The 144,179-nt window shown below is 30.9% G+C and overlaps 11 protein-coding genes and 1 non-coding gene across 17 annotated transcripts in view; 4 read left to right on the forward strand and 8 right to left on the reverse strand.

The window, feature by feature from the left end:
- Nucleotides 1–857: 857 nt before the first annotated feature.
- On the reverse strand, nucleotides 858–944 carry TRNAY-GUA (transfer RNA tyrosine (anticodon GUA)). Its single transcript is given in 2 exon segments — nucleotides 858–893; nucleotides 908–944. It is a non-coding gene; the product is annotated as a tRNA-Tyr (tRNA).
- Nucleotides 945–10,947: 10,003 nt separating this feature from the next.
- On the reverse strand, nucleotides 10,948–12,443 carry LOC146529930 (uncharacterized). Its single transcript, XM_085200671.1, has one exon. The coding sequence runs from the start codon at nucleotides 12,275–12,277 to the stop codon at nucleotides 11,081–11,083; it is 1,197 nt and encodes a 398-aa protein (XP_085056797.1). The 5' UTR covers nucleotides 12,278–12,443; the 3' UTR covers nucleotides 10,948–11,080.
- A 281-nt stretch (nucleotides 12,444–12,724) lies between these two features.
- On the reverse strand, nucleotides 12,725–19,361 carry HisRS (histidine--tRNA ligase). 3 transcript variants are annotated; one of them, XM_085201211.1, is made up of 9 exons: nucleotides 19,076–19,334; nucleotides 18,327–18,491; nucleotides 17,999–18,211; nucleotides 17,673–17,894; nucleotides 16,687–16,893; nucleotides 15,494–15,788; nucleotides 14,987–15,087; nucleotides 14,701–14,883; nucleotides 12,725–14,341 (listed from the first exon to the last, which is right to left on the reverse strand). In XM_085201211.1, the coding sequence occupies exons 2-9, from the start codon at nucleotides 18,429–18,431 to the stop codon at nucleotides 14,102–14,104; spliced, it is 1,566 nt and encodes a 521-aa protein (XP_085057337.1). In that variant the 5' UTR covers nucleotides 18,432–18,491; nucleotides 19,076–19,334; the 3' UTR covers nucleotides 12,725–14,101. The 3 variants fall into 3 exon arrangements, with proteins under 3 accessions (XP_085057337.1, XP_085057336.1, XP_085057338.1); XM_085201210.1 differs by lacking the exon at nucleotides 18,327–18,491 and adding an exon at nucleotides 18,686–18,964 and having other exon boundaries at nucleotides 19,076–19,317; XM_085201212.1 differs by lacking the exon at nucleotides 18,327–18,491 and having other exon boundaries at nucleotides 19,076–19,361.
- Nucleotides 19,362–20,354: 993 nt separating this feature from the next.
- Vps36 (vacuolar protein sorting 36) lies at nucleotides 20,355–23,404 on the forward strand. Of its 3 annotated transcripts, none has more exons than XM_085201194.1 (8): nucleotides 20,355–20,487; nucleotides 20,658–20,764; nucleotides 20,837–21,032; nucleotides 21,117–21,475; nucleotides 21,617–21,781; nucleotides 22,230–22,330; nucleotides 22,637–22,751; nucleotides 23,209–23,404. In XM_085201194.1, exons 2-8 carry the CDS (start codon nucleotides 20,669–20,671, stop codon nucleotides 23,377–23,379), a joined length of 1,203 nt encoding a protein of 400 aa, XP_085057320.1. In that variant the 5' UTR covers nucleotides 20,355–20,487; nucleotides 20,658–20,668; the 3' UTR covers nucleotides 23,380–23,404. The 3 variants fall into 3 exon arrangements, with proteins under 3 accessions (XP_085057320.1, XP_085057318.1, XP_085057317.1); XM_085201192.1 differs by having other exon boundaries at nucleotides 20,428–20,577; nucleotides 20,633–20,764; XM_085201191.1 differs by having other exon boundaries at nucleotides 20,428–20,577.
- A 26-nt stretch (nucleotides 23,405–23,430) lies between these two features.
- On the reverse strand, nucleotides 23,431–25,764 carry LOC146529933 (piRNA biogenesis protein EXD1). The gene is made up of 3 exons (XM_085201195.1): nucleotides 25,177–25,764; nucleotides 24,814–24,930; nucleotides 23,431–24,410 (listed from the first exon to the last, which is right to left on the reverse strand). The coding sequence occupies exons 1-3, from the start codon at nucleotides 25,762–25,764 to the stop codon at nucleotides 24,168–24,170; spliced, it is 948 nt and encodes a 315-aa protein (XP_085057321.1). The 3' UTR covers nucleotides 23,431–24,167.
- A 39-nt stretch (nucleotides 25,765–25,803) lies between these two features.
- LOC146529934 (vacuolar ATPase assembly integral membrane protein VMA21 homolog) lies at nucleotides 25,804–26,293 on the reverse strand. The gene is made up of 2 exons (XM_085201196.1): nucleotides 26,142–26,293; nucleotides 25,804–26,055 (listed from the first exon to the last, which is right to left on the reverse strand). The coding sequence occupies exons 1-2, from the start codon at nucleotides 26,160–26,162 to the stop codon at nucleotides 25,804–25,806; spliced, it is 273 nt and encodes a 90-aa protein (XP_085057322.1). The 5' UTR covers nucleotides 26,163–26,293.
- Nucleotides 26,294–27,877: 1,584 nt separating this feature from the next.
- Nucleotides 27,878–29,776, forward strand: LOC146529935 (uncharacterized). The gene is made up of 6 exons (XM_085200975.1): nucleotides 27,878–28,045; nucleotides 28,312–28,412; nucleotides 28,488–28,599; nucleotides 29,105–29,191; nucleotides 29,284–29,382; nucleotides 29,464–29,776. The coding sequence occupies exons 1-6, from the start codon at nucleotides 27,998–28,000 to the stop codon at nucleotides 29,773–29,775; spliced, it is 759 nt and encodes a 252-aa protein (XP_085057101.1). The 5' UTR covers nucleotides 27,878–27,997; the 3' UTR covers nucleotide 29,776.
- A 669-nt stretch (nucleotides 29,777–30,445) lies between these two features.
- On the forward strand, nucleotides 30,446–46,455 carry Nadsyn (NAD synthetase). Its single transcript, XM_085201198.1, has 13 exons — nucleotides 30,446–30,589; nucleotides 39,883–40,066; nucleotides 40,327–40,582; nucleotides 40,689–40,834; nucleotides 41,127–41,376; nucleotides 41,819–42,023; nucleotides 42,302–42,448; nucleotides 42,796–42,944; nucleotides 43,116–43,271; nucleotides 43,697–43,911; nucleotides 44,165–44,387; nucleotides 44,930–45,106; nucleotides 45,524–46,455. The coding sequence occupies exons 2-13, from the start codon at nucleotides 39,921–39,923 to the stop codon at nucleotides 45,650–45,652; spliced, it is 2,199 nt and encodes a 732-aa protein (XP_085057324.1). The 5' UTR covers nucleotides 30,446–30,589; nucleotides 39,883–39,920; the 3' UTR covers nucleotides 45,653–46,455.
- Nucleotides 31,176–37,634, reverse strand: LOC146529937 (cytosolic carboxypeptidase 2-like). Its single transcript, XM_085201197.1, has 17 exons — nucleotides 37,231–37,634; nucleotides 36,932–37,107; nucleotides 36,415–36,567; nucleotides 35,572–35,804; nucleotides 35,136–35,282; nucleotides 34,566–34,824; nucleotides 34,105–34,269; nucleotides 33,908–34,023; nucleotides 33,676–33,835; nucleotides 33,271–33,590; nucleotides 33,037–33,160; nucleotides 32,878–32,955; nucleotides 32,622–32,804; nucleotides 32,384–32,535; nucleotides 32,108–32,284; nucleotides 31,854–32,021; nucleotides 31,176–31,583 (listed from the first exon to the last, which is right to left on the reverse strand). The coding sequence occupies exons 1-17, from the start codon at nucleotides 37,433–37,435 to the stop codon at nucleotides 31,292–31,294; spliced, it is 3,108 nt and encodes a 1,035-aa protein (XP_085057323.1). The 5' UTR covers nucleotides 37,436–37,634; the 3' UTR covers nucleotides 31,176–31,291.
- A 397-nt stretch (nucleotides 46,456–46,852) lies between the features above and the next one.
- LOC146529938 (uncharacterized) lies at nucleotides 46,853–57,514 on the reverse strand. The gene is made up of 14 exons (XM_085201199.1): nucleotides 56,455–57,514; nucleotides 56,192–56,216; nucleotides 55,595–55,696; nucleotides 54,988–55,035; nucleotides 54,717–54,815; nucleotides 54,061–54,120; nucleotides 53,274–53,327; nucleotides 49,870–49,971; nucleotides 49,322–49,369; nucleotides 49,047–49,145; nucleotides 48,034–48,072; nucleotides 47,691–47,744; nucleotides 47,144–47,197; nucleotides 46,853–47,061 (listed from the first exon to the last, which is right to left on the reverse strand). The coding sequence occupies exons 1-14, from the start codon at nucleotides 56,503–56,505 to the stop codon at nucleotides 46,958–46,960; spliced, it is 939 nt and encodes a 312-aa protein (XP_085057325.1). The 5' UTR covers nucleotides 56,506–57,514; the 3' UTR covers nucleotides 46,853–46,957.
- Nucleotides 57,515–59,773: 2,259 nt separating this feature from the next.
- On the reverse strand, nucleotides 59,774–72,323 carry ovo (transcriptional regulator ovo). 2 transcript variants are annotated; one of them, XM_085200668.1, is made up of 4 exons: nucleotides 71,966–72,323; nucleotides 62,619–64,264; nucleotides 61,849–62,274; nucleotides 59,774–61,379 (listed from the first exon to the last, which is right to left on the reverse strand). In XM_085200668.1, the coding sequence occupies exons 1-4, from the start codon at nucleotides 72,123–72,125 to the stop codon at nucleotides 61,194–61,196; spliced, it is 2,418 nt and encodes an 805-aa protein (XP_085056794.1). In that variant the 5' UTR covers nucleotides 72,126–72,323; the 3' UTR covers nucleotides 59,774–61,193. The 2 variants fall into 2 exon arrangements, with proteins under 2 accessions (XP_085056794.1, XP_085056793.1); XM_085200667.1 differs by having other exon boundaries at nucleotides 62,562–64,264.
- A 70,522-nt stretch (nucleotides 72,324–142,845) lies between these two features.
- Nucleotides 142,846–144,179, forward strand: part of Cyp4g15 (Cytochrome P450 4g15) — a 10,434-nt gene continuing 9,100 nt past the window's right edge. Inside the window, exon 1 of the mRNA XM_085200246.1 lies at nucleotides 142,846–142,959. The gene's annotated coding sequence lies outside the window, so the exon portion shown is untranslated. The remainder of the gene's footprint in view (nucleotides 142,960–144,179) is intronic.

Below are 144,179 nucleotides of genomic sequence, written 5' to 3' on the forward strand. Positions count from 1 at the left end.
TAGCACTAGATTTCCCTCTAAATATCCTGCTAGGCGGGATTTAGCGTGAATCTGAAAAAAAAGACAATTTACAATCTAATGAGTTTTAACAGAAGGTTTATTGTCTTTAATTTATGAGTTGTAGTACGCCACAGACTTTGATCGTCGGTGCCTTTTTTGTTCCTGTGTTTTTCAACATCCTTATGTTATACCTGTTCCCCCCATAAATAAAATAAGATGTGGAAAAATAAATAAAACAGTCGAAACTCTTTACCGACAATTATTTTACAAACGATAGCAATTCATTTAAGTACACAATCAAAACAGAAAATCTGTGTCCAGCCAACGTTTGATAAAATTTTATTATACGCACAATGCCCACCGAAATTAACGTTATTAGCGTCCATAATAATGCAGCAGTCTCTATGGGACTTATTGGAGGTAATTGATTTAATGCATCTCTTTGTTCCTAGTTACAATCACTTAGGGAGCAAAAATTTAAATTGAATTTTAAGCGCAGAGTTTCGCTCATAAAATATTGAATATTTGACCAGGTCAAGTTTTTAAGCACTAGCTAATGTATTATATATAGTCACGTAAACTGTCATTATTGTCAATGTTTCATAAGTTTTGTAAAAAAGTTTATTTTTATATTTGTGTACAATTTACTTATTTCATCAGGCTTTAATAGTAGCCTATTGTAAGTAAATTGTATAAAAATATAAAGATGAACTCCAAAAAATATAAAAAACTAATAAAACCAAAAAAAATGAGAAACAAAGAATCTCCCTGTAAATTGGAGAAATAGAAGTTTGACACTCAAAGGGTATTGGTATTTATTATTAGTAAAGTATTAAATTAGTTAAATTACAAAAATCTCCTTCGAGCCGGATTTGAACCAGCGACCTATGGATGACAATCACACCGGCTACAGTCCACCGCTCTACCAACTGAGCTATCGAAGGCATGTTATGCAAACTACTTTTACTTATATACTTATACGAAATTTTAAATTTACTACTACGAAAATGTTAAAATGCATTTCTTATCACTGTTGATTTAAACATTCATGTTTCTAATTATTGCAACAGAATTTAATTGATGAAATTAAATAATAATTAACTGATATGATTAATTAGTGTAAATTGTAATTATGTTAATTAATTTTAATTTTTTTTAATAATTTATAGTTTTTACATACAGTATAACCGGTTGTAGGTTCGATGCTCATGTCTCCAGTATTCGACGAAAAGTGGGGAACGCAGTGTCATAACACTACTTTCCCTCTACTAACCCTGTTCTATCTATATACAGCGTGAAATTTAAAAAAAACCTTTAATAGATAGCTACATTTAAGCTTGTTTTCAAAACCACGAATTACATAGGTGACAAGGATCGCGCCTCAGAACGGCTGTAACATTTTATAACCGCAATCAGCGGAGTAAGCCGTAGATAGTCTCCCGACAACAATTAAACGACGCTGATAGCGACACCAGTTCCACTCCTTTTGTTTTAAGATTAGACAAAGCATTCTTGTTGGAATAGCGAAAATTTTGAAAGGGTTAATATTTCTTAATATTATTTTTATTTTATATGCTGCGAATATAATTTTATAAAGGTTATTTTTAAAATGGTGATATGTTCTAAATTATGTTAACGTCAGGATTTAGTAATTAAATAAAGACTTAGTTAACGAACGAAATATTATAATTCAATAATTAAAAGAAGCCAAGAGTGCAACTGTAAGCGCTAAGGAAGTGGATTCGACTGCCAATTGGGGGAAAAAATATTGAATATTTTCATTTTCTCGCTCGCTTTCCACTCAACAGACAAAGCCTCAACAATACGGCAGAAAGTGTAGAATGGAATTACTTATCACTAGATTCCCAGGTTCCCTTTGCCTACGAGATATAGTGTGAAACTGAATTAAAAAAGAAAAAAAAATCAGTTCCTATTAAAAAAAAGCAGAACATATCGCTTTAATAATAAAATTAAATACATTATTGAAAACCTGGCACATGGAACAAGTCTGAAAGTCTGTGCAAAGCAATTACTGCGGCCATATGATTATAGCCTATACTCAGTAACGTGGTTATTTCTAGTGACCGGAAATTATAGTTTTTATGATCGCCACTAATTATTTCAGCGTGTCGTAAACTGTTTGCCTGTAATATTTACTTTGCTACCTAACCTTGCAATCGAAATATGTTAAATTTATAGGGTTTTACAAGAACTTACTATGTCAATTTATTTGTTTTTTTTTCTTATAAATTTTACAGATATTTATACAAAGGTACAAAATATCATGTTAGTGTCAAACTACTACTAAAATTATATTTAATTGTGTAATATATATTTTTAATTGTTATGAATCATTAAATTGAAAATCATTTTTTTTCATAAATAAAATACGTGATATCTCGAAACTATTAATTATATTAATTACCTTTTATGTAGGTATATATCTGTAACTGATTATATATCTGTAATTGAAATTATTAATATTTTTTATCCTATATTATTATATTGATATTCCTTCGAGTTTGATATAATTTATACCAAAGCCCAAAAGTATCTAGTGAGGAAAAGCCTTTACGTTGTTGTCGAGTATCATAAACACGTACGATCTGCTTTGAATAATTTAGTCGGCAGGAAAATTTCACGCACTTCCTCTTGTCGGTAACCACGAATACAAAATAAAATTTCTATTTATGTGTATAGAACTTAATAAATATATTCAAATGTTAAAAAAAATTCATAGGCGTATTATAGTACGAAAGCCTACTTACTCTTAAGTACTGTGTCGATATAGTTAACACAACATGGTCTTAACAAAAAATTACATTATTATAATCATAGAGACTAGAGACTAGTCGTCGTACAGGCATAAGCGTGTGACTGTAAAAGCGACAGGTTGAGAGTTCGATTTCTACTTGAGGAATTGAAATACTTAATATTTTCATATTTTTTTATTCTGTTTTAGAATCAAAGCGCGCCGTTAAGTTCCGCCACTCAACACCCAATGCTTCAAGAATTGGGCGGAAAAGGGAGAGCGGAGTCCTCCCTGCGGGACCCTGCGGACCCTGCACATTGTTATATCAGATTCAATATAAATCATGTTATAGTAGATACCATAGAAATTACAAATGTACACATTGTAAATATTTCATATAAATGTGGAATACAAAGTTTTGTCAAAAAGATTCACGTTCTATGCACGCAACGCACCATGATCGGTGAAAACGCGTGACTCGGTGAGTGTACTCCTATAGAGATTGATAACACACAATATCGATATTTTTAAAAAAATTTTTTAATACATATTCTAATTCAAACAATAATTAATAGCCATATTGTAATATTGTGTAACGGTAAATTTATATTATAGTTTTTAATTTTTTTAATATGAATTATTATCTACAACGTAATTAATATACGCCAATATTTTATTTTAGTAGAGTTTGCTTACTGTGGTTGTGATTTCTTCTTTATGTGAATGTTTTTGATATGTGAACGGAAAACAATAAATAAGTACATGTACTATGTATCTAACTACCATGTCATATTTATTGCTAAATACGTTGCTTTTTTTTTTAATTTAAAAGCGAGTATTATTTTTATCGATACCAACATTTGGAGCATTTCTACATAAATGTAAGCGAATTGGATTTGTCAATAGTTGGGATCGGTATTTGCGTACGGTCGCTTCTGCCTCACAGGCGTAGCCGCAATGCTCTAGTATTATTCGCTCGTGACACGCTATTCTCTATTTAAATTTTATATATTCGCACATAGATAAAAAATATTTCAATGTATAATATTAGCGGTTATTTTTGTTCGTAGAAATCTTGTTATAGATTAAAAAATCATTTATAGTCTGCATGATTATATTATTTTTAAAATATATTTATACTTTTTGTTATTAAAAAAAATATTTCGCTTATTATCAGCTTTTATAAAATAAATGAATATATATGTGTGGTGTATGCAAATACTAATACAGATATTTTGTAAGATTCCATTATATCATGCTTTTTATTTTTTCAATAATTAATATAATATTGAAAGAAAAGTAAACAGAAGCTCATATTTCCGTCCCTCTCCATAAATTATGACATGTTTAACCAGAGGTGGTGTTCCTCACGGGTAATTACATAGCGCATTAGTCTCGCCCTACAAAAATACACTCGAATTCAACAAAAACAAACGTGAGGATTGCCTCTCAGTGGTGGTAATTTGTCAGGTGTTCTTTGGGCAAAGAATATTTTAACAAAAGTAAGCTTTTAAGTTTTTGTAAGTGTCTATTAGGTGTGTAGTTTTAAGCTTTTAACTAAAACTTTAGAGAATAACTTGTTTTCATATTTTATCTTTTATTTTCATATAAATATGTAGTAGCTGCTCGGTCTTTAAGTAAAAATGTTACTATACGTATAATTTTATCAATCACGTAGGTTCCAGTGTAATTATGATTCTTGAAAATTTCGTTGTATAGTAGGTGCATATTGAATTTTATTCAGAAAAATATTCCCTCCCTGAGACAAACATAAAAATTTTCTTAAGAAATAAAAGTTTTTCTTTGACAAAATCCGTGGGAACAATCCGCATCGGTGCCGTGCCGTTGCCCCGCTAACGTCTTCTTCAAGGGGAATGAAATATCTAAACGCGAGTCTCTTAATGGTTCTCATTTATTTCTCCCGAATCTCGCACTGAGCGCTCGTAATTATTGCGTCTCCAGTAGGGTTATTAAGTTTTGCTTCGGTTAAAATGAGAAATAGCCACATTTATTCAGCTCTCAACTTGATATCTTCGCGCGCCAAAGGGTTCAAATTTAATTTTAGATCATGATATCACGATAATTAATATAATTGCGGCGGTGGTTTTACATACCTTCGTGAATCATTTAATTTTATATAATGTAAAGTCCTTACTGAAACAGGAGAAGAGGGGCCTTACATAAATTCTAGGCTTAACTGATTAATTGTTCTCCGCTTTACAGAAATTAGCTGAAAATCAATTGTGCTAATCTTTAATAAAATATGAGGCCAGTCGTGGCGCGGGTTTAAATTTTAACTGTAAACATGACTGATTGTGGGTTCGATCCCCACTCGAGAAAATGAAATATTTATTTAAATTTATTCGCTTCGCTCTTTTATTTAGGCAAAACGTGGCATTGAGGTCCACTCAACACCCCTTAAAATTCGCTGGAAAATGAGAAACGGAGAATTTAACACTAGGTTCCCTCCGCTTACCCTGCTATGTGCGGGATACAGCATGAAGCTGATTTTTTTAAATAAAATATTTGTAATAAAATAAAAGTGGACCGAATGGAATTTATGGAGTGCAATAATATTATTATTCGCTTAACATTTTTTTGATTGGTGAGTATAGAACTTTTTATAAACATTATTGATTGCCCGATCTCATTTAGCGTAATGCAAAGGCTTCAATGATTTCTCCCTTTCTAAAATGAAAAAAAAGTGATATTTCTCAATTTTTTTTCTACATTTGTAAAATATAAAAAAAAATACATATAAACATTATTAATTGCTTGTATTAGACATTAAATGCTTGAAGTGGTAGCTTGGGAAAACGCGATACAAAATGTATCCACATAATAGAGGCACGCCATAGCTGCCGGCGTTAACAAATTCTTAACTCCGTAAAGATAGCAGGCGCGGCTTAGACCGGCTTTAACTTAACCAAATCCTGCATAATATCTTATGTACAAGTTTGATACGAAGTTCGTCCTAAGTATAATTATGACTTTAAATACTTTGATCTTCATTTAAACGTATAATGCGGAATGTAAAACGAAACATTTTTCAAATGTTTCGTTTTACATTCCCGAGTGGGAATCGAACCCACAACCAGCCGCGTTTAGAAACGTTTGTGCCCTTGCACCACGCCTGGTCTCAAATGTCAATATATAACATATGAATTTATTTATATTAAGATTGCGAAATATGTTGGAAAATCAAAGGATTAAATTGTCTACAATTCTGACACACACATTCTCAGTCATCCGAAACAGCCAGGCGATTTGAAGCTCGACGTAACTATGCGCCTTACGTGCTAAAGGAAACGTGCAATATACACGGCTGACTGTCTGCTCTATTTGAAAATATTAACTTTTTAATTTTAATTAATTTTAATTTATTAATAAATTATTTACTTTTGTAAGTAAATAATTTATTATTAATTTAAAAAATATTGTGTTGTTTCATGTTAAACCTAACAAAAAGAACCATATTAACTTCTAGTTTGTTTTCCTCGTTCCTGCTCCAGTTGAAATATTGTTTATTGTTCATATCAAATTATTGAAAACTCTTAAAAACAAAATATTTCCACCTAATATCAATAAACAAGGCAGCAAACATATAGTTCATAGTAGAGCAGAGCATACGTCAGTCATGCAGCAAGTATCCTCAACTCTAAATACTCTGAAAGCGCCTCGAGGCACGAATGCCAGCCAAGACCAAAATCTTATCAAGCGTCGGCCATGTTGGTCTCGTTAATAAGCAAAACTGCACACAAGGGCCGCCATAACTTACCTGAAGGCTGTTTGTGGAACATTGGGCCGCCGCACCATACGCAAACACCACCAATAACTTGTACGGACCCAACGCTTATTGCTTTATATCTAGTGATTTAATTAAATCTCTATAGAATAGTTTTAATTATATAATAAATGTATCATAGATTTTTATACAATCAATCCATCAATCTATGTAGTAGATATTGACAAACCAGAGTAGATACAAAAAATTAGTAACAACATACAAACATGTTATTTAAGTAAGTAGTTACAGTTTGTTAAACGATAGTAGACAAGTTTGGTTAATAGAGTCCTTAGTTCTTCTTCTTCTTTCTACTTTCTCTATCTAAGATCTTTTAGGAACAAATATGATAACATTTTATTCATAGGTATATAAATATGATAAACGTTCACATCATCAAAACCGATGACCGATTATCATGGAACTTTAGACAAATATTCTTGAGGTATTACCTATAGATTTTTTAACAAATATATTATCCCTTGGCTATAAAATAAAAACAAATTTAAGCCAGTGAAGACGTGTTTCAGTCCCTAGTATTTTTTATAAAAACAAAACAAAATTCTTCGTGGAAGAAATTGAAAAATTGCGTACAATAAGAAACCTTATTTCACTAGGAAACCATTAAAATTACCGCGTACTTTTTCAACGTAAAACTCCTTTCAGTTTAAAGCTGTTAACAAAAAAAATCAATTCGATTGAACTCTTTGGTGGTGAAATTTCTTTTATATAAAATTAAAAAAACCTAATAAAAAATTGTAACTTTTCATAGATTTTTTTATTAGAATTTTCTTTTAAGTTTAGTAATTATATTCTAAAATAATGACAGTTTCAGATTTTCATATGGTTGAAAGCAATTATTTTTATTATGTCGATTTTATCTAATCTGTCGTTGTAGTGCAACGACCCGTTAGCACTGTTGGACGAATAAACATGTTGGACAGATGAACTTCTAGGCATTTTTATTAATTGATGGCATAATATTTTGAATATCTAAAACAGGCTGAAATTCAAAAATTTCATCTTCTCTATGTTCTTCCCACCAAATGAGAATGAAAATTTTATTGTAATAAAAAATATATAATTTTTACAATGTCGACAAAATCAGTTGTAGCTACTCGTGTTAGACAATTTTGAGTTAAATAAAATAAGGCGATGGGTCCCGCGGGAGCAGTTCATTTCATAGCAATTAGTTAGCTACAGGCAGCGGATTCGTCACGAATGAACGGGTACCCCTTCTGAAACGACTTATAGAACGAGATTTGTCAACGGCGGCGGTGGTACAATTCTCTTTAAATACAAGATAAAGTTAAATTCTACTGGAACCTATAATTTTCTTGATTTACATTGTTTTTATACTACTTAGAGCAACAAACTGAAGTCGTAGCAGTGAAAATATTTTTGGTGTCTATATTTTACATATTCCGTAATCGGTTACGTAAAGTTTTTATTGTTATACTTATAATATTTTTTAATTCATAATAACACATTATTTTTATTGAAATAAGTGAGTTTCATAATATACGGTTGTGAGCAAATGAAAGACGTTTTAATGAATAATAAAAATAATGATACAGATATTACTTGCTTATTTGCCCATAAATAATCAATAGATTAATTCATTTTAAAGTATATAATAATCCAAAAATAAAGATTTCTATTTTCATTAAAATATCGCACAGTACAATCGTAAGATGTAAACGACACCACGAAATAAGGAGCAAGTTGCTAATCTAAAGCGAGTTGCCGGGAAATCTGTAACGAAACGGCCATCGAGACAACTCCAGACAATAAACAAAGTAGAGATAAGCGAGTTGAGACTTCATTGTTCTGTCGGGATGCGGACGCGGAGACAGGGAGGTTACTTAAGTAACTTGTCAGTGATATGATTTTGTGTAACCCATTTTCTTTTTTTTTTGTCGATATATTAATATAAATGTTGTATTTTATAATATTTACTTAATTAATTAAAACATATTTTAGATACAGTTAGTGTGTTGGACTAATAAGAATAAAACATTACTTTAATATATTCGTCTAGATAAACCTTATTAATAATAGCATTATTTACTAACTTAAAATTTAAAAAAATATATGTATTGAAAGAAAATATAGTGTTTCAAAATAATTTATTGATAAATGTAAGTAAATGGTAAATAAACATATAACTAAGGAAATATACAATTCAAAGTAGCTTTCAAAGTGTAATTTTGTCCTTATCCTAATTTCGATTAGTCGACAACCCTGTTCGACATGGCCCATCGAAAGTTCGTTTAAGTAATGTCACTTTATCGCCCTCCCCTTCAGAGAGAGTGGAGATGAAACTACACATGCCTTCACGAGAGAGAGAGACAGAGAGTCCTCGCCATAATATCCTATAATCACAGTTTTGTTTTCCAATCGCTGCTAACGATTATTGGCATGTTATTCGGATGTCGTTTTGAAATTGCTTTAGTGCTCTGAGATAAGTCGTTAGCAACTCCAATAAAAAGAGAGACTCTCGATCACGGTACTGTAATTTTACGTTACTATTTATTCGAAACGAATCTAGTAATTCAGCTAATACCCACACAAACGAAAGCAGACATAATAAAAACAGATAGAAGTAGAAGATAGTATAAAAGAATAATATAGCAAGTAACAGTGTATTGTCGCTTAATTTTTTTTACATAAATTAAAATTCTGCCTTTGATTTACAAAATTGGTAGGCGAATTTAAAAGTAAATCTTTCATGATAGGAGCTACTACTCATTCAGACAAAGTAACGTAAGAGGTTGAATATTTGAAATTGCAGATTGGCTGGCAATATGCATGTCCTTCACTAACAGTTACCGAATTTGCTGCTGAATTATTAATTTACTCAGTTTTTCTTTTGTTAATAAAGTATTTTTATTAATTTATTGTTATTTCATAGTTAATTAAAGTTATTATAAAAAAAACTTATTAAAATAAGCTTATGCTTAGCGCAATTAGGTCGTTGTAGTTCATTTAGATACTTTTTTCACGGTTGAAAATGTTTAATGAATCTATTATAATAGTAAACTATGCTTAAATATTTTTAAAAAATCATTTTAAAAATTTTACACTCATATCCTATTTTAAAATGTCATCATACCATACATAATACAAAAGGACTTTGCGAAAGCTTAACGTTTAAATTAGTTTAGTCCCCTACAGAACCGCAACGAAGGGTTGCAAAATTTAAATTACAAATAAAAGTACTGAAAAATATCTACGAGTGGGTAGTGCCTCAATAACGACTTCCCTTAATTAAAGCGGAAGGGGTAATAAAGCGAAATAATCCGGGAACTTGACTCAAATCATTGACAAAGACATTGTAGATTTTGTACTGGTTTACACTTCAATAAATAATGTTGAATTCAAATAATTAATACTATTAGTATATATATACATATAGGTCGATATGTGATTGATCATTGACTCTTTGGTACAGCAGTAGTTTTTAGGTAAAAAAGGTTACATTATATCCCATTTTCGGCGCAAAGTGGTAAACGAAGTGCCTTAATGAGAGCGGAGTGTCCTAACACTATGTTCCCAGGATTTCTCTGCCTACTCTGTTATGTGCGAGATACAGATAGAACCTAACAAAGAAATTACTTCGAACTTTGAATTTAAGAATCAATTGGCGATTGACATTTTTATGTAGGTACCTATAAATGGTTACGAATTTACAATCACAGTATTGTTCACATCAGACACTTATGAGGAAAATAGAATAGTTTTATGTACTTACACATATCCTATAAAAAAATCTTTGATATCCAAATTAATAACAATTGAAAGTAGATATGTATTTTTACTTTTATGTTTTAAGCGTCACGCTTTTTTTTAAATAGGAAATTTAAAAATAAGGCCTTACAATTACATTGAGAAATGTTAACCCTATTATATTATGTGAACAGCAAAATTATAAAAATAAAAGAATTAATACAATTTATCTATTTCAGTTTAAGAGTTAGGCACGCTACAGCAATCCTTGCCCCACCGACCCCGATTTTGCACATTCGTCACGGTCCAGAGGTCGACTCGCTCGACTGTAGCAGATGTACCATATTGAAATATGCCACCCGAATGACCGTCTGTCCGTCACGTCGCCCCGAGGAATATTCTCTTCAAAGTACCTGTATTTGAACTACACGCCTGGTTGAGTTTCAGCAAATATGTGACAGGAATTTCTGTTATATTATAACATATCTGCGAAATATTAGATAATAGATAGTATTGCTGTTTGAAAGATATTTGTTTATTCTTGTTCTTACCGTGTTGGTACCTTAGAAAGAATATTAGAAAATACTATTAAAATTAGAGAAGAGTGAAAAAATGAAACCATATCTAGTAGGTAACTGTAAGAATATATCTATATTTTTTACTATTTTTTATTACTTTCATCACTACATATTATAAAACAACGTCCTCAGACGCATCTGTCTCTCTAATTAAGTTTTATTAAAAACTAATTTACTTCAGGTTACGCTTCAAAAGTACTGCACTTATTTTCATGCCGTTTTCGCCAATAGAGTATGCTACTGTTGTCTATAATTATACACTAATTTATTTATTTTACTACTCTCGGCAGTTCTGTCGCCCGAGGGTACACTGTAATATGTATCGTCATAGCTTGCATATCGGCGAGAGCTCGGTTGAAAATCAAGTTCTACGTAATCTCCATGTTCCCGTCTCACTTTGCCTTTTTCTGAACTTGAATATCTAGGATCTTCATATATAGTAATAGTTTGCTTGCGTTGAGCAACTACAGGTGCGTGGGCGGGTATGTTAGCTACAGGCTCAGGCCGAGACTCTTCGTAAGGATAGCCATAGCCATGGTAGGGATCAAAATCGTATCTTTCCTCGTGGCGTATTCCGTGATCGTCGTAATAACCTGGAACGCCATAGTCTTTTTCCCATCCTCGGTTTCTATCCCAACCAGGTTGATCCCAATCCCGTCGGTTATTCCAATCTTGCAAATTCCACGCTGGGTCCGGATGCACTGGAGGAGCTTCGTAATGATGCCGATCATGAACTTTTCCCCGATCATGCGAACCATGACCGTTACGATATTTGTTATAGTTTTCAGAGTTGTCTAAATAATATTTTTTGCCGTAATCTTGATGGTTGGAATGTTTATTTCCAATGTCACCATATTTGTTAGAACCACCTCCTTGATAGTTATTACGTGAATACTCTTTTCCATTATTATGTGAACCTTCATAACTCCTTCCGTCGTTATTGTCATACTTATTTAATTTACTGTTATAACCAGTTTGATCTCCTTCATCGTTCAAATCGTCAAAATAAGTGCTCTTATTTGATGATTCGTCTTTATGATAAGAATTTTGAAAACCTTGTTTATGATGTCCTTTCTTGTGTCCTCTTTTGAATCCATCACTGTGACTGTCTTCTGTTTTATCTTGCTTTGTGTTGTATCCACCATATGCATCTTTTTCTGAGGCTACTTTTGTTTCTTGATCTTTCTTATCATATTTTGTATCATCATTAGCTTTCGAGTAATGATTTGAGTGAGTATCTTTCACAAGGCTGTCTGTATGGTGGTCCTTTTCTCCTTTTTCTTTATCCAATTTAATAGATTCGGACTCCTCATTATGTGCTACGTCTTTGAGATGCTCTTCCAAAGCTTCCTTGAGACCTGATGCACTGATATCTGACGTTAACAACAAAATCCACAACGTTATCACTGAATAGTATTTTATTTGGGAATACATTTCACCACACTTATCCAGACACTGTTAACACTATGGGGCACAGACTGCTAATAAGAAAGGACCAAATCTGACAATATTATATAGAATGTAAGTAGATGTTGAATTTTGCGGTGAATTAGGGCACAATGCCAGGAAATAGAAAGAAACAATAGGCGAACACGGCTAGCTTGTCCGTGACACAGTGGTTTTAAACCGTGAGTACAAATAGCTTCATTCAATCGAGGTACTCGTATATAAATCGGAAGTAGAAAAAAAATATGGCTTTTCGTGTACAATTAATAAGTTGAAATGCATAGGCACAACTTTTTAAGTATAACAACAATATTTTATGAATTATCTATAAAAAATAGAAAGAAGCCACCAATTATGATAAGCTTCTTACAAATTATTTCATTTTCATGGATAAACAATATTAATATTTCATTGACAAAATAAAACTAATAGAAATACATATCAATCACTTTATTTTTATATAAAACAAATTTCACATAAACCATCAAGTTTCTTTAAGTATGGAGCAAAACAATGAAGGAAAGAAAAAATACTAATGAATAAAAATAAAATATTCTTCTAGAATAAATAGTAAAAAACTACTAAAGTTAATTATGATGTTGTATTAGGTAAATAAGATAAACATAAGAACAAGACAAAATTGGATCATAGGAACACGGAACCAATGGTTTTCTTGTAAAGATTGCCTATTATTTATATTGCACTGTTTGGTATGTGCTAGCCGTTATTAAAAATATTAAAACCGTAAGAAAAGTCGTAAATCCTCTGCATTTGCAACAGGATAGGCAGAGGGAACCTATAGTTCATTCTGTTCCCAACGCACCACCTAATTTATGAGACATTGTGTGTTGAATGGCGTAACTCTACACCTCGCTTAGTCTTGTTAGCAGAGCGGAGAAAGGAAAATATTAAATATCTCTTTCTCAAACGTGGGAGTTGATCCCACAACCGTTGCGTCTATAATGACACGATAGTGCTACTGCGCCACGAAGGTCTCTAAATAAATGAATTAATTTAATACCTAATAGTATGCAATAGCTCACTTTTTTACTTGAAATTCTATTCTATAATAAGAAAATATCACTGTTGCAATTAACATTATTGTATTAGTATTTAAATAATGTGAGAAACTTAAAATTATTTAACTGAAACTAAAGCTCTTGAGATTAAGACCGGGAAAAGTATTTAAATATATTTCTCAACTATACAAAAAAAACATGAAATATTTCGGCCCTATTGGCGAAATTTTATAAATAAAATAAGATAAATATATAACAATGGCAGATCTCAAATATAAATGCTATCACATTAAACTTTTAAAAATGCTTTGTTACATTGAGTTTGTAAGTGTATAAATGCTGAGATTTATTAAGCATAATGTAAGGAATGGGCAAGTTTAGAATTTTTGATATTTTCTTTAAAATTGAAAATCAATCTAATTCAATAAAAGATATATTTTATGCTCAATGAAAAAAAATGATGCAGCCAAGTTGTTATAGACTAATTTACTATGATAAGCAAAATCCTCATAATGATGTAAATCTTTAATCTATATGTATATAAACTAAAATAAAAATTAATAATAGGTAAAATCTATCAAATTAATTATTAAGGAACTTCCTTGAAAGGTTGCAAAACAAGTTATATATAATATAAAACCAGAGACATTTTTATATTATATCACTCTTATTTTTCTCAACAGCTTTAGCTTAAAGTAAAAAATTATTATATTAACCAAAAATACAAAAAGGGTTAGTTTACATAATTTATTACTCCAAAAAATTTATACAAACAAAATATCAAATACTGAATTTACTTAGGCATTGGTCCGTTCATTTCCTTAATATCTAAAAGCTGAATCCTTGATTTTAGTTCCTCCACTAGCTTTTCCCTTGGAATTTCTTCTTCAGCCCTAGTCGTAATATTTCTTATTTTCACCAAGCCGCGTTTCAACTCTGACTCCCCGAGTATAACGGCTAAGGGAATGCCATTTTCTTCACAGTGTTGCAATTGGTTTAGCATTTTGGGATTCTTTTTGTAGGATTGTTCCGTCTGTTAACAATAAAATATTGTAATTTTCATTTAATACATATATATTTTAATTTGTCATATAAATATTTCAATAAAATGAAATTGAAGTTAGCCTACTATTTTTTACAATTGTGTGATAAATATTAAAAAAAGGACTTGAATTATTAACGCAAACAAAATGTCAACTAGGTGTCTTAATTATTTATTACAAGAAAATATAATAAACAATAGCAGAATATAAAATAACAACCCAGTGTAAAATAGCAGATATATGTATAATAGCGGAATATAAAATAACAATCGAGTGGTAATCGAATCCACAACCTTCACGTTTACAAATGACACACTTAATTAATATCTATTATTATAATTCGACTCACCTTAATACCGGCATTCCACAATTCAGCACAAATCTTCATACGTTCGTTAAGGAAGTTCTTCTGTGCGGACGCTACATATACGTCGACGTCGCTCGTACGAACACTTATATCGCCCGCTGCCAGTTTAGCTTCTAACACTGAGAATATCCTTTCTACACCCACGCTTATACCTACGCAGGGTACCTGAACAAATAAACAATAATAAAATAATAATCTATATGAGAAATTGAATTCCATACACATTTTTCTACAAATGCTCTTATTGTTATTTTAAAACATTTTGTACCTGTTTGTTTTTGGAGTCAAACATGCCAACGAGGTTATCGTATCTGCCGCCGCCCGCGATTGAACCAACTGTTTGATCTTCATTGCCGATTTTTATTGGCTCTGAAAAAAATATTACCAATTAAGTATTATTTCAAAATTTATATTATGTGAAATTTTAAATATTCTTATTTCGATTACTTGAATAATGTTTTAAGACATCTGTTTCAGTTATAAAAAAATGTAACAGTGAAAAGTTCAAATTAAACAAACTTATTAAGTACATTTACAAAATGTATATTTATATTTGAGGCAGTAGCCGCGACAATTGTGAATTCGACTGCCACTTGCAGGAATGTATTAATTACAGTTCCTCGCCCTCAGTCTAATAACAAGACAAAGCGCGGCGTTGAGTGCCGCCACTCTACACGCATAGATTATATTTATTTTTCAAAAATAGAGTGGAAATAGAGAAAATTGTCTTAATATTAGATTCTCAAAAAATATATTATTATTTTATGTAACTCACGTGTAAGAACAGCTTCATAAATAACACCAGTATAATAATCCAAGCCTCTCGCTAGGCTAAGATCAAACAGAATCTTATCCTTTATACCTAAGAGTTCACAATAATCTAGTAACAGTTTAATTCCTTCCAATCCTTCCACTGCTCCTTTGGACTTGCATAGTTTTTCATCTTTAAGTAGTTTATCAGCTAATTCTATACTGCCATTGAGTCTAACGTATTCTCCTATACGGTCAGCAGCATCTGGTGAAACACCCTTCTCATTTATCATTTCAGTACGAACTTCTTCCCATGGCGACTGTAAATATATGAATTAATAGATATAAATGAAAAAATGACTTATTATTCTATTATAATGACATTTTAAATTAGTAGTCATTTGTCAATCGTTGAATTGAGATTAGTCCTGTTATAAGACATGTTCAAGATTGGCTATTTTTTTAAACATTTAGCGGCGAGCCCAGCACCAAATTATTTCAACATTATTTATCATCAAATACATTCAAAATATGATTATGTCAATGTATCAATTATATCAACAATGAGATTAAACAAAAACTGGAAATCTAAGTACCAAAACCATAGAAGTACACAGAAAGTAATTTGCGCAGCCTCATCTGCACAACAAGAACGTAAAAAACGTAAGAAAGACAAAGTGAAAGCAGTATATTTTAGTTACATTTAGTTTTCAGGCAATCAAAAAGAACGAAAAATAAAATCCTGAGTGGGAATTGAACCCATAACCATCGCTTTTACAGTGACACGATTGTGCCATTGCCCCATGACGGCCTCAATATAAATATACTATAATTAAATATTCACGCAGCAATATCAAGGTTACATTTTTTTTTGACCCAGGTGTCACAAAATGTATACATTACATAAGAAAATATACGCCGCGTGGATTTTAATTAGTGAATTGCATGACCTTCGTTTGCAATGTCTCTAGTAAAACTAGGGCAATGGTCAATGAGAATTATAAAAACTAATACATATAATGTATTAAGTTGACCTAAAGTTGAAGTATTTTATCTGTGGCATGACTTTAATTGAATATTATTAAAATTATAAGATAATATTGATGAACTTTATAATGCCCCAATAAGACATATTTATATTAAAAGCAAAGTTACTCTTCATTATAATTTACCTCGAAATTGTAGCTAAAATAAAAAAGAAAGAACACATAAAATTACCTTATCCAGTTTATCCACAGTGGAACAAGTTGAGCGGAACTTGTCTGCAGGAACACCGCAAGCTTCAAATATTCCATCAAGTAGCCTCCTATGATTCACCTTTAGTACATATTTGCCTATGTCTAAGGCATCCAATATTTCAGTTACAACTTTAAGGCATTCCGCATCAGGCACCATAAGGTCATATTGGCCGGCAATATCAAAATCCTAAAAAATAGATATAAACCTAAGATATATCAAAATATTTTTTAAAAATTGTAACTATTTTCACATTTTATGCTAATGACTTATTATGCCAAATAATAAATAAAATATATCATTTTTAGTTTTGTATTAAAAGATAATTCATTTTGTAATAATATTGAGAATGTACAGTTACAGTCACATCCTGTTCTAATAACTCAATTTATAAGTTGCAAGATTGAATAAAGAAATATAATAGTAACTGTTGACCTTGACCATGTTTTATACAGATCATAGAAACTGTATTTATATAATCACAAAGTCTAGTTTTAAGTAACATCTAAACCATTAGTTGAATGAGGCCAGTAGTGGCGCATGGGCACAAATGTGCAACTGTAAATGTGACAGGTTGTGAGTTCAATTCTCACTAGAGCAAATCAAATATTTAATTTATTTTTCTGATAACAAAACAGTGCATAGAATTCTGCCACTCAATACACCATGCGTTCAGAACTTGGCAGAAAGTGAAGAATGGATGTGTCTTAATGCTATATTCCTAAGTCCCCTTTACCTACCGTTTTATGTACAGGATACAGAAATAATAATAAAAAATAAGATATTACAATTAAAAATTAATCATAAAATGACTTGTGGGCTCAATTCACACTCAGGGGAATTAGTTATTTAAAATTTTCTTTCTCGACTTTAGTTTCATCTTTTAGCGTTTAGGTTCATCACTCGAAATGAAATGTTTCAGGGGGAAATGGGCACTACTACTAGTTACTAGTTAAAAAAATACTTACACATTGGTAAAACTCTCTGTATCTTCCTCTTGTCATGGCCGGGTTGTCTCTTCTGTATACTTTAGCTATATGATATCTTTTCAAATTGTTTATTTTATACATCGCCAAATATCTAGCTAGAGGGACGGTTAAATCATATCGTAAGGAAAGAATTTCCCCACCTTGATCTTTTAAGTCATAAATAAGCTTAGAATCTTCACCATATTTTCCTGTCAAGACATCCTGAAATATTTAATGTTTCATAAATAAACAAATTTAATATTTATGCAATGCATTGAAAGTATATAGTTTACTTATCTATTTTAAAAAATCTATTTTAGAATTACCTTCAATTCAAATACAGGAGTATCAATACATTCAGCTCCATGTCTTTTAAATACTGCAACAATTTTTTGCAATACATTGTTTCTTATAGTCATCTGCTGTGGATTGTAGTCCCTAGTCCCTTTTGGAGTCTTAAGAGTAAACTTCTGGGGAGCTGCCTCTTCAGTATTCAGTTGAGCCTTCAATGCCAATAACTTTGATACTTCTTCTTGAATCTATGAAATTATTTATATTTAGTAAAAAAATATAACAAAAAAAGAGGTAACATCTATCAACTATTGTTATAAAACAACAAAGATAACTTTCTACTTTTAAAGCAATTGCCAATACCTTGCAGCAAGATGATGTTGAAATACTTTTTGTGCTTCTAGCTAAATTGTGTAACCAGAATTTAGTTGCAGGGTTTTCTATAAATCTCAATACTCTGTACATCATAGTTCATAAATTTAAACTTTTATGCCCAAATTTTCACATAATAAGATTCCCCCGTCACCACTATTTTGTTATATTTTGATACCGGAAATAAAAGAGATTTTTTATCACTAAAACAAATTTAAATCAATTTGTGGTAACGAAGTATCCATATGTGGAGATTCATAGCACTCAAATTTATAAAAGAATAATAAGTGTTTGAAATTGTACATAAATAAGCAAAGTGCCATCTATTAATTACATTGTATATCACAAACCTGCTCATCAGCAGTTTTCTCATTATCTTTAAGCATGTTAATAATTAAAGCTGATGGAGGAATTACAGGAAATAGATTTATCTCAGAGTCACTGAAACTCCGCATATGGTACCACCATCTTTGTACATATGGATATTTTTCCAAATCTGATTTTGAGTCAATACTTCTAAATAATTCTATATCAAAAGCACTGGGTACATAACCACACATATAACTGTAATAACAGAGATGGTCATTTATCCCTTCAAGACTTCGACATGATTTTTTTCTTGTGTTAACCTAGAAAGTTACCTACGTTGAATGATTTATGATGACGCAATGTAAATCTAATATAAATAGACCTATAGAATTATAATTAAATAGTTAAAAAAATAATTTATAAGCACAAACCTTTGCATTGGGTTCCTTAGCAGCTTTTAACTTTCTCACAAGATCTCCTTGTTCCTTAATTTTTTGCAATAAAGACTCCTGATTTTCAGCCATAATAGCAGATTGATGACAGAGAAACAATAGGACGTTTTATCTAATATACGACCACACCGCACTCAAGGTTGAGTCACGTAAAAGTAAGCGTTATACTTAGAATTCTAGCTGCAAAATAATTGCAGGTTAGCCTTTCGTATCAATCCTTTCATTTCTATCGCGAATGACTTAAGTCAGCGCAGCAGTCAATGCAGTCATCACATTATCTGTCAGCAGTCATTGTCATTCGTCAATTTATTTTTTTCTTTCCATATTTAACATAGCTATAAGCTATAAGCTAATAAGCCTGAGATGACTATAAGTAAAAATTATAAAATATAATAACAAAAAACACTCCTTTTTTAACCATCTTCTGTAAGAAAAGGAGGTTATCAATTCAACTGTATTTTTTTTTTTATTTTTTTTTTATTATTGAGATCTTTAAAATATAGTAACTTGTTGTATGAAATATGGTAGGTACCGTAGCTATTATATAAGCGCTGGCTAATAATCATATTTCAATTTTATTTGATACAAGCTGTGAAAATTTGTTCTCCGCAAAAATGCTATATTCTTTTTTATATAAATAAATATACAAACTTTACTTTTTACTTAATTGCCAATGTGCAATATCCGCCGCATAAACAAGAATAATCCAAGGGAATATTATGGAGCGCTAGAGTTTGATTGGTTGAACGCGATAATCTACGTAGGTAATCATTTTGCGCTGTCCATTTGTCGAGGAAGGCTGTAGATTTTATTCCAACACATTAAGATCAATAGGAGGGGAGTAACGATAAAAATGGAAGAGCTTGAGCTTTTATTTAAAGTTGGAAACATTATAATAATGTAACTTAAAATCTAAAAATATTTCTATTAACCCTAATATACTGTATAGTATATTAGGGTTAATAGAAATTTACGGAGGTGGTGGAGGCGAACCTAAAAGGGGCAATGTCACAAAGAGACGATAGGGTGATAGAGGCACTGATCCAAAAACTTAAGGAAGGCGTTCTGCATAAGCCAGGCCAAATCTAAAATTCCACACCTATATACATAATAATTATACAAAAGACTATAATAATTATACAAAATACTATAATAATATATGTAAAAATAATAATAATAATAATAATAATAATTAAAAAAAAAAAAAAAAAAAAAAAAAAAAAAAAAAAAAAAAAAAAATATACTGTATAGTACCGCTAGCAATTTTAATATTTATTTCTTTTCTTCTCTGTGATTTTCCTTCAATCATCTGTAATTTGACATATAATGTTATGAGAAATGGGAGTTTTTCGTAAACCAATGTTTACAATCTTCGTTATATAAATTAGTAGGTAATGTAAATAATAAAACGATGAAAACGAAATCTTCTTGATTCGTCATAGAAAATTATTAACTCTTATAATGAACAAAGCAATTTAGAAGTATGTTTTTTACCTTCAACATTTTAAAAATATTGGTTATTAATTATATTATCAGTTTTCCTCATCTTCACTGTTTTCAGAGAAAGTAAATATGGATAGGTTTGAATACATTGAAGCTCGATTATTTGAAGGTGAAAATTATCTTAAGCGTGATAAAAATGTTAAAATTTATGATGGTGATGACAAGGTGAGTGAAATTTAATCTCTTTTTTTATAAAAAGAGTTTGCTTTCTGACTAAAAGTAATTCACTCATTTCAGACTCAATTTGTAGACGGGGAAGTGGTCTTAACAACACATAGAATTCTTTGGGGCAAACCTGGTGATATCCCGAAAGGACTGGTGTGTTTGTCACTGCATTTATATTATGTTTTTTGTATAGAAGAAGAAAGTGGTGGTGTTTTTGGATTAGGTGGTCCAAAAAGAATTATTTTGCACTTAGGACCCTCCCTGCCAGGTAATGAAATTTTGATTGTTTATTAAATATTGTAAAGTATTGATGAAATATTTTAGTACATACTTTAGTATATTTTCTTCATAGGTAGAAGACCTGGACCTGCAGTAATCAGTCAATATCATTTTATCAAATTCTCATTCAAAGATGGGATAGATTCTGTCTTTTATAAAACTTTAAATGAAGCAGTAACTGCCAAAGCCTGGGAGAAACAGCAACAACCAACAACCACAAATGTATTGTCATCACCTACTCCTGCATTGAAGCCTTCTCTACCAACAAATTCTAAAATGCGCTTGGGAATTGTTGGCATTGAAAGGAGTATTGAAGAGCAACACAGAGCAACTGATGAAAGCATTAGTGTTGCGTTTCAAGATTTAAAAAAATTAATGGAAAAAGCTAAAGAAATGGTCTCTATATCTAAAACAATTTCATCAAAAATAAGAGTAAGTGTTATTATAAAACAAGTTTTTCTTTTTTTTAATATATATAAAATAAAATGCCTTAATCAATATACAAAATTCATTTTTTTATTTGATTGATAAGTTTATTTGATTGATAAGTTTATTTCTTTGTATATTTTTTAGGAGAAACAGGGTGATATTTCAGAAGATGATACTGTAAGGTTCAAATCTTACCTAATGAGCTTGGGTATAGATGATCCAGTCACAAGAGATACATTCAGGTCAGACTCTGAGTATTATATGGGTCTTGCACAGCAAATCTCTGATATGATGGTGGCAGTTTTAATTGTAAGCTATAGTCATTATTAAGTAATAAATTAATATTAAATGTATATTTAATATTTATTATTTGATAGTTTTTAAATATTATTGATCCATACGAGTATTCATATGGATCAATAATATTTAAAAACTTTAAAAGTGAGATAGTGTCTGACTATACACACAATGGTTGTTTCATTTCCCCAAGATAAAAGTGCAGTATTTTTAGTTTTGGCACTCAAAACATAATATGTTGTATTTGGGTGCAAAGAACAAAGTATTTTCCTTACTATATGGTTTCCTTCCTTACTATTTCATACAGCAACAAAGTTTAAATTTTCAGGCACATGGGTACCCCATGTGCCAGAAAATTTAAACTTTGTTTTAAAACACAAAAAGTGTAAATCATTTCCAAATAATAATTGAAATTATTATTTAGAAATTATTTTCTTAAGTATTATAAAAAATATTTTAGGACTGTGGTGGAATAATGTCTTTAGCTGATGTTTGGTGCAGAGTAAACAGAGCAAGAGGTCTGGAGCTGGTATCACCAGAAGATTTGTTAAATGCTTGCAAGTGAGAAGTTTAAATAAATTAAATTCCTTGAAAAAAAAAGATGATGAGACCAGCTGTGGCGCAGGAGCACAAAAGTGTGACTGTAAATATTTATTTAAAATTTATATTTCCATTTCTTCACTGTGGTGTTGAGGCAAAGGGTGGCGTTGAGTTCTGCCGCTTAACATGCAATGAATTCTGTGAAAAGTGGTGAATGGAGTGTTTTAACACCTGGTATCTGGACCTTATTAAATTTGTGATTTAAAAAAAGATGTTAAAATTACTTAGATTGTTACTATACAAAACTATAAAAAAATTTTTTTTTAGATTATTGCAAACTATTGATGCGCCTATGTCATTGCGTAAATTCCCTAGTGGTGCTTGTGTATTGCAATTGAATAGCCATAGAGATGAAGAAGTTGCAAGAAATACTATTCAACTGGTAATAACAATTTTTTTCATATATATTATTAAATTAACAATATTTACATTTACATTAGTAAATAATTGTATACGTGATTTTAATCTTACTGTACCACTATCTCTACTATAGTAGAAACCTGATTGACCTATAACCAGTCTGGTTGCAGGGGCACAAATGTGTGACTTTAAACACAACAGGTTGTACTCATATAATCCACCACTCATATGCGATGCCTCCAGAATTCAGCGGAAAATTAAGTGTCTAATCAGTAGGGTCTAAATATATAGTGTAGTAGTAGTATTGTTAGTATAATATATATATATTCAGTAATATTAATAGCATTCTTTACTTTTTTAAAATGTCATGTGTGCCTGGAATACTAGGAGCAACATTGAATTAAATTCTGAACCTTATAAAAATAGTCAATTAGCAAAGTCTAAAGTCGTAAATAAACACTTTAAATTTCTTATTACAGATTGAAGATAATGGCTCATTAACTCCTGTGAAGCTGTCTCAGATTGCAAATGTTTCCGTCCTGCTCGCACGCGAGCGCCTTTTCACTACTGAACGCCTCGGCTTAGCTTGTAGAGACGAGTCCATTGAGGGCTTGGCATTTTATCCTAATATGTTTCTTACTAAAGTTTAATTTATTATAAAATATATTTTTAAAATGGTTTTTTTATTAACATCACACTGGTTCCAAGCGTAAATATATTTATTAAAATAATTGCATATTACACACAAACCCTTATGTTATGCAAGCAATTTTTTTGAAAGCCCTTATCTAGCCATATCTTATCATTGACTACACAAGACTGTAAACCATCTCACAAAATATCTCGTTCTTAATATTTCTATACATAGATATGAGCAATTTTACTTTAATATACTTATTTTACAGTAGGTGCTTACAATTTGTTATAATATGTATAAAAAAGATTTGAAACCATTACAATAATCACAGACGGCAAAAATTAGGAGTATAAATACACTACTAATTTATCTGGAAAAATTATTGATTATTTAAGTCTCAATATCCCTATTGCTGTATATTGCAAAAGTTGATTTTTCATGCAATTACATAGAATTATTACAGTAAAATAATCCATAAATGATTGAAATCAAAAATATTTTTTTGTAGTTTGCTGCCTTAACTTAGTGGACTTAAATTTTGTTATTTATGAGCTCAACATTTATAGCTAAAATTGTATATTTAGATTTAATTATAACAATTTAAGCATGAGTGATTAAGGGTGATATGTGAAAGCATAGTAAAAATGTGTTATAATTACTACTACAAAATACTTTATTATATTCAACACTTCAAACAAAAAATGTTGACAAATTGTTCCATTTTTTTGAGGTTTTTTAATGTAAGCAAAAAGGAGGCAAAATAAAAATAAGCCTAATTCTAAAATTTATTTTTGTGGAATGTTAATACTCGATAGCACTTCTAAATTCCTTTGGTAGTTGATATTGCTTGCCGCATAATTCCCAGGCTTTAAAATCATCACAGGAGCGCACATTTTCTATGAAACACTCAACACCCCTTACAAATGGTAACATCATTTGATCATTAATCACTTCAGAGAGACAATGTAAGTATGATATATTCTTTGCAAGTGTATCTTTTATGCAAGTAGATAGTGGACGCTCTGTACATTTCATGATGTCCAACTGAAAATATGAAGGTATTATAGATTATCACAAATTTATACATAATTATAGGTTTTTTACCTTCATGCCATATCCCACACATTCCCTAAGCTTCTGCCCATATTTTGAGATATTGTGTTTGAGTGGTAGAACTCTTACTCTAACTCTACTCTCATGCTTTGTATTTTTATGGAATGAAGGAATTGAGAATAATTCATTTCCCCAAGGGAGGATCAAACCAACAACCATCACAGAAATAAAAAAACTTTAGTCCACAACAATTGCATTTACAGTTGCAATTGTTGCTGTCAGATACTGTCTCACTGAAACTGCAATGTTATGTTTATTTTGAAGTTTATATAATATATGTTTAAGATATTCTTGTGTTAGATATGTTTAATATATTCTTATATCATAGACTCACTTTTTCTTGAATGGTGTTAGGCTTAAGACCAAGATAGTTATTGAGACATTCGGCCAAAGTTTTTACTTTACTTGGGAGGCTCCCTGTTTTATTTCTTGATATGATAAGATCACCAACCTGTAAGTATTCATTCTTTTCAGTTCTAGTATTAAAAATATGTATTATTTAGGAGTGAAATAATAATTGTCACTTATTCAGAATTCACTCTGGGTATTTTATTATCTTTATTTATTCACCACTCAATCTTGAAAAATTAATAGAAAATAAGGAATGGAGTGTTTTAACACTAGGTTCTGTCTGTTTATGCTGATATAGAGGATACATTGTAACACTAAAAAATCTTAAATAGAAAAAAAAAAATACCTGAGTATCAAAAACTGATTTTAGTTTGACATTGTGCTTGTGATATAGACAGTCTGAAAGTTTTCTACAATCATGAACGATTTTTTTTGGGGACTCATTTTCGAGCACTTTCTTTAATCCAGCATCAAATCCGTGATATTGTAACACTTGTATGTCAAAAATATAAATCTGTTGAGGTGTTGAAATAACTAGAAAAGGCATCTTGCATTTTCGTCCCATATTAGCCCCATCAGTACTCACACCAATGTAAGTATATGAACTTAAATCATCTATAGCCTCATGAAATGTATGATCAACTTGGTTAATGTAAATGTACCTTTTTGATATTTTTATTATATTTTCACATTCTTTTTCTGATATTTTTAAATAATTTTGTTTGTTTTCATCTTTGATTTTAATAATATTTCTTACTTCAGATTCATAAAAATGACAAACACCTTCATTTAGTTGGGTCTGAGGTAATTCTTTGACTTCATAAAGGGATATCTTTGATTTATCTTTAGTCATATTATAAAATCTGCCTTCAACAATATCATTATTTTTAATATGCACTTGCAACAATTCACCTTTCATATAAATATTATCCATTATTAAGCCTATAATTATAACTTAGAATAAATTATCAATTTAATCTTTTTTAACAGGCTTAGCTGGTGGTTTATCAACTTCACTGTAAGCCTTGTATATATATAGGCCAAGAGTTATGTGCAATACAACGACGGCTACTACAGCAGAATAAACGCTGCTAGTAACAGCTTCAAGTTTTAATATGCTATCAAATAACAAAATCTTCACTACGAAGAAAGAGAATACTGGTACAATTATGATAAATAAACAGTATTTTATCACTGTTCGAAATACTTGGAAGTCGGGAAGTTCCTAAAATAAAAATAGGTTAAATATTAATGAAAGTAAGTGAAACTAATGCAATAGAATTGGATATAACGTTATTGAATATGACTTACATTTGCTTTGCCTTCAATCATTATAAGAATAGAAATAAAAATAAAAATAAAATTAGACTGAAAAATTCTGAAACCTCACTTCCATCAATAATCCAAAGACTAAAAATTTGTGTTTTGTCATTTGTCTCTCGTTTCCGTTTGAGCCCATAGTGTTAAGAATAGACTATAGAGTTAAAATTAAAATGCATGATTTAACTATGCCGTGATAAATGATTTTACTATGTTCTCTGATAAAAATAAAATTAAATGATTTTAAGCAAAGACGTAATATACTGAAATATTAAACAAATGTATAATATTAATTACAAAATAATATATGTTTTAGAGAATTATTAATATATTTAAAAGAAGTGTTCTCTGGTGTAGGAGTTAGTTTTCAGAGTGGATCTCAAGTGGTAAAAAGTTTCCAACCATCTTCTCTATTGAAAGAAGGATATTTCTGTATTTTAATAACCTCGGGGTTCCTATTCTTAGAATATATCTGATATAGATTTCGATTATGCTGTCAATTTCATATAAAATGCACCAAAAATTATGAACTTATATTCATGTCTACGATTTTTTGGAGCACACAAAAAATCTAACTTCTGAAATCTAAGTGAACGCTTGTCAACGGAAAAGATACAATAATTTATGTATCGTTTTTGCTGTAATTTTTTTTTAATTTACCGTGTTTCCAATAGAGTACCTACTTTCCATCAATATATAGTAATGAAATTGGCCAAGGAGTGAGAATTTATAATGTAAAGAAAGAAAAATCCATAAAATATAGAGGTTATTCGTGGCGCAGAGGCACAAGCGTGTGATTGTAAGTGCGACAGGTGGTGGGTTTGATATTTTCGTTTCTTCGAGGCAAAGTGCGGCGTTAATTTCCGCCACTCAACACACAATGCCTCCAGAATTCGGCGGAAAGTAGAGTGCGGAAGTAGCGGGGAGGGTCTTATCACTAGGCTCCCTCTGCTATATGCAAGATACAGCATGAAGATAAAAAAAAAATTAATACATTTTATGGTTTGGGATTGTGTTATATACGTATCGCATTATTGTAGAAGAGGTTGGACGTTGATTAACCAAGATCACAGAGTGGAGAAAATTTAGAGAATATTTGACAAGCAGATGGACTCGAGGAAGGCTGTTACAAATACGTAGATTAGGCCAAACTGCTATGATACAGTTGCACTGCGTTGGCGGGGCTGAGATAACTCTAAAATGTGTCTTATTGTTATAATAGTTAATAAATAATATATCTTGCCTAAACAGACGTACATTATGTACATATTTATACGTAAATTTGACACCAATATTCGTAAAATTTTCGCCTTTGTTGTTGTGACTCTCTCTTTACGGCGATATGAACACGTACAATGTGATAATCGTTTTCTATTTATTATTATAATAATATTGTAAATTTAGGATTGCTTAGATTTAGTTTTTTTATAAAAGGAACTGGAATTTTAGGAACTAACATATTATAATTCCATTATTTTTATAAAAAATAAAATACATATTAAAAACATTACCCATTTAAGTACTCACGGAAGTGATTAAGCTGAAATTAAATTTTTTGTCCCGGTTTTGTTAAGAAGAAATTATATAATTTTCTTGGGAAATTATTTGTCACGACGATATGTTTGGAAGGTTGAAAATATTTTAATTGTAGAATTGAGATATTGTATATGAAGAACTACAAAAACTATATTTTAGTTACGTTATAATAGATACAGAACCAATTTATATAAAAATTTGAAACACCGATGTATGACGCGGACTTTTCATTGTATCATGAACTACATATGTATATTTTATTCTATTGACATTTGAAATTGGAGAGCATTATAATCTACCCAGCTTTAAATATGACAAAAAAAATCTACTTTGGCTCTACAATACTGCTCACAATTCTTGTAAGTATTTTTTTTGTTTCCGATAATGTGAATTATTGAATTTATAAGAATATATAATATTATATTCTTCCTATTTTATTGTGTCCAACAGATTCGAATATATGGCACATTTTTAGATATAAACGAATTACAAAAAAATATTTTACAATGGAAAAGTCAGAACTTTCTAAATATTAGTGAGGTCAGAAGCTTTATTATATTAAATATATTAACTCTAACATAAATGCAACTAAAATTATATAAGGAAACATCCCATAATTTTACAGATAAGTGCAGCATCTAATGGAATTTTCGACTTAAGTGATGTGAAAAATAAAATTCTTCAATGGAAAACTCAGAAAATATCAGCCTTATGTCCATCCAATGGGTAAGTTATAAAAAAATTAAGATAATAAATGTCACAAGCCTATAAGAAATTACTACAGTAGAGTTTATTTTTCAGATCGAAACTACAGAATCTACTTAATCTTGCATGCAGTACTGCGCAACCCACAAATGTCACATTAAGAGATGCTTGTATTGCATGTTTCTCACGAGTTACGGCTATGCCAGAGGTGAAATTTTTTTTCTTTAGAAAAATTTCTACACACTGTATATTCTATTCTATCTTTGCATAAAGCTATTATATTCATTTTGATGTAGAGAGTTTTTTTATATAGAGGCCAGTCTTGGCGCAGTGGGACATAGTGTGTTGCAAAATCGACGGGATCTGGGTTTGATCCCCATTCGAAGAAATGAAATACCTATTTATTTAAATTTATATTTTCATTTCATCGCTCTGGTGTCGAGGCAAAGCTCGGCGTTGAGTTACTCAACACGCAATGCCTCCAGAATTCGGCGGAAAGTGGAGAACGGAGTATCTTAACTCGAGGTTCCTTCTGCCTACCCTGCTGTATGCGGGATATAACGTGAGTTTAGAATGCAAAATTAGAGAGTTCACAGATTTTTTGTTGAAAAAAATCGTGATGATGTTTGATAAAGTTTTTTTTAAAAAAGTGATGTTCTTTTAAATTTTATGCAGATAACTTTATTATTATATATTCCTCTGCTTAATTTAAGGGCCCTCAAGAACTTAATGCATTAAGTGTGTGTGCTGTACAATATTTTACGAATACCTCTTATGCAACGTGTGCAACAAATCTAATGGTAATTAGTCGTTTTTATTAAAAAAATAATAATGGTAAATTATCATAATTTTGTTTGATATTAATCTTGAGATGTAAAATGTTTACTTGTAGGCTTTATCTACGTCTGCTTTAAATGTTCAACCTTCTGGCTGTTATATGGGATACTGTGATTTTGTAAGATGTCTGAGGCGGACCAATTCTATGAATTTGGTTAGTATCTTACTAGTATCGTACTTTTTTTATCTGAGTAAGTAACTTAGTAGGTGTATCTTCTACCTGCATTTTTTGCAGATAACTCAGTGTACGAGAGAAGCGAGAACCGGAGTAAACATCACATTGGATGCTGATAATGTACGATTTTATACAAATGTAACTTCTTGTATTCTGGCAAAAACAAGATGTGGTACTTTTAATCCTATAACGGGAGATCCCCAAACTCCAGGATACACATCTTCTGGTCTCAGAGTTAGTAATGCACTTCAATTTTCAAATACTGGAGAGCTTCGTATTTTGGCATTTTCCGCAAGTACACCAGTTTCTTCGTCATTCTGTACAGCATCTACTAATTTGACCCAATCAAATTGGTTGACTAATGTATGTTAATTTAATGTATAATATACTTAATGGAATAATATTCTTATAAAAAAAATATAATCTTTTATTTTATAATTTTTTAAGGTATTTTAACAACGTATTAGGTACCTATATCCTAATTCCTATCAAATTTCTGAGTTCATCACATATGAAAATAGCAGCTGTCAATAAGTAACGTCTAATGAGCGGCAACTTACGCCTGCTGTTCAAACATTTGAACAGCATTCTGACATTCACCATATTGGAAAAAATATTGATCATTCATTATATTGGAATAAATATTATTCGACTGATCACTAATAAGATTGCGACGAAGTAGCAAAATTATTAAACTACTTAAATGTAGTTTAATAATTTTGCTAGTTCTTATTGGTTGTGATTTAAAAAAACTTGGAAAGTTGAAGCACCAAAAATATTTGGTTTAAGCAGCTTAATTATTAATACTTATAGTCCATTGTGATATTCTGTTTATAATTATTTCTTTACTATTAATTTATATTTTTAATTATTGTTAAATTTCTTATATAATGTATATAAGAAATTTAACAATAATATAATATAATATTTACACAATGATGGCGAAATTATCTCAAATGGTTTTTACGGTTACATATTTCTTTGTCTAGGTGTCTAAAGCGTTAAAAAAATATTTAATAGCTGTGATTGTTAAATTGCCAATGTCAAAGTCAAAATCAGTAAGTCAAACTAACCATAAAACTTTTAAAATGTTTTGGTGATTTTTTAAATAATTGGTTGTTAATATTTTTATGTATTTAAAAAAATCTATAAGTACGGTTTTATATAATTGTGTTTTTAATTTAATGTAAGTCCATTATATTTATTATTAAATATTCTTAAGAAAATAGTTCAATATTATTAAAAGTACTATGCTAATTGAACTTTATTTATAAATATTATGTAACTTTAGACACACTTAAAATTTCCAACTTATTAAAATTGAATTAAATCCTTCACTTTAAAAAAAAATCATAATATTACGATTACATTTATGCTGAAAACAAGACCACAAAGTGCCAATTTTTAAGTTTTATGTTACTTTTGTCTTTCATTAAAAAACACACACAAAACCACAATTTTGCACTTTATTATTATATTTTATTCTCACTAACTATTTCTTGAATATACAAATGTTTATATTAGGTAAACAAGTTTTTTTTATAAAATTTTGCTTTATTACATTTGTTTTACAATATTTTACATCTTTAAATTATATAATTTATTTTTCTATTTTATGCTTTAATATTAATTATCAAAAAGGTTTTTAATAAAATTTTAAAATATATTGAGGCTTGTGTGGCACAGAACTACAATATCAGATTGCAAACAACAGTTTTAGATGTTATTTCCACTCAGCACAAAATGAAATATTTTCATTTTCTTTTGGTAACTGGTAACAACACAAACACAAGTTCCTCCACTCAACACTGAACAATATCCTAACACTAGGTTCCACCTGCCTACTTTACTATAGGGATATAGTGAATGTAACAAGTATCTCTCACTCTTAATTTTTGACTTTGGTATCAGCAGTAGCAGCTTTTTGCAATTTATGCTTCCCAATTTTCGATTTTTTTTTTATCTTTTTCACTATTTGTATTGATTCTTCAGAATCAGAATTGTCAGAGATAATATTTGAATTTAATTTTCGATTTGATTTCTTAGTCTGAATGGCTGTTGCAACAAATGCACTTTTTCTGAAGGCTGATTTTGCTTGTCTATTTGATGATTGAGTGTTTCTAGGTATATCAGTAAAACTTGTGTTATTCATTAAACATTCTGATTTTGCATGTTTTAATCTGCAAAAGAAGACAACAAAAATTAAATGACTTAAGAATATCACTAAATGGATAAACAACATCTATTATTTTAGGGTCACCTAACAGAAATGTCAAGATATAATAACAATATTTCATAATGTGCCAATAAAACTACTAGAATATGTAAATGTTGTTTTATTAACTTAAGTATACTTTATACTTTAGATTAAAAATATTTTATGGATGATAAGTCCACAATTTTTCATAAATTTGTTTTAAACGGCAAAAAAGAATAAAAAAGATACTAACTTTCCTTTCTTTTTACTAATTTTAGGAATCCTGGTAATTGGCTCTAATATATCTTCTGTTGGTATTTTAACAGAAACTTTATTTTTATTTTTTATTTTTTTCTTCTTTTTTTCATCTTTTAATTTTTGTTTATCATTATCCAGTTCTTCTAATTTTTTTGAACAAGATCTGTAAATAAATATTACAAAAAAGCAATTTTAAGTTTAAATCAATTTAGTATGGCAATTTATTTTTATAGGAAAATAAACATATACCTGAGTAAAGCCTCACTATCAGTGAAATAAGAGTTCATGGCAAAACTAGATATACCCCACGATAATGGGCCTTTATCTTCATCTTGAACACCAGTCCATATATTTTTCTTTAAAGAGTTTAACTTTACTTGCAACTCAGAAGGTTGCATGTTCCGTCCTTTTATTTCAGACAGGCACCTGATTAGAATTAATTATATTGTATACACATATTTTTGTATAACTAAAATTTTTGTAATTATGAATATTTATTATATCAAAAATAGTTTTTGTACTTACTTAGGTGGTGGTAATTTTTGAAACTGGTGCCATGAAGCTGGCTTTAACTTTGATTTACTTTGTGTTAGATGATCATTAATCATTGAAACACTTCTTGGTCTAAATTTATTAGTCTTCTTTTCTCTATCTGAATTGAATGGTGAGTCACTGGTCTGAAAAATAAACATATTTTATATTCATATATGTATACATACCTGTTTTTTGAAAATAAGCATTTTAGAAAACCAAATAGATTTACAGGGACTGGTAGGATTTTTAATTCAGGTGGCATTTTCTTTTTTCTTCTTGGTTTTAACTTGCCCGACGTTTGCAGCAACTTGCGTACCCTTCGTACAGGACTTAGGTTTTCTTCAAACGAATCACAATCTGAAGATGCATCGGTCATGGCGTCAGATGTTATGTCAATTGTCGCCCTCGACACCTGCAATATTAATTTAGTGTTCTATAAATTTTAGTTCTAAAGTTGGAAATTAAACTTGCGTTTACGTACATACGTGCAAAGTTTCGCGTTTGGTCTTTCTTTTTTCAATTCGATTTATTTTTTCCAATATTAAGCGGTGCTTTTGTGGTTTCTGTTGAAAAACATATCATCATCATCATTTAGGTTGTTTTAAAAAAATATTTGAACCATATATTATTATTTTACGTATTACTTCAGATAAATTCCTGCTTATATCTGGAAGGATAGGAGACGGCGGTGGTGCTAGTTGAGTAATACCAGATGACATTTTTAGAGCTCCAGCTTCTGAACTGCTACTCGATGTATCACCTTCATCACTGTAATTGATTAATAGTTACGATAATTACAAATTAACACATTTTGTACACAGCTGTATTGAGTTTGTTTTGATACCTTCTAAAAGTTCCTATTAATTATGATATATTACCTAGAATAATCGGAAAGATCGATATTAGTTGGTTCATCAGCATTAGAACCTTCTTTTAATAAACGTGTAACAATTTTGGTTCTCAATCTTTCTTTACTTGGATCTTCATCGTAGAAATCTAAAAGAGTTTCGCAAAATGTGCGACCAAGGCTTTCATAGTCTTGCGCTGTGAAGTGCGTCGACATTCTACTGCCCAATTCTGATCCGCCAAATGATGCTTCCATTGTATAGCTATTTGCTACTCCCAACATCCAAATAACCACTCTTGCTGTACCTTCTTTGCTACGTTGAATTCTAAATTTACAATTTTCAAATGAAAACTGAAATTACGTAATGCCAAATATAATGATAATGTACAAGTACGTTTTAGCCAATTGACTTTCATAAAAATACTAAATATATAACCTTATCTGCAGCGTTTTTATGAAGCATTAGAGGAAAAACTTGTTCTTGTAAACGTTTATCAGTGTTTTTTCGACTTTCGCATCCATAAATAAAGATATTATGCTTTCTAGAGTGAGCGTGTAAATCAACATACATTGCTACGCCGCATTCCTCCTGCAACCTATACTAATTAGTTAAAAAATAATATTATAAGAATATTATAGTAATTTAAGTATTATATTTCGGCATTCACCTGCGTATCATAACTTTAGTATGCCATACAGGAGGATAGGTTTCTCTAATAACTGTACGATATTGTCTATTTAGATCTTTTCCGGTTAATGAACATCGATTATTACCTACAATAACCTGAAATAACAAAATATAACTAACTTTCTTTATTCTATATAATTATGATGAATATTGCTATGAAAAGACACTTATACTTACTCCATCTGGATTTAACATAGGAACTAGTTTGAAAATAAATTTTTCCCTTAATTCTCGAGCCTGATTGGTATCCCCTGTGAGAAAGTCCATGAAACCTTTCATCATCCACGACGATGGTGTCTCTCCTGGGTGTACTCGAGCCGTAATAATGACAGCTTTCTTTTTCTGTGTTACATCATAAATAAATCATTAATGTAGTAATCAGTAATGTCTTATTACTTACATTATTTATTGCACGATTATGAAGACATGATACTATGAAAATTCTTAATATGTGTTTGGATTTGATCACATTTCTATTCAAAATAATAAATTTAAATAAAAACAATTGTTGAGTATATGGTATCACACCAAAATGAAGTATAAACGTAATGCTTATTGACCCGAGCATTATAAGTCCCCTTACAACTTTATTTTCTTATAAAAAATTTAAATCTCGATTATTTTGAATCTAAAAATACCTTTTGGTCCATTTCGTTAGGATTCTGCGGTGCGGTTATCGTCAAATAGTACACGTTGTTACCAGCTAGGGTTCTACAAAGAAGTCTTAACTTAGAATATGTAGATTTGACGGGGTGAGCTTGTAGCCTCGATAAATACTCTTGCAGATCAGAGTAACTGTATGGATAACAATGTGCTATGTATACTGCATCGTCCGTATGAGGAAATTCTAAATTGAATGTTAGTGTATAACTTGGGTATTGTTCTTCTTCTTCACATCTAGAAAAAAATGAATAGGATAATTTTGCCGCGTTTTTCCGATTAAATAAAAAGATTTTTTTTCCAACTTCACGCTGTATCCTGCACAACAGGGTAGGTTGAGGGAACCTATTAAACAACACACTTTCCATTTTCCGCCGAATTCTGGAGACATTGCAGTTTTGAGAGAAATGAAAATAAATAAATGTTATTTCCTCGCGTGGGGATCGAACCTACAACGGTGGTGTTTATAGTCTCACGACTGGCCTCTAATCTGATCTGGCCTTAAATAAAAAAAATGAATATAAACATTAAGCTATAAATAGACTAACGTTGAATCATTTTTGTAATACGCGATGTTGTCGCCGCACCGTCTCCAACCGATCGAATGCAGTTGAGCGTCCTTCGTCGAGTAAAGCAAAGGTCGCATACCCTCATTATAGAGGCTTTCAGGCTTTGACAAATTAACTATTGAAAACCTAAAAAATATTTTAATTAAATAAAAGATATTAATAAGTAGTAGTAATATCTTAAAAGATATTAAATAAAAGTACAATTGTCAAAATTAAATTAGTTAATTGATTACGACCAACCTAGTTTTTTTTTTAGTTTAACACAGTATTTCGCGTATAGAAAGGCATAGGGAGAAACGTTATGTTAAGTCACTCCGTTCGCCACTTTCCGCCCTATTTTCGTGGTATTGAACGTTGAGTAGTGGAACTCAACGCCGCCTTTAGTTTCTAAAATTAAATAGTTTTATTGTTTTACCTATACATCATTTGTTTTCTTGTGTTCGAAACTCTAAAATAAAACCATTGCATATGTCTATTAGTGTAGAGGTCCGTACGAAGATGTAATTCATAATAGGCGGAGGTAATTTTGATTGCTTTGGCTAAATTTCCGCTTTCGAAACGTGATTCAAATTTTAATTCATCGTCTCCACCCGAAGTAGTACATGCTGATAGAAATAGTCGAGAACCCCCGACCGATGATCGACTAAACTGTGAATATTAATCAACATCATTATAAAGTTATAATTAAACTGTATAAATTTTTATGATGATATTGAGGCCAGTCGTGACGAAGGGGCACACGCGTATAACTGTACAATGCAAAAGGTAGTGGGTTCAATTTCCACTCGGGGAAATAAAATGTGTTCATTTATTCGTTCTAGTGTCTGTTCTCCAGAAATTCGAAAAGTGAGGAGCGGAGTATCTTAAGTGTGTTAAGACAGAAGACATTCCGCTCCCCATTTTTGTAGTATGTAGTAGGGGGTACATGCGGGATACACTGGAAAAATATATATAAAGTTTTGAGACCACCACAATGCAATCTTATATTGTCTAACTGCGATAGAGAATGATTATATTCAAAGTAAGTCTCTCTCTGGTCTGTTCTCAGATTCAAACAAAAAAGTGGATAACGAAGTGTTTTGACACTACTTTCATTTTTTGTTTTATTTTTATACAACTGTGAACTTTAATTTGCCCCTGCCACTTTGTGCCCCTGCGCCACAACTGGCCTCTGGTTACGATTTAAAGTTAATATTATGAATTATAGTTTTATTTTGATAAACAAAACCTATAATTGCCTAATAATATAATTACTTACATAATTTACGGCACTCATTGGATAATATTGGAAAATTACAGTTCCAGCTTCTTCTCCTACTGGCTGTGGCTTGAGTTCTTTTCCAGATGATACGTAATACGGTTCCGGGGAAGCAGGGCTCCACATTATATGTTGTATTCTTTCTTCTACAACCTATATCGAAAAATATCTAGTCCTAATTAAAGACGAGGGCACAAGTGTGTGACGCTAAACGCGACTGGTAATGGGTTTGATCCCCACTCGAGAAACTGATATATTTATTTAAATTTATATTTTCATTTTTTCGCTCTGGTGTCGAGGCAAAGGGCGACGTCGAGTTGTTCCGCCACGCAACACACGAAACTTACCGAATTTTGCAGAAAGTGGGCAACGGAGTGTTTTAACACTAGGTTCCATCTGCCTACCCTGCTGTGTGGAGGATACAGTGTGAAGCTGATTTATTTTTTTATTTGATTTATACAAATTAAACAAACATTCTAATTAATAGTTACATTACGTTGTTAAATATTATTTTTACTTGACATTCCGACGGCCACCTTGGTGCCTGCTGTGGACAATCTAGTTCCTTAGGTAAAGCAAATAGATCACGCGGTTCTCTTAGTTTGGCTGTAGTTTTAAAAGTTTTGATATCAGTGTTTATTTCTAGTTGATTCGTTTTAATATTGTTTTGTAGAAAGTTTGATATAAAGGTGCCTAAAAATAAAATTCACTATAAAATATCTAATTATAGTTATTTTATAAATGCGTGGATCACGCTTTGAATAAATTAATAGACTAGATAACCACAAAATTGACGATGTACTTTACTTAATTTACCTTTGTTGCATATAGGAAAAAGAGAAGCTTGCAATGTTTTTACTTGCTCTATATTAGCTATCAGTAAATTATCTTGTAAAACTGGATCTCTAGTGGGAAGTGTCAACGTGACTGTCGTGTTATCAATGTAGTCTCTCCTCTGTTCTTCCCGTTCTATCATCATAACGTTGTTTTGGACACACTCCAGTTGTTTCCACCATAACATTTTAAACAATTTAAATATATTTGATTATAAATTTTGAATTTAACTTAGTTTTTAGCTGTTATCGTTTTCGTAAAAAAAACATTTAAATACCCTGTCACCATGGCTGCGGTTTAGAGTTACGACAAAGGGTAGACTGGCAGGTGAAACGACGGGCGGTAGCAAACTGAAGCTTTCGTGTGGGACCAAAAGGTACCGTGATTGGGAGACGAAAACCCTAACTGATGTCATGCTTCGATCGCTTAGCGCGTTTTATCAAGTGATTGGTGACGTCAGGTGGTATCAGTAAACTTCAACAATTTTCCTACAACCGTAAACTATCGACTAACTTTGATTAAACCATCAATTACTGCTCTTTTAACAAACGTTTACTTTCATAAATACAGTGTAGGTGCTGCGTGATATTTAGATATTCCTTAGCGTATTCTTTTGTAGATAGGTTTTTGTACGTGTGTATAATGAGACTTACCATTAGAATTAATCTTCATTATTTCTTTTTCTTTCTTATTAACATCAGTGTCCTTTATGTCCATTTTGTCGTAAAATAACGCATGCTAAAATTGGCAATATTTTTTAAAATAGCTTATTTCCTCCTTCGCTTATCTCCTCCTTTCTCCGCTATTTTGTAGTTGCATTAATTTGCAAGTCTTGTGTGTTCATTTTAAATAGGCCATAATTAAATTAACATAATAAAAAAATCTAGAATAGCGTTTAGATTTTATTAACAAGTATATATATTTTAGAACTCTACGGCACATAGATTTGCTTAATGTAGTTTGTAACGCTTCGCCGGGAGTTCCAAAGGTGACTGCACTTCCTCGTAATATGTAAACTTGTGTAAGCGTCGGGCGTGAAAACTTCGGAGCTATGAGCTTTTTTATATTAAAATTACATAATATACAAAATAATGATATAAAATATTACTAAATATAATAATTGCTTCTCAAATGGTCTTATAATTTATATTTTTCGATCTTTCATTCGTGATCGAATTTCCGCTGTATTCTCTAAGCATTGCGTGGTCCTAGGCATAAGGTGGAGTTGAGTAGTGGATCTTATTCCGTCACTCAACTTCTACTGAAGCCTAGTTTGGTATACATTAAAATCCTTGAACGTAAGTAGCATATAAGGCATGATTAATATTTAATAGTTGTTGTTATGGCAACGCTATAAGTAGATCGATACTGAATTTGAAGAAAAGAAAAACACAGGTGAGATACATTTTGCTTACGATCTTTATTCATTGACACAGAAAATTTGTATTGTATTTATTTATAAGTCTTTAGTCTCTTATTGCACTGTCTGTTTAGTCTTATTTGTTCTTTATTAAGAACCTTTAAAGAACCCACAGTTTAAAGAGACCATTGATGGATTTACTAAATATTATGATATGAGTAAATGACTGGTTAAAATTATTTCTATTTTTTATATAAAAGCTTTGTAATAGATTTTGTGAGGTTACGTAATTTACTCTGCCTGTCTATATGTATAAATATATCACCCATATGGCAGTATACTAAATGTAAATTGAGTATTTGGTATGTCCATATAAAATTCCCTATTACGTCAGTTATTTTCAAAAGTAAATATAATTTATTATACTTGTACTTGCTTGAGAATAAAATATGTTTAGAATTGTTATAAAACTTAATTCATGTTTAACTGCAAATATTTCAGTAAAATAGCTACTTTTCGTTCTTTCTTTTTCAAGTGCTCAAAGATGCTTGGCCTGATTTTTTTTTATTAATGTAAGATTTCTTTGTATTTTAAAAGCTTTTTTAGATTATCTGTTAGTTATTCCCAATATTTAAAGTTTTAGGAGATTCAAATTACGCCGTTGTTTTAATGGTGCGTAGTCCTTATATAGGGTCACAGGGCTTAGGGCGAGGTGGTTGACCGATGTTTGGTACGAGCTGGTACCGATCGATTTCACCGTCGTGTGTCGCCTATCAATGAGATTTACTGATTTTATTATGTCATCATATTCCATAAAAACGCCTATTGTTTAGAATTGTAACATTATTTGGATATGAATAGTTATTTTATTTGTTATTTTTGGTATCTTTTTTACAGCGTTGAATAATTATAGTAATCTTTTTAATTACTTTCATCTTAGACATTTTTTTCATTTATTTTGCAATAATAATATTTATATTTTCTTCTCTCACATGCAACATACAGCGGAGTAGTTCGGAAGAACTTAAGTGCTAAAATACTTAACCTCCTTAACTTAACAGCCCAACCGCGATTAAAGCGGAATTCATCAACGCGTTTTATTTTATAAGACGAGGAAGTATATATAAATTAAATGCAAAGACCTCAGAATCGAACTCAGAACCATCGGGTGTATAGTCGTACACTGTGACAATTGTAATTTAAATAAATCTTTTAAGATATGATTTTAAAACATTTTCTTTTTAAATTACTAATTTCAACAAATTTTATTTTAGTAAATCTAGTATAAAAACACATAACCTACTTCTTCAAAATGGGCCGTAAAGTAGTAGTTGCAGTATGCACTTTAAATCAATGGGCATTAGATTTTGATGGAAACTTAAATAGAATTTTACAATCTATCCAAGAAGCTAAAGAAATGGGTGCACTTTACAGAACAGGACCAGAGTTGGAAATATGGTATGCTAGAATTTATGTTATAGACTTACTTCGGTTATTACATAATTACTGCTTTCTATATAAATGTGTCTGTATGGATATTACGATTCTAATCTATATAAACAAATTTGAACTGTATCTTTTTAATACGTTTATTAGACATTGATAGGAGAAAAGAGGTCTTTTCTTGTGTAAACTTTAATTTAAATACGATTAGCTATTTTTGATTAATATAATTATATACTTTTGCATGTTATACACATTTACATATAATTTTTCAGTGGGTACAGCTGTGAAGATCATTTTCATGAGCCTGATACGTTCTTTCATAGCTGGCAAGTCTTGGCAGAATTACTAAAATCACCAACTTGCAAAGATATCCTTATAGATGTTGGCATGCCAGTTCAACATCGAAATGTATCGTATAATTGTCGTGTTGCATTTTTAAATAAGAAAATATTGTTGATAAGACCAAAAACTTTGCTATGTGAAGATGGAAATTATAGAGAAACTCGATGGTTTTCACCTTGGACTAAAGTAAGATTTGATAATGCTTTAATTGTTTCTTTAAAGTCGTAATATAATCTAATTATATTTCTTGTGATTGTAAATCTATAAACTTTTAATTACTGTTTGCCAATAGGAGCGTCAAATAGAAGACTATTACTTGCCACGAATGATTACTTCTATAACGAATCAAACAACCGTACCTATCGGAGATGCTGTAATTTCAACCAAGGATACATGTATTGGTTTTGAAATTTGCGAAGAATTGTGGAATCCTCAAAGGTAAAATAATTTGACAAACAAAGGAAAATTACCGATAGAAGACTAATTTTTCGATGATCTAAGACATTGCTTTGCATAAGCTTTCTTTTGAATGAAACTTGAACTTATGATTAATAATATTGTAAAGTATTGTATGAGTCCACTCTGCTACGATGGCATTGTAATAAATTGAATGATTTTGAGTACAGTCACGTCAGTTACTGCTATTATAATTTTAGTCATTATAATCTATTACTTACCAAAACAAATAGAATGAAAATATATTTATCCAATTCGTAATTTTTTATTACAGCCCTCATATTCCATTAAGTCTTGATGGTGTCGAAATAATATCAAACGGTTCTGGTAGCTATATGGAATTGAGGAAAGCACACGTAACTATAGATATGATTAAAAGTGCTACATTTAAAAGTGGGGGTGCCTACTTGTTTAGTAATCTACGGGGATGCGATGGACAAAGAATTTACTTTAATGGTTGTTCCTGTGTGGCAGTTAACGGGGACATTGTTAGTAGAGCCTTGCAGTTTGCTCTACAGGATGTTGTAAGTATTTTTGTTTACAACTTCATACTGATAATGATGATATACCTACCTATTTTCTTGAATTACCTTAAATTAGCTAGTTTTTTTTGAGCTTCACGATGTAACCCGCATATAGCACTGTTAAGACGCACCATTCCCCACTCTTCACTGTTTGGAACATTACTTGTTGAGTGGCGGAACTCAACGTTGCCCTTGTCCTCCTTACCAGGGCGAGGAAGTGGAAATATGAAATATTTCAGTCCACCGAATGGGAATCGAATTCATAGCCGACGCGTTTACAGTCAAACACTTGTGCCTTTCCGCCACGACGGCTTTTATATAGCTTGTATTTTAATATACGAGTTAATAATTAATCTAATCTAAGTACTTTTGCATTTATATAAATTTCATTAGTATTTATATTATTTAATTACAATTTATATAATTAAGTCTATGATTTAAGGAAGTGACAACAGCTACAATAGATTTAGAAGACATACGGGCGTATCGCACAAGTAGACGATCTAGGTCACACTTGGCTGCCTCTACTCCTTCGTTTCCTAGAGTTTCTGTGGATTTCGCTTTATCAGACGTTGAGGATGTCCAACTGACAGTCAGTCCACCTATTGAATGGAAGTATTTGACGCCCGAAGAAGAAATTGAATTAGGTGATTTTCCAAATATAACAGGAGGGAATCTTATGTTAAGACATTCTGTACCCCACGTTCGACCGAGTCTTTGAGACAATTCGTGTTGAGTGGCGAAAGTTAACGTCAATCGTTGCCTTGTTACTAGAGCGAGGAAATGAAAGTATTAAATAATTCATTCTGCCTTGTGGGAATCGAACCGATAACCGTCGAGTTTACACGCGGTGCCCTTGCGCCACGACGGCGTCTAGTTATAATTTACAAATTAATATTTAAACTAATAGTATATTGCATTTCAGGCCCAGCGTGTTGGCTGTGGGATTACTTGCGACGATCTGGTCAAGGTGGTTTCTTCCTACCACTTAGTGGCGGCGCGGATTCTACTAGCACAGCGTGTATTGTATTCTCTATGTGCACTCAAATATGTGAGGCGATACAAAAAGGAGGTTTGTAGTTGAAAACATAAAACTACTACAAAAAGCCATCAATGTCTGTGTTTATTATTCTAAAATCATAAATAATCTTAAGAAACTATAATATAAATTGTATACTGCATTTAAAGTGTAATTTTACACGCTTAACGTTTTTTTAGCTTCACGCTGTATCCCGCACATAGCAGGGCAGAGAGGGAACCTTGGAACTTAGTGTTCACACTCTGGTAACAAGACAAAGCTCTGCGTTGAGTTCCGCCACCCAACACGCAGTGTTGTAAAGTCAGCGAAAAACGATAATCTGGTTAGGGAATACTATATATACATATACAAAGTGAAGCTAAAATATTTTTTTTTTATAGAAAGCCAAGTATTATACGATTTAAGGAAAATCCTATGCCAATCTGATTACACACCTTCCGACCCCATGGAGTTGTGTAACAGATTGTTAGTTACTTGTTATATGGCGTCGGAGAATTCCAGCACTGAAACTAAGCAAAGAGCCTCTCAGGTAAGTTTTGTGTAAATTTATAATAGCAAAGTTAGTATTTACTTTAGTTTATTTTCCATTTTATTTAAGATGCATGTTATTCTATAATGTGTAGCTTTTCATGATAAAATATGTAAATTTGGCAATTAACATATGTTAATTTAAGTAAAACTATAACAAATATCTTTTTAGCTTGCCAGCGAAATAGGTAGTTACCATTTCCCCGTATTGATAGACTCGGCGGTTAGCGCCGTCATAGGAATATTTACAACGGCAACTGGACTAGTTCCCAAGTTCATGAGTAAAGGTGGCTGTCCGCGGCAAAATCGAGCCTTACAAAATATTCAGGTACTTTAAAAATTTTCTTTTTTACTTATTTTTACTTAAGTTCTACAGATTCATCTTGATATTGGAAAATATGAACATAGAAATTTCAATTATTTTATATATTTATTATTATACACCGTGATGGTTTTCAAATTCAAATTGTTCCTTATTCAAATAGACTTTTAAATAGACGAATGAACACTACAAAAACTACTACAAACTTTGGTGTATTTTTGCTTCGTTTGTATCCTACTTTTATAATAGGATAGGGAGCGTAAACCGCGACGTTGAGTGGCGGAACTCAACGCCTTACCAGAGTGAGAAAATAAAAATAATTCATGAGAATCTTATATCTGCATCCTAACAATACGTAATTCTTATTTTCTACTCGTCACTTGTTTTGTCTTAATTCTATATTAAATTTAATTATGTCTAATTCCCTGTAGGCTCGTATCAGAATGGTTATAGCTTATCTATTTGCACAACTAATGCTGTGGGCGCGAGGTAGGCCCGGTGGCCTCTTAGTGCTCGGCTCGTCCAACGTCGACGAGGCATTAACGGGTTATATGACCAAATACGACTGTTCCAGTGCCGATGTTAACCCTATTGGAGGAATATCTAAAACTGATTTGAAATCGTTTTTGCAATATGCTAAGAATCGGTTTGTTGTTTTTTAATCATTGTTTTATACTTTTATGTTGAAATAGGGATATTAAAAGAAACAAATTACTGTTCATAATTTTGATATCTTTTTGTTATTATTTATAGAATTCGATAAGTAATTGTAAATATATTATTTATGTTCAAAACGTTTAAACTTATTTGAAGGGTGTACTCTAAGAGTTTAAAAATATCTTTAGAAAACTTATAACATTTGAACCTATTGCTTATTCATTAGACCTTTCACTTTCCAGCTTTTTCTTGCCATCTCTATCTGAGATATTACAAGCTCCACCAACTGCGGAATTAGAACCACTAGCCGACGGTCAAATAGCACAAACGGATGAAGAAGACATGGGCATGACGTACGTTGAACTATCAGAATTCGGTCGCCTCAGAAAATCTGAACACTGCGGTCCTTATAGTATGTTCCAGAAATTAGTCCACAAGTGGAGTAATAAGTGTACTCCTGAGGAGGTATGCTGTTGTACTATACATTTTGTTTGGTTTTTAAAAAAATTACAATTTCAGTTAATTCTCGTGAAATTTATTTCTCATAGGTTCTATCTAGTGGTGCAATGATAAATTAGCATACAAGCACGCTGTGTCGAGGCAAAGCGCGGCGTTGAGTTATTCCACTCAACACGCAATGCCTCCAGAATTCGGCAGAAAGTGGGAAATGGATTGTCTTAACACTAGGTTCCCTCTGCCTACCCTGCTGTGTGCGATATACAATGTGAAGTATATTGTGTGGCAGAACTTAATGCTGTGCTTTGCCTTGACACCAGTGCGAAGAAACAAAAATGTTAAAGATTTCATTTCCTCGAGTTGGGATCGGACCTACAACTAATCGTGCTTACTGTCACACACACTACCCCTGCGCCAAGACTGGCCTCCCGCTTTTTCTACTGTAAAAAAGAATGTTTGCAGTTAAAAGGTCGTACACTGCACCTTATGAATAATACATAATATTTAAACTAAAACTAAACTAAACTAAAATAACAAATATTAAATTACAGGTAGCGGAAAAAGTGAAACACTTCTTTCGTTGCTACGCTATCAACCGTCACAAGATGACGGTGCTGACGCCGTCTTACCACGCAGAGTCGTACAGCCCCGACGACAACCGGTTCGACCACCGCCCCTACTTATACAGAGTGCACTGGAACTGGCAGTTCAGGACCATCGATGATGCTGTATGTCTTTATAATAATAATACTTTATAATAATAATACTTTATCACAATAATAGTAATAATACTAAAAATATTAAAAAAAATACATTAATCAAAATAAAATATGTAAGAGTAGCGGAATTTAATATGAAAATAATTCTTATTTCTTTGTTATAAAACCTAGTGTTTAAGACAGTCCATTCCCCGTTTTCGCCGAATTCTGGAAACATTGTGTGTTGAGTGGCGGAACTCAACGCTGCGCTGTGCCTCGACATCAGAGGAAAGAAATGAAAATATAAATTTCAATGAATATTTCTTTTCCTCGAGTGGGGATGAAACCCACAATCAGTCGCGTTTACAGTCATACACTTGTGCTCTTGCGCCACTACATACCTCATATAAAATAGTTTTGAAATTTATTTTTTAATTACATTTCCAGGTTATGAAAATGGCAAAGGATAAACGTGTCAAAAGTGACAGCAATAGCAATAAAGAAGCATCTACTACAACTGTAAATCTTCCAGTACATTTTAACTTGCGCCAAGAAAGAAAGGGAGTACTTATTTAAATATTAATAGTATGTAAAATCGCAATAAATTGTAGTAATTAGTCTTTTGAACTAAACGGTCATTTGATTGGCTTATGTATACGTATATTTTAACGGGCCATGCATAAATTACGTTATACGACAATTTATGTCATTATTGTGATTTTTGACTCCTACTTCTCTCCCCCCGTACCCAGTGTGACGTTCCATATTATGCAATTTCAGGCATACGAATTAATTATTTAAAACAGTAATTTTGAAATGATGTTTGTGTTTATATCCTAATATTATTTTGAGAGTCAGATGTCACACTTCCTCGACCCCCCCTCCACCCTATTAAATGTTTGATGTATTTATAGATGGCTCTTAATTACAAAACGTAGATTTACTTTATCTATTAAGTTTAAATGTTGTTTAAGGTATTGTTTTAATTTTTTACCGATAGCAAGCAAATCCTGTAACATTATTTTTATATACTTTTGACAAATTTTAATTAAGTTTTTTTTTATTTTGATTTAATATACTCTATTGTATTTATTTAGTGAGGGCGATAGTAGCGTCACTGCGTTCGATTCTCATTCAGAAGAATATATTATTTTTATTACCATTTCGATAATAGGACAACGTGCAGCGTTGATTTCCAATGACGATGCCTTAACATAAGAGTCTCTTGCTGCCTTGCTGTAAGTAGGATACATCGTAAAGTAAGAATATATATTTTATAGTACCAAGCCATTAGCATTGCACAAAAAGTTATTGTTCTGCTTATTAAAATTTATCAATTAAAAGGTCAAAATTATTAATAAAAATGTTAATTATATTACTTATTTGTGTTTTTTTTTTTCATTTAATCTTCCTATGATGATTCTTGATATTTTGTTACTGCATTGTTGCAAACGTTATTTGAAAACATTTAAATTTCAAAGCTTCTATAATTAAATGAGGGGCATAAAATAAAATATATTTATTTGATTACATATCATTTAATAAATCTAATTAATTTAGTACCAGAGAAGTTTGCCACTGTATTTTGTCTATAAGACGTATGGAAAGTCAACTAGACTACTAAAATGTAATCCAATTATTGTTGTTGTTTCAGTTTTCTAGTTACTTCCTAGAGACCTGAAAAAAAATATTTTAAAATTTTTAACTATTTAATTGTAAGTAATAATTTATTGCAGCGCGAGGCTTAAGCGGAGCTTTGCATTTGTGTGAGGTAGATATCTAATTTTATAATCAATAAAAGTAGAGGCACGAAACAACTTGTAATAGTAAAGTGTAATTAAAAAAAAGCAAGCTTCTAGTAAGTTTTCACCAAAAACTAAATTAATTGAATTTCTTACCGAAACCTCCAAACATGTCGGTTAACGCTTTGGAGCCAGCCGCCTCGATAGCTGCCATCATATCCTCTCCACCTGTTGCCGCTTTTACTGCAGAAAAAAATATTGTTTAGTACTATATTTATTATAGATTTTTTATATTTTTTCATAAGAGTAATGATGTTTTACTCACTTGCAGCAGCTGCTTTTTCTTCTGCTGCTTTAGCAACGGCGGCAACTTTGTCACCTATTTTTTTTTGAAATAAAATTAGTTTTCGTTCATTATTAAATTAAACCATTTGATGTTATTCAGTTAGCGTCATTGGGATGTTACTACGTTCTAACTCTGATATGCGACCAGATAATTATTTAATAATATTATAATTCGTATAAGCTGAGGTTTATAATATTTGCCATACTATTTACATTTACTAACCGTTACCATCAAATATTAGGCACGAATGTTGCCAGCTTAAAAAAAAATAATAAAAAAATTCCGTCAACTTTTCTTATTTATACATAAATAATAAAATAAGAAAATGATCATCAAATTCAATCATACACTATATATTGCATATGATCATTAACTATACAATTTTATTATGTCACTCCAATGGTTTCGTAGTAATCTCAGATATTACAATGGACGTTCTAACAGATATTTTTTGTGAATGTGCTTAATGCACACTTTTATATTGTTTAATTGTAGTATAGATTATATGTATGCAATTAAAAAATACCTGGGGATGCTGCTACTGCCTCTTTTTCTACAACGACTGCTGCACCTGCACTCACTTTTAATTGAAAATAAAAGGAACATGTTATATTGATAACTTTGTAATCCATAGAATGATAAATAAAAAAAAAACATTTTAATCGAATTATTACAATATTTTATCTATGATATAGAATTATTTATTCTATTTTCTTGAAATTGAAAGAAATATAGAAACAACCAACTTGTTACTGTAAGTGTTAATAGTTACACTTGATATCCATACAAATTTTTGAATTTACCAAAACCATAACATTATTACTTTATGTTGTATAATAATACGTATGAATGTAGATATTCAAAATTACCTGCAGCTGCAGCAGATGCATCTTTTTGACCTGCACCACCTGTAACATTATTAGAAATGTTAAATTGAGAACTTACCAGACTTTATTGAGCTCTCAGAGCATGTAAAATAAAGAAATTAAAAATAATTAAATTTGATTTGATTTTGATTTAATTAAAAACAATTAAATAATCAGATAACTCCTTATAGTTGTCAAAAAATGTGTAAAATATGCATAAGTCGTAAGATATAATAGGAAAACTCTGGCGTATTTTAAAGAGAATATTTGAGAATTCATTGATAAAAATGCGTGTTAAATATTAATCAATTAAGAATGCTCGTCTGTCCGTCATTTGTTACAACATGTTGCCATCTTTATATTCCTTTGAGTTAAAAAAGTCAGCAACTGCCTTTGAAACACTTTCAAAAGACTTGATATCTCCCGTTAGATAATTTAGCAGAGATTTGAACAGGTAATAAAGAGATGGTGCATCGTCAGGTGATTACAGTGGGTAACTAGATACTTCCCATCCCAACACCTTCAGTTTATAAACATAAACTGAATGGCAAAACTGCCATCACGAGTATTATCGTAGTGAGATACTATTCAGATAAATTCTTCTGGCTTTATCCTTTATCGGTACCAAGAAGTCAGCCAGAAGTCGGTGCCAAGTAAAACAAATAGACTTTTTAATTAATAGTAATTTGATATTGTTAGCGTCTCTTAGCTTGACACCGACTTCGAAATTATATTTTTTATCTTTAATTATTTTTGTTTAACAAAATCAAAGTACGTTTTATTTTATTTGTTACTTTACGGTACGTACGGTAAGTAAAATTATTTGTTACTTTTTAGTTGTTTGAAATTGGTTTTTTTTTCGTTAAAAGATTATTATTTAAAATACAGAACATACAGAACTTTCCCCCTTACATATATAATACCAGTAACATAAAAACGCGTGATAAAAATTACGTAAATTATAGATAGATGTATTAATATCTTGCAAAAATATTTTTTTCAAGATTTGCACTTACCTGAACCGCCGGAAATGACTTTTACGAGATTTTCACAAGCTTCTTTTATGGTGGCCAAGAATTTTGTTTTTTGTGCAGCAAAATCATGATTTTTCAAACCTAAATGATAAAGAATAAGCTAGACAAACACTTTTTATAATAAACATAATCATCTACGTAAAATTGTAGCTCTACAACCTACAGCTTCTATAAATATAAAATACAAAGAATATCTAATTTTATATAAATATTTCATATTTATTTTATAGAAAAAAAAATAACTTTTTCTGGTATACCTTTCTCTTTCTTGGACACTGCTGTTATTGCGTCCTTAGGATCGGCTTCTGAAAATATTTTACAAGTATTTATATCAATGATTTGAAAGTTGAAATTAATTTGAAGTATGTTTTAACTATGCGCAATTAAAAATATCGCACCTAATTGTTGGGCATTTCGGCAAACGCATTTGTTGTGAAAATGATGATCGTGAGATAAATACAGAAAGATGAAAAGAAATAAAGACATTCTTAGCCATTAACTTAATTTATTGTAGTTTCTGTTAGCAATTCGACTTAATAGTTGAAAATAAAGAATAGTATCTTATTACTGAGGTGACCAACTAAATATTTGTCTTAATACGCAAATAATAATACGTAAACTGAAATGCTAATTAATAATATGAAAAATTTGTGTTTAAAATATGGTATTTCTCAATTTCGCCAATGTTATATTAATTCAGAAAGATTTTAACATGCCCCGTAACAAGACTAACTCTATCTTACTTAATATGATGTGTATTTAAGTAACTAAATTGATTATTTTATAGTAGTTTTTATAGACTTACTTTTAGAGGTGTCTCCAGCCTTAGCAGCTGCACCTGATGCTGCAGCTGCATCAGATTTTCCATCAGACGATGCTGCCGATGAAGCGGAGCTTGCAGCCGCGGCTGGTCATTATGTGTAATTATGAATAATTTTGAACAAAAATAAGAAGCATATTATAGAAAAATAATTCTTACGAAATGTTGCTTGAAAAAAATGTTTTTGGGGCATTTAACAATGTAAGAAGATTTTTATAAATTTTTATATGTCTGTACATTGAGATTTTTCGAGTATTCCAGTAGGTAGAGCTGGTCCTTTAGTAATTCTACAGACGTGGGGGTACGTCTGTAGAATCCTTTAATTGAATAAAAGAACAGATCGTCGGTGCGCCTGCCAAAACCGTTATGTGTATTTTTTTGATTTTTTTTTATTCGATAAATAACATTAAAATAGTACTCTGCATAGCCTACAAAAACAAATATATAGTATTTCCGTCTGGAAGTCGATTTAACAAAATCGATATGTGCACTTCATTTTTATTTTTGGCAATGACAAATTCGTTATGTGCAGTTATGACCCAGCAGCAATGATCCGATGCGAAATGTTATTACATTATGTAATGTAATACATTAAGGGGAACCGTCACTCGAGCCTTGTGATACAGATTTTTTTGGTACAGAACTTTTGGAGGATCAGGTTGAGTATGTCCCTTCCACTTCTGCCTTATCGGTATATAATGAGAAAGAGCTCAAATCTCAGCGACTGTCGATGGAAATAGCAGATTCAGAGCGAGCAAGTATAGTATTGGTTGAAAATACGACTCATTTGTACCTAGATAAAGCTACTGGAGAATTTGTAAGCCGAAAGTCAGCCGAACTCAGAACTGGTCACTTCATACTAGATAAACAGGCTGGAGCTTAGCTTCAAGGAGATGGATATTGATGAAATATACAACGATAAAAAAAGCGCGACTTTAATACGAAGCAGAGAGTACGTACTTAATACAATTGTAGAAGACACTTAACTAACGATACGAACTTAATACATGGGTTAAGCAATTGTATGCCACCAAACCAGAATCATCTTCTGAAAGTAAACCAAGAAATCCTTCTTGTAAGTCAGCTTCTGTAAGAAGCCTGTGAGAATGGTTTTAGGCTTATTGCCAAGAGTTCAAGTTTAATCATTACTGCAGAGCAAGTGCACGACACATATTTGAAGTACACAATAAGTATAACAATTTAAAAAAACCGACTTCCACTGGATCCCATAATTAGAACATAACCAAACTCTCATAAGACTATCCTTTCCAATAAAAAAAGAATCATCGAAATCGGTTAGCATGATATTGAGTTATTCTTTCATTCCATATTTAAGACTTATATGATTTTGTCATGGATAAAATTGTCAGAAATAGACCAAATCAAAGTAAAGACCAGTAAAGGTCTGAGGTAACAAATATAAAAAAAATACACTCAACTTGACAACGTCCTCTTCACTGAAGTCGATTAAAAAGTGAAGCCAGAAAAATGAGGAGGATACAATAAAGAGAACTATTTACATTAAATTGGAAGCTGATAAAGTTTTAATTTGGCATGTGCACCGTATTCAAAGAAAATTTGTCACTAAAAGAATATAAGGTACACAAAGAAAGAAAAAGCATACCAAAACAAGAAGAACGCATATTCTAGAATCCTCTAACATGTCATTGATAATCTGAAGAAACAGCGTAGGGGACAGCACACAGCCTTGGGGGACAGCGTTCACGGGCATGTACTCCAAGCAAAAACCGTCAACAGTTACCTTGAGGCTGCACCCAGTGAGAAAGCTAGCGATCCACTTGCATAAACTCTCGGAAAGCCATAGGATGGAAGTATTGCAAGGAGCGTCTCATGCCACACGCGATCGAAGACCTTCGCCATGTCCAAATTAACTGCCAGACCCTATTCCTTGCTTTCAATAGCCGTAGCCTACCGGTGGATTAGGTAAACCAGAAGGTCACTGGTTGAGCGACCATGGCGGAAGCCATATTGACTGTCGTTAATCAATCAGTGATTCTCCAGTTAAATCAAAAGCTGGCCATTGATAATGCTCTCCATCACTTTCAAGAGCGAGGGTGGCAATAGGCCTGTAGTTAGATGGATCGGAACCATCGCCTTTCTTGGAGATCAGGTGGATAAGAGCGCTCTTCCACAAGTCTGGGACTATACCGATTGAATAAGAGTGCCAAAACAGACCCATTAGCACAGGTGACAGCTCAGGAGCACTAAAGGAGAGATGTCATCTGACCCACTCGACTTGTGGATGACCAAAGAAGACAGAGCTCGCCTAACAGCTTTTTAGCTGAACTTAATTTCAGACATTAAGCCCTGGCACGAGTGTGCGCGCGGCGTTATTCCTTGGTCATCCATATTCGAGTTCGAGGCAAAGGGATCTACTGTAGTAACGATAAATACGTTCATGTATATGTACGGCACGAAAGCGACTGTGTTACTTAAATTTAGTTTTAATTATCTTGATAAAATTTATTGCAATACTTATTGAATTCGCTTTTTATTTACTTCAAATTTACCTAGTTATTTAAGGAATAAACATTAAAGGCTTAGTCTATCTATAAACCTTTCCTAACCACTTTCTAACAACCCTTCAAGTTTTCTATTAAACATTATTAGTATTAATAACCATAGGACTAATATAACGTACCGTACTGTTTTATCGTTATCAGATTAACCATTTTTACGTAAAAAAGCGCCAAACCACAATTCCTTACGTTCATCATTACTAATCATTAGTATACATATTTGTTTTAAGTTTAATACATTTTTGTTATCCTTATAATAACACTAAATAATTCCGATTATGTTCTTTTACAAAACTGATATGTGCATATTTTTCACTTGTAAGAAATGGTGGTTACAAGACAATTCTGATATGTGCATCAAAATAGTTAAAAAAAATTATTGCAGATGAAGGGTACATTTTATCATTTTCGCTTGTATCTCAGTTTAAGCATAATATATTTTGTCACCATACTCCATTTATAATTTTTTGATAAAGCTATTATTTAATAAATAAGATAGTTTATTGTCTCTCCTGAAAACTTGACTAAAAACACATAGCGGTTTTGGCAAGCGCAACGACCAGATATTGATAAAGTATTGTAATGCAACGAATAGTAAACAAAATAATCACTGACTTAAATGAATTATTACAATATTTTATGTATGATATAGAATTATGGATCTTGAAATTAAAAGAAATATATTTTTAAAAAATATTAACAAACAAACAACTTGTTATTGTAAATTGTTACCATGTTACTACTTTATATGTACATACATATTTTTGGATTTACCGAAACTATAACACTATTTCTTTATGTTCTATAATAATATTAACTATTATGAATATAAATATACAATACAATTACCTGCAGGTTTAGCAGATGCATCTTTTTGATCTGCAGGGGCTGCACCTGCACCACCTGTAATAGTATTAGGAATGTTAAATTGAGAACTTGTCAGAGTCTCTTGAATTAAAAAGAATTTAATATAAATTATTAAATTAATAAATTATAATTGTCATAAAATGTGTAAAATATACATAAATAATAGGAAATAATGGGTTGCAGGGAAAGTTCTGTCGTATTTTAAAGAAAATATTTGAATACTACTACTCCATTATTTCTTACAACTTGTTGCCATCTTTCAGGTAACCTGGTACCAGGTATTCCTGTTTTGTAGAAGTTCTCGTCCTTGGAGTTAAAATAGTCAGCAACTGTCTTAGAAACATTTCCAAAAGTCAAGTCCCACCACAAACAAAACAGCACTTATCGTTGATGGATATTTGGTTTTGGAATTGTTGCTGATGACGTCCCTGGTTTACAGTAAGATTTTTTTAATTAATATTCTTTATATATATTATTTTAATATTCTCGATACGTTGCCGTTGCTTCTTTTTTGAAATTCATATAAAAAACAGTGTCGTAAATGCGTTTTATCTATTGACATGTTTTTGATACGATAAAAAAGGACTCCTACTATATTATACATTAGCTAAAAATCCAAAACAAAAAATTTCAACTCACTGGTCTGTTTTTAGTTCTAGATGTTTTTTTCATTTACAAGAAAAAATACCTGCTTATTTAAAATACGATAGAACTTTTTCTCCAAGCATTTATACTACTAGTAACAACATACATGTAAATAATTTCTTACCGAAATCTTTAAATATGTTTCCAAATATATCTTTACCGGCATCGAGAGGGTTAAATAGTTCTGTAACAAGGACGATTGAGTATGTTTAATGTATTTTTTTAAATACACTTTTATTTATAAACTTACAACATAATCTATACAACTTATAATAAATTCGTAAGAGGGTCGGTGTCTGTACTTGGAAGATATTTAAAAAATGTTATTAGGAACGTAATAGAACCCAAAACAATGATTTTTAAAATGTTTATCTGTTTGTCCGTTTGTCTGTGCGTTATGCTTAACCGAATTAGATGCGGTTTTCACAATTGGATTCTGGCAAGCTTCTGAAAACATATAGGGTTTATTTTATTACAATCAGTTCATAAATAAAAAAAGTTATGTCAATTCAAGGTATTTAGTTCGACAAATTTACTAATTGCCGTAAAAGTTATTTTAACTGTTTTACTGAATTGACCGAATCTTTAGTTTTCAATTTCTATTTCAAGCGGGCGTAGCCCCGCACGGGCCCACTAGTTTCTATATATATATATTTAACATTTTTGCGACTTCATCCATTAAAGAATCTAATGGGTTGGCGCCTGATAAAAATTAAATAAATTATAGATAGATTTATTATATCTTGAAAAAATATTAATATATCTAAGATTTGCACTTACTTGAACCCCCGAAAATGTCTTTTACGAATTTTTCACCAGCTTCTTTTATGGTCTTCATGAATTTTATTATTTCTGCAGCAAAATCATGAGGATTCAAACCTAAATAAAAAATAATAAGCTAGACAAACACGTTTTATAATAAATATAATCATCTACGTATGTACTATACAGCCTACAGCTTCTATAAATATAAAATGCAAAGAAAAACGAATTATATTTAAATATTTCATATTTAATTTGTAGAAAAAGAGAACAACTTTAACTGGCATACCTTTCACTTTCTTGGCCATCGCTGTTATTGCGTCCTTAGGATCGGGTTCTGAAAATATTTTAAAATTATTTATATCAATGATTTGAAAGTAAAAATTAATTTGAAATATGCTTAAATATGTAGCGCAATTAAAACGCACAGTTCGGACAAACGCACTTATTGTAAAATGATGATGATGAATGATGATCACGAGTTAAATTTAGTAAAGATAAAAAAATGTAAGACATTCTTAGACGTTAACTTAATTTATTGTAATTTCAGTCAGCAATTTGCCTTAATAATGTGTGGCTCGTAGAAAACTTTTTTTCGTTGTTTTCGTAACATTGACCAACCAAATATTTTTTTTTATCGAAAAAGGACAAGGCAAACGAGCGTTCGGGTCACCTGATGATGATCACCGCCGCCCACGACCCCGTGCAGCACCAGAGGAGCTATTTATTTTAAATTTGAAAAATTTGCGTTTAAATTATGCTATTTCTAAGTATGTTAATATTATACTAATTTATAAAGATTTTAACATGCTAACAAGACTAACTCTATCTTACTTAATGTGATGTGTATTTAAGTAACTAAATTGATTATTTTACAGTAGTTTTCATAGACTTACTTTTAGCGGCATCCCCAGCTATAGCAGCAGCACCTGACGCTGCTGCTGCATCAGATTTTCCATCAGACGATGCTGCCGATGCAGCGGAGCTTGCAGCCGCAGCTAGTAATTGTGTATAATTATAAATAATTTGGGACAAAAATAAGTAGTATATTATATAAATCTTTCTTACTATTCAGTTAAATATCAATACTTATAATAACTATAAAAAATCATAGCTGATCTATCAGCCACGATTTGATGCTAAGTGGGGAATAGACAATTGATACTCAAGTTCTTACAATATTTTTGCTTGCTTAAATTATTTTGGCCTGTTTTCTTTTTAATTTGCTTAAAAGTTTTCTATTAAACGTGTTTTTAAGTATTATTCGATGCTGATTAAAAATATATAGTATATAAACACCAAACTCTAGTTTGATTCTCTTTTGTTTTTGTAATATAAAGACGAAATAAGTGTGGAATGATGGTTTTATTACATCAGTTAAATCCATTTAATAAAAATGTTACCAAGATTAATAAGAAGAATAATTATAACTACGTTTTTTAAATATTAAGCAATGTTAATAATTATAGATAAATAATAAGAAAATATCTTACCAGCCTCAGCAGCCGGGTGGGCACACTGTAAAAAATCAGAGCCAAATTATTTTCAAATTTAAAGCAGTAACAGTATAGTTCAATTAATAATTTAAATAGTTTTATAGACTTCACGCTGTATTTTATCCCCGAGTTGGGATCGAACTCATAACCGTCGCGTTACAGACACACCCTTGTTCCCTGTGCCACAACGGTCTTATACAATCGTCGTTAAGTTATTAACTATTTAACGTTATTTAACCATTATAAAAAAATGGACTTACTGCTACCACGACCAAAGCAGAGATGACAGCAAAGCACATAAAATACTTCATTTTGTTCTGTGATGATGTATCCGATGCCCAAAGAAGTTAATTTGAGACTAACGATAATTCTTAATTAACTGGTAATTTATAAAGCTACTTATATATTCATAGAAACACTTGAATAAATAAACGCAAAGAAAGGAATTTGAACAATAGGAACTTAATGTAGCTAATCCGCTGTCTTTTCAAAATATTTCAAAATATTGATATGGTTGAAGTGAATTGAATCATTTTTGTACGCTTAGTGTTTAGTTTGCCAATAATAAATATTACAAACTCAATGGAACCCTTAAAAACGTTTGTATTTTACGTCATAGCAGTAGGTAGGTACAACAATGTGTATTTGGCCTGAAAACCCAAGCAACAAGCAAAGAAGTGTAAATAATTATTTGAATAATAAATTAAGTAATAAATTATGCGATGTGGGAAAATGGTTCTGTGGAATATGCTCAGTTGAGAAGTTGTTTTGGTTATAGGTATAGTGTGTGGAACCATAGTTCTTCTTTCGTTATTGTAGAGGTATATTCATTTTAATTTTAAAATATTATGTTGCCTAATGTTATGTTTCTTTACTATTATACAAGGTAAATGTTAAATAGCCTTAGCTTCATAGCTATCAACTGCAACTCAAGTTTCATATATGTTATATGTGTATGATACACCGACGATTATAGTATCGGAAAAGTCATTTAAATAAAAGAAAGTAGAAAATGTGCATACATTTTATTAGTGACAATTTCAATAGCATATTTTAAAATCATAAGCAATTTAGTTAAATATATGTTCTACTAGTTTAATATTGTTGTATTCAAACTATTCATAATATTTGTATCATCAGTGGAAAATGCAATATCGAACTGTAATATAATATATACAAATAAAGCAGAAATAAATTTTAGTAGTAATCTACTGTTCGGTGTGATGATACCATATAAGGATATAAAATTGTTTCTTGTTTCCAAAATTCTGAGTATCTTTTTTGACAATTGGATGACTTCCTCTGTAAATAAAATGTACAATAAAATTTTAAAGTTATAAATTTTTAAAAAGTGTATAAGATATTTACAAGTATGGACCTAAACGCGCTATACATTATTTGCAACAGAAATTATTAAAAATGAATGTGAAGAAACCATTAAAACAATGAAAAAAAAATCGGCCAAGCCTGAGTTTCATCTGATACCTCACTTGAACTAGCGGCTTTAATACCATTTTTTTTTAAAAGGTTATTATATACAGTTATTCTTTTTTAACTACAAATGGATAGTTTTGAATTTTATTCCTGAATTAGTACTACATCTACGTGCTACCTGGCGAATTTCATAATTATAGACCAACCGGAAGTACCTTTCTAATTTTGATTCCCTTTATGACGTTAAAAGTGACGAAATACGCGTCTTTTGTGATATAAACAACCATATCTTTTTAAAAAGTAAATGTAGAAATATGATATTTACTTACCTTATAAATCTAAATGGCATACGCTGAACTTTTACAAAAATTGTAACAACTTACTTGGTGCATAAGGTTTTAGTAATATATATGTGCATATTTGTTTGGTTTTTTGTAATTCCTCATATGATACATCGAACTCTTGGACACCGAGAACACCGCATAAAGTAGTGCTCAAGATCCAGGCTGCATTCACACTGAGTATCACATATTGCACGTCCTGAAGTAGATATAAATACATCAAACTTAAGTATTATTTTATTTAACATTAAAAATAATAATTATTATTTTATTTCTATTTAATGTTGTTACAGACATAAGTAATGAAAATAATCTTCGTACTATACAGATAAACAGTAATAAAAACTTACTTTTTTTCGAATGTATAAAATAACTAATTGTGTTACAGAAAAGCTTGTTGCAGTTTCATGAAATAAACAGATTACAATCTGTCAACAAATGTATGAATTAGCAAGTAAAGGCTTTGAATAATATCGAACTATTTAGAGGTTTGACAACCGTTAAAATTGTAAAAGAGAAGACTTTTTTATGAAAAAAAAAGACATGGCAAACGAGCGTACGGGTCACCTGATGGTAAGTGATCACCGCCGCCCACGACCCCGTGTAACACCAGAGGAGATACAGGTGCGTAGCCGGCTTTTGAGGTGGAGATTAAAAATATTTTATTAAAATAAATAATAATAATATTTATAATACGTATGATATTTATAATATACTTACAATAAAACTGAAAGTTTTTTGCACACTATCAATTAAAACAAATAGTAATTTGTATGACTTTATAAAATCTTCGTTATTAGCTCGTTCGTGAAATTTCACTAAATCGTTAAATTTTTCTCGCCAAAATATACCATCAAATAAAAAATATTTTGGGAAGTAATTTATATTCAATTTAGCATATTTTATAAGAGCTGTATTTAGATATCTTATTCTCAAAGTTACAAATGCAATTGTTACTAAAGCTAGTGCCATATCATACATTACTTGCAATAAAATCACAAAAATAGCGAGCGAAATTATAGCAACAAAATTGTAGTACTTGAAAGTGAAGAAGAACACGAAAGTTGTTATAGTGGACACTGTAAACAAGCAAGCGCAGCAAAATAGATATATTTTAATTAAAATATTCCTCATGAATTGGGTTTCTCTGACATTTAAAAGTACGTCGATATCAATACACTTCTTTGACAATTCCACACCAGAACGTTGACTAAAGAACAAAACATTTGATATCCACATATTTTGTGAGAGGATAAACAATAACATTCCAAAATATTCAACACATTTATATTCCAGATGAAAAAAATATAGTTTATAAACAAAGAAAGAGCCTATAATGTTCCAAAATATGACAAATAGGAAACCTTGACATATATTTTTTATTGGTTTGCAGACAATTTCTCTGTCGTTTGCATGAAACCTAAAAAATGCTGGTATTCGAAATGGCAACGTATAAACACTATTAACATAACTTGCATATTGTTTTGAAAGATACTCTCTTTCTGTTTCCATTTTAATATAAACAAAAAATGTTATACACTTAACGACTGTCTCTTATAAGTGTTTAGCGTCGATTTACTAAGATCATTTTAGCTCGTACACTCTATTAAATTATTATATGATTTTACTTCCCCTGGGCCAAACATAATTATAGTTTAATTATTTTAGGCCCAGGGGAAATCGTTAGTATTAATATTTTTTTTGTTTGTTTATGGATTTTGATTTCCAGATAAGGTTATAATTATGAAATAAGCATTTGTTTCTAGTGGTGTTCAATTTATGTAAAGGAAATAAAAGACATAAAAATGTTTTAATCTGTATATATTGCTTATCAATACACAATAACAAGAGAGTTTCCAAAATATGAAACTACAACTTGACAATGAATTCAAAATGCTATTAAATGCAAAAGATGTGCAGTTGAAACCAAGGCATTGCGCAATCACAATACATGGAACAAATATATGATAAGCCAACATACAAAATAACGTTCAGATCGAGTCTTATCCAATTATAAAAAAATATTATAACAATTTTAACTTCTTTAAAAATCTCATATACACTAATTAGGTACAACTAAAATATTTAGTGTTATTTTAATTTTTACTACTATTTGCTAATTTAGACATATTTACAATTTTCATATTATATCCACAAGCTTCGCTGTGAAAGCGCAAATGAATCAAAATTGAGCATAAGAAACAATAATATTTAGCATAAAGTAGAAAAAATTTACAATGTTGATCTCGATGTTTAGTTATGCTATAACAATTGACACCCAAAATAACTTAATTACACACTTAGATAGTTCTAACACACAGACACACACTCACAGCACATACTGTACCCCGATCGACTCTATAATTTAAATAATATAAATATTTCTAGAAATGCATTTTAACTTGGTACGACTTTCGTCAACCCGTTAAGGGTTGCAACATATTCAAAAAGTGTTCCATAAGTACCAACGTAGAACAAACAACATTAAGTACATTAAACTTGTGACATGTATTACCACAAAATGTTAATAATTTGAGAGAATTAGAAGCTAATATCACTAAACGAGGAAAGAATTTCCTTATTATTGAGTTTTTTTCATCAAGGCCTTATTGGCAATGATTTAGATTTATAATATGATTTGGACAAAAATCGTCATCCAAATCATAATCTACGCTTCGTTTCAAGCCAGCGAAAATTGTAATACTCGCATGTGATGTACGCCACGCCACGCCGCCCAATCTAATTCAATTGACGCCGATTTGAAATGAAACTTACAAAATAATGTCAATAATATTAGAAATATCTATGAACTAAAACTAATTGTTACGTTGAAATCTAAAACTAAACTTATTATTAGTCCCGTACCATCACCAAAGATTGCACATAATACCCGATACTTTGATTTTTTGCAGTCATGCCTTTAGTCAAGAAAGGCCAGCGGATTTTTCGACTGTGAAAAGGTATTTATTTAGAACAATTAATGTTCTTTTTGTCCAAATCGCAGAACGGTTACGAATTGATATAATACCTACGTTAAGTTTGGAAGACAGCGTATTTGATAATTATATAATTTTCATAATCTAAATTAGCATGCCGCACTGGGATTTAAATATATTTTTCAAATTATCAACGGACGGAATGTTTCTTTTTAATTTTGTACGAACAGTTACCGACAATTATATATTAAGTACTAATTCAGTACAAAATTGCTTATAATATTTAAATTAATTATGGACTGGCATAGGAAGCTGGCCCAATAGTTGATTTGCAAAAGTTGCATTTGTAAACTTGAAGTGACGTTTATCGTAAAATTTTAATAGAGCAGGAGAGTAAGGATGTTGTTTTTTCAGATGCATGTAATGTTCTTCAGGTTCAGACGTAGTGTGACCGCATTCTTCACAGACATACATCTGGAAATAATAAATAATACAAATTTATTGATTGTTTCTTTATGTGTTAATAATGTTTTTGGATTTCTATGAAGTGAATTGAGGCCAGTAGGGGCACAAAGAGTAATTGTAAACGCGGCTGGTTGTGGGTTCGATCCTCACTCGAGGAAATGAAACATTTATTTAAATTTATGTTTTCGTTTCTTCGCTCTGGTGTCGAAGCAAAGCGTGGCGTTGAGTTCCATCACTCAACACGCAATGCCTCCAGAATTCGAAAGTGGAAAGTGGGGAATTTCTTAACACTAGTTGGGGAGTGTCTTAACACTATGTTGCCTCTAACTATTCTGTGTGCGGGATACAGCGTGATTTATTAGATTTTTTGAATCGCAGTATAATTTATTGTTTCTTATAGCTTGTATATTTATTATTTATTTATCTTCTTGCTTATGTACTTTTAATAAATAAATGCAGAATATAAGAGAATATATACCTTTGTTCTTCTTTCCTTGTAGGCGTAGGAATGCTGAACTCCGTGAACTTTCAAACAGTGAGATTCTAAAGAACATCTCTGGGTAAAGGACTTCTCACACAGATTGCACTTGTAGGGACGTACTCCAGTATGTGTTCTAGTGTGTCTCTTAAGATCGAAAGTATCGTTAAATCCTTTGCCGCAAAATGTGCAAAGATATCGTTTAACATCCGAATGACATTTCATATGTCTATTCAGTAGTCTCTGTAATGTAAAGTTCTTAGAACATATTCTGCAAACGAATTTTGTTGGATCATCCTCACTAACTAATACTTGTTTATTCTTTTCCTCCTCCCGTTGCCTTGCATTAGCTTCAGTTGCTAATGGATTTTTAACACCATGTCCGCCATTAATGAATTCCAATGGTAGTTCAGCTGGTAGTCCTAGCTGTAAAGAAATAAATTACTATTATAATACGATCACTTATAGGACAGCTTATATATAGGTAAGAAATGTAAATATAATATTAATAAAGCTGAGCTTAATCAAGTGTAGCTGTGCTCTTTATTGGTATTATATAATATAATTCTAAAATTGCATAGGAAAAAGCATATGTTGATTCAGGCTCAGCATTTGTAAAGATGTGTGATATTTATTTTCAATGTTATCAACATATTTTAATTTGTAATAACACTGAATTGTAGAGCTTCGCCTTAAAATCAATTAATGCTTACCCTTTGTTGCAAGATTTGAATTTTGCTATCGTTGACTGAGCCTTTCTTGAAACTTACAGCAGCAGCTGGACTGAGGGAAGATGTTTCGATGTGACTGGCGCCGTCCAATGAGTTGTTTCCACCAGGTGATGGTAAGGAAACACCTGTAGGCGAGTCCAGGTCCAAAGGATGATTTGCGTAAGGGAATCCTGGAGATAACATTTGCTGCCGTTGTTGAAGTTGCACATGAATTTGAAGTTGTTGCATTTGGCCTTCATTATGTGGAATGAGTCCTGGGTTAATATGCATTAATAAATCGGGCCTTTCTTTGCCGAATGCATGTGCGACGGTAGGTTCTTGGCTTGCTATTGCATAGTACTGTCTACTTAAATTGACTTGCTCCGCTAAAGTTTCTATATCAACAGCGTTATGTACCGAGTCTGGTGTAATTGAAGATGATTCTCGCAATTCAGTGTCGAGCGATTCAACATGATTATTTAGTAAACTGGCAAAGTCCTCAGTAGAATCGGAAAAATTGCTTAATATTCCTTCATTTTGAGCAAAGGTTAAAGTAGTGTAAAATTGATTATTGTCTATGCCATCTTCCCCCATATCGACAACCATGGAATCGTCGAAATTTCCGTAGTTTCCTATAGCTCCAAGATTTTCAATTTTGTTTTCATAGTCAATTTCTTCATCTTTTAAAGCTATCCCATAATTTGCATTCTGCATTAATGAGTATTGCTTGCTTTGTTCTGTAAAACTAGTATGTGTATTTTCTGTATTTTCGCAGTCCATATTGAAACCATTGATAATGTTAAATTCGTTTGAAAAGTTTCCATTGGCATTATAAGTATTTTGACCATTTTTAGTAGATGGTCCTAAGGTTTCATAAAATGGTGGAAGACTTCCAGTTGGTGGGCTATTTGGTCCATAATTTGACCGTCCATCGCGACCATTTCCACCACTTCCAGAGCCTCCTCCTAAAGCTCCTCCTCCACCTGATGACGGAGCCGCACTTCCAGAGCTAGAACTGAAGCTTCCTGAACTTCCAGTATTCTGCGTATTTCCACTTGAACTATTTCCGCTTGTTGAACGCCCGTGGCCAGCTGCAGCATTGATAATACCGGGAACTTTACCCCCAGGACGATTTCGTAATACTAAAACCGGTCTGGCTAAAATGCCATTAGCAATTTTAGAGCTGCTAGTCCTTCTTTGTTCTCTTATTTTCTTTTCAGTTTCTTCGTCTTCAGACTCACCTCTTTTTTTAGCAATAACGTAATCAATGGGTTGATCTTGTTCCGGTTCAGAAGAGGGCAATGTAGGTGGAACAGTTACATCTGATAATTCTTTTTTATTATCACGAAATTGTGATTGAGAAGGTGTTCTTTGTATCACGGAAACTTTTTGACAGGTGACATTATTATCGATACCAGGAGATGGAGCAGTTTCAGGTGAAGGTGAAGTTCTAGATGGTAAAACTACTGGCTCAGTTTCTAATAAGTCTTTTTCTTCTTTGATAAGGGGTTTGTCATCATTTTTTTTATCTTCTGCCACAACCGGTAAATATTGCTTTCGTTCTGCTTGGGTAAGCACATGTATGCTTCTATGGCTTCCGTATGGGATTTCGCCACCGAGTATTGATGAAATAAATCTCCTAGGTTCTTTAGTACGTCTTTCTTGTGCTGTTTTGGCGGCGTTGCATTCTCCGAATACATCGCGATCTGAAATAAAGAGAGAAATTTGTTATTTTGGATGTAATTATGAAGTGTTCGTAGATATTTAAAATAAAGGCTATTTTAAAACAAGTTTTTGTGTAATCTATTCTTGTTCGTTTGTAACGTATTCGTGTAACGTCGGCGTAAGGCCTCGGTGACGTCACTGGTATGTGCCTCCATAACGGTAATACTCGCCTCCGCATACACACCTATAAAGCTACCGAAGATGTGTATGTATTTGTGTGTCATGGTAATTATTAATGCTTTTTGGATAATATCCTAATATTTTTTCTATGTAGAATTTTTTAAGTAAAATGCTAAAATAAGGAAGGAAGTGCTGCTATTAAAATTTGTTAGTAGTAGTCAAATATGTGTAGGTAGTCAGTGAAAGTTCCAAGGTTGATCAAAACGAGTTCCTTTGCCCTTTCTCAGCTTTTGTTAGGGACCCAAGGACGATGCCTGCATTGTTGGGTCCTCTTTTTGTTTAATTTCCGTAATTGTATGCGTCTGAGCGAGCGATCGTGACATTATTAACTGGATCTTTAAATCATCCATACAACACTTTAGTTGGCAGCAGAATATTAAAAGTACAAACTAATGTTAAATGCTAAACATTTTATTTTTGAATGTAAGGATATTTTAATATGTTCATTAAAAGAATTAAAGAATGAAAATTTATCGCTTCTTATATAATAAGCTCAATCAAAAATACCGTAAAATATTGTATGATTTATTTACTCAGATACGTTTTATGAAAAACGGGCTTACAACGTTACAAAACTTCTTTGGAAAATAATCAATATTTACAAAGCAAACTTCCACATTCACATTACCAAATAAATAATTTGGGTTCTTAACCTTCACTACCAAATCAAATATCTACAATGTAATTCTAGTTTGATATATTTTTCTATACAACTCTAAAACGGCCTCTGGCTTATTATTGCTTTAAATTAATAACATACTGTAATGTAGGGAAGAGAATGTATAGAACCTACTACGTATATTTTTAGCATTGAATAATTTGAAGAACAAAAGAAAAGATTACCTATATACTAAATTAATCTATTATTAAAAATATAAGCGTATAGAAGTAAAACTAAAACAGTTTTATAGGATAATACCTCAAATCTTTTAAATAGCTTACATAAATAAATATAAAAATAAATATAAAATAAGACATTCAATGTCAAAGTAAGTTTAATAATACTGTGATTAGCATTCTCCGTCTCTTACATATTGTCAACCGTCCAGGTAAGAATAGAACCAGTTTTACAGATTACATTTTATGCTTCGTTTTATACTTCAAAATTTTACTATTTATTTTTGTATTTCAATGTATTTCTTAAAATATATCTTATTATAATATTTTAAAGCGTAATCTTAAGAATTATCACATTTTCTTTAAAATTTTCTTTGTGGTCTGTCAATAATATAAAGTTTAAGCGATGTACTGAGTAATAACTATAATACTTAGCATTGAAGTCATTGTTAACGAGCTCTATTTAAATAGTGCGGTTTTTATTCTAAAACGGTAAGTCAAGGCCCCGTAATTACCATGTCCATATCTATTCAGTTACTCGCTGTTTCCTGTCGAGAAACTGTATGAGCAACCTTGAAGGCGAGCACTCATTATTTGGCCATTATGTTTCAGTTAGCCTTCTGCAGTCTTCGTATAGATTTTTGGATATTCCTAATTCTAGTATTGTTTGATATTAAAGACTAATAAAATATTCTTCGTTATAATAATTTGTTTGCAAAGTTTTAGGCACTTTAATTATTGAATTTAATATAAAATTATTATTTGTTAATTATAAAATATTTTTACAAAATTACTTTTTAAAAATCCCGATCTTTATATTATACTCGTAGTGTACCGTTACCGATAATTAATATGGTAATTTAGCAAAGTATGACGATGATATCGCACAAACAATCATTTCGTCATCACATTATGTGAATTTAATGTGCTAAACGCATTCTGTGGCTGATATTATGGTGGAGGTTTAGTACAATTATTAGTTCATTAATCATCGCCAAAATATATTTTTAATATGCCACAGTTATAATAAATTAGTTTTAGCCTTTTCTAATATTACTTCATGATTGATATAGGTATTATTACATACGGACTTTACTGTAAATAAATATACATATATTTAGACTACAGTATTAGCTTCGGCGTCTCGATTCTAACTTTGCAGTAATAGTTTTTTAGTTTACAGAATTACATATTGACTATTAGTCTACACAAAACGGCTTAAATGAAACAGGTTGTGCTTATGTATATAACAAAAAAGTAGCGAGCAAGAACGGGCAAACTAGCATGTCCTTGTGTTCGGGGTTATCGGACGCGTGTAGCATTTAAAGTATTAAAATGTAAGACAGCTATGAAGAACCGCTTTAAGCAGGGTACATAAAATTCCGTTGAATCTTTTTTTTCCATAAACATAAATAAATACCGATAGCGCACGGAATATCAAAGATGTGGGAGTATGGCCGCTGACGATCAGTATAAAAGGTCGTAGAAAGATTTTTTTTTATAACTGCATGAATATAACAGGGTATGAATGAAAACGGAATCTCAAGATCGATCTCAAACTTAAGAGCTATTTACAAATACGGACTTAAGTATATAGACAATATCCACCTTCACTAGAACATGTGTTTTACGAAACCAATAAAAACTACCATTCGCCTGATGAGAATCGTGGAAGACTTTACTTACATCAATGATACTTGTTTGGCTAAAGTTAATAAACTAAACTTGTATTTTTCCTAAAATATAATATTAATATACGAGTATACACTTAATACGTGTGATTTTTTAAAGCTAGTTTGACAATATTTAGTTAATTTTTTTTATTATCATCACACATTCCAATTATTAAAAAATAATTTACAGTACTTACAGTTACAGTATATATATAAACACCTAAAGTACGTTGTTAATTGAGTCTATAAAAGTAATAAATGTGTAACTTTTAAATTGTAAATAAAAATAGCATTTTGCAAGTATATGTCCCGAGACTTAAGGTCATGTCTGCCATTGTTGTGTCATGCTACAGAAGATAATCATTTCGTGTAGGCATTTTAGAGCAATTTTTTGAATGCCGCCCACGATTGCTTATATTTGAAGACAATGTTCAAATGTTCTACTTAACCATTTATTTTTATTTGTTCTAAAATACGGAACATGTTTCATGTTAAATGTTTTTAATTCACAGAATATGAATACGTATATGAAAGAAAAAACAAACGAAGATGATTATTATTACATTAGAAAATAAATTCCCAGACAGACATTTTCATATTAATAATAATACATACATATGTAAAATAAATGAACAGCAAAGTTAACGGACAAGTTACATAATAAATCCGAAATAACCTCCGTCGAGTAGGAAGACTAACAACTAAAACAAATGATTGCCTTCTTAGATACCGGAGTTTTTTTTCTGTTTAGCAAACCAATTTATTCGGTGTTAGCCTTGAAAACTTCGGCAAACATATTTGGGTCATTAACCCTTGCCAAATCTGGTTGTGATTCACGCTGTGATCAAAGTAATAATAAAGCGTTCACCAGTTTTTGTGGCCGTTCGTTTAGAGACAAGAAGTACTAAATGGAACTTTTTTGTATTGCGTTATGTTGGAAATATTCACAGAGCCATTTCGTAATTGCCGACTAAAAACTAACTAATTAAGAAAGTATATAGATAATGATTATTAAAAATGAAAAGATCCTATTCTGCTATATTTTTTTTTGAACATACCCTTTTGAAATCATATGCACAGCCGTGCAACTGTAAACCCTACAAGTTGTGGGCCCGAATGGAAATCCTCAAGTGGGAACACAATGGGAAGTGCGAAAAACTTGAGGATTTCCATTTCGCCGCTCTGGTGACGAGGCAAAGCGCGGCGTTTAGTTCTACCACTCTACCACAATTTAGCGGAAAGTGCGGAATGGAAGTGTCTTAATAGATACGGACTTTTCCGTCACCTAGGTTCTCAGATATATAATTTATCAATGTAAACGGCGTCTTAAGACCGATCTCAAACTTGAGACCAGTATATAAAATCAGGCTTTAGTCACAATGATTATTGCGTTATTACTCTCGAATGTGGCTTTTCAATTTAATTAAATAGTTGAGATAGCATGACTTTGATTTTTTTTATGATATGTGTTTTTCTTTGTTTAATTTTGTTTAACGTTATTAATATTATGTTATATAACATGTGAGAAAACGAAGAATAAGAAAATAATAGAAAAACAAGATTAACCATGAAAAAAAAAACATATGAAAAGTGTTTTATATTCATCAAGTCGATAAAAACTGGATCTGTATAAGTCCAGCAGCTGTACGAAAGTACAGAAATAATAAACATACGCACATTTATACCTTATCTGTAACTACAGTACAATTAAATAAGCTCGTATCTCGTCATTTACTAGCAAAATTGCAGATTTAAATATTTTAGGAAGACATGTGTGACCGTTCCTAGAATACAACACGTGCAAACCATCTTACGCTAAGTGCGGACAAGCAAAAAACAGCCAACCGACCAACTCGCCTTAAGTGGTATCTAATATAGCATATTATTTTATTTAATAACTGATACATTTTTGTATAGGTAAAGATAGAAAATAATGATTTTAAAATAACTAATTTATAAATTTCTCCCAAGTAATTTAAAGGCAAAAGAGCGGCGTTGGAATCCGCCACTCAACACGCAAAAAGCCCCCAGAATACGGCGAAAAATGAGAAACGGAATATTTTAACACTAGGTTCCCTCTGCCTATCCTGCTGTGTGCGGGATACAGCGTGAAGCCGATTAGTATATATTTCTCCTAAGTTACATTTTCTAAGAACGAGTAATTCAATGAATATTCCTTTTGTATCAAGATAAGTTATACTCCTTTATCAATACTTTTTGAGAATAGTAAAAAGACGTTTAAAACCAATACAATGGCCGCGACACAATAGCTAGTAAGTCGGCCACACGGATTAATGGGTTTCTTTAAGATAATCTATACCATTTTTACTTTAACAACAGGTAAATTTTATTATTTGAATATATTATTCAGACCTTTTGACTAAGAAAAAAATAGACAATTAACTTGTTTTATTAGTTAAATACGAAGTGAAAAATATAATTTTTTTAATCTAGTGAAATATTTAAGTTGATATTTTTAGATAGAAACGCATTCAGAGATTTTTAACTGTTACGTTATGTTTAAAAATATATTCTTTGTTTATCTATAAATACCGCTTAAGTTATAATAAGGTTATGATACACCAAAAATAATCCTTTTTTTAATATTATAATTGAAAATAGTTATCGATGTCTAAATGCCGTTAGTAGTTTGTCCATTGCGTCAAATCTTTTTTAATATTTTATACTTGTTATTATTAATATATCAAATATTAAATAAATTCTATTGATATTAAACAAACAAGGAACAAGACAGCATTTTAGAGGCAGCTTTGATGTTAAAGATATGTTTGTAATTCGTGGAAGAAGATACTTCTAATGACGCGTTGAAATCTTTTGTACTAGGTAGGCGATAAGGTTCTTAAGAACTGAGTTTGAAAACTTTTACCATAACAAAAAAAAAAAATTTGCTGCAATTGTATTGTAATTGCATTATTTAAAGAGAATTTTTATTATTTTTTCAAATTAAGTACGAATTAAGTTATAAATAGTAATACCATGTTAAAAATAATGTCGAGACTTATCCCCTTAGGTTCCTTCGCCCCTATTTTATTTCACTTGACCTTAACAAGTTGCCCTTTATACAGGTGTCATTCCACCTGGAATTACGACGTGCTCGGTACTCGCTATTTATGTCGAATGTTCCGATAATGGGAATGCGGGCTCTAAGTAACGGCGCGATCGATCTGCCTTTGTTTTTGCTAATCTTTAAACTACTTTAATGAACATACATATATAAATAAATACACCTTTAATTTTAATTTATATATTGTATATGTAATTTATATGTTTTTTTAACGTCACGATGTATCCCGCATACAGGGTAGGCGGAGGGAAATTAGTGTTAAGATCTGTTTGCCTTCACACCAGAGTATAAAAATATTAAATATTTCATTTGTTGAATTGTAGGAATCGAACCCGCCACCTGTCACGTCACCTCCTGGGCCTCAGTCAGTAATTTACATGTTATGTATGTATTTTGACTACATTCAATTCTGAATTAATCTCGCGATAGGCTTTGATGCCGATTTCGTTTTATCGATTCAATGTCAACGTTCTTGTAACTGTAACGGTCCGTAGTTAAAAACAGTAGGTTTATGCAAACTGGGAAACGCATTGTAGTTAATATTGAAATGACAGAGATCGCGGTGACTGACCCAAATACAAAGCGGCGGCCGGAAGCGCGCCATTGTGCCGCAATCATTGACACCTCGCATCACAGTTCCTGTCGTGAATACACTTGCCATATATAATTCAATTTGTCATTTATTTATTTTTATGTATGTATTTGTTGTAGACTGTAGATAATTTATAATGAAAATTAAAAACAATAATTGTATTGAACTTACTGAATGAATAATCTTTAATTTAGTAATGCAGCAAATGTCTGCAGCAATAGGAAAAAACAACTAAATATAGAGGTGATATTACGTTTTTAATTTTATTTAACATTTAGTTACTCTAATTAAACGTCAAATAACATCTTAAAATATGTAAAATTATCTTTTTAATGTATTTAAATTTACCTGATCGCTTGTATTTGCCGCGACCATATTAAGATGTCGATAATTTGTATACTTCTAACGAACGTACAGTATTAAAATGTCAATGTTCTGATGCCCTTGAGTCTGCACTTGGAATCGTATTAACAAACGGTCTTTGAATAAAAAAACTAAGAGTACTGTTTATTCTTCTTTTTCAATCACGGTATTCTAAGCATTATTGATTTATTATTACGCCATGTGGGTAGGTGGCTTATATATAAGGATATAGATATTTTTGTCATATTTAAAACATACCTAGCAAGTCTAGGTAAAAATTAAATAACAACGCTATACAAGTTTTAGCATACTAGTGCAAATTAACCAGCCAGTGGAAAGACGCAAAAACATGACAGTTATATCTGTGATTCACGTTCTGTAACAACCTGACACCGTTAATATCCTTGGTGACGTCTCATCCTGTTTGCTCTTATATTATTTTATATTGTTGCTTAGAATCCACAACTAGATTTAAATAGTTTCTCTGTTATATTATCCTTTTTATCTACAGCCAGATATACTGTGCATAATAATTAAAGTATTAAATAGTTTGAAATAAGTTGACAAAATAATATAATGCGAAAGAGCACGCAAGTCACACATGATCGCTGTCGCACAGGTAGACGTTTGTTAGCTTAGCGTTCTCAAGAACAGGATTCTGTCTGTGTGTCCTTTTTTTTGGTTTAACGAGTGGCCGTTATGGAGGAAGCAAAAAATAAATATATCTTCTATAGATGTTTCAGTACAACTTCTTATATTTTTGTCAAAACACACTTCATAAAGAAGATGTGTTGTGACAGAAATAACTTAAAATGACCTATTTCTGTTTATTCTTTTAATTCTTATCAAGCAGTTTAGTACAATCAAGAAGCCAGTGGAATAGTTTGCAAATCTACTGGAACATCTAACACATTATGTACTACGTTTACAAATATCATGAATTAAAACTCACCAAGACAATCTCTATCCTTCTTAGAGAGAAGAGGTATGGGACCATCGTCCAGAGGAGAGCCAGGACATAGCGGGTCACCTTTGCCTAGAAGCTCCTGACCCTCCTGTAGCCCGAGCTGCTGCTCGTGCAGCCGTTTCTTTATAAGGAATATCTTCGGCATGTTTATTCGCTAATTAACACTGCACTGGATCCTTTTGTTCGTGTTTATCACAAGTTCTATTATAATATATCACCCCGTCCATAGATCGACACAAGTTAGCATCATAACACTACACGGTAAGTCTCCTCTGTTTGTGTGCGGAGCAGCTAGCGGCACATCCAGTACCGTTGGCCGCTGCGACAGGACTGAGAGGTTGTGGGTGTGCGGTGCCCGCGACACCGTTGCCCGAACAGGTCCGCCCGCGCCCGCGCCCCGCCGCGCGCCCCTTGCGCCCGCGCATCTATCTCAGCCACTTCTGACTCCATCACAAATACAGATTCCAGTAAAAGTGCTCGCAACTCGCATACAGACGTCCCGACGTAATACTAATAATACCGTATGTTTTTTAAAGCGCCATTGTCTTTTATTGATGTAGGCGTAGATGTAGGGAATATTTATTTATATTTAAACATTTTATAATGTTTATATCTATTATATTATACCTTTTTGTTATTTAATAAGTTATTATTTTTTGTTACTTGTAAATCAAGACATTTTACTTTTTCAAACTTATCTAGAGTCAACTCTTTATTTTTAATTATTTCATTATTACTAAATATTAATGTTTTAGTCATAACGTCGTCAAGCACAGATGAAAGAGGTATTTTGATATCTGTGTCACACGAATCATCGTATGAATCACAAAAAAAAAACCATGATGAAGCCAATATATGAATTATCAGAATTGTTTTAATATGTCCTTTCACTACATATTTATCCAATTTATTTGAAAATACAATTTTATACAGGATTCAGAAGAGGCTTAGAAAGAAAAAGAGACCTTTAAAAGAATTTTCTAACAAAATTTGTAAAGATAATATTGTTTATGAAACACAAATCTTGCCTACGTATATTACAACATTTATATATGTAAAAAGAATATTACGTAAATTATATATAAGAAATGCCTTATAATTTTGCCGCCACACAGAGCCGAACATTTGTAGACCAATTGCAATTAAAGTTGCATATTCATTACTTTTTACGTTATTTAAATATTTCATTTTTAACGTTTCAGGTACAAGTCTCACAATGTCTGGTGTCGGTCGCCTTTTATGTTAAGGAAGGATTAGTTGCAAATGAAATCCCTTAGACGGAAAGCTATCAGCGCCAGGTATTCATAATAAGTGAAGGAACGGGGCTCCACAAAACGTGTTATAAAATACGAACAATAAGTTTTATTATCTTTAGTATTACCAATGTTTCGAAACTAAAAATATAATGTTTTTGTTCTTTAATTAAAGCGGCCTAAGATAACTTTGGTTATGCCTTAGTGACATTTTATGATAGACACTGTTAAAATGTCTCTTTACAACTTGTTCTGTCGTCGGGACTCATAAAATATTCGCAACTAAAGCAAAATCTTTTGATGTTTTTAAATCCCCTTCTAAATATCGGAAATAACAAATTTCTTTGAACATGGATATATCTTAAGATTTCCGGCTTTATGTATTCAAATGATTATTTATCAACTTGTACTTCCGCCAGTTTCAAAACGTCGTACAAGTGCTATTGATAACGCCATAAGTGAAAATTTTCTCAATAATATTTGTTGCTAATACCAAGAAAGTGGAATTTTAAAAATTTTAGTTAAGATCTCCAGTTATTTTATAGAAAAAAAAGAGATTATTCTTTTGGAGATCTTTACAAACAGTTTCTTAATGTGGAATCCCGCGAAAACGGTTAAGTTTTTTGTGGCTTACTGGTATATATTGTGAGTAAGCGAGAGCCTTTATCGAGATTAACCGCTCCTTCGCTTATATGTGTGCGTTGCTCAGACGTTTGTCTTTTGAAATTTATTTAAGGTTTCTCAAAGTTGGAAATAATAGATTATTTCATTATATTAAACTGGCTCTGTTTAATATTCTATTTGTATCCTCTTTGTGTATGTAAAAGATAAATTACATTTACTCGAATCTATCCTCTCTTTCAAAATATTAAGATTTTTTATCTTCTATCATGAGAAAGACATAATGTTTTGGTTATCAGGTTTATCAGGAAGAAACAATATTTTACTTATTTTTGTAATTATTGTTGTTTATACGTATAAAGTACATAATTTGATATTATAATTTAAATTTAAATTTAAAAATTCGATAAAAATCAATTACAAAGTATTTCTTAGTCAACAACTAGCTAAGCTTTATGTTAATGTTTTCGACACAACAAATATATTGGACACAAGAAAAAATCGCTACTAGTCTATCTCCACTTTTTATCCTAATGTTCTTTAACTTAGCCAGCCACGTTGTACTTTTAGCACTTTTTATGTCCTGGTTATAAAAAGGCTTCGCTCCGCTCTTTCATAATGTAAATTTTTAATTTTCCTTAAAATTACTTTAAAAATATATATTTTTTTGTTTTTTTTTTATCTCTAATTGCATAAAAGATAACGTTTTAATGAACTTATTTGATATTGAATCTTTTTAATTTTTAATTAAAAAAAACAAAAGATAAGATTAAAAGAATATTTAACAATTAACTATTGTATCTACTCGTGTTTAATTAATAAACATAAATATATTAATGTAATTGGGTTCTTTTATAGTTACCATTGCATAAGAAATACGATGTATATTATATATAACATTATATTAAATGCCAAATAATTGATTAAATTATCCTATAAGTATTAAATTTAATATCATCATATAGAAACAATCTATTTTTTATTATTGTGTTAATTTCTGCAGAACATATGCGCTTGCGCAGCGAAGTTTCCGCTCCACCTTCTCAAGTCCTCGTCAACCTTCTTCAAGCTTCATAGCCAATCCCAATCAGAGGTCTATATGACGCTAATAATAAACTTGAACGATACCGCGTTCAAAACTTATGTTTAACAAAAATATTAAATTATAGCAATTATTATATGAATTATAATACAAACAGTATTTCTACATAGTTAATTATTTTAGGTGGTTTAATGCATATGACGGCCGTTTTGTCGTTTTTAATTATTTTTAAAAAATCAAGGTGATTATTTTGAAAATATATATTGTAAGCTGGCCTTTATATTTGTTTATTTACCTACTTGTCTAATTAAGCAAATAAAATGAAAATGAAAAGAAAAATATCTTACACTTTAATATTTCTTTGTGTCGTTCATATTAAGTCTTCTACTTTTTTCTGTTATTAGTTCGGTTCTAGCTTTTATTACAGCTCCACTTCCTCCACTTTCGGCCCTGCAATACTGAGAACATCCAGCTGTAGCTATAGCTTCTTTGGGCGTCCGGGGGTCCAACTCCTGGGAAAGGAAGTAGTTCCTGTCTGTCCGCAATGTGGCCATAATATCTCAGGCGAAGCTCTTGGAGCTTAACTACTACTCTTCCGTGTTAGAATAGTTTTTTTTTTTGGGTAAAATTTTGATACCAACTTACAATGCCTGTGATACTTACTATATTTTTATCCTAAAGTTACAAAATGAAAGTATATTTTTATAATTCATACCAATAAATTATTAATTAAAAATATATTTTTTGTATTTTATTCGAAGATATTGATTTCTTAAAACCATTTATAATCATTAATAATTGTTGTTAATGAACAAGTATATTAACTAGATTTTTAACCATCAAGTTGATAGATAGTTAAACAAAATACAAATAATAACTTACATGATATTACATTAAAATAAGTTACCAATGTTCAAATAGCGATTATTGTTTATTCAACTAAATTCATAACGATTAAGGGAACAAAGAAATCATTTTATAGAATATTTCTAAAATAATAAATACTAATAACGAATTAATTAGAGCTTTTAAGTTCATTGCGAATGTTCCTCATTTGAAAAAGTATTTCGTTTTTATTTTAAAACATCAACCAATATCTCTATAATATCCGTAAATTAAGATGTTTTTTTAAGTATTTATTATTGCAATTAGGTAGTTATGTAATTTAACTTATTAAGGCCCGTCGAGGCGCAGGAGTGTGCGACTGTAAACGCGACAGGTTGTGGCAAAGCGGCGTTGAGTTTCGCCATTTAATACACAACGCCTTCAGAATTTGGCGAGAAAGTGGGAACGGAAGTATCTTAACGGGAACGGTCGGTGTCTAAACACTAGGTTCCTAGGTTCCCCCTGCCTATCCTACTAAGCGCGTAACTAAAAAAGAGAAAAATTAAAAACAATTTTTGAAATTTTCAAAGATAGTGGATCTATGTAATGCATATAATAAAATGTACCAAATAATTTTCTTCGTCATAATGATAAAAGAATATATATAATTACTTATTTTCTATATCTTACATCTAAACCTACGAATGAAATATATTCAAAATTGAAGTTACAACACCTCGTTACGTGATTTGCCTGTCAGAAAATTCTTAAGCATTCGTATTCATGTGTACTATGTACCTATACCGGTTGTCAAAAGGCAGTGGCGCGGGGACCGAGGAACGGGGGGAGGCGAACTGGGTACACCGACCGCAATAATAACTACCAAACTAAAAAGGTCGTAAGTGTGGGATTTCAATTAAGTGAAAATGAATCTAAATGGTATTGTATTTAAGTTGTTTATTTTAAGATAGTGCACCAGTTTTAATGTTATTTGGTTCTAGGGGTGGCAGTGTTGCCGCGCCGCAGCGCTCAGCCAGCATTGCCCATTGCCAAGATCACGGACCAAGCGGCGAATGTCAGCCACGTCACGACCGAGCTTTGTGCTAACGCTGAATAGATCTAATTTCGAGAGATGAACACATTTATCACGATTTTATTAAACACTAAAAGAACCTATTCGAAAGTCACGACAATTTATATTTCACACTTTTTTGTATTTCGTACAAACATTACGTATATTTCATAAGTGAAACGAGGTGTTGTTTTATTTTCTTATCAAATATTTATAAAATATAACATAAAAGAAACAAAAAGAAAATGCAAGACGTTTTAAACGTCTGTCTCAAATCTTATACACGTTCCCTAATACCTACGATCTACGTAAACCTATCTATCTATAGATAGATATCAGCTCCTACATATGATTTATTTACCAATCACGCACTCACGCCGCTCCCTAAACGTGTCGCTATTATGCAATCGTCTCACAAATGTAAAGCTTTTTTGTCCACACCTCCCAGTAAATAGAGGATCCAGACTCATGACGGGTTTTGCCTCGCGTCGTCTTCATATAATAGCCCTTGCCCCATCTTTATATGGGCCGAGCCGTAGACTCCCGCAATCCTCATTCAATTCACGTAAGGTAGCGGCTCTAAGGACCGGGTTTTTGTAATAGTGCAACAGGTAGAAAGGAAAGGATTGCGAGCGTTCCGAACGGGATGGCACTATATCATCTTCCTAGGCCGTCTCTGTCTGGTCGGGGCGCAAAGACGCGCTGCGCGGGCGCAGGAATGCCGTACGATTTGTGCTTGCGCATGCGCACGGCTCTATACAGTGATATGTATATTGTGGGGCTTAGCGCTCTGCCAACACACACTGCCCTAATGCGTACGGGTCATATAGCGGGATCATTGAGTTTAGTCAGTGAAATTATATTGAAAGGGAATCTGACCATTTTTATCAATTTCTCGTGTATTTTTGACACTGACCTTATATAGATTAGTTATATTTCATTATAATATTTTTATTTTTTTTATTTGGTAATTCGATATTAAAATTTTGGATAACAATTTATGCAATATACATACAATATTACAATTTATACAATATTACGTTAATGCAATATACATACATATATGTATATAATAAAATAAAATATTTCTTTAATGCTTTTTACTTGAGATATGCCTAACGTGCGTTGCTATGCCATAACTGAGACGTAAGACATAATTGAAGAATCTAGACAGTATTCCTGAGCACTAAGTATATAAAGTATATAAGAATACATAAGAGTATATAAGGCTTTGTTGATAGAATGAAGTTATATAGAAGTAATGTCGGTCGTTTCTTGTGTAAACATGACGCTTGGACGGCGGTCACATAAAAAGTTTCCTCAGAGATCCGGTCGCACTGGTCTGTAAGATCGACGACCCCAGTTCGCTCTTTGGCTTAATGGAAATTGCTTTTCTTACTTCACTCGGACGTCGAGGATGATTTTGATTGGTCAAGTTTTAAATCGGTCAATTCCGCGCTTAATTATGATTTTTTTTTTAATAATGTAAAAGAAGATTTTGACAATGACATTGTTATTCTTGTGGTTTCTACTGACCATATTACACTATTGTTTTCATTAAAAATGGATGTAATATATAAACCAGTTCAGGCCAGTCATGGGTACAAACGTGCGACTGTAAACTTGACAGGTTGTGGGTTCGATTCCCAGTCGAGGATATGAAATAGGTTTTTAATGTTTTCGTTTTGGTAACGAGGCAAAGCGCGGCATTGAGTTCAGCCACTCTTTACGCAATGCTTCCATAATTCAGCGGAAATTGGGGAACGGAGTGTCTTAACACTAGGTTCCCTCTGCCTAACCTGCTGTGTGAGAGATATAGCGTGAAGCTAAGAGTAAAATAATAATAAATTGTAATATAATCGTGCGGCACCGCGACTGTGCCGGCACGGCAGCACTTACATCAGTGGCGATAACGTTACGCGACTTACGATACCGGTTACGCCAACATCTACAGTCGACGCGACGCGACAGCTACAGCTACGAGCGCACACAGCACAGCGCTCGCTATATAAAGATTTGCTAATTATCTTCCGTTACATATTGCTATAATTAGCTTTATAAAAACGTGTCATGAGAGTTTACCTTGTAAAATCTATTAATTTATGAACACGCCTTTATATTACTCTTCTATTTATAAATTACTTTTGTAATATTCTTATTTTAAAAATTAAAACCTAAATAAATCTTAAAATTTAATTTTAACAGTAGAAGAAATAGAAAAAGAAAGTCAAGCATCAAGAAAGAGGCAACACGACGAAGGGCTAGAACAAAACATGTTACAATGATGTTGCAATGCAAGTCGTGGCCCGTGGGTTTAGCGGTTGCGCTTGGCGGTGCAGCACGATCTGGCGTTCCGCTCTGCGCCGGCGCACGTCCCCCCTACTGCCCCTCGCCGTGCCCCCCACTCGCCCCCTCGCCGTGAACCACCGCGTTGGCCCTGACCGAGACTTTGCTTTGTGCCATTACGAAACTGTCTATTGAGAATTTCTTCTTGATATATTCCAATATAATAAATGTTTATTGGGTTATTTATATTATTTTAAAGTCATATTTTTGTAATGCTTATAATGCTGTAATTTGAAAGCGAATTTAGTGAATTTATTGAATTAGTAATATGATTAAAATATTAGTAAATCCCATTTACTTTGATTTCTGTTTTTTTTCGACAACATGTGATGTCAGATTGAATTAAATGATTTAAATATAAATCTAGACGAAGCGAAGGTGGTACACTTCGCTTTAATTCATTAATTTTATAACTAGCAATTAAGTAATTATAAATTACTCTCTAATAGCCCCTCAAGAAAGATGGTTGAGATAACAAGAAGTCTGAAAATTAATTTTGACACTCATTTGAGTCGTCCACCTGTTAAATTGTCTTTGTCTAACTATAGTTATTTTGCAAAACGCGAAATGTTATCGTAAAACCAAATTTTACTTAAAAAACTGTCAGTTTTGATGAAGTATTGGTATATTTTGCAGGTGCTCAGGGAATATTTAAAGCTTACTTAAGCAATGTGCATCGCCAATTGCCAAATATAATGAAGGGTGGGATTTGTCCTTGACATTGAAAAACACCTGTATAGTAATAAACATTTTTTTTTACATCGAAATGAGTTTCAAATGATTATCTATTAAAGATACAGCATACATTTGATTTGGGAAATTAAGTTGAAAAGTAAGTAATTAATACGTAATACAGCCTACAAGGTGTGAATGCTATACCTAAAAAATTTAATTAAAAATAATATTTTGATAAATTATTATTGTTTAAATTAATAATTAAAACTGATTACACAAATATATAAGTTAAGTATATTGTTAAACACAAAAGAAAAAAATATATGAAATATCCAAATAGTTCATATATATATATTTTTCGTTTAATATAAAAAGAAACACGCATTTTCTTAGTACCTATTTATAGCAAACATTAAGTTATATAACTAAGTATTTTAAGATTATGGAACCTATATTATATATTACACCTTATTAAGGGGACTTAAAGTAAATTTGCTTTAATAGCAGTCAGTATGGCGATCTAGTTATTTTATTTGGACCTAATGGCTGGTCATGAGGATATTTTACTACAGCAGCAACGTTGAGACATATAAGTTGGGCTTCCAATAAACTATTTAGATATATAAGCTTTTACAAAGTATAAATTATTAATTTAATATAGTGATTTCCTGCAATTAAGTTACAGTTATGATATGTGGCAGCTGTTTTCTTCAAACTGTGTCCTGCACATGACGGGTAGGCAGAGGGAACCTGGGAACCTAGTGTGGAAACACTCCGTTTCCGTTCCATGCTGTTTACTGGATTCTGAAGACATCAACGCCGCGCTTTGTCTCGCTACCAGAGTGAAGAAATGAAAATATTTAACATTTCAATGTTCGGTTTATTTTCTTATATTAATGTTTTTGTATGCGTATATATAAGATATGTATTTTAAAAGGCTACGATTTTTGTGTAAATTGAATTGGTGCAGCACAATACAAGAACAGCAAAGATTTATTTCTGACTTATATTTTTATTAATAACCAAGATGTGAAATAGACTATGTTTTCCTAATCAAATAATACGAGGTAAAAAACACCAACTATAAATAAAACTTTAAATATACTTATATTTATACCAGCAAATTACACATAACAAATATTGCTACGAAGATAAAATGCAGAATCATTAAATAAATCTCAGAACTTCAATGATATGGTACTTTATGGCTGAGGATATTTATGAGCGGAGATCACGTCGTCTAATTGGCCTAAATGGTAAATGGTGGACGACATACACTTATACGGCGTAAAGTAAAGTACATACAAGTAAATTAAGACATTAAATAATTATTAATTTACAAGTTTATATGAAAATTCTACACGCATTGGAAAAAATTGGTGAAATATAAGCAACGGAGTATCTTAACACTAGGTTCTCTATGCCTACTCTGTTGTATGGGGAATCAGCGTGAAAGCTGGTTTTTTAGCCGACTTCTGTAAGAAAAGGAGGTTATCAATTCGACTGTATTTTTTTTTTTATTTTTTTTTATGTTTGTTACCTCATAACTTTTGACTGGGTGAACCGATTTTGAAAAATTTTTTTTTATTTGAAAGGTGAAGCTTCCCGAATGGTCCCATTTTTTTTTGGTCCATATCAGACAATGGTATCTATGAGAAAATCACATATGTATGTGCGCGACAAATAGCCGAATATCTCAATGTCGCGCTGACCGATTTTGATGATTCTTTTTTTATTTGAAAGGATACACTTCAAGGATAATTTGGTGAAAGTTTGGTTAGGTTCCGATTTTGGAATCCGGTGAAAATTGAGAAAGTTTGTTTTTTTTTGGTAAAAAATTGATTATACTATAATAGTTACAAGCAAAAACTTTTTAAATTGATTTCAGAGGTGAGATTCCTGATCGTTGCATTTCTTTACAACCAATCTCAAAAAAGAGAATGTTCTCATTTTCAACCAACTCCAAAAAAGGGAGATTCCGAATTCACCCGAATATTTTTATGTATGTTCTTGTCAATATACCAAAATGTAACTTTGCACAAAAATAATAGCTAATTAAATGAAGTTTTACAAAGAACAATCACAACCACTACCACCACCATCACCACTCGTTCAAGAAGCATCATTTTAAGATCTACGCATCACTAAAAATCGTAAAATAAATTAATTTTTAACAAAAACAAAAACCGACTTCTAACAACGAACTAAAAAGTGAAAAATAATTATATAAAGATTTTGTAATTTTGAAGTCGGTGTCAAACTAATGCTACAACACCCTTACTACAATATCTAATTACTAAGCCTGTTTGTTTTACTTGGCACCGACTTCAAAATTACAAAATCTTTATATAATTATTTTTCACTTTTTAGTTCGTTGTTAGAAGCCGGTTTTTGTTTTTGTTAAAAATTAATTTATTTATATTAAATTTAGTTATTGCTTGAGAATAACTTGGCTGCTATTTTTACATATATATATATATATATATTGGACAAATCTTAGTGATCACTAAGATATTTTATTTATCCTTATACTTATAAAGAAATAAATTAATGACGGTTTTTACCTGTTACTCACTTTAGTTTACAGTTCGTTTTGTATCTGGTATTGGTCCATATGAAGCGATGTAATAATAAAATTTTATGAAATGAGAGCAGGTTATTGTAATAAAATTATAATTAACTTGATTTAGTTGTTAAATCCAGTGATGGTTTTAAAGGAAAATTCATATTAATAACTGAAATCAATTATTTTTTTAGGTTTAAATGATTTAATGAATGTAAGTGAAGATTTCTATATACATGATTAAAGGGATTTTTTTGGCTTTTTAAATAAAAGGTTTAACATATATCTATAAGAGAAAAAACCGCAATTAATAGAATATAATTACATTAATTCCATTTTTTCCTACTTTGGCTGTTCAAAATACATTTTCTATAACGATAGATAGAAACTTGTCAAATTTCTTAGTACAAACATATGACAAAACAATCTGCTTTTTTTCCACATTAACATACGGTAAGTGTAACGAATGAGCAGGGAGTTCAAGAAGCTACGACAAAGAATACTTATGCATATTCATATATTGCGTTCTCCTTACAGAGCTGTCGCGGCTAACGTCGCCTCCGTGACACGGTTTCACAGCCGTCTCGAGACCCTAGTTTGATTTTGTCAATGTCATTACAGTGGAAGTAGAATAAAAATATTTAATTGTAAATAAATTTTTATAAGCCGTTATTGATGGCAGTCGTAGCGCAGGAGCAAAGTGCTGCAGTAAACGCGACTGGTAGTGGGTTCGATCCCCGCTTGAGGAAATGAAAAAAATATTTAAATATATATTTTCAATCCTTCGCTCTGGTGTCGAGGCACGGCCTTGAGTCCCGCCACTCAATACATAATGCTTCCAGAATTCACCGGAAAGTGGAGAACTAACTCCCAGGTTCCTCCTGCCTACCCTGCTGTATGCGGGATATAGCATGAAGATGATTTAATTTTATTTTTTACTAGCGACCCTCCTGCGGCTTGCCCGCTTTAACTACTGGATTATTCATGTAATGTATGTTTGCAAAGCACTTAAGATAATGTGAAAATTAATTAAACCCTAATGCAACCCGCATTTTTGTAGTTTCAATAATTAGCAAATTTTATCTTCGTTTAACGTAGAAAATTAATAAAGTATTTTAAAGGATAAGGATTAATACCATTATGGAAAAATATCCCTCACAATAAAAAATATATTGAAATTACAATTTTTAGACAGAAAAATGATCACTACGCGTTATTCTTAAAAAATACGAATATGCTCTCGCGAACTTTTTTGTAGATCTTATTAAGAGGAACAATACTCCAGTACATTATTTTCATGTAGTACTTACCATTAAAGCAGCGCATGCGCGAAAGTGTCTCAACGGGTAGGACTTTATACACATTTATCGTATTTATGTTAATTTACATAAGAATGTACAAATAATAAACTATATATAAACCTTCTACGAAAAACACTCGACTTAATGGTGAAGACCGCATCAAAATCCGTTGGGTGGTTTAGAAGAAGAAGAGTTAGAAACAACAGACAGACACGAAAAGCGACTTTGTTTTATAAGATATTTTTTATAAGCCCTTATATTTATTTTCTAATATTTATTGTTTAATAAAAATTTGTCTGTATCTTCAAAAGATATGTGATTTTTAATGACAATATAAACGTATGTAAATATATGTAGAATGTACGAACGATTCACTTTGTATATGTCGAAGTAATCAACAGTGCAATTGACTACTGTGTAATTTATACGTTAATTGTATTATTGGTAACAAAGTACGATACCTATATATAAATCAAAGTCATGACCTACCTTTCATACAAAATACTTCTAAATATTACTTTCGTAATTTGTTTTAGAAATTAAAATAATATTAAATGTATTATTTAACTTATATTACGTTGTGCTGCAAGGACACAAACGTGCGACTGTAAATACGACGGTTGTGGGTTCGTTCAACACTCAAAATATTTAATATTTTAGCTCTGGTAACGAGGTAAAGTGCGGTGTTTAGTTCTACCACTAACCTGCTTTATGCGGGATACAGAGTGAAGCTGATTTTATAAAAATTAAAAAAAAATGTAATAACTCTAAAATATTTTAATAAATATCGGCACTTTAATCTAGATTAGACAATCTAAATTAATTAGATTTTAAACGGTAAGTATTGTAACACGATTGCATTGTTTTTAGTATAATCCATTCTATTGTCACAAACATTCAATTGATTAGGAAATAACGAAAGCATATATAAATAAAATATAAATTGCGTTCCTATGGCATAATTATAATTTAAAAATAAAAGGAAAATAAGTAGGAACTTGAGTAATATACCTCTAAAATATATTTCTATAAAAGAAACTGAATTTTGAATATAGCCTTTTTTCATCTAAAAAGTCTTTATTTTATTTATTTCCCTCGAAGTTAGTTTAACTGCCAGCGATTTACATTCTCGTTGAGAATGAGAATTGTTCACATTTATTTTTCATTTTGATGTTTATGTCTAATAATAATTATAACTCGAACTTTTAATCGTATGATAATTATATTTTAAGTAGCTAGTGTCCAGAGTCTCTGCATATTCCGTTAGTGCACTTTTTGTATATTGAGGATAGATAGATAGAGATGATGAAGCAGAAATAGATAAGTGTATTTATTCGTCGTCTCATCCGTAAAATAATAGATCAGTGCTAAAATTTGCATCACGTATAGAAAGAAAAATAGTAAATGTCAATGACTTGTGAAAGGATATGCATATAACATAATGAGGACTTGAAAAAGAGAGGTGAATAACTTTGGTTGGTCTTTTTGTAAGTTATAAATTGGTACAGTAGGTATGTACGGGTGACGTGTGTATGTACATACATATTTAGTTTAATATTAAATAAAAAGCTTCTCGTTGTATTCCGTATACAGCAGAGTAGGCAGAGGGAACCTAGTCTTAAGACACTCTTTTCCCCTTTTTCCGCCGAATTCTGGAGGCATTGCGTGTTGAGTGGCGGAATTCAACACATTTGCTTCTTTACCAGAGCGAAGAAATGATATTATAAATTAGTTTACTATTAAATGCTGTTGCATTATTTTTCTGTCAAAGTTTATACTTTCCAAATCCTAGAGGCGGGATCCCATAATTAAAATGTAGATATTTCTCTGATCTGGTTAAATGGATGATGTAAGGTTTTGTCATCTAGCACATGGAATGGATGTGGAATGAATGAAAAGTGTTTCTGTGAATGTATAAAAAAATGTAAAAGAGTGATTCCAGTTATTCCTATCAATTTTTTAGTTTTTTTGTTTAATAGTCACTTATATTATCTATTATATATATATTATATTATAAGCTAAATCAAATTTCAATATATCTCATATAAGTGTTAGTCCATTTGGACTTCTACTATATAAGTATATGCTAACTCACAAAGACTTCAGTGTGATTTAAAAGTCACAGTTTCGTCCAAAAATAGAAACTCACTAATTGATGACGTAAAAATGATTTCATTGCTTCTATAATACTCTGTTGTTTTTAAAAATCTGTTTGTATGCACTATAAGTAAAATAAAGGAACATAATATAAAATAGTTTGATTTAAATATTCAATTTTATAACTTTAGAGACACTAATTGCTACGCAGTTTTTTAATTTGTTAATTTTACTTATTCTAGGAAATGTATATGTAATTGATGTATGTATACTTACACATATGATATGAAGCGATTAAAACTTTTATTAATTTTAATGGCTCATTAAGTTTTCATCGTTTATGACAATTCTTAGACGCGTCAATGTTTCATAGTAGGGTAACATAAGGGAACCTGGAACCTAGGGCGTTTCCATTAACATATTTCCGTCCCACCTTTTTGCTGAATTCTGGATCTCTGCGTGTTGAGTGGAACTAAACGCCGCGCTTTGTCTCATTGCTAGAGCGAGGATATGACAATATAAACATTTCATTTCTTTAAGTGGGATTCAAACCCACAATAGCTGCACGCTTGTACCCTTGCGCCATGACTGGCCTCTGTAATTCCAACAAAAACCTACTAAATACCAAATTAACTCGGACTTTAGAGGTGACAAGTGGGGAACTAGTAAAGTAAATAAACAGGTATTAGTTTAAAAAATATATATACTTAGGTTCGTAAAATTGCTATCTTTTAGTAAAATTGTTTCGATAATGATATAAATAAATTTAAAGGTGTTACTGTGAAATTGTATTTGATGCGGGTGCCCACACGGAGCGACGGAAGTAATGTGTATGCAGATATTAGAAGTAGGCACAGATAGTATTCGTGCATACATTGAACTGAATGCGTGCGTGACCTGCATACAAATTACAAGTATAAGAAAAACTAATTAAATTACGTTTTAAAATGCTAAAATTGTCAAAGAATTAAATGATTCATCATGGTGAATCATTATATTTTCTTAGTCGATATTTCTTAACTTAAAATATATGATTTTAATATATAGAACAGAAATATAATGGAAAACGAATAATTATTATCCTACGTTTTCTAGTTTCCTTAATACCTTCTATTATAGAAATACTGCGATCCGCGTTCTAAAATTTAATTTAAATTATTCTTCTCACCAGAATTACCTTCCGAGCCGGTGGTACTCTCCCTGTAAGACTGACATTACTGACATATCTATGCTACTTGACGATTCAAAAGGGATTGTAATGGGCTGATTAAATGAAGAATATTTTGATTTTAATTTAGTAAAATATAATATTTATCCGTTTAGATGCTCGTTACCATTTCTTTTTCTAATGGTTAAATATGTTTAAGAGGGTTATGTTAGTCACTTTTATACTGTCCACATATATATATTACAATTTTTATTAACTTCACGCCGCATACCGTAAGGTAGCAGGGTAGCCAAAAGAAGCCTAGTGTTAAGATACTCCGTTTTGGGTTGGCGGAACTTCAACTCGAGAAGGAATCGAACCGACAACCTGTTGCGTTTACAGACACATGTCTGTGCCTCTGGGCTACGACTAGCAAAACACAAAAAAAAATATTACGTGGGAAAATTACATCTTTAGTCCTTTGTTTTAATATTTAGTTTATCAAGTAATTCCTATAGCATTAGTATTAGAAAAATATGAGGGCTTATTATTAATGTGTGTGACATATTTTTTACAAAAGAAATGCTAATTAAGTCATTTGTCATTATTAACTTTCACTATTGAATAATAGTAAAATATTAAACCATACCAGAATATATTGGTATAGCTGCATTCAAGGTAAGAAGTGGCAGGTGGCTTTTTAATGGCTTCCAATATAATTATAGTATTACATGGTATTATATTTTTTCTTTAGTTATACTTGATGACTTAGTTTATGTTAGTTGGGTGTATTAAATAAAAACGTTAAAAGGGAAAGCTACATTATTGATTGTTAAAGGTTGTTGTTATATATTGAAATTAAGTATATACGATAAAACGATATCTACAGAAAAATATATAGGAATTTGTTATTTTTTTTCTTTATTGATTCCGTTAGTACCTTCGATATTGAAAAACTTATTATAATTTTGTAATTGTAAGCAAATGAAAAAAAAAATGATTGAGATCTAATTTTATTAATTTTCTTTGATTTGCCAAAATTACGACTGCAGAGTTACTTATTTCAACTTTTATATGGACATTATATTGTATGAAAAAAAAAAATATATGGACCACCATCTATATATATATTTATTCATACATACATATATTTTATTATTTTCGTAATTTATAATCCTAATATCAATTTTTAATATTAAACGGTTTTTTTTTAGAAGAAAAATATTGTGCAATACTTTTCTAAGAAGCAGCTAACGGTAAAAATATTAAAACGAATGTGACGTGTCCTGACTATTATTTACATAAACATTTTTTTTCATATGTCATGAAGAAAAAATGTATATATCTTCTCAGAAACGAGATTTACTTGGTTTTATAATCAATAGTTTTAAAAAAATCAATAGTGGGTGATATTTTATTTCATTGTATTATAAGTTTATAGCTACAAAACTTAAAATCTCGTAAATATTTTCAATTCTTAATTTAACATGGCAAGCTCACCTTATCCTTACATGTTGGTCGTTGACGTGCAGTGAGTTATAAGAAGGTTTTTTCAGGTTTTTTGTTGACGTGAGTCATTTTGGCAATTCGTGGACCCGTATCTATAGTCCCTAATCAATTTTATACAATTATGTCTTATAACTCACCATAGCTCGGCAACAACCAGATAACTGTAAAGTCTTGGGCAGAGCAATACAAAAAGATAATCGCTAACAACTGGAGCAAATCGGACGAACGAGCTAATTGTGAAGGCAATTAAATTAATATTGTGCAATATTCGATACTGAAACGAACACCAAAGTTGTGTGTGCTTAGCTTTACTTCACCATTATTAATATACTATAAGTTATAAAGATAAACATGTCTTTGTTATATTTAAATAAAATATATTTATTTATAATATATGTATTACATGGAAATCTTGCAAATTAATTATACTATATATAATTCAACAAAAATAATTTTATAAAGTTAATTAATTAGTCAACAAATATATAAAGAGGTTTGAATGAGCGCGTAGCTAAGCTTCTGAATAAACCAACCGGTTTAAATAGTGTTTTGGCTGGATTGCGAGTGGTACAGCGTTTGTGTTTCTCACTGGCGAGGTGCAAAAGAGGTCGCGAGGGAGCGGGAGGGGGCGGCCGATGACCGCCAGCCTTATTGCGTAGCAATGTCTAGGGTAAGGTCCTCAGTACCGAAGTAGAATAATGCTTTCGTCATTTATTTCCGTGGGTGATTTTAACGTTAGATTTTATCACTGTCTCATATGGAGTTTCATTTTCTTTGAAGTGATAGTGGTTTTATTTTATATAGGTATTAACTTGTTTATATAAACAGGAAATGAATTAAATTTAGCCAAAAATAACAAGTTCCAGTAAAAAAATATAATCACTGTAAATATAACTCGCTCAGATTTAAATCGTTTAAAATAATTAAGAACTAAATTAAAGTAATATTTAATTTGGTAGACAATTTAATATTAAATTATTATCGCAAAATACATTTTGTAAGTTAATATATTTTTAATTTTAAAAAATCGTCGACATTGCAAAATTGGTACATTAGGGTTCCTTTCCTCAAAAGAAAAAATAGAATACTTATATGATCACTTTATAATCTGTCTGTACGCTTGTCCGTCTATAAAGACTCATTAATTTATGTCAAGATCGCGTAGAGCTCAAGATCCAGCTGAAATTTTTATCTAATATCCAGGTATACAATCCCTCGAAGTACTGAAAGCTTCGAAAGGTTAATGAAATTAAAAGATATGACCGATTACGCGATACGCATGAAGTTAGTACGGAACCTTCGGTAGACTAGACCGACTCGGACGTGACTGGTTTTTTTATATTTTGATATCAAATTTTATAGATAAAATATTTTTGTAAGTATTGAATATAAGTACAATATAAAGACACGATTGCTGGTTTCGGGAAATTTTCATCTTTAAATTAGTTTTGTTTCACCAATTTTGTAAATCAAAACGTGGCATTGGATTCCGTCATCCATCAATTTTTTTCTAAACTGGAGAAAGATAGAAAACGAACTGACTATTTTAACACTCTCAGATTCTCTCTACATATTTTGATAAAGCAGGAAATGCAGTAAAGTAAGAAAATATATAAAAACGTTGTAAAGCATTTGCCCTGATACATACATATATTTTTAAGTAGTAATGCCGGTCTTTTTATATAATATTACACAATAAAAGGTAATCTAATTTCGTGACGTTCATATATTTTTGATTCAAAGGCTTCACTGTTGGCTGTAATAGCTAGTCCATTCGCCTCCATGCTAGGTGTTTTTGAGAGAAAGAGAGAGGGTAACGACCTCTGAGGTTGTTTGTGGCAAAAAATGGGGACACTGAGACCGGCTTACTTATTTCGGCTGTGTTATGAATCAGCACGAGATAAACAATATACTTAACTAATTAATAAGATGCCCATACCTAAACATTTGAAAGTCAAATAGGTCACGTTGAAGTTAATATGGAAATTCGAAAGGAAAACGGGTTCTCTTAAAGTGCATAATCGTAAATTTAATTTAATCACTCTCGATAAAAATTGGAGGAAATTAAATTAAGATTAAATTACCAATATAGTGCACCAGTTCGAATCGTTTCTCCAACTTTTTTATGACGAGTTTGTATGGGAGTTTTATAATGTTTTACGTAGGTGTCTTTTAGTTAGGTATTCCCGATATAGAGGGTTTTACGCAATTGTTGTTGCGGATTATACATGTAGCTATATTCGACGCTTTCTTTTCCTAAGACTTTTTAAGTAAAGTTTTAGATGGTTCTTTCGTTGTCAAATAAACCATTTCCATATTATTGCTTATTTTTCATGACCCTTAAAGATAATTTAGTTTTGTTTTGTAGCCCGTCTAGCGTGGTTAATTTCTCTAAACGGTTATTATTACCGAAGGCACTTAGGGGGTAGGTCATTTTAAATATTTATTTAAAATTATGTATTTTAAATATTTATATTATAACTGCATTATAAAATAATTTATCTTCACAAAATGTACTTATTTATAAAATAATTGAATATAAATATAAGAATTCATAATTAAAACAACATTTACAAACGACCACCCGTCAACGTACACAGTGGCTTAAATTTTCGCATAACATTATTAAAACGATTTGATTCATAATAATGTTTATTGCAAGGTTGCAAGAATTCAAATAAAAACCATAAACTGGTACTGAATGTGTATGTATTGTTTATAGATTAAGATCTCAGGGCCCCCAGATCTACGTTATTTCGGTAAAGCTGAAATTTTGTGGATTAATAGTCTAATATGCCTTTTTAAGTCTATACTACATTTGCCCATGGACATCAATAGCATCTGTGGAGTTGTGGATGCGGTGTCAACCGGGGGTAATTTGTATATAAGACGATTGAAAACTTAAGTGCTGTTATAATATTTCATTAGATCTGCGATTCGGGGGAATTTTTTTCGGATTTTTTTTTCGATCCGGAGGAAAAAGGGGAATGGAGTGTCTTAACTCTAGGTTCCTCTACGCCTACTTACCTATAGTAGTACGATATATTGTCTTCGATATATCGTTATAAGGTTGGCGTAACTAACTTAGGTAACTTTGCTTTGCTCATCAACAGTCAATTTAAAATATCGGTCATAGAAGGATATAAACAATGCATTATAATATGGTTATTCTCATATATGTGCGTTAATGCAACACGAATAACTAATGTTTATATTGTAATATAAACCTTGTGTTTACATTATTAATGTAGAAAATTCTTTGACAGACAGAAATTGATATATCCAACCATTTTATTATTGTAACCTAATATTTGTATGCTCAGTTTAAAAAAAACATAATAATAAGTATTATCATAAAATATGTTCTAATAAGAAATAAAGATTTTTGAGTATTTTAGTACTCAAGTTACTTTACTAACACTATTTTACTGCATGTTTAAGCTTGGCAAAGAATTTTTCGACTGTTGTAATGTTTGAAGGGTTGATTTCTACTTAAAATATTATATTTAATAAATAAAAACAACAAAAAATATTACATAATTTTATTTAAATAATTATGTTTAGAATATTTATTTACTTCGCTTTGGACTAGACTACTATGCATCCTTTGATGTTTTAACTTAGCTTCAATAAAACTAAGAACATAATAAAATATTTCGTATAAGAAATCTTTTTAAATACATAAAACGTATTTTGGCTAGATTGTCTTCTCATACTTTTATCTTAATTTAATATGTATAAGTATAAAAAGTCTTTTTATATAGCTAAAATTATTACTTTTTTGCCAACTATACTGTTTCTCAGATTTACTTTTCCATGTGGTGAAGACCCGGCGTGTGCAGGCTAACGGTCCGCTCACGTGCCTCTCAGAAGGCATCGACCCTCAGCGGCCTCCGCAATATTCTACGCGCAATACCACCTTACACCCCATTAAATAACTTAAAGCTAATTCAAAAATAAACCAATATGCACCTTATTTACACACTATTACAATAGAATTTACGCTGCACTCAATTCCTTTGTAAGACCTTTTGCAATGTTGTATTGCTTATATACTTATATAGTTACACAGTTCTTTACACTTCATGGATTTTCAATGTTATTACCTATAGATCTAAGTCTTGTTTTATTTGAGTCTAATTTTACATAATATTGGAGAATAATTTCAATTTATGTATTATTTATTTGACCACATAATATTGTATGACGTGTTTGTAATAATATAAAACATATATGTATAAGTAGACAAAATATCTACTTACGTCTAGTAATTCTTACTAAATATTATTTTAACACATTTAAAAACATTTGAACATGATTGTACAAATATTCTAAATAAATATAAAGTTATTATTATTCAATAATAACTTATACAGGTTTCCAACATAAGAATAAAAAGAAAAGTTATAAATAATACTACAACATAAAAACAGCGTTAAGTTATGCATCATTAAGTATACATTTTTAGACATTTCCTTAATTTTTCCTGAAATATAACTCAAATCAGTTTACTTTTTCTGGAATACTTTTATTATAAATATAAATATTTACATACTAATGAAATATTAAGGCTATATAAAATATTTTATTTTTTAATGAAGTAAAATATAAATATTCTATAAAAAAAAACAATAAAAGCACCCATTTTTAAATTAGTACCCATTTGCTTGCTATATAAATGCTGCACTGCACTACCGCACCTAAAGTTAATAGAATTAGTTAAGTCATTTTCTTCCTAACTTTATTTTAAGGAAGCCAGCTGTTAGCATAATTTACACAATAGGTGTCGCTGTCATTGCGGGGACGTCATTTCATATTGTTTCCATTACCGATTGTATTGGATGGCGCTAGTATGCTGCGTCTGTTCCGATGGGTTTCCAATAAAAGGACAAGCGACGCGGCACCCGGGCGCTTTACGTTCTCAGATTTTGTCAAGACAAATTGTTGTTAGAATTAGTATTTAAATATTGTAACTACGCGTGTATATATTTTGAAAAGAGCAACTGTTGAGTTTCTTGCCGGTTCTTCTCAGCAGAACTGCCTTCCGAACCGGTGAATTGAATTGTGAAGAACAAGTATAAATAAAGTCATCGTAAAAGCTGGATTTTGTGTCTAATTCGTTGGTTCGTCCAACACAACGTTGTATACAATAATATTTCGTCCTGTAAAAAATCATTCAAAAATATAACATAAATTGTATAGCGCACTCAAAGGCTTAATGAGAATTCATTGAAAAAAAGGATAAAAACTATACAGACAGAACTTTGAAATGACGATATCCATACCTATGTTATAAATTCGAAAGTAACTCTGTCTGTCTGTCTGTCTGTCTTTTACGCAATCAGGGCCAAACCGCTAATTTAATTGTGATAAAAAACTTATATAGAGATACTTGAGGGTCTAGGGATGAATATAGGATACTTTTTTTTCTCATATTTGTAATATTTTCGATACATACCAATATATTAAAATACTTATTAATTTGACATGCAATTTATTCTGCCATATTAATAACAAACGTCGCCATGCGATCGTTGCTAAGCAACGATTTGCAAAGTTTGTTGTTAGTAAACGTCGCCCAAAATGAGCTTGCTTAACGCATCTCTCTATTGAAAACTGAAAATAATTTAATAAATATTCGTATAGTTCAAGCGGGCGTAGCCGCGTTCAGGTCCATTACTAAGTATATAACAATAAAAAACTATCTGGACAATTATACACCGACTATAAATATGTTTGTGTCCTTTACCTTCAATTCCTGATAAAATGTTATGGTTGGATTAGTTTTTCTATAAAAATAGTGAGTCGATTCATCATTGCCAGAGTTACCTTGTCCTTATTAAGTAATATTATTTATATATGAGACGTCAAAAATAAATTATTGTAAAAAAAATAATTTATCATAATAATATTACAAGATATCAGAAAATATTAAATCTTGCGTTTTTAGGTAAGAGTAGAGTTTAAATTAAAATTAAGTATTTAAAATATAAATTTATTTGTGATATGATTTTTATCCTGTAAAAAATAACTTAAATCAGCTTCACGCTGTATCCCGCACACATATATGCACGCATACACGCACGCATAGGAAACCTAGTATTAAGACACTCCGTTCCTCACTTTCCGCTTAATTCTCATTATATAAAATTTTTATTATCTTTTTATTTATTATGTACTGATAAATGTCATGTTAAATTCGATTCTCAGTTTGAGAAATAGTAAACTGTTGTTTTCACTTATTTACATGTTGTTATGTTGTCTACATTCAAAATGTAAATAATGAAATGGTTTGTCTGAATTTCAATATATACTTAGGTAGATACTATGTAACATTCTGTTACGAAGCCTCATTTATACCTGCATAAAAACATATTGGAATTTTTTCAGATTTTATTCCTATTATTTTATTGAAAAAGTTTAAGATGTTTCTAGAAAAGTTATTTTTTGCCAAAACTCTTGGAAATTGTCTGGAAAGATTCGAAAGCAATTGTTTTATTAGGAAAATAACATTTCATAAATAATTCAAGCATTCATTTCAATAAAAAATATTATATTGAGGCTATTGGGGACGCAGGGGCAGAAGCGTCGTCTGGCTGTGAACGTAACAGGTTGTGGATTCAATCACTTGAAGACATAAAATATGTAATATTTTCAAGGGTAACTGTAACGCGACGGTTGTGGGTTCGATCTCAACTCGAGGAAGTGTAATATTTATTTATTATTATTTATTTTTCTGGTGTCGAGGCAAAACGCGTCCTTGAGTTCTACCACTGAACACGCAAAGCCTCCAGAATTTGGCAGAGTGTGGGGAAGGGAGTATCTTAACACTAGGTTCCCTCTGCCTAACCTGCTGTGTGCGGGATACAGCGTGAAGCTGATATTAAATTGGGACATTTTTCATATAATTAGTCTTAACTTTATTAATTAACTAGTGACCCTCTTGCGGCTTCGCCCGCTTTTACTACTGGATTATTCATATAATGTATGTTTGCAAAGCACTTAAGATAATGTGAAAATTAATTAAACCCTAATGCAACCCGCATTTTCGTAGTTTCAATAAGGATTTTCCAATTGTTTTACACAGTAAGGATTGTTTAGTAGGTACCGTAATTTTAAATCTGTGCTACTAATCTTTTCAAGTACTTATTAAAATATATTTAAATGACTATTTTCAGATAGTTAAATGACTATTTTTAAACGGAAGAAATTATAAACAAAACCCTACCTACTAATAACTACTATAAAAAATATGAAACCAAATATATCGCGCTGAAATAATACATTCAACTCCAATTATCCAATACGTGGAAACACATCTAAATCTTCATTGCTATAAAGGCAGGCGGGTTTTTTTTTCGAGCTTGTGGTTAATGCTGAAGAGGGTATTCTGTCCCTGATGAAAAGTAAGCACCACGTGGCTGCCTGTGTGGAAAATTAAATAGAATGCATCGGCCGGGAATCGAACCCGGGCCGCCCGTGTGGCAGGCAGGCATTCTACCACTGAACCATCAATGCGATCGCGGCGGACGCATGAGTAACATACAGCTGATGTGTCAACGGCGGGATGTCTCAACAATTAAATGCATTTTTCTGTAAAACTATTCGCAATTTCGAAACATTGTAAAACGCAAATAAAGTATTTTAAAGGATAAGGATTAATACCATTATGGAAAAATATGACTCACAATAAAAAATATATTGAAATTATTATTTTTAGACAGAAAAATGATCACTACACGTTATTCTTAAAAGATACGAATATGCCGTCGCAGACTTTTTTGTAGATCTTATTAAGAGGAACAATACTCCAGTACATTTTTTCATGTAGCACTTACCATTACAGCAGCGCATGCGCGAAAGTGTTTCAACGGGTAGGACTTTATACATATTTATCGTATTTATGTTAATTTACATAAGAATGTACAAATAATAAACTATATATAAACCTTCTACGAAAAATACTCGACCTAATAGTGAAAACCGCATCAAAATACGTTGGGTGGTTTAGGAGAAGAAGAGTTAGAAACAACAGACAGACACGAAAAGCGACTTTGTTTTATAAGATATAGGATAGGATAATTACTTAATTTTTTTGTATAGACTGTAAACATCTTACAAAAAATCTGTAGGAGATAAAAAAATCCCTTTAGAAATAGTCAAATGAAGTTTTGCAATTTGAAAGTTAGTGGCTGTAATCAGATGCTTGTGTAATCAGGAAAAATACTGAACCAGGACCGTTAATGTATGGAGAATTTTCGTTGAATTTCGATCTGATGAAATCTCCAAAAGACATATCACGTGGCACACGTGACCAGGCAAGGACAAGTGGTGAAATGATTGAATAGAGTTGACCGAGAAAGTATAATTAAATAATTTCACACATTTTAATTAATCTCCAACCTTGTTATGGGATCCTCCACTCGAGGAAGTGAAATATTTATTTACGTTTATATTTTCATTTCTTCGCTCTGTTGTCAAGGCAAAGCGCGGCGTTGAGTTCTGTCACTCTACACGCAACGCCTCCAGAATTCGGCAGAAAGTGGGGAACGGAGTGTCTTAACGCTAGGTTCCCTCTGCCTACCCTGCAGTGTGCGTGCTGATTTTTTTTCTAGTAGGATAAGCAAGTAGAATATTTATGAATATTGACATGTCTATGTAAATCTAAATTGAGACTTTTTAAATTATCAATGAATAAGTACCGAGGACCCTCTACCCATAGACAACCGTTGATGTGTCGATTGCGTTACAACCTGTATAGAGCAGTCGTTGTACAGGAACACCAGCGTGTGAGTGTTAACGCGACAGGTTATGGGTTCAATTCTCACACGAGAAAAATGTAATATTTATTATATTTTATAATAAATATTTTCATTTTTCACTCTGGTGTGGGGATATAATACGCAGTGCCTCTAGAATTCCGAGGAAAGTGGAGAGCGAAGTGTTTTAATACTAGGCCCCCTCTGCCTATCCGGCTACTTGCGGGAAATAAAAAAAATGTATTTGCTAGAAATTTATTAGATTCAAAAAGCATAACACAAGCTCATATGTTTTAATTCTGATTATTTTAACATTATGTACGTATTTCTTATTCATAATTCGAGTTTTAAATTGTTAAAACATAACTAACGTAATAGCTGCAGTCACGTGGGCATTAGGCTCACGATTTGTATCAATTTGACGTCGAATAATGATTCGGCAGGGAACATAAAATGTCGTATTCGAACGAATAAATTTATTATTTTTTTGTTTGTTGGTGCAGAAAACTTTGAAAATTATATAAATATCATAAAAATGTAGAAAATATTTAATATAGAATTTGTGAATTAAATTGAATTTAATTACTTTATTCTAATATATTTCAATAGAATGTATGCCTTGGTTATACATATAACGCTTTATGTAATAAAATAAATATAATATAACAATGTTAACTACATTTTTTTCGTCGATTTACTCGTCATTTGTGAATAGTACATAGTACACGTACGTGATAAAAGAACCAACTCTTCAAGTAGTTAGAAAACAATCTTTAAAATTGAATGGGTACTTATAGAAACCTAGTTTTATACTATCAAATTGTTCGGGTAATAAATGATAATTGAACTTCTAAGTATAATTCTTTAAAATTCTTCTTCTTCTCTTTTCTTTATAATTCTTTCTTGAGTAGTGTCTTTCGACTTCCTCATATTAACTGGGGGCGCCGATGAAAAACAGCTGATGGCACAACAATAAACAATAATGTCAAAAAAAAACATACAGTCGAATTGATAACCTCCTTTTCTTACAGAAGTCGTTTATTTAAAATGTATGTTACATTTTACACTATTACCTTAAGTACATTTTAGCTGCCTGCCAAAGTCAAAAAGGATTTGACTTGCAGAACGCACGTGTATCCGAGAGGTACCGTAAGTTTCATATATTGGCATTGCATCACCCTCGATCGCATGTCGACTCGAGAGTTATGTAACTTCGCATTTGGTTATTATGATTTCACTTTTGAATCTCAGGATATTTATGAAGCAGTTCCCCTCTTTTCCTATTTAATCTGTGCTATTTTTTGTTTTTCTTTTTTTAAATAATGGTAAATTTTCATTCAGAAAAACAATTTTTGTAATATTATCGTATCGTTTTAGTTCAAAATTCTCCAAAAAATGAAAGAAAAGAAAAACATCTAAAAAATAGAAATGTATATGTGCCTACAATTGTAGTTTATTTCATACTAAATGAGTGCATATGCACAAAAATTTAAGCTTGCAAAGGGCATACGAATATTTTGCTGAGCTGCTATATGTTCTTAGCAGAACAAGTGCACTTACAATAATTAAAAAAATTGAAACTGTTTTAAAATGATATAAAAACTCGTAAATATTATGTCACTAAAAAAAAGACATTATTCTATGTTTTCCCATAAATAATAGATTTCATAACTTCTTGTGTAACAAAAAAAAAAAGATAAACTCTCAATATAATTTATCATTAGTTAAAAAAATCCAGTCCTTGAACTTATGTTTATGTAACAACCTAATAGACTTACAAATGGACATCATGTAGCGTGAATACGAAAGCTATTTGTCAATCAATGTTTTCATAATATAAAAAAAACAACTCGTTTGAATTGAAAAAACTTTTTGTATTGGATAGTCAATTTATCGAGGTAGGCTAGAAGCTATATTAAAGGATGTAAATAATTTCATTGTAATATGTCTGATATATAATTACCTCGGGCTTGCGAAATATGTGAATAAACCATAATATGTTATTCCCTTAAGAGTACGCAGACGAAAAAAAAACAAAGCTCAGAAGTTAATTTATACGTAAATTAATAGGTATTATAAAAAAACAAATAATTTTTAAAAACACGTGAAAATCAATGAAAAATCATGGAAATTTATATTGAAAACATAAATGATATAACACAGTTAACCGATTCCTAGATAAACTGAACAACGTTAGACGACCATTGTGACAAAATTCCCACAACATATTTGTCATCGATGATGTTCTATTATATTTTAATGTATAACTGCCTCCTACGTCTTTGTTTCCTACAGGTGCCACATAGCTTCTTTTCTCATTCATACGTTGTTCCCACGCTCGCGTTACCAGTGTGGTGCATTGTGAACCACCCCCGCTTCTAAAAGGTTAGGGGTGAACTTTGTGCACAGGTAGTGTTGATGTGGATGAAAGCCAGGTTGAAATACAACGCTATACCATTATATACCCTATTCTTAACTCAAAAGAAATGATTCTTGGGTTGAAATTAAACAGGAAGAGTATAAGAGAGATGTGTACGTGAAATGTAAAAAAAAAAAATTATGGACGATTGTCAAAAGTACGTTATGACCGTTGGATGAGCGTTATGAGGTTTGAGAATTTTTTTTTGTTAGTTTACCTATTTAAAAAAACATATATGATTTTCATTCACTATTCCGTTTTAATTGACAAAACACTGTTGTGCACATGAAGATATTATTAAATTATATTTATAACCCCAGACTCTCCGCCACAAATAATAGATTTTTTAATTAATTTAAGGGCTTATAAATTTAATTATTTTAGTTAATGGTTCACACACACACACAAATAAAGTAAAGACCAAAGCTGAGCTGTCTCGTGAATATAAAATAGGCGCGTTTTTCAATTTTCATTGTCCAAGTTAGTATAAGGAAGTTCCTAACAATGGCGGAGGAAACGGAAGTGTATCGTGCCTCATGGCGGCTATTGACGTTACTAGCACAAGGACTGATGAATGACCCCGAAAATAAAATGGTGAATCCTTTCCCTATATCAACGCTTACTATTTAAAATAAATCATTTTATAGTATATATACTAGAAAAAAATTCTAAGAATATATTGCTATAAGATACGATGTATAGTATATATCTAAAATATATCGAAATACATGTATCAGAGTGACTTTTGTAGCGCAGAACATGCGCTGTTAGATACTAGGCTTAGAGAATATTTATGCCTAAATTATATACATTTCGCTTTGGTAAGCCAAATCACAGCTTATTGGTGTCTAAAAGGAGTGGTTTAATAATCCACTCAAACTCTACTTAACTTGGTGTATGAATAGATAAAATAATATTGATTATTATACTATTTCAAATAAATAATCATATAAGTTTTTATATCAATAGATTTAAGTTTTACAATTTCGCAAAGACCACACACAGCGCGATCGAACGGTTGTGCCGGGTTTCTATAAATCTCTCCAATTAAATTCATCTAGTGTATTGTCATAAATCCATGTATCGTAACTGGTAAGGTATAATTAATAAATAACGACCTGCATGATGCGGAAGTCATGGCTGGCTCGTGATTGTGATAAATAAAACAGCACTGATTCGCGCAGAACAATGGTTTCGGGTTATCGTACGGCAGTACCATTTCGGTGAAGGTCCCTAGAGCCGAGGCCACGGCTAGTTTTTTCTTCTTGTACCCTGAAAGTGTGTGTTATTTAATTTTACATTTCAATTTGCAGTTATAATTTAAAAATATATCATTGTTCAAGCGATATGTTCAATATTTTTTACAAAAAAGAACAACTGAAATTTACAATTCCTTTAGAAAGTTCTTAAAACATTGAATTTTAATATTTTAAATTTCACATTCAGCTAATACATTTTAAATAAATTATACAAAACAAACGTGACTGTAAACTTTTTTCCTCTTGCATTTAATAAATATTTAATATGAATTCACTATCTAAGTTGGACGAATAAAACGAATAATTATTTTATATTCGCATGTTTTAAAATAATTTGAAAATACCTACTCTACTACCTACCTACATTTTGTCGGGTTGAAAGCTTAGAAATATTTTAGTCTGTAAATATCCTTTCTGGCTGGTGGCGGTTTGTGTATGCGATCTATTTAATAATATAAAAAATATTTTTTATACAAATAATCAAAATTGATAAACAAATCCAAAAGATAACATATTTTTTACAATTTGGAAGCCACCAATTAGTGCTGTTATTATTTTATTTTATTGCATAATGCAATTTCAAAGCACTTACAATTTTTTACCACATTTCTTTTACTTAAAAAGTTGTTTCAAAAAACTGAGGAGCCATTATGTTAATCTTAGCGTGAAGTGTAAAAAATTTTATAGTTATGACTTGTAATTTAAGCGATAACTACGTGGGCATGCTCAAAAATTTGTCGGTCTGACTTTAAACCGCGGGAAAACTTACGTCTAAATATAAATTTTATGTTTTTAATGAATATATGGAAGAACATGTTTATATTTGATATTTAACAAAAAAATATGAAAATTAAAAGGTTATTATTATAGTTATTTTAAAATGACAATTTAAGCATTAATTATTATAGATATATCTATATTCTTATAGATATATATAATTATTTTATTTGGCTAGCTTAGCTATATTCCACGATGGAAGCCAGTGTCTGATATTTCACCAATAAGAAATAAAAATAGATTTATCTAATTGTTGTTAAGGCACGGCGTAACGGATCGGACGGTGCAAACAAGCAATTTATAGTATAATAAAAAATTACAACAAAAGAAAATTACGATAAAATTGCAATAATCAACGATAGAACCGCCATCTAGTACTGTTCTAAGAGCTCGAAACGTATTCGCCACGCACACACGCGCGACGCGTCGTCGATGAATGCGTGCGCGCACTTTACACACAAACACACAGGCACACGCTTGCTCCACGCACACACGCAACGCTGACATAGAAAAACGAACATTAACTCACACTATTGCGGAATTACAGCCTCTTACGTGAAGAACGTAAGCGGCTGCGGAACTCAAGATGGCTGACATTGGCAATGGTCGTTGACCCAGCGCGCGCAGCCTTCAAGAGCTTAGACGCTGACATTAGAGTGGTTGTTATTTTCCGTCAACATTCTACATTTTTCTATTTTATTACATTTTGGGACACATAAACTATTTTTTTGCATGAATTACATTTTTTATAGTTCAAATATAAAATATTAATAACATATTTTAAAAATTCAATATTTAAAAATCGAAACTATACTTAGCTATACTATTGGACAACGCCCAAAACAAAATTCATTCGAATCTTTATTTAGACCTTTTATTTACTGAAGTAGTTACCACATATATTCAAATATTTTTTATATATATATAAATCATTATATCATAATATATATTATATTTAAACATATTATATCACATTCAAGCGGAAATCAAGGCAATTAGAAGCTAACTACAAATGCAAATGAGCTATAACGATTTCGGTATCCGGAATCAGTTTTACCATTTATAAGAGAGTAAATTAAAATATAAGTAAAGTCGACAGGAAATATGATACAATTAATGTTACATCGGCGCCAACGCTCGGGCAAGCAGCTCGCGGAATGTAGTCCAAGATAACGGTGCTATGCGAAAAAACTCAAGTTCGCTATCGTGGAAGATTGCGCTCGTTACGTTGTCTCTGCCTCCGCTTGCTATTATGGTACTGTGTTACCATGTATTATATCATTTATTTATTATTTCGTTCGTTTTGTTTTTGGATTTTTTTTCCTTATTTACTGAATATAAACTGTATTTAGGTATTTGTATGTGAAAATAATTATATAAGATTTAGCTAATAATTGTATTGTTGTAAATATTTGAATAGAAATGAAAAGAAATATTGAGATTTGAGATTGGATTATGTAATATCAGTTCTAAAAGACTGTTTCAAGTAAGTAATTTTAAATGGCTCAATTGTTTTTATAAGTTAACTTTTTTTCTTTAGGAAGGGAAGCGAAGTCTACATGAAAAATGAAATTAACGAAAGTGAACTAGAACTTTAATTTACTTTAAATATTTTGAATTTGTTGTAGTTGAGTCTAATCCAATTTCCTATAATTTTTTTTCGGTTCAAGAAAATTTGAAAATTAAAAATATTAGTAATATGCTCTGAAAAGCTCAACGTTACTGTTATTACGTGAGAAGACTATTGTTTTAGATCAGTCATTATCGTGGGTAAATAGTAGTTCCAACTATTTAAATGATAATTACACTACTTTTACGTGTTTTTTTTATGTTCGTGCGAACATTGCCTATGTAAGTAGCGCATGCGCGTTATTATCATTTCCATGTAATCGACTTGAAGCAGTATATTAAAAGCTTAAAACATAATAGTGATTATGTTAGGTAAAACTATGTGTTATATCCGTAGAAAATCTTTTTTTTTATAAAAAAACCTGAACTTGAAAAAAATATATATTTATCGAAGTTACTATATTATATAACTTATCTTGTCGCCTTAAAATATCCCATTATTTTGTATTATATATTAGTGTATTATTAAATATCAAGTTCAAATATTTGTAGCTCCGTCCTCCACGGAGCTGGTTTGGGCACATTGAACGAATGAGTGATGAAAGAATGGCATAAAAGATTTATGATGGAAAAGTGAGTGGTAAGAGAGGTAGGGGGAAACCTCGGTTGACCTTCGAAAACACAGTATCAAAGATACTGGAGGAAGGTCACATAAAAAGCATGAGGCGCCCAGGCATGTATGAAGAGGTTGATGACAGTGGACGAGGCGAAAGAGCTATGTAGAGACCGTAGTGTTTGGCGCTCCCTTCTCTCTGACTAACCCGCTAGGGATAAAACGTGAAGTTAAGTTAAGTTCAAATATTAATATTGTATCCAATGATTAATAACGAATAAACCTTATAATACTTTCATTTTAAAATAAATTCTTTGCTGTCTAAATAATAAGCTACTTGTAATTTAACAGATACCAAACTATTGTCAAAGAACGATAATAATCTATTGAAAAGATTCATTGCTAATGTTGCTCATTTTAATAATCAGGAATATAATATAATCCTTTTATATGTTGAAAGCAAAAGTGGCCTCTATGTTTTCATAAATAAAAGCTGATATGCCATAACCGTTTTATCTAACTGGGCTAAGTCTTTAACAAGGTCAAAGAGGCAGCTGATCGAGAATGTGTTAGTAAGGCCATAATTTTGGTTGTTATTATCGAACATTGATTTTTCTTTGTTTTGGGACTAAAATGATAGCTGTAGGGCGAAGCATTTTAATAACCTCGGTACAGACATCAGACGAAATGTATTCAATATATTTGTTATTATAGGTGTATTTTATTTAATTTTTATATGTTTAAAATAACATGTATTTTTATTTGTTTGTAATTAAAAAATAGGGTGTGAAGAAATTTATGGTATATAAAAGTCGTGTGTCTGCTTCAGTTGATGAAAATGATTTATTATTTAGACTTTTGCACCTTGTGGTATCAAATCTTTCTCACCAAAAGTATGTATAGATATAACAGAAAACAGGTGTCAGTTATAATAATTTCTTTTTCATTAATGATGTTTTAGATCTTTAAAAATTCTAAATAACAATATGGGTAAAATTTTTAAGTCTGTAAAGTCTGTAAAATCTTTAAGTATTGTTTTACACTAATAAACATTTAAGTTCAAAATAAAACAATTTGTTTAATAATTTGGTTATATTCTATTTATTTTACTTAAAATTAGTGTTTGGTAATTTTATTAATGAATAACTTTTGTAAGAAATAAATTATACTAAATTAATTTGCATATATAAGAACTCAAAGTCCTTATCTTATTAATTCCAATAGCTCTGTCTCTGTGTCTAACGAGTCTTCTAGTAAAAGACATAAACGAACTCTAACCTAACCTAAGTAAATTTGTTTTGTATATTATTAAATTATAATATATTTGTGTAAGAGTTTTTAAAACTGAAAATATATATATATGAAATATAATAGAGAATTTATAACAGATCATATTTGTTATTTTCGTCTTGCACACTAGACTTTTATTTATTTTTTTATTTAATTGAATTTCTTTATGCAACAAGTGACTCGGTTAAATAAAATAAAAGATATATATATATATATATTATGCAACTAAGTAAAAAATTCGATATATTAAGTTAAAATTATGAAAAGCTGTTAAAATATTTTCGGAATCTATGGGAAGTACATCTGCAGAGGCATAGGAAACGCTTGCTTTGTATTACCGCACCTGCAACGCTCTCCCACGCTAGTGCACTACTTGCACAGTACTCACTATAAATTGCTTTACAATAGCTGAAGTAAAATGAAGCTTATGCTATAGTAAGAAGAATAGATATAATTTTATCTTTGATAGATTGTATCTTGCTAGTATACTAGGCTACTAATATAAATATCTACAAACTAATATCAATCACAAGAATAAAGATATAGCTTTCATAACAGTGTGAATACATTTTGTATTAGTGTATTATTTATATCATTGTACTGATATTACACCGTCTATTACAATAATGTCTGTATAAAATTGTATATTCCAAATATTTCATTCTATACACTATGAAATTTTATTTATTTATATAAAATTGTAACTTTATCAGCAGACTGGCGTATATTTTATCTAAATTAACTATATCTATTATTGAATGATATACCACAATCCACTTCCTTTGAAAAAACTTTATTCATACTTTCACTTCCCAAAAAATGATTCCCATGGATTTTTTGTGTTGATTTGTAGAAAAAATCCCTTTCGATTTCCGCTCGGAGCGAAGGCGCCATCTGCTTCTATTCCTGTCATGTTTCATTAAAAATGTTTTTGATTCATCATTACGCAGCCCAACTAAGAGGCTGTATGTTTTTTTAAATAAAGTTAAATTTAACGTAAACGTATTTTTTTCATATATTTTAGGTAAGGTAAGATGTTATTAATCAAGAATGTAATAATAAAAATTTCATGAAGGGAACACAAATTCTTGAGATTGTTACATAATATATATTAACCTATTTAGATATGTGAAGAGAAATTCAAATTTTACTAAAATATATTATACGTCTGGTAATTTTTTTATAAGGAAGTAATAAACAGCATTGTTTTAGAACAACAAATCCGATCTCGTACCAAATATTTGGTACGAGAAGATCAAGTCGAGCTATTGTCTATTTCGTTTGAAATCAGGTAGTTTTTTAGTTTTCAAAAGATGCCGCTAATGTTATTCAACTTTCTTTCCTTTTGATCTTTTGTGTAAAATACGTTACATAGTTATGATACCATACAGCACCGATAACATTTAGGAATTCCAATTGTTCGTGTTTACACTTGGTTTTTAAGTATGTGTTGGTAAGTTTTGAAAAAAAATAAAGCTTTCACAAAATATTTATAAAAAAGCTTATAGTTTAAAGATAAAAAAAAATCAATTCTGTATTTTTATGTATCTGGAGATTGACGCTACAATTATAAATTTAAAAATATATTATTAATCATAATACATATGTATATCATTTATATGTTGCCTGAGTTAGGAACTGTTGACCCCTTTCATGCATTGCTATATGTGAGATACAGCGTTAAGCTAAAAAGGTAACCTTTGAAATTCACAAAAATACATATTACCCAGTCACACAGATATCCATAACCGGATGTAGCATTGAATTGCGTGTAAAAGTTCATACTAAAGATTTTTTCTCAGGTAAATAATGGGAGATGTTTTTATTTGTTTCCTTTTTACGTTAAACTTTGACTGACGCATTCAAGGCGACCATTATTTTTAATTTTCATAGAATGTATTTTCTTTAAAATATCATTTGATAAAGACAAAAGGGGAAAAGAGTGGTTATTAATATTATAAAAAAACTGTATAAATGAATTTATAAAGATATATGTATCAAATTTCTGATTTTTTGTCGAAAATTGAGATTTTATTACAATTTTAAGATAAAACCTCAATAATCTACAGAGCTTACAGAAGCTCAGTAAAATATATTTTTAAAAAAAATATTTCTAACGTGTTGTCCTTCGTGGTATAAAATGATGCACCGTGTATTAAAAGAATTAGAAAAAAGGCAACTTCACTAGAAAAACATCTGCTGCAATTCCCACGGAAAGGATTGAACCTTATGTGCGTCGAAAGGTGGATGGACTACCATTAAATCTGTGTTTGTGCACTTTCTTTAATTTTATTTACAACATTAAGATAAAATATCAATTTAGCAGTTCTTAAGATATTTCTTTGTTGATATTGTGAATTAAAATCGGCTTCACGCTTATCGCAAACACAGACACAGCCAGGCAGAGGGAACCTAGAGTTAAGACACTCCGTCCCCCAATTTTTTGAGGCAGAGCTAAAAAATGAAAGTAAATTCTCTGGACTGGGGAGCAAATTAGTCATTGCAGAGTCTTGAATTTCGTCGTAGAACAGAGAACGGAGTTAATAGCTCTAGGTTCGAAAAAAATATAAACACATACATTTTTGTAAATTTCATAAATTGATGAAAAAATAGCAATGCCTATGAAAGAAGAAACTTTCAAAATAAAAAAAAAATACAAATTTTACAATCTTTACTGGTACTTATAAGAAGAAAATTATGAATCATCTAAATTAATATTAGTCCCTTATAAAAGACTTCAACGACATCCAATTATGTTGTATCGTTTTTATATTTTGTAAAAGAAGAATTAATATAAGTATATATTTCTTATTTATTATAAATAGAAAATATTTGCTATTTTTATTATGAAGATATTTTCGTTTTACGAAAGGTACTTTGCTTCTTTTGTTATGAATATTTAGAAAAAGAAAGTACGAAAAGTTGCCTTTATTATACTAAATCATTATGGTTAACGTTAAAAGCACTAATGTGGTAGAAATGGAAGATTTTGAAAATTATATAGTATTTATCTCTTGGCTGGGAGCATTTGGCTGACTGACTTTTGCAAGGTTAAATATTGCCAAGGTCTGGTCATAACGTTATGTTATTAGAATGAAGATTTTTTGAGTACAAATATGCGATAAATTGATCACATCTGAATTGAAACAGCTAGAGAAACAGCTATTATGCCGAATTTGGCAACATAAATAAGAAGTATTTATAAGAAACAGATACAAATCTTTTATACTTTTCGATAAACATTTAGGTACTATAAATATATCCAAGAAAACGACGAGAAATAAAAAGATAATTAGTTTAAAATATTTCTTTAAATAATAATAATATATTCGTTCATAATCATTCCGAAATTTTTGATAAAAAATAATTGGATCGTACGAAAACAAAAAAAAATACAATAGATTTATACCATTTCTGTTCTGCCTTATGCTCTGCGCTTGTGACATGTGTCCAAATTGCAACCCTTCACGTATTGTGCAAGAACATGACAGGCAAAATGCATTATTTCTGAAACCACATGCGCAAATTGCATAGACCTTACACAATTGCGGGCTTTCCAACATTTAAAGCTTCGGCTTATATGAATTCTCGGTAAAGGATTATTATCTAATATGAAGAAGCGGTGAACATATTTAAACAAATAAAGCTACTAAAGGCACAGATAACCAAGTGTCGGGACACTTTATTCTCTTTTTTTATTATTTCATCATTTATATAAACTCTATTTATTATAAGTTTTATAAACAATTTTAAGGTCAATTAGTTACAATTTATTAATACAATTAAAAGTACGAGAAATACGAACACAATCGATTAAGCATATGCAATACACACAAGCTGTATAATTCTATAGACAGATGAATCCACATAATATGCGCAATTCTCGGTCTTTGGATGTATTTGCCATCCATTTTTCATTGTAATATTTTTAAAAGATTTCACTTTAGATATAACACATTGCACTATGGTAGTTTGCATACGGCGAATGCAAAAGGTGTGTGATTGTGGAAAGGTTCCATCAATCATAATAATGAATAATGTAAGTATTGTTAAGTAACAACCGATGCATCTTTGTCGCCAGATGAAAGTGTCATAGTAAGTGTAAGTTAAGATATAATATATTTTCAAAGCGCAATATGGAGAAATACTTGAAACTTATGTGTACTTTAAATGTATTTTTTTTAGCTTCGTTGTAGCCCTCATGTAGAAGGATAGGTGGAGGCACCCTAGTGTTAAGACGGAGAGTATCCTCACTTTCCGCCGAATTTTAAAAGCATTGCGTGTTGAGTGGTAGAACTCAACGCCGCGCTGTAGCTTTGGCAACAGACCGAAGAAATGAAAATATTAAATATTTCATTTACTCGAACGGGAATCGAACCCACAACCTATCCTGCTTAGAGTCATGCGCTTGTGCACACTGCGGACTGTCCTCAATAAAATTATGAATATTAATCCTTATAATGAAATTCAAATAGGATATAATATATATTTTTAGGTTATTTAATAAATATTTTCATAACAAAATATGTTTATAACATTATTAATCTTAGCTATGGCAACTATGGCATATAAAAAATATTTTACAAATTATTCTTATGATGAGACTGTGAGGTTGAGGACCGATGGAATATTAGCATAACCTTAATTACTCCTCAAATACCACTCGAACCTCGTTGCGAAATGTTTGACGTGACGGCTGCTCTGTTTGACCAAGTTAAGTATCCTTTACCGAGTAATTTATATAAGCAGAAGCTTTAAATTTGTTTTAGTACAAACTTGTAAATTATTATGCAACTTACTACTTACAACTCTATACGCATACTTAATGAAAAATGTTTTAGCAGCAGTAAAAAAATCGAATGAAAAATCAATTAGAATGTAAATAGCGCTATAGTTTTAGATTTAAGACTTATACTCGAGGGTATGTAATTTAAAATATATCTCTAAATTTAGGATACGTACACGTTAGAGGGTTGTACACAATATCACTAAAATATTCGGAAAATTTTTGATCGAAATGACTCTACATTGTCTCTGATGCTTACAAGAAGACTTAAAATCTGACTATATATTTTTTTAGGTTCATGCTGTATCCCGCACAAAGCAGGGTAGGCCGAAGGAACCTAGAACCTAGTGTTAAAACACTCCGTTACCCACTTTCCGCCGCCAACGTCACGCTTGTTCCACGGCCGGCCACTATGTATAAGATTAAATAAAATAATCAAATCGCCCTCCTTTTCTTAAAATAAGCAATAGAAGGGATGAAATTATATTTATTTTTTTATTAAAGCCAAATAAAATCCATTTATATAAATAAAATATAGCGTTATCCTAAAAAAAGTATTTTTTTGTAGATTTGCACTTTTCAAGTAAAATTTAGGGTTAACAACCTATCGTGTCCTCTACAAGAATTATAGATGCCATAGAGGCCATTTGCTAAAATGATCTAAGTTGATTTCGCTATTTACTTGACTTCTTTGCACAGTCATACTAAGTAAGGACGGCATACTTAAGTGTAAATCATAAATATATTGTCATTTAAATGACATTTATTTGTATATTTTAGAATATTCTTAAGTATATTATTGACTCAGTCTAATAAAATATCTTTATACCGTTATAGAAAAAAAAGAGACTGACATTTCTAATGACACTATCTTATCTTTTAAAAAGTTATTGAAAATTATATTTAATGATTATATGAAGATGTTTAGATGAGTTTCATAGATATCATTAAATAAATAAGTAAATACTGAAAAAGACCAAACGATTCAGAATATTAGCGTCATATAATTTTTGATGAATTTGGTTAATTGTTATATTAAATCGCAATTATATTTATTAGTCTAGAATCTAGATAATATCGTTTTTATAAAGAAATCAGATATTTTTTTAAAAATATTTTGGGCCAAAAATCTCATAATTTTTAAATGATAATTTTATTTTGATTATAACAGTTCGTTTACTAGTCATGGATAAAATAATATACGTATTTTTGAATATATATAGCATTTTTTATAGATGCTACATTTAAAATTACCTGTCGCTATAATATTATCTGACCTCATCACATCTTTTCGTTTATTCAAAGAATTTAAATAATTAAATCAAGTTCACGCATGTATCCCGCATACAGCAGAGTGGACAGAGGGAACCTAGTGTTAACACACTCTGTTCCTCACTTTCCGTCCAATTTAATGAGGCGTAATGAGTGGCGGAACTGAACTATTTATATAGAAGATACATATTATATGTAAAGGAAAAGTGTGGAACATAGTATCTACCTACAAATATTAATATACATACAGCGACTATTTTACTGCTTAATGTGAAATAACAACTGGTTCATATGAAATTCCTTATAATCTATAATATATTTATATAATAATAATAATAATAATACTCTTTATTGTACACCCATAAGGAAAATAACAATAAAATAGACAACAACAAAAAAAAAAAAAAAAAGACGGAAATGTACAAGAGGCGACCTTATCGCTAAAACAGCGATCTCTTCCAGGCAACCTTAAGGCATAGGATAAAAAAAGGGAGGAAAAGGGTTGAGGTGTAAACAATAATTATAATAAATTTATAAAGCAAACAGCATACATATATTAAATATATACAAATATAAATACCTAATTAAACGTACACATTACACATATATACTTACATACATAAATATATACATACTTACATCCATACAAACATACATACATACATACCTACATACATTTTCATATTTTATAAGTATAGGTGGCAATACAAAAAGGCAGTTTAGAGGGCATGGTAGTGTAGTTTTAGGAGTCGCTTAAATGATACAGATTATGAAGAAAGAGGAAAAACCACTACAGCCTGGCGAGTCTGGTCTTCCGAGTCATGACTGACCCACTGCCAGAGTATTGACCTCCGCTCGCTCTGTCACTTTTAATATTTGCGTGCGTTGAAAAACCTTCACCGAATACAACGTGAGAGTATTTTAAGTAACCATATCAGTTAGTTTTTATATGTGAGACAATATGTCATGTAATAATATGTCTTATATTATATTTTCATATATTTTTGCGTAGTCGAGGTAAGTAAGGAGTAAGTAGTATAGTAGTAGTTCAGTAGTAATACAGGCATTACTTGCTTAAAAGGAGATCTCTGTAATAATTATTTTTGTGTAAAATCTGTTGAACAAATATATTTTTTTTATATTCATATATCTTATGTATTTTTAATAAATAATATAAAATTATAGATATATTTTTTTAAATATAATTTGTATTGAAATATGCTGCATATGCTGCATTAATATTTACAATAATTTATAATAATCCGCGAGTAACTTTATAATGATTTGCTCAATTAATATAATCAAAATGAAACCATTGAACAATTGCTACTAAAATTTTTGTACGCAGGGCCTTCACTGGCCTAAATTTTAGAGTATTGACCCCAAGCCGGCTGTAATCTACAGAGGTACTGTCTAAGCCAAATCATCTCTCATTTAGATAGCTTAGGTAACTTTAAATCAGGCGGTCACTCTTTATAATGAATGATTTACACGAATATTGAGCATTTTGTTACAGATATTTTCCATAAATATGCAATGATATGAATATTAATTTATCATTAAAAAAAATTAAATTAAATCAGCTTGTCGCTGTATCCAACATAGAGCAGGGTAGGTAAAGGGAACCTAGTTTTAAGACATTCCCGTTTTCCAGAGCCAAAAGTTCTTGGTGCCAGAGCGAAGAAATGAATAAATAATAATTTATTCCCTCGAGTGGGGATTGAATCTATAATTTTCGCGTTACATCCACACTCTTATGCCTCTGCGCCACCACGGTCTCCAACTATGATATTTTTAAAATTATTTCTCGGTCGATTGTTTATTTACTTTTAATGGTTTCTCGTAAATAACAATCGATCATTTCTGTCATGAATGCATGTGCGCCATTTAGCATCAAAAATAAACAGAAAAAAATATTATATTCGTAGACATCTAATATACATATTTTTTAAAATACTGCATTTCTTCAAAAGTATTTTTAAAATAGATATTTCCATATACAATACCACATATTGTAGATATACTTCCATTTTATAGTTCAAACAACTGAATAGTGATATGTCACGTCTAGTTTGACTGGGCTCGACGAATTTAGCACGTTTGATTTTTGTTGTCGTGACAGAGTGGTTTGGGCGCTGACACTTTACTTACCAATTAGACTATCATATTTCCATGTTTACAGATATTACTTTCTTTACTAATAATATTTTTCTAAATAAAATTTTAAATGCATTATCTAAGCTATACTTTTTGTGAAAGTATAGCTTAAATTCGTTTCATTCGACTGAATCAATAAAAGGTTAGATTAATAAACGGATATTTATAACATAATCTTTTACTTTTAATAAAGTGATTATTAAAGTACAAATATAGCTAGTTCTATAACAGTTGTTATTTATTATATTAATTAAGCGACAAAATAAAAACATATTTTTCTTTTGAATTGGCTTTACATATGTTGACACGCGGCCTGGCATTTACCAGTGGTCGGCAATGTCGCGTTACTCGTTCCCAGTATAGGGAAGCAGGATGCGAACCGGTTGTAATAAAAAACTATCCAGAATTGAACTTTGCAACTGACGTCGTGAATTATAGAGACAATTATAGAAAACTTTAAAGTAAAGCTATATTTTATTTTCAAATATTATTTGTAGATTACAATAAAGTTTAATATAGAGTTTTTCTTGGGCTGTATATATAATATACCTATGCTGTATAAGATTTTAGATATAGGTATGCGTTGTAAAATAAAATTATGTTAATTTAAAATTTTATAAAGTATCTTAGTAATTTAGATTCTACATTTGTAAAATGTACAGTTATTATACATTTACATATGTGAGTTTTATCATGATTTAATTTTTAAATTTTTAAAGCTATTTGAGCTTAAATTCCTGCTATATAATAATACAATTGTTTCTCCTTTACCAAGAAAATTATTGTACAACAACTGACAGTATACCTAGATCTTATCTTCACTTGTAAGTTATGTGGTGCAATATATTCGATGTATCGACTCCAGAGATATTGAGTGGATAGAGTAATTTATTTTATTTCCTACGCTTATAGTACTTGTTTTTTTTTGTATATATTTGCAGTTGCTTTTTTGTATACCTTTGGAAGTGTATATAATGTTAATTTTTAGATATATAAGATTGTGAAAGCAGTTACTGTAAGACGTCTAATTAAATATCATGACCAACAAGCTTATTTTATAGCATATTCTGTTTCCCAGTTGATATATTATGATATATTTATAAATTATTTCGAGGCCTATCGTGGTGTAGGGGCACAAGCCTGTGTAAAAGAGGGTAGGTTAGATTCCCATTCGAGGAAATGCAATATTTAATATTTTCATTTCCCCATTCTGGTAACGAGGCAAAGCGGCATTGGATTCCGCCACTCAACACGTTCCTTCACAATTCGGCGGAAAGTAGTGACGGGATATGTTGCAATGGGGACGAAGTGGCTTTACACTAGGTTTCCTCTGCCTACTCTGCTATGTGCGGGATACAGCGTGAAAGAAATATTAATTATCTTAATATTCCTTGATAAAAAGTTTTAAATAAATACGAAATCTGAATGAAAAACTAAATGTTAAATATAAGCCATTTTATTTTAGGATTTCAAGTTTATTTTAATACAAAAAGTCCAAGATAAAGATTTAAATTATTCTAGAACATCTGTCGTAGTTTAACAAGAACATGCGGTTGAATGTTTATTGAATTTATTTGTATCAATTAACACATACATACAGAGCTAGGATAATGTAAATAGAAATTAAATTTATTATTTTCTACGTAAAATACTCTTTGCTAATGAACATTTATATTAAATACTCGTTGATATTCAGGTTATTTTATTTAAATATATATCAATTTATACTATAATTCTATGTTAAATTTATATCTATATCTAAAATATAATCAGTAATGGGGGTATAGAATAGACTAGACATAAAATAAATTATTTATTGTCATTATTATTAAATTTAATAGCCATGTCTGTATAAGTACGATAAAGATTTACAATATTTCATTTTACCGCATTACACAAGCTGAGTTATCATTCTGCGAGGTGAATTGCGGCCAAGTGCACTTTACGCGCCTTGCCTGTTTCTCAAAGATTGTTGCTTTTAATTGGCTGATGAACATTAGTCTATGAAGATGAGGAAGTCGTGGCGCAGAGGCACCAGTGTGGGACTGTAAACACGACGGTTGTGAGTTCGATTTCCATTCTGGGAAATTAATTTCAAATTCCAATTAATATTAATATTTTCATTTCTTCGCTCTGCTACCGAGAGTCACAATGCAAAATCTGGCGAAAAGTGTGGAATGGAGTGTTTTAACACTAGGTTCGCTGCTATATGAGGGATACAGATGAAAAAAAAAAAACATTAATCTAGTTGTGCTTAAGAAAAATAATCATATATGTCGATAATCAAAGATTGAAATTAAATCAAGTAATCTTCACTATAAATGTTATATTTTGTTCATTTATTAGAATAATTATTTAGAAACAATATTAATACTATCCTATATATATCTTTGGTTATCCAAAAATAGGCGTCTCCATACTTAATAATAAATGTAAAATACAGAATATAAAGAATTTAATATATTTTTAATATTCTTTGACTAACGAAAAAAGTGTCGGAGGCGTGTAGGTAGACTGTAGAGACTGTGGTAGGGGGGCAGTGGGGGGCATGATTATGTTCGTTGCATATTGCCAACTTACGGTTTTATATTAATTTAATATGTAAAGTATATTATGTAAACTGTCAATAACTATAACTATTATTTAAAGATTACATATTTTAATTTAGTGTGACGGTAATCGCGACGGTTGTGAGTTCGATACCTACTTGGTGGAATGAATTATTGTTTTTTTATATTTTCATTTTTATCGCTCTGGTAACAAAGGAACGAACGGCGTTGAGTTCCTCCACTCAACACACAATGCCTTATAATTCGGCGGGATGTGGAAACGGAGCGGCGGGGTGTGGGAAAGGAGTATCTTAACTCCAGATTCCTCCGTCTATCCTGCTAAGGATACAACGTGAAGCTGTAAATGTAAAAAAATAATATTTTAATTTTTGTCAGATGACAAACAGTTATGTAAAACACTTAAAATTTTAAAAAATATAGTTACGAGTAATGTCTATTTTTAATGATTACTTATATATACATAATTATATTCGTGTAGTTTGTATTATGTCATTTTTAATCTAGAGTAGATAAAGCTATTTGTATTAAGTAATAATTTATAAATAAAAATATTGAAATAATATTATAGTAGGCCTAGCTAGCCTATTCAAGTTATCAAAAGTCCTTGAAATATCATAATAGATTCTTATATTGCACACTTTCTATGTACATATACATATGTATTTATAGAAACACCTGCTATTTTTTATATTTTAATAGGTGGAGTTGGCTTATAGTGGCTTGCTTCGTTGGCTTCATTTGCAGATGCGAGACATCTGACTAAGTGTTACCCTTTTATTGATATTTTAATTATTTTACACAATTAAATGTTGTTTTAACGAAGATATAATGTCTCTATGATTGTGAAAAATTTATAGATACGACTATAAGTTCCCTAAACTTCGCACACAACGCCGTAGTAATACTGAAACTGTAGCTCCACGCAGTATCCAGCACACAGTAGAGAATTTGGGAACTCTTTCTGCTAAATCCTTGAGGCATTGCGTTGAGTGGCGGAACTCAACGCCGCCGAGCGAGAATCGAACCCACAACCGGCGCCTTTACAGTCCCACGGCCAAATTTACTTATTCCATTATTTTATTCTCAGATTGAATCGGCTTTCAATAATAAGTGCTATTATAAATGCGTGGATGTGCCATATATTCAGGTGTTACCATACACGAGGATAATAAATGAATACGTTGTCATTGAAAAACCTTGCTTGAACCGCAGTGGGTTTGTATTTTGATTAATGTTAATGTCAAGTCTTATTCTATATTGATGTTTTCCAGATGTTACTATAGTTTCTTTCGTATTTATATGGTTTTCTTTTTTTTTTCAGGTTTGTGATGTATCTCGTATAATAGCAGGGTAGGTGGTCCTAATTCGAGACAGTGCGTGTTTAGTGGCGGAATTCCATACCGCATTTTGTTTTTTCCCTAATTTTGAAGAAACAACTATCGCATTAAGAGTCTGTCCCATTGCGCCATTGTTTTATATATTTGTTCCTGTACATTTTATAAATTCGGATTAATAATATAACTTGGTCTGTTTATTTTTGTCTATGTGTTTGTGCGCGTTAATCACAGAAACTAACCCCGCGCTTTGCCTCGCACCAGAGCGAAGAAGTAAAAATATTAAATATTTAATTTCCTCGAGTGAGAATCGAACCCACAACCTGGGCTTCTGCGTCATGACTGAGTTACCTAGCAGGCGAAGCCGCAAACAGGTCACTAGTTAAAAAATAAATTATATAACTTACTTGTTGTTTATACGGTACACATCCTTTTTAGCAAGTGTATGACATTGACACAGAAAAATACAGCTAATTATTACTGTATAATTAAAAATATACATTTTGTGACCTACACGTTAGTATAAATAATAAGTTACGAATACCTACGAGTATGTGGTTTGGTATTTATTGGTAGAAATACCAATCAATTTGTCATCAGGTTGTACACGATTGTTTTGTGGTTGCATTGCATGTGGTGTATGTGTTAAGACACTCCGTTCCCCACTTTCTGCCGAATTCTGGAGGTTTTACGTGTTGATTGGCAGAACTCAACGCCGCGCTTTTGCCTCGACAACAGAGCGAAGAAATGGAAATATGAACGAAAATAAATATTTCACTACCTCGAGTGGGGATCGGATCCCCAAACGTCGCATTACAGTCACACCACTCTCAAGACTAAAAATTCCCATTCCCATCCTCAAAATAGTAGTTATTTTATATAATAAAAAAACGTTACATGGATACCTAATACGTTTTTTATAAAACTACATTACATCAACAGTAAGAACGGTAAGTCATAATATGGTGGTAAAACAATATGCAATTATTGCTTCATTCAATTATGTAACTTATTATTAAAAGATATCAATTGTGCACGAAGCGAATATTTATTTTGTTAACCGTGGTCGTTTCAAATAAACATACCAAAATGGAAAACAATGGAGTAAAACGGGTTTAAAATTGCTTATCGTTATACATTGTATTTTTAAATAGGTGACGAAATTTAAGCCTTGACCTTGAGACATGAACACTGACATGGTACACCGTATTACGATTTACGAAAAAAGTTCAATCTGTTCCTTCACACTCAATGTGAAAATCTTAAAAATATATGATATAAGCTCAAAAATAACATACATTTTTAAGAAAGCAAAAACAATATCGTAAAAAAAACTGCATATATCGAATGGAAGATTATTTAATCGTCAAGTAAACAATCATGGCCTACTAAGAATTTAATAACAAATATAAATAATAATTCGTATTCAAGTTTAAAGCCGGTGTATATGAACGGAGTAACAAGCGCTAGGCCAAGGCCGAGTGACATAACGCGTTACGTGTCGCCCGTTAGCTGCGCCGGCGCACCGCTACTTGCGGCAAATACCTTGTCAACATCGCTTTCCAAGTGCAATCGTAATTGCATTGCATAGGTCGTATGCTACTTTATGTGGATTAAAACTTACACAATATTATAGGAATTGTATAAGAATTGAATGAATTACTATATTCTTGAATGACGTAATAATATTTATTTTGTCAAATCTGTTTAACCGGTATATATTAAAGAATTTCATGTAGTAATCTTTTTTTTATAGATTAAGACATTAAATTGAACAAAGAAATATATTTTTAGCAAATAGCTTATTGCTGTGTACTTACCATATGCTATCTATCCTACTTATGTAAGTACATAAAAGTATTAGAATTATTTAACAACCATGATTGTCGCGTCGCATCATTAGTAATGATAGAGACTTATGTTAACAACGCAACGCGGGTAATAGCAGAGGCCGTCTCACGTCGTCGCACGGGATGTCGGCCAACGGTACCGTCAATCAGAGATTACGTGGAAACTAGCGTTGCCATTCTACATTCCAAAACGGAGAGACGTGTGACGAATATGTGCAACTATTACTCTTTCGATTACTTGCAGTTCTATCCACTAATGAAATATAACCATTTTAGTAACCGACTTTTTTCCGTAACGGTAACGTTACATCAGTACCTACCTGGTACCTAAGACTTCCATGAACGTCGACTCGAAGCGTTATAAAAGACTTAATAATAATTCCAGACGTAATGTACACTACTTGTTGTAACTTGATAACGTGGAATATTTCCTAGAATATTATTTTGACCTCAATAAGACCTTGAAACATAATAGCGACCTCATAGATATATTGAATTGCTCAGATGTGCTCGACTATACTGTTGCGGGTTTCATGATGTATGGCCGTGGTAATGTGGCTTATACTTCGTTGTTGAAGGCTAAGGCTTTGTTATATGTTACACGTATTTTATTAATTTAGTTCCATAACCTATAAAATATCTATTTATGAAGCTAAATATTTTTTTATGTTCATACTGTATCCTCTGTATGCCACAATAAGTATTGGAAACATAACCTAAACTTAACATACTCTATTTCCCACTTTCCGTCAAATTTTCGAGACATTTTGGAAATGAAAATATTCAACAAATAATTTCCACAACCTGTCACCATCACAGTCATACGCTTTGCCACTGAGCCACTACGACCTCAACTAAACTTAAGATAACTACGATAGTTTTATATTTACATTATTCTTATTTATATGCCATGGAAATTAATCTACTTGTCACTCATGCTGTCATTGCTTAACATAGAATACTGTTTAAAATTCTTCACAGCTACTTCAGGGTCCTACTGGGTTTAACATAAGCACGCAATTGACTAGTGCTGTAACAGTTATGACTTATTTCACTTAATAAACCAGTTAAGAGAGGTGTGTCCTCCTTCTGTGCATCCAGATGATGCTTGCCATTTCTTTGCTATTCGTTTTCATTCGAATTTGCTTGTATTTTAATATGTTATTTTTTAATAAAGCAGCTTCTTTTATTATTTATCTTTGAAGTGCTTCCTTTAAATGTAGAGATAGCTGAGTGATATTATTAATAGTTATTGACGGTGGAATAAAAAAATCTTGGTTTTCTAACAGGTTCACCGTTTACTAAATAGAATAAATAATAACATATACATACATATAATATTATTTTAAACGAAATGAAGTTAAAACCACGTTTCAAATTCATAAATTTTCTACATATACTTTTAAATATAATATTAAAAAACTATATTGTATGCATTTGTTTACAGAAAAATAACATAATTACAACAAACATTAAACAATTTAAAGGATATATTTCCTTTTTTATCTTTAAGCGTTATGCTAGCGACCTCATTACTCAACATATTGAATCTCTGTAAGGCCTGTTTCATTGCAGGTCCTTATTTGTAACGCGGTTGTGTCCTTCTCGACGTTACGATCTCGTCGAGTTGATATTTGGCAGCAAGTACAGTTACTTATTGATTCGGCATTGCTCGTCCTGGTGTCCTGGTGCTGGCATTCACAGACGTAGAGCACGTGTCTTGAATTTATTGAAGTGTTCGTGAGAACCAACAGAATGTAATGTTTTAATGCAAATCGATTACTAAGTAAGAATTTAGTTGTATTAAAAATGTGTCCCTGTTACTCAATATATGGGATGAGAAAATTTAATAATAGTGTTTTATATTCTTTTAAATATAGTTTGTGTGAGAGAAGTGATTTATCACAATTTTCATATATGTCTAAGTTTATTTTTTTCTAGGTTCACGCTTCATACGATCAAATATAATTATTCTTCTTTGTGATAAACAAATATTGGCAGATATTTTGTATACAAATTGCATATAAAAAAATTATAGCAAATTATGCAAATTGTTAACCCAAAATGGTCATGGAAATTTGCGGGTGCTTTCAAAATAATTTGCTAGCTACCTTTGATGAACCCAATTGAATGTTTTTTAATGAAATTGGACTACGAAGATTAAGTTTTATACTAGCTATATATTATACTACTATAGAATTTGAATTAACTTCGTGAAAAGTAACTATTTTTACATATCTATTAGGCACACATATTAGATTTTTTCAAAACCTACAAGACGGAATATTTTAATTCAATCTACAATAATATACAGTTAAAATATAATCCAAATTTGTGAGGTTTTTGTGCTGCATTGATTTATAATTTATATTTTGTAATAGGGATTTTGGATTCAAGAACAATCAATTATTATTGAAATATAAGTATACTTAATATTAAATTTGTTTACCATTTATAAAGATCAACTAGGCCCTCGGCCTGAAAACCCACAGGCATACATGAATGTTGAACACCTTTGCAGGCAACAGCCGCCACAAGGTTGCTCCACACGTGCGCTTCCACGGGCCTCTTCATCGCATGCGGACCAACGTGAGGTAGACCTATAATCCAGACCTGCATTATTCTGATTCATTTATATTCAAGCCATCCTGACCTCGTTCAAATCTATTTATAAATATAAAACCTTAAAACGACTTAGAATTTTCCAGAACCATTTGAATGTAGAACAAAGTTGTGGCAAGGACACAATTCACGTTTTTTTTTTTCAAAACAAATCACATTCAGCGATTGCTTGGAAAATATTTTTTGTTTTTGTTATTCAAAAACAGAACTTCAATAACAACTCTATAGTAAAATCTTTGTGTTCTAAAATATCTACAAAAAAACTTATATTAAATTAAATAGGTACAGTTAAAAAAGTTATAATGTTTTAATTTATAAAATTAAATCAAAAAGAAATATGTATGCAGAATGTTTCCGGATTTTATACACATTTACGTACATTATTCCTATCCTAGCCATAATTCAAAAATAGAACGATACGAAAGTGTGGAAATCACAGGAAATAGAATCGTTGAATACATTTGAAACTGTATTAAAGTCCCTTTAACGCAATATTTACAGATAATTTTCGAATACGATCAAAGCTTGCGACAGCTACAATGCGACCATAAATTGCAACCGTTTTCGTTATTTTCTATGCCATCATAAAATGAACTGGTCACAATAGTTTAAAAGGTTTTTATTACTTTTTCTTCGGATTGCATTCTTTTATATATTCACTTGGAGAGTATTTGAAACAATAACGGAAATAAACAAAAGATAACTTTCGTTTTAACTGCGCTTTCGTTTTCGAAGGACAGTTCATATAATTTATTGCTGTTCCCTAGAACTAATGTTACCCATTCAGTTACACCAATTGTTGACACAATAAGGGTAAAAGATTTGAATACAGGAATACCATTGCCACGTCTTATAACATTTGTAAAAGTCAAATTTAGAATAGTATATTTTCCTATATCTAATAGTATGAAAAAGTTTTATGCTATAAATTTAATTATACAAAATGTGTGATATAAAAGGAAATTTGGACTATTTAGCTTTTCGAAATGATATTTATTTTAGCTTGGAAATTAATTTGGTCAAAAGATATGTACCATTCAACAACTCTACTAAAAACTAGGCGAAGAGCGGAGAATGTTTGAACTCTAGGCGCTCTTTGTTTTTCTGATATTTGATATATGATATATGTATATCGATTTGAAGTTAAATTTTTCAAATTGATTTAATATTGATATAGTGATATAGTCAAAAACAAAAAAACAGCGCCATTCGTGTTTTGTATAATGTCTAAGTAATTCTCTTGGAATCAGTTATTTATTTTGTTATAGTACTTATTTTGAGGTGGCATAAGTCAATGGCTTGCCTTTTCAAATAAAAGAATAGAATAACATTTTTAAGGGTTTTGGTTCTTTTTATTCTTCTTTTCCTTTTCCCACATATGAGGGTAGACCAGTCACTTTCCACCCAATTTTTGAAATTGCACGTTGAGTAACGCCACTCTTTTTCTTTAAGAATTGAGAAATAAACAAAAACATATGCGTAAATATAAAGGAAAGGAACCTTCGATTTCTAAGAAGCTGTTACTGTTAGCTTACCTCTAACTCAGCTAGAGGTTATTTTTTTACTTCTAATAGTCAACTTAAATTATATTTTTTTGGACAACAAAAAATAAAAATTGGTTTCAATATAAGAACATTTTTAATATCATAAAAAAACTGATGGATGGACATCCCGAACTATCTTCTACATCCCGAAGTCTGATATGATCGTGACCGTTTGTGGTCCTATCGGATTATAGGAGCTTACGAAGAAACTACTTGGAGGATTATTTTTATTTATAACAAACATTGAATTTTGAGCTCCGGTTCATAATCTATACATTTATTAGATATTATTAGCCCAATACATTATATTAAGGAAATTTAAAGTATTAACCATCAAATATTTTAAATATACTATAGTAGGTAACACCTATAATTATATACCACCTGTAGATATTATTTCAGATTAGTATATCCTAGTGTTAAATTAATTTAAAATGAAATAAATAAGTATAGAAGATGTGGAAGTTGCTTGAAATTCCGATGCACGTAAGTTGGCCAAAGTGAAATGACCGCTGCTGACCATTTCGACAGTTGCGTCATTGGACGTTACAAACCTTGAATTGGAATTAAAAACCAACTTGCTATGCCTATTACTTAAATATTATAGAAATAGAAGAAATCTTAAAATCATTAAATAATATACAAATCCCGATGCTTTTGGGAATATTTAAAAAGAAATGTTAATATGTTTTGAAATATTTTAATATGTGCTATTATATGTAGTATTATTCCCTGTAGGTTTACGATTTTAGTACAACTCTACGTTTTTATAAAGGTACAATTGTTATTTTATGAATTAAATTGTAAAAAAGAGAAAAAAATGCACTGAACTGTATTAGAAGATTAAATATATTTCTTTCTTACATTTATGATGTTGTAATATTTAAAAGGCCAGTCGTGGCGCAGGGCACAAGGTGTGACTGTTAAATCGATTGGTTGTGGTTTGATCCCCACTCGAGGAAATGAAATATTTATTTAAATTTTCATTTCTTCGTTCTCGTGTCGAGAGCGGCGTTTTGTTCCGCCACTCAACACGCAATACCACCAGAATTCGGCGGGAAGTGGGGAAGGGATTTCATATTTAAAATTTATATGAGTACGCTCAAGCTCTGCCGACAATCTAAACAAAACTTTAAATAACTACAGTAGCTGTAGTATAGGTTAAATATTAACAACAAATAACTCTAAATGGACATTTAGACACATCATTAGCTGTAATGAAAAGAATGAGAAATGGAAATACGTTCTATATACCAAAACCGTGTTTCAACCATCGCCATCGCGTCCAAGTTCAACAAACAGTCGTGGAAGGATGGAGCGACCCACTTGAGGTTCCCTGACCTCTACAGGCTAGCATATCTCGCATCTCTTTCGCACTTACTGTCAAGACAGAATATCTCTTTCCCTCCCGGAATATTTTCGCGTGTATATTGGGAAAATGGCGTCGTAGAAGCGAAAATCATTTGACGAGATGACATCGTTTTAGTTTGCCGAATAGTCATTGTGAGAATGACGAGAAATTAGTGTGACTGCTCTCAGGAGGTTTTAATCGCTGTTTATTGTTAAATGCTTATTGTAACTTATATCGCATATATTTATATAATTTTAAGTTATTATTCTTGTTCTTACCTACTAATTAACATATACCTATATAATTTGCTACACAGTTACTCAGTTCTCAAAAAGAAAATACAGAATTTGAATAGAACACTTTGCTGTCCGTCTGTCTGTGTGTCCATCTGTTAAGATCATTTATCTCGAGATCGCGTGAAGGTCAGGGTGCATTAAGCTGAAATTAATATCAATTATTCACGGTCTGCGATGTCTTAGAGCACAGAAAAAATAAAGCTTCTAAATCAAAGCAATCAAAAGATATAAGCATTTAAGTATACCTGTATTTTCTGCATTTTCTTCATTTTACCGCGTAATCAAAACTTATAGAGCGCTTCCCGTAGACCTACAGTTATAAAATTTAGCAAGAAGTGATAATTTGCAGTAGAAATAAAGGAAAAAATACGTAAAATGAAAATTTATATTCCAGACTAAAACTTTTACAAATATTTCATATCCAAAAAATCATTACAAACTACAGTCTAAAATTGCTACGGAGCCCTCGGTGATTTTGAGCGCACTTGACCGACATTTTATTTATTGTCGCAAGTACAAAGATAAAATAATTAAACAAAGTAACATGCAAAATTAAATATTACCATATAGTATCAACTATCAAGATATATTTCGACTATGGAAATATTTTTATAATTTTTTTTTAATTATAATATTAGATTTTAAGTCATAAAATCGTATGTTAATACATAACATCTATTAAGATACTGGTGCATATTCATATAATGCATTAAAAACTTTGTTCTTTAAACATTCGGCTATTATTAGGTTATTGATCTTGCAAGAACATAAATTTTGTAATATTATATATATGAGCGAATAAAACAGCAATAAAATGACAAGACATCTGCGCCGCTAAATAAAATTGGACCAGCACAGCACTCACGAATTAAAAATAAAATCTCAACAGCGAAATCAAGATACAGCCGGTTAATGACCGTTTTATAATTATTACTTCTTTTAATATTAATTAAATATTTTAAATTACTCTAATAAATGTAGATGTATAGACAGATTCCTAAAATAATAATGCAATAAAAGCGAAGCGAAGCGTAGTCAACAAAGGACTGCCGTCACCATACTATGACACAATACAACGGTAATCGCGAACACGCCGAAGATACGAAAGAGCATAACTTTACCATATGAAGAAGGACACGAGCTGAATTTCATTTTCTAAAACTCGATTACACGAGGTGACGCAAGGCGGGCTGGAGGTCGGCTAACGGCGACAGAAGCCTCGAAAACGAAAGGAGTTCGAAACTGAAATTGAAGGGAGCGATCCCGTTATCCTGCCGGACTGTTGAGATGGAAAGCTTCCTCCCGTTACAGAGGCGTCATGAGCTTTAAACATGCAACAATGACTCATGTTATAGAAACCATAGCGCCCCCATACTTTTTAATAGTAGGTGCTTCCATGACTAGTTCGATACTACGAATAACATGGAATTTTAAAAAACGTACCCATATTTATATAATAAATCGTAATCTTAATTTTTATATTATGAAGTAATTTTCCAAGTTAAGTTAATTAAATCATAATTTTTTATTGATTTCTTAAAATTAAATCATAAAAATGGTTTTATTTGGTGTCAACTTTAATGATAATTAATGATGTAAAAAATATTTTTTGTATTGCAATTACTTTGACTTTTGAAAAACATCTACGCATACTAAATATATATAAACTAGCGGATGCGCGCAGCTTCGCCTGAGCCAATCAGTGGTGATTTAAAGATTTTTCCATACAAACTTTCAACCTCTTATTTGCACCCTTAGTGGGAGAATTCTAAAAACCGATGAAATACGTGTTCAATTAAATACTTTTAAAAATCTAAATTTCAAATTTTATAAAAATCGGTGCCGATTTAAATTTTTTTCCATACAAACTTTCAACCCTTATTTCACTCCTTTAGAGTTAAAATTTTTCAAAATCCCTTCTTAGTGGATGTCCAGATTACAAAAGTAAACATCTCTCCAAATGTCACATTTCTACGCACAGCGGTTACGGCTGTGCGTGCGTCTTACCTCAGTCAGTGAGGACAAGTCCTTTTATATATATAGATAAGACGTTTTTTATATAAATATCTATCTATATTTGAAATATTATAAATATCTATAATATATAACTAATTACATCCCAAATTTCAAAATATTTGTGACTAAGAAAAAAACTAAACTAAAAGAATAAATCAATAAATGTTAAATGATACCTAGAAAATTAGAATTAGCAAAAAACATATTTTCTATTCGGTGCTATACTTTTTATTGACACTATATAAGTGCACGTAAAGTTGACGTCGCCTTCTGGTTTATGTTTCCTTGAAGGAAAGGTTTCCTTCTACAGTAGGCGCGTGCGTTTCGTCCTACTTAAAAGTAACGGTGCTTCTAGTCCTAATCAAAAACCGTAGCCCACGTATATAATATATTGACTCATTTTTTTACGCATATAAAATCCATCTATTACCTAAACTAAACTCCTTCGCTTATATTTAATCATTTTATTACTCCTTTTGTTTTCTTTTCCATTAATTCTTTTTTATTCTTTGTCTAATTAAGAAAAAGTACGAAAATGATGTTAATAGGTTATTTTATTTAATAATTATTTAAATTGCTTGAGTACCTAAGTACATAAATCTGGCAATATTTATAATAATATATCTTTTGTTTCTTTAAATTATGTAAATACTTACATTGTATTTCATAATAATTAATATATAGAATTGTTTGTTTATACTTTACTTACTACTTTACTACTTTTTGTTATATATAATTTTGATGAAAAATATAGATTATTAGCTAAAATTTAAAAGATTTATTAAGTTCATATAGTAATATATAGTAGCGCCTGATAATATTTAATAGCATTATCTACTAAATGAATCATTGCAGCATTTATTTAATTTCTTTTAATTTTATTTAATTTAGTTTTCAATGTAATGCAACTTTTAAAATTTACCGAAAATTCTACCTGTTTATGCAATAAAACAATAAGTAGGTTCATATCTTTACTACATGTATATAAGTTAAAAATAACGACATAACTTATCGCTGTCTGGTGTAAGTCTGTCTGTATGTAAGATATATGAGAAATACTATTATGAGCATTTATCAATGTAATAAGACCCAAAACAAAAATTTGTAAGATTTTTGTCTGTTTGTTTGTGTGCGTACACAAAGCACGCTTATCTCAGATACAATTAAAGTTATTTAAATGAAGTTTTCAATATTGTATTTTCTTAATTTATATTAAATGTTTTTCTAGGTTAATGAATAATAGTTATTTCTTTCATAAATAATAAATAAAAAAGCCAGGCTTTGTTATATTTATAAATATCTAAAAATAAGTAATAGTTCATTCGTTGATTTGCGACATTGCACCTTTATTTCTTCATATGGAACTTTCGATCATATCATCATTCATCATCTTTTATAATAAAGTTTTGTATTACATTCGAAATTGGCTTAGAAAAACAAACGCTAAGCTTTTCGTGTCCACTTATTTAAGTAAAAATGGGCAGAATTTTCTTATAATTTATATTATCTAGCTCTATATTATATCTTTTACATTAAATTTAAATCAAAAATTTCACAGCTGCCATCTACCTATAATGTTTTAAACTAATAAGCTATCTTGTAATATAAGCTATTTTTGCAATATTCTAAGAGAGGGCGCCTCATATGTCTTTTGAAGAAAGTAACGCGTACTAATTTAAATAAAATATAATAATATTATCGCCATAATTAAAGAACAACAGCAATATAATAATATTTATTTTGATATTTTCAAAATTATACTATACGTACGTCATTACTTGTGTTTGCATTTAATTATTGGTTACCTGGAAGATCGCTCTCGGTGATAAGTCCTACATTACACAGTCGTTGTTTTAACAAAAATATTAACTTTTATTTGTGCAATAAAGAATTATTGTGATTATAATGACTCGCCATCTACAGATTGGCGTACTAATAAAGTTCATGACGCATTTTACTAAATGTCTTTATTTATATTAAAAAAATAATCATTTTTTTTACTTAAAATATATAAAAAATTTGTTTAAAGCAATAAAGAAAGAATCGACGTTGTCGCAGCGCGCCCCTGCAAGATTTTGAATTTTAGTCCAATATGGACAAAAGTTGATTCACTGCTTTATTGATACTCAATCGATAATAATATAAAAAATTGAGCCAGAGTATCATGTCTGGTTGCCCTTCAAATAAGGTGGAGGGCCATTCAATATCCAAAAAATTCATTAAGGTCCAGATCATTCGTAAATTGAAATCTGTCTTGTCATTAATTTTGTTGAAATAAAAAACAACATTTTTATTATTGTATGCAACATTTATTATTATTATTATTATTTAAAGAAATTTAATATTTCCCCGATTTCTGGGGATTCTCTTCCTAATGCGGACTTTTGTCAAACATTAGGAAATTATTATTATTATTATTACAGACGTCAGTTTGATAAATTAATAGAAAATCATTAAAATATATATAAAGTTTATTTGAACTGAATATTTTTCACTGCCAATCGTATGCATTGTTTCAGGGACTTTTATTATTGACTTTTTACTTTCTAAAACTGATCATTAATCACAATCTAAAGAATTAAGATTAAGACTAGATGACGGCCAGCCTTCAGCTCTGATGAAGTCCGGAACCTTTGTTTGTTGTTGTGTGGATCGAGGTTTATAACCCGGCGCCGAGTCCTGCTGAAATTCTTCGTTATTGTTATCTCCATTCTTGAACATGGTATTGCTACTACCTCATAGATTATAATTATGTGATATATATTATAATTTATATAAAGTTACAAAATAAATAATTTTGAACGTAAACCAAACAGTTTTTGCGCTTTTGTGGACTTGGAAAAGACGTTTGACAGGTTTGGCAGGCAGCAAAAAAGAAGTCATGCGAGATGCTGCCCCGGTACAACCTGAAGCCTGCTGCGGGCTGTAAAGTATCTTTATTATACAACTTGAGTGTGAGTAGGTAGCGCAGTATCCTTAGGAGAGATAAAAGATAGATAAAAATGTGTATTACTCTGGTGACAGAATTAAATTGGCTAATTAAATTAAATTGCTTTATTAATCACATACATAATTTTAACCAAAAAATTCTATTTTACGAAATAATTAAATTAAAATATGTCATCGCACTGGCGAGGTGTGAACTTTGTGATTTTTAAAAGCGGATGTGTTTTTACGCGATGTAACTACTTCGTTGAAAAACATGATACGGACAATTACGATTATGCGTGGAACAAACCGTCGCTAGCAAAACTTTCCATTATAAAATAATAATGTTATTATGGATCTGTATATATATACTTATAGGTTTACTTTATTATTTTAAAACAAATATTATTATCATGTAGATTTACGTTTTATTCCGTGTATGTTTTTTTAGCTTCACGCTGTTTCTCGCACATAGCAAGGTGGCAAGCTGAGTGAATCTGGAAACTTAATGTCAAGATACTCCGTTCCCATTAAGATAGTTCCGTTCTCCATTTTCCGCCAAATTTTCGAGACATTGCTTGTTTAGTGGCGGTATTCAACTCCACATCCGTCGCGCGGGCCGCTTGCCCCTCAGGCCTCCACTCCACTATGGCCTCAATAAAATAAATAATATATTATCTTTATAATATTGAGTTGGTAATGGTTTAAATATATATAATATATATACCAATTTAATATTTTGACGTAGAAACGTGATTCTTGATAGTTTGACCGTGGAAAATGATAGAAATCAACATTTGACTGGAAATTAAAATAATTCACTGTTATAATAATGTTAAAATAGAATATTTTACACAAACTTCAAATATGTATTAATTTCTGTGTTATAAAACAAACGTAATAATGATGATTGTGTGTGCATATGATGCTTATTACGATATATCTCAAGGTAACGAGCGCTATTTAATGATTAACATAACATTTATTAAAAAGCCTTTTTTGTTTATTATTAAACAAAAAAAAATCTTTATCTTCCAATCTTCCAAAATGATCTTCAAAAGAGCGCCACTTCCACCGGTTGGTTGGAAGAGATTTCATTTAGAAATAAGCCCACCTTTATCAGCTAATCTTTTCATTTTATATTTTTGTATGTTTTGTGCTATAAAGAATGTATCAAAAAATAATTTATCAAAGAGATTCTCAATTATATTTTACACCGATTACGGCTCGCTACGCTTTTTATTTTTTATGTTTGCACACCGATTACGGCGAGATTTATGAACCGATTTACGTGTTTTTTTTTGTCGATGCGTTATAATTGGCATTTAGTCCCATAAAAATTTCATTCGATTTGGTCCAGTAGATTTTACTTTATATGCATTTTGTTAACTTTTACGATGCAAATATCACAATATTCTATATACATACCATATACGTACACCAATTTTTGTATGCAAAGTAATAATGTTTTAAACACCCTGATTTTATTTATTATGAAACTCATAGAGTTCTTAATTTTCATGTTAAATTAATACTGTAGGTATATATTTTAAAGGCTCTTTTTTATATTGGTTGAATAAAAAGTCGATGTATCGTATTTTCTTCACGTTGTCTCTTTCATTTATAAATAAATAACCCCGAAGTATTAATCTTAGAGATTAGGTTGTTTTGATTTTTAATAAAATGCTTGTAGGCATTTATTAAATATGTTTTCGTTCTTTTTGCTAGATAATTACGATATCTATATGAGACCGAGTCACAGGGCCTAGTGTTAAGACACTCCGCTCCACACTTTCCGTCGTATTTTATTAACCTACTAGCGGACCCGGACGCGGCTACGCCTGCTTGAAATATAAGAATATAATTTCTATAGAAATATAATTTCAATCTAGATGAAATGCTAAAAGTGACTATTATATTTATTTTCATAAGGATGAATATCAAAATGACGCGGTAACGAACGCGGTCGCGTAGCGACGACGGTTGTTATTAACATGGCAGAATAAATTGCATGTCAAATTAGAAAGTATTTTAATTTATTAGTATATATGTGTAATGTAATGTTATATAGCCTATAGCACTTCTAAAGAATGCAGCTTTCATACAAAACAAAAACAAAGTAAATCGGACCAGAAGATCCAGAGATCTTAGCGTTCAAACAAACAAACAAACAAACAAACAAACAAACTCTTCCGCTTTATTATATTAGTATAGATTCACAAACATTAATAATTCAGGGTTATTTATTTATAAACACACATTAAAGAAAAAAATATTTCAGTATTTCTTAATTTATCTCTTGAACGTGGCCTGTGGGTTGCCTGTAGGTATTTCCTATAAATACAATGTTTATGTTTTTAATAGGTATATGATTATTTAATGCTTTATGCGTTGTACTTACTGTATATTCTGCTTTTTCAATTATTTTTATTTTTTGGCCTTGAATTACATAAATAAAATAAACAAATATTTATTACGTCATCATTTTCAAGCTATTTTTAAAATTATGGCCTGATATTATTACTATTTGCTTAAAATGATTGTGAAATACATAATTATGAATTTAATTATAATTAATTCTTCATATTGACCAATGCAAATAAAAAAAAAATGTTTTGGCAAATACGAATTTTGTTTTATTTCGGATACAGACGGTAGGCAGCAGAAATACATACATGCCTATTGTTTCATTACATCGTTATTGCGAGAAATTAAACGAGAGAAGAGCTCGTTAACATAAATATAATAATCATCCATCAGCCTTTTAAGGTCCACTGCTGGGCATAGGCCTCCCCCAATGCTCGCCACTCCGTCCGGTCCTGCGCCCTTTGAATCCAGCGGGTTCCCGCTGTCTTCTTGAGGTCATCGGTCCACCTGGTTGGAGGGCGGCCTGTACTCCTTTTGCCGAGACGTGGTCGCCATAATAGAATAATAATTTGCAAATTATAGCCGATTTTTAAATATAAATATATATATAATAAATTCGGTTTTGTGTTACGTGTTAGCATAAATAAATAATATGAGTCATATTACTAGTTTTCCTTGCAAATTATATCAGTCGGTTGACCTTTTTTATGTTTGACCTTTATTAATAGAATTTAACAAAACAATTTGTAGCAAATCTATGATTTAAAATTCTATGTTTACCTTATATAAAACATATGACACCGTTTTGGTACAGTTGAAAATATGTAAACTGAATTCTAAGCCAAAAAGTTGGAGAATGGCAGGTACTAGCGAGGAAATCACGTTGAGAATGAAGAAGAAAGATAAAGGAAGAAGCTCTAGAGATGGTTTGGGCACGTGCAAAATGAGGGCTTAAAGTATGGAAAAAAGATTTATGAAATCAGAACGAGTGGTAAAAGATTCAGGGTAGACCTCAGTACTGTAGTAAGGTCACGTAAAAACCATGAGATACCCCTCCAATACCATGGAGGGTGATGACAGTGGACGAGGCGAAAGAGGTATGCTGGCGTGGTTATCATGCCTCTAGGGATAAAGTGTGTAAAAAACGTCAATGTCCGGTGGAGAAGAATTGATATGTATCTTTTTTGTTTGGATTTTTATTGATCTTTAATAAAAAGAACATTTTTCGACGAATTTTTGTTGCTCTTTTTTTAGTGATATCCTAATGACACTACCCACACAAAAGCAAAGTGCAGTTTAAGCATCAAGATCTGTGTCTACTTACAATAAAATTAATATGAATGTTTATATATGTATTTAAAATTTCGTTCTCGTTAGGCAAATAAGTTTTAGAAATTCCGTTACTTCCGAAGTTCTATTAAATAAAACTTTAACTTTAAAATAGAAAATTCTTCAGGCAAGAAATCACTATGATTCTACATTATTCTGTACTTATTACTTTGTGCTCTATAATAAATATTTTTTTAGTATTTTAGTTGATTACAGAATATCTATACATTAAACTAGTATGTAGTTTACTAAATAAAAAAATATTCAAGGATAATGAAATCACGTGTTTAACACATGCCAATTTATATACATATATAACTTTGTAGCAATAGCAGAGGATTTTTTGTTGTTTTTGATTTATCGTTTACAAGCACGTTAGGACCACAAAAACTGGACATAGAGAATTCCTTAGTATCTCCTTATTTTTCTTTTACTTTCAGTAACTTAATGTCAGATATCTTTCCTACGTCCTTCTTCAGTAACCTAATGGCAGACAAGGTTACATATAGATAGGAGAGATCCTATGTCCTATCCTATAGGATTTCAGTTTCCAGCGTGAACTATGACCAAGTTCTCCTTGCGTCCCATTGGAACAGCAGCTTATTTATTTTTTTTAAATATAGAAAGGAGTAAAGTTTTCTAGTAAATAATACTCCGTAATTCCGACGATTTAATTAAATTTGCCGATTTTTATTTAAGGTCACGCCTAGCTTGCCTTGTTTGACCATATATCCCCACTATTTTAATATTTACTTACGTACGCGAACAAACATGTTATTTAAATGAATCTAAACCAGTTCGCATAAGTATTGTGAACTTGATTATAAAATAAATTCTACGCGTCATCAAATACTTTTATACGTCAATACGTTGGGCGGCATTTTACTAGAAAAAAATAACTGCTTATATTTTTAATAGAGTTAAACGTGGTAAAAATTCGAAACTTTAATTATACGTTTAAAGGCAGTTAAATGATAATAGCCTATTTCTACGAGTCATAGATATAAGAGCAAGCTCGTTGGACATGAATTGTATGAGAAGGATATGTCGCTGTAACTAATGGTGTAACTGAAAAAAGCAACAATAAAATCAATATATTTTCATATATTATATAAATTTTATATATATTTTTCGACTATTTACAATGTAGGGGTACTACCATCAACAATTATCATCGTTTCAGTAAAGTTGCGCAAATAAATATATAAAATATAACTTTACGTTGTATCCTGTATATAGCAGGGTAGGCAGAGAGAATCTATCGTTAAGCTCCGTTCCTCGGCTCTTTCCGCCGACTTCTGGAGGCAATTAAGTAGTGGAACTCATCGGCCTCGACACCAGTGAAGAAATGAAAATATTTAATACTTAATTTCCTCGCGTGAAAATTGGACCCACAATCTGTCACCTTTATGCCCCTATACCACTGGTGAGACCAGTGGTATAGGGGCACAAAGGCGACCTAGTAAGTCAAGTAAGGCCCTAGGTGTAACCTATTTTAATCTGAATTCATCTACAGACGATCACAAATATATCGTAAAAATCGATAAAAAAGCGAATTTTACTATTTTTTTGACGGCACAACAGTTTTTTTAATATATACGTATAGAGAGGTCAGTAAATACGTATATACGTAAGTATTTTTAATAATCAATCACAATGACATCGATGATATACTTAAAAAATCTCCTTGAAATTTTTACCATTGTAAATAAATTTGTGACGGTTTAACATTGTGGCGGTACTTGTCCCGGGTCGCAGGGATCAAGTCTATATGTTACAAATTAATTAATTATGTTCATCGTAATCATTCTTATCTTCAAACCGTAAAACATTTGGGCTAACTTGAAAATAGTGATTTTTTCTATGGATGGATGGATGGATGAAGGATTAGATAACGATGGTACAAGTAATTTACAGAATCTCTGTGTATGGGTATGCTTCCCAGATGAATAGCGAAATAATTTTATATACTAGTAAAATGTATAAATTATGAAGTAAATTTGTGACTAGATATTTGAAATGTTGGTGTAACAATATATTAGCATCTATGTAGCTGGATAGGCACAAAAAACCTCGTGTCTTGAGTTCCCCACTTTCTGCCGAATTCTGCGTGTTGAGAGGCGAAACTCAACGCCACGTGTTGCCTCCAAATATAAAATATTTCATTACCTCGAATGGCAACCCATAATCTATGGCATTTACGGTAACACGCGTGTGTCCCACCGCCACAACTGGCCTAAATTAATTCAACTTTACTATATAAATACTTGTCAAATCATATAAACCGTGACTTTGACACGTCGAACAAAAAATATTCGAAAAATTGCTTCCCTATTTTTTATTCATTGTTATTTAATTCTATTTTATGATGTAATTGTGTCCGGTGTCCTTATAAAATATGTTATAATAAAAATATTTACTTCATAAATACTTTTATGGATATAGTTTGTATGTCCTAGCTACATTTCTTTAAGAAGGTATAATTTTTTATGTAATACGAAATTACATACAAAATTTACTCCCTGCAGTTATTAAGTAGATATAAGACAAAGGTAAACTACTTAATAGTTATAAGAAATAAATAAAAATCATAACGGAACGTAAATAAAATTTTTATATATAGGCACTTAAAAAAATATTAAATCTGTTTGTATTTTAAAAATATAAAATGAATCCATAAAAAAATTGACTCTTTTATTCGGTATTAAATATATTTTTCCTTTATTTTTAAAATCTTTTATATCATCTATCTTTTCATCTTTGGAAATGCAGGAAATGGATGATCTTATTTTGTCGAAAATTAATATGATTAGTATACGTGATCGATGAATTAACGGTTATATATGGGTAATGAAAATCAGGGAACATTATATGGGGTGAAATGGGGGGTGAAATGGATGGGAACTAAGGACCTTTACCTTGGTCAGTTCACATTAAGCACATAAGTAAAAAAAATATTGGCTTTAAATTTTTTTTGGCTATTACAGTTTGTTATCTTCTTTGCCAAAATTAATATATCCTCACCTTCTTGTTATTCAGTCATATTGTTTCTTTTGAAGGAAGGAAATAGAAAGAGGAATATTTGTCTCATATTATTATATACTATTTAAGGATCCTACCTGTTTTTATTTTATTTATACCTGGTTTTCTTCGCCCTAAACATTATTTTGGAAGAGATGGCCATTTAGTATTAAGATCGTGAAGTTATAAAAAAGAAAATAAGATCTACTGTATATTTTAGGTGCATTATTTAAAAAAATATATACGACTTATCGTATATTTTTTTTTTTTACTTTCAAGACATTGGTTAATTTATTTACAAAATTTGGGTAAATTTGATAAAACTTATGCACTTAAATATTTTGAAGGAGAACCAAAGGAGGTAGGTATTACGATAAAAAGTAAATGTTATTAAATAAGACTTTTTTATAGGAATAACATAGTCACAACTTTATACAATTTAGTATGTGTTATTTAAATTGTAACTAATGTTTTTTTTTTATGTATAGACTACAATTGCGTCGTTTAGTAAAACGTGAATAATTCCGACACATGTAGAAATAAGCTATGAGAAAAAACGAGATATATATTTTTTAATATGGTGTCATAACTGATTCGTCTCGATATTGTTTATGTAGCTCATATTTCAAATTACCGCAGTAAAACCACTTAAAAAATATTTAAATATAAAAAAAATATAATAAACAATTTCATACAAAGTACACCTATCCCCCGAATTACACGGTACTTTTTTTACACGTTTTCGCTTTTACACGGTTTTCCAAATAAGGTTTTTTTTGTTTTTATCACACCCGTGACAATAATCGCTGCTTGGCTCAATATGAAGAAGTTTACAAAGATCTTACAAAAAATTCGAAGCAATTGTTAATAACCGATTTTATTACCATCTCTCATAATTTAAATATTTCTGCTCCAAACATCGAATCGGCACAAATAACTTCGAGTGATGAAAGTTAATTCGAACCTACGATTCCGAAAAAAAGAATGAGAGTAATTTCTGACAGTGTTTCCGTTTCTGATATATTACATATTTTAACCTGTCAATGCATTTTATTTTTATTTCTGTGTACACTTAAAAATATTGAAAAAAATCACAACTGTTAAATAGCAAAATTATGCATTTTCTGCAAGCTTTTCGAATTACACGGTTTTGACTTGAAAAATTTTAATTTTCGATTTACACGGTTTTCTCAGGAACGTATCTTCCGTGTAAATCGGGGGATAGGTGTACTATTAACTCTCAATTTTACTTTTTTACTATTAACTAAATTACACAATGAACATTATTAGTTTATTCTTGCTCTACCTGTACTTGTAATATTCAGGCAGTTGAAATAAATAATTGGCCAGTGCGAATCGGACTCGTTTTCATGGCTTCCTTATCAAGTTTAGGTTTATATGTCGGCAAAATCAACAAAAACGACCTCCGTGCAGTCTTGAGATAATAAATCTTGATTAACGGAGAGACAGATAGACAGACATAAAGACGGAGCCTTACATATTTTTTCATTTTGAGATATGGAACCCTAAAACATAAAAAGTTTTTTCTCCACACCTAACATCAGTTTAGAGGCAATTATACAAATATAAATCACATCTTATCAGATTGTTATATTTGAACAGGTATTTGAATGTCTTATTTTAAACTTTATAAAAAAATCTTTGTTTTACAAAATTTTATGTTTATTTTTTATTATATTTAATTAAGCATTTGATCAAAATGTACTTTATGTTTACAGTTATACTTAAAACAATTATATCCATTGAATTTTCGTAAGTCTTGTCTGACAATAATGAATTTTATGTAAAATTAAATTCGTTATCTCATAGTAAAATGCTTTCATAAGCATCAAGTTTCATCATTAAACTTACTTCTATTTAATTTTTACTTCGATATGACTATTAAAAACGAATGAGTAAAAAGCGATCTAAAAACTATATCCATTTTATTATTACTCAACTAAAAGTATGAATTATATGAATTATGTTTATAAAAACAAAGATGCAACATCAATAACTACTTGATATTATTCAATTACATATTTAACATCAAACGAAGTTACGGACTGCCACTATATGCAATATTTTACAATATGTTAGTTTATGGTTTTTTATTGTTATCCATACCTATATTATAAATTCGAAAGTAACTCTGTCTGTCTGTCTGTCTGTCTGTCTGTCCTTTACGCAATCAGGGCCAAACCGCTAATTTAATTGTAATAAAATACTCATATAGAGATACTTGAGGGTCCCGGGATGAACATATGATACTTTTTTTTTCTCATATTTGTAATATTTTCGATATATATCAATATATTAAAATAATTAATTTGACAAGCAATATATTCCGCCATGTTAATAACAATCGTCGCTACGCGTTGCTAAGCAACGGCTTGCAAAGTTTGTTGTTTTAAGAAAACGTCACCCAAAGTGAGTTTGCTTAATGCATACATGGCGCGCGCCGAAATACAGTGGGTAAAAAAAGTATTTGCACACCCTAATTTTTTGATGTTACATCTACAAAAAAACAGAATGCTTTTAGTTAATTATTGTATTTAATAGCTTAATCTATATATATTTAGAATTGGTTAATAAAATTTCTCAGATAATAGAAATTAGAGAATGAGACGGTATAAACACATATTTTAAAGTCAAATAAGTATTTGCACACCAACCGGCTTGTACGTATTTTGTAAAAAAAATCAATAATAAATGAAAGAAAAGACACTTAATATTTTGTGTGCATTCCATTAGCATCAGTGATGGCTTGCAATCTCCCTGGCATCGATTCCAATAATTTGGACGTTGTTTAAATCGAGATTTGAGCCCATTTCTCCACCAAAGCACCCTTCAAATCATTTTTATTTAAAAATTTCATTTTCCTCAAATTTTAATCCAGCAGATGCCATGAATTTTCAATTGGGTGGATGTCTGGCGTTTATGGCGGAGTTTTCAGCATTCTACGGACATTGTACATCACCCATTCCTTAGGTTTTCATAGCTGTATGCTTAGGATCATTGTCCTACTGAAAGTAGTATGTCTCACTTACGCCTAATTTTGATGCGCTGCAAGACAAAATATCGCGGAACACTTTACCGTAATCTACTGCTTTCATTATTCCTTCGATAAAAGCCAAGTTTCCCACACCATTTGCTGTCATGCAGCCTCAAACTATCACAAGACCACCGCCGTGTTTGACTGTACTATGCACATGTTTCGCCTGAACTTTAGTATTTGGCTTGCGCCACACAAATGTTTGTCTGTCCGTTCCAAAAAGATAAAATTTGCCTTCGTCAGAAAAAAATAAAATTGTACCAAAATTCTAAAGGGGTATTTAAGTATTCTTTCGCGAAAGTTAGTCTTTTTGCTATATTGGCCTCACTTATGAAAGAATTTTTCCTCGCTGTTCTGCTACGAAGACCACCATTACCCAGTACGTTTCTTACAGTTTGGGCACAGACAACCTTACCTGAACTTGATGCGATATCATTTGCTAAGCTTTGAGCGCTTGTAAATGGTTTATTTTGTACCGATTTTAAAATTTGTCGCCTTTCTCTCGTACTGAGCTTCTTCGGAAGAACGGACCTTTCCTTATTTTCAACACTACCCATTTCTTCTCGGTTTTTTATAATTTACTACACAGTCGAGTAATTTAACTTTACATTTGACCCGATTTGGCGATAGCTTCAACCTTCATTACGGAGTAAAATAATTTCTTCACGCGTCGATAACGACAGTTCAAATTCTTTCGGCATGTTGGCTTCAAGATTTTTTCTGAACACTAAACAAATGTCTCGTTATTAGAATACGTTTCCCGATGTTCACATGTATACATACAATGTTCACACTTTACCTAAAGTGACAAAATGTCGCGGGAATAACATTGTATCTAGGGAATGGTTGGTGTGCAAATACTTATTTGACTTTAAAAAAGGTGTTTTTACCATCTAATTTTTTTATTTCTGTTTTCTAAGAATTTTTAATAATCAATTCTAAATATATATAGATTAAGCTATTAAATACGATAATTAACTGAAATCATTCTGTGTTTTTCTAGGTGTAACTTCAAAAAAATTAGGTGTGCAAATACTTTTTTTACCCACTGTAGATTTGTATATATTAACAAAAATTAGATGATTTCTATAATTTGATATTCATCCTTATGAAAACAAATATAATAGTCACTTTTAGCATTTCATCTAGATGGAAATTATAGTTTACTGTATAACATTATAATAAATAAGATGTCACTGATTCCAAATGACCTAGCCTACGAGTGGTATAGTATGACGCGAACGGGCAGATGACTTTGATGATTTTGTAAATTTTTATATATTTTCGAATTACTATTATTTTTGATGTAATTATTTGCTGTTTATAATTAATTTATCTCAGTTCGGTTATCTATACCGATGTTATACACTTAAAATATTGTAATTTTAATCATTTGGGATTTTATTTAATGTTGTTCGCAAAAATTAATAACTATTTAATATAGAAAAATGTTTAGTACGCGCGCACGGCAAACTTTAGGTACTTCTTCTAATATTAAGAATTTCCTTTAGTTACTTTTACTTCTTTTGTTTGTTCATTTCGGTTACTCAGATATTTTTTCTAATAATAAATCTCCACTTATTATTATTTTTTAACTTATTTTAATTATTTAGGCTTATATTTTCGCGGGTGTAGCCGCGTCCGGGCTCACTAGTATATAATATATTTACAAGCAAAATTACATACAAGACTTGAAATAAACATTAAGGGAATGGAGGACCTTATAAAGAAGGACATGGTATTTGGGAAGATACTTAGGATAAGTAAAATTAAGTGAGAAGAACGAAGGTTCCCTCTTCGTATTCGCTACATTTACACAATTAGTGGTCACTGACCTTAAACTGCATGCAAGTGTCCAAGGCACAAACGACAAATTGTTCATATAATTCTTCTTTCAGTATGTTTTTGAGAGAAAAACCAAGGACGCCGTGCGATATTGGTTTAGATAGCAGCCCTTACCTATGGATTAGTATCTCTACTGGATTTCAAAGTGACAGATAATAAAAGTATGTTATATAAAATATATTTCAATTGATTAAAGCATGTTTTTATGTGATAAATACTTAATGAGATTATTACAAGGCTAAGTATTCACATAAATATGCTAAATATTCACATTAATTATTATGTTTATTTAAATGCCACTCGATGGAATATTTATACATGAAATATAGCTGTGCAGTTCTTTAATTTAAAAAGTGAGTGAGTCGATGCTTGCCACCTCTATGCGCTCTGTCTATGAAATAACAGAAATTAAGAACAGAGATAACAGAGAGAAAAAATAAATTTATAAAGAAACAAAATCATACTTCCTATTTTAATTATACGAAGATTAGTTTGTTATAAAAAACAAATGATATTCACAATTTTATAAATTAAATTATTATCATTTGATAAAACCAAAATAATGAAACAAAGTAAAGCAAGCCATACATTTCTATGAATGATATAAACATTTCATCATCAACATAGAAGCTAACTACAAAAAAATATATTCAAATCCGGTATATTAATTATTAAATTGATATGAAAATCGTTTATACGTTATAGTTTTTGCAATAAAATGCCTTCGAATGTGTACAACGTCAGGGACGAACTAGTAACACAAGGTGAAGATCAATTAAATAACCTAAAAGTCAATGCAATACAAAGTTATATATTAATATATTCAAATTAAAAAAGATTCGTCAATCCAAATAAAAACTAGTCATTTTCAATATGAAAATTAATATCCACCATAACGTACTCGTATCTACAGTAAAAGTTCTAATTTATTTTTATTTATTTAAAATCACAATCTATGTTGTAATATTACGCAAACATAGATTGTTACGAATTCTTGTATATATTTTTATTATTATAATATGTTTATTAAAACAATATCAGTTTTGAAAAACAAATATTTTTAATCCGTACTGTAACCAATGTCTTCAAACAGTAAAATAAATATTCTTATATTCTAAGAACTATTCAATTACTATAAATATTTATTAAAATAAACAACGAATACCTAAATCAACAACAACAACTTAAAAGAAAATACTCAAAAAAAAATATCAGTAGCTACTTACATAATAAATTGTACACTAAAAGTTTTCTGATTAATTTTATATTATTTATATAAAAATATACCTTATATATATGTAAATATATAATAAAATATATATAGTTGACCGCTACGCGCGGTCGCTCATCGCCGTGACGTCACAAGCGTGTATATAGGTGCTGGCGCGTGATTTTATTAAATAGTCGGATCTAAGACACGGTTAGCAACCCTCAAGGAGCTAGAGAGAAGGAGAGAATTAAAGTTTACTAGTGACTGGCCCTCGTGAACCGGGCACAAGGTAGGGTCCACAGATATTATTATATAAAGTTATTAAAATTATATTAAAATAAATTTATTTCCTAATTTACTTAAAAGTTACATTATCAGTTTTTTTTTGTTTTGTGTTATATATGAAGTGGTGATTGTTTTGTTCCAATTTTTTATAAGGTAATTTTATGTTTTTATTTTTTTTTATTAGAAATAACTAATGCTTTTATTTTTTTTTAGATAAATATTACTAATATCTCTAAATAATATTTTTTACATAATTTAATTGAAAAAAAGTGTAAATATTATATATTTTAAGATTTACTTACTAAATCATTATATTTACACTGATTACAAATAATCCACTAGATATTTGTAATAAAATAATATTCGAATAACTATAAAATTATCAATAGAGTGTAGAGTTATTCCAATATTATAAATTTAAAAATATGTTTCGCTTACTGTAACGATATCCATTTCTATACAAAAATATTTTGTAACAAACAGGCCCACTATAACAAGAATCTAATAAATAAGTTAATCGAAAGAAATAATCAGTTTTTTTAATATCACGGCATATGTGTTTTGAAAAAAAATATATATTTATTTGATTTAATTCTTATAAGAAATTAGTTTTTGCATCGTTTCTAGAAACTAACAGACGATGTAAATATTGACAATTAAAATTTGTTATTGCCGGCATTAAATAGCCGACTTTTAAAAAGAGTAAAACGAAAAAAGTTCATTGGCTAAATTTTAATTTGTGTTGGCAATCACTTAAATCATAATAATAAGACAGTAAATATTGAAATAAGTAAATCTCATATACCATAATATATTGTAAAATACTACCTTTCAATTAATCAATAAGTTCAGTTGATCAATTGAATATCCTATATCTTATAAAACAAAGTCGCTTTTTGTGTCTGTCTGAACTTTCTAACTCTTCTTCTTCTAAACCACCCAACGGATTTTTATGCCGTTTTCACCATTAGGTCGAGTATTTTTCAGGGAAGGTTTATATATAGTTTATTTTTTGTACATTCTTATGTAAATTAACATAAATACGATAAATGTGTCTAAAGTCCTACCCGTTGAGACACTTTCGCGCATGCGCTGCTTTAATGGTAAGTACTACATGAAAAAAATGTACTGGAGTATTGTTCCTCTTAATAAGATCTACAAAAAAGTCAGCGAGAGCATATTCATATCTTTTAAGAATAACGTGTAGTGATCATATTTCTGTCT

Source organism: Heliconius melpomene, chromosome 17 (genome assembly GCF_056956725.1).
Source record: "Heliconius melpomene rosina isolate 202511_hmr_F chromosome 17, ASM5695672v1, whole genome shotgun sequence".
Taxonomy (NCBI): Eukaryota; Metazoa; Arthropoda; class Insecta; order Lepidoptera; family Nymphalidae; genus Heliconius; species Heliconius melpomene.

What these genes read in the sequence shown, in the direction of transcription:
- LOC146529937 (XM_085201197.1), bottom strand. Translation starts at nt 37,435, where the DNA reads ATGTTATGGTGGAAACAACTGGAGTGTGTCCAAAACAACGTTATGATG. An exon ending in CCAAACGCGAAACTTTGCAC is followed by an intron (nt 32,805 to 32,877) that starts GTATGTACGTAA and finishes TTAATATTGCAG; the next exon opens with GTGTCGAGGGCGACAATTGA. An exon ending in GATAGTGAGGCTTTACTCAG is followed by an intron (nt 32,022 to 32,107) that starts GTATATGTTTAT and finishes ATTTATTTACAG; the next exon opens with ATCTTGTTCAAAAAAATTAG.
- LOC146529934 (XM_085201196.1), bottom strand. Translation starts at nt 26,162, where the DNA reads ATGATTGAAGGCAAAGCAAAT. An exon ending in TGATTGAAGGCAAAGCAAAT is followed by an intron (nt 26,056 to 26,141) that starts GTAAGTCATATT and finishes TTTTTATTTTAG; the next exon opens with GAACTTCCCGACTTCCAAGT.
- ovo (XM_085200667.1), bottom strand. Translation starts at nt 72,125, where the DNA reads ATGCCGAAGATATTCCTTATAAAGAAACGGCTGCACGAGCAGCAGCTC. An exon ending in TTCAAATCTTGCAACAAAGG is followed by an intron (nt 62,275 to 62,561) that starts GTAAGCATTAAT and finishes ATTTCTTTACAG; the next exon opens with CTAGGACTACCAGCTGAACT. An exon ending in ACAAGGAAAGAAGAACAAAG is followed by an intron (nt 61,380 to 61,848) that starts GTATATATTCTC and finishes TATTATTTCCAG; the next exon opens with ATGTATGTCTGTGAAGAATG.
- LOC146529933 (XM_085201195.1), bottom strand. Translation starts at nt 25,764, where the DNA reads ATGGATAATATTTATATGAAAGGTGAATTGTTGCAAGTGCATATTAAA. An exon ending in AATCAGTTTTTGATACTCAG is followed by an intron (nt 24,931 to 25,176) that starts GTATTTTTTTTT and finishes GAATACTTACAG; the next exon opens with GTTGGTGATCTTATCATATC. An exon ending in CTAACACCATTCAAGAAAAA is followed by an intron (nt 24,411 to 24,813) that starts GTGAGTCTATGA and finishes TCATATTTTCAG; the next exon opens with TTGGACATCATGAAATGTAC.
- LOC146529938 (XM_085201199.1), bottom strand. Translation starts at nt 56,505, where the DNA reads ATGAAGTATTTTATGTGCTTTGCTGTCATCTCTGCTTTGGTCGTGGTA. An exon ending in GATGGCCAAGAAAGTGAAAG is followed by an intron (nt 54,816 to 54,987) that starts GTATGCCAGTTA and finishes TTTTTTATTTAG; the next exon opens with GTTTGAATCCTCATGATTTT. An exon ending in TGCATCTGCTAAACCTGCAG is followed by an intron (nt 49,972 to 53,273) that starts GTAATTGTATTG and finishes CATAATGACCAG; the next exon opens with CCGCGGCTGCAAGCTCCGCT.
- LOC146529930 (XM_085200671.1), bottom strand. Translation starts at nt 12,277, where the DNA reads ATGTATTCCCAAATAAAATACTATTCAGTGATAACGTTGTGGATTTTG.
- Nadsyn (XM_085201198.1), top strand. Translation starts at nt 39,921, where the DNA reads ATGGGCCGTAAAGTAGTAGTTGCAGTATGCACTTTAAATCAATGGGCA. An exon ending in GGACCAGAGTTGGAAATATG is followed by an intron (nt 40,067 to 40,326) that starts GTATGCTAGAAT and finishes ATAATTTTTCAG; the next exon opens with TGGGTACAGCTGTGAAGATC. An exon ending in GGTTTTCACCTTGGACTAAA is followed by an intron (nt 40,583 to 40,688) that starts GTAAGATTTGAT and finishes GTTTGCCAATAG; the next exon opens with GAGCGTCAAATAGAAGACTA.
- HisRS (XM_085201210.1), bottom strand. Translation starts at nt 19,168, where the DNA reads ATGGCTGAAAATCAGGAGTCTTTATTGCAAAAAATTAAGGAACAAGGA. An exon ending in CTCCTGTATTTGAATTGAAG is followed by an intron (nt 17,895 to 17,998) that starts GTAATTCTAAAA and finishes TAAATATTTCAG; the next exon opens with GATGTCTTGACAGGAAAATA. An exon ending in TGTGGAATGCCGGTATTAAG is followed by an intron (nt 14,342 to 14,700) that starts GTGAGTCGAATT and finishes TATTGTTAACAG; the next exon opens with ACGGAACAATCCTACAAAAA.
- Vps36 (XM_085201194.1), top strand. Translation starts at nt 20,669, where the DNA reads ATGGATAGGTTTGAATACATTGAAGCTCGATTATTTGAAGGTGAAAAT. An exon ending in CTTAGGACCCTCCCTGCCAG is followed by an intron (nt 21,033 to 21,116) that starts GTAATGAAATTT and finishes TTTTCTTCATAG; the next exon opens with GTAGAAGACCTGGACCTGCA. An exon ending in TGATGGTGGCAGTTTTAATT is followed by an intron (nt 21,782 to 22,229) that starts GTAAGCTATAGT and finishes AAAATATTTTAG; the next exon opens with GACTGTGGTGGAATAATGTC.
- LOC146529935 (XM_085200975.1), top strand. Translation starts at nt 27,998, where the DNA reads ATGACAAAAAAAATCTACTTTGGCTCTACAATACTGCTCACAATTCTT. An exon ending in CGTGTGCAACAAATCTAATG is followed by an intron (nt 29,192 to 29,283) that starts GTAATTAGTCGT and finishes GTTTACTTGTAG; the next exon opens with GCTTTATCTACGTCTGCTTT. An exon ending in GGACCAATTCTATGAATTTG is followed by an intron (nt 29,383 to 29,463) that starts GTTAGTATCTTA and finishes CATTTTTTGCAG; the next exon opens with ATAACTCAGTGTACGAGAGA.